Source organism: Oncorhynchus keta, chromosome 10 (genome assembly GCF_023373465.1).
Source record: "Oncorhynchus keta strain PuntledgeMale-10-30-2019 chromosome 10, Oket_V2, whole genome shotgun sequence".
Taxonomy (NCBI): Eukaryota; Metazoa; Chordata; class Actinopteri; order Salmoniformes; family Salmonidae; genus Oncorhynchus; species Oncorhynchus keta.
Window position 1 is genome coordinate 64,984,773 of NC_068430.1, and position 144,179 is coordinate 65,128,951.

Below are 144,179 nucleotides of genomic sequence, written 5' to 3' on the forward strand. Positions count from 1 at the left end.
ACCGGACTATTTACATTGACCCCCCCTCCCTTTTGTACACTGCTGCTACTCGCTGTTTATTATCTATGCATAGTCACTTCACCCCCAACTACATGTACAGATTACCTCTACTAGCCTGTACCCACGCACACTGACTCGGTACCGGTGCCCCCTGTATAAAGCCTCGTTATTGTTATTCTCATTGTGTGACTTTATTATTACTTCTTATTTGAGTCTACTTGAACCGCACTGTCGGTTAAGGGCTTGTAAGTAAGCATTTCACGGTAAAGTCTCTACTTGTTTCCGGGACATGTGACAAATAAAGTTTGATTTGATGAATATGCATATCCTTGCTTCAGGTCCTGAGCTACACGTAGTCAGATTTGGGTATGTCATTATAGGCGGAAATTTCAAAAAAGGGTTAGATTCTTAATTAATTGAAAAGGTTTTTGGGAGAAAATATTTCTGTCAACCTACAAGATGGTTATCACAGAGTGATAGACACATGAGCCCACCACACAGACAAGACAGGGGCAATATTGTTGGAAAAATGAATTGGAAGATATTGTGTTAGGTTTGGCTTTTTATGCCAATAGTGGCTAACCAGGGGTGGGATAATGTCAAGTTGTGTTGATTAAATAGTAGTGGGGAGCTTGAGGGGTCTGATACTTGTGATATTTGTTTATGACAGTTTGCGGTGGAACACGTAAAAATTGCATGTACTTTCAGATTTGTTTGGCGAGCTACTCATAGGTGGGCTACGAGCTACTGGTAGCTTACGGGCTACGAGCTACTGGTAGCTTATGATCGACCTGTTGGAAATCGCTGGTTTAAATGAAGAGGAGACAGGTTAAAGAATAATTTTTAAGCCTTGAGACAACTGAGACATGGATTGTGTGCGTGTTCCATTCTGAGGGTAAATAGGTAAAACAAAGGATTTAACTGTCTTTGAATGGGTATTGTAGTAGGTACCAGGCACACCAGTTTGAGTGTGTCAAGAACTGCAGAGCTGCTGGGTTTTTCACGCTCAACAGTTTTACATGTGTATTAAGAATGGTCCACCACCGAAAGGACATCCAGCCAACTTGACACAACCGTGGGAAGCATTAGAGTCAAAATGGGCCAACATTCCTGTGGAACGCTTTCGACACCTTGTAGTCCACGCCCTGACGAATTGAGGCTGTTCTGACGGCAAAAGGGGTGCAACTCAATATTAGGTGTTCCTAATGTTTTGTACACTTAGTGTAGATGTACGTTTGTCTTCTTCAATGAGACACTGGTCAAGTAGGTCATCTCTAAGTGTCCTGAATGGCACCCTATTCCTTACTTTTGCACTACTTTTGACCAGGGAGCACTTCTTTTGACCAGAGCCCGATGGGCACTGGTCAAAAGTAGTGCACTATATATAGGGAATAGGGTGCCATTTAGTATACAACCTAGATGTGTGTTTTTAGGAGTGTGCCTACTCTGGTCTGATGGGGAAGAGACCATTATAATGACTATTGCATAACTATTATGGTGATGTGTTATACACAGCACATTAAGCCTGTCCAATACCTCAGTAGATTTCATTAGCTCCAAGTCACTGTGACAAGATAAGTGCCTTGCGTTAGGCCAGTAACTGAAAGGTCGCTTGTTCGAATCTCCAGGCAAACTAGGTGACAAATCGGTCAATGTGCCCTTGAGCAAGGCACTTCACCCTAATTGCTCCTGTAAGTCGCTCTGGTTAAGAGCGCCTGTCACATGACTAAAATGTGAGAGAGTTGCAGGGGGGCAGAGTGACGTGTGTGTAAGTAAGTGAGGTGGATGGGGTCAAAAGGTGGGAGGTAAGAGACCACCTGAATAATGAGGATATTCAAATGTAATTACTCAACACATCATTTCAGTAGCTCTTGACCTGGAGGGTGAATTATGACATTTGAAGTGACACTCACTCTGACTGTTTAAGGTCAATAAAAATGATGCAGAATAGAACAATCGTATGTAGGTCAACCATGTATTCCAGATTGCCTTTTACCATGCCAAGTCGTAGCCACAAGTGCATATGTTTTGTATCATGGATTGCAGAGCATCCAGACCCTTTTGTCTGATTAAATTGACTTCACTTGTCAGAACGTACCAGAAACTTTACGCGCGGTACTTTGACCCCATCTTGTGGATATTCCGCGGTCCTGCACAAATTTCGACTCGCCAGTTTTGCCAGATTTCCAGAGAAGTTGAGTTACACGTCAGAATGGAACCGGTACTGGTGAGTGGACGTGTACTGTGACCTCAACATTTTGTGTGTATCAGCTGATCCCGGATATATGCAGATATGGAACGTGTGGTGGAGATGGCAAATAACGGTGGTGAGCCCGACATAAACTGCTACGTCTGACATTACATATTTTATTGTTCATAAATCCATAACCAACATTTGTCATTTTTATGCGGCTCGTGTGATTTTCCTGTGCGCGCGCTGGCCCATAATAAACAATGCAACATGTATACTTTAATATTCTAACTGTGTTGCCTCTGCATGGGTAGACGTGCCGTGCTGCTTGCACTTGTGCCTGGAATGGCAAAGCATTTTAGCAACTATCCTACATCACCAGGCAAATAGGGGGCTTTTGCTTTGACAGTGAAAGTGATCATATCGGCTTTTGCTTTGACAGTGAAAGTGATCATATCGGCTTTGCTTTGTATGACAGCTGATCCCCAACCGTCAACAAATAGCCCACAGGCCGTTCACAGTTAAATTACGTTTATGATTAAATACTTTGCCAGGGTTGTAATCATTATAGCCTATTCTGTTACACATCGTTTCGCCCTGTTGCAAAACCGTTTACTCCAAACGGAAACCGCAAACGAGAGCTTCTCTTGGACAAATTCAAATAGAGCCCCACCCGTTTTCTTTACGCTTCCTTCTTAAACGGAATCGGTTTCCAAAATGTATACAACCCAGGTATGTTTCCCAAACATTCACCAATGTGAACCCCTTATATTCAGCCCAGTAGTTTATCTTGCAGCTCCCTATGAGACATCATGTTGAACTTCCTAGCCTATGCATCAAGATTGTATAAACTAGGCGGCCTACCAGTGGAGTTATTTCCTTACCATCTGGATTGTCAATCTCATTTCTGATGTAGCAATTGAGGAGGAACAGTCAGTGAAGCTTGAACGAGTGTTACAGGATAAGTATACTAAGGCCCAGACCTCTTGGCAAAGGTCATATGAGGATTCTATACCAATAGTCTACGACTTAGATATCGCCTCTCACTTTTTCCGTCCCCCTTCCTCTCCCCAGGTTTCTCCCTCGCCGGTCCTTCCACCACTCCCCGCAAGCGACAGGTGCGATTCTCCGCCCGCCACGACATCCTGCTGCTCCGTGAGGTCATTGCTCAGAACCCGTTCTGTTCCAAGGAGTCGGGTCGTATCTGGGCCCGTGTCGGGGAGATCATTACTGCTGCCCTGCAGGATGAGAGCTTTGAGGTGGACGCCCGGCGTTGCAGGGAGAGGACCATGCTGCTGCTGGACTACTACAAGAAGCAGGACTTCCCCAGCCTACGCAGGTTGGTCAAGACTGGTCAGAAGTTGACATTAGACATGCATACACAAGAGTCTACACAAGGCTTAATAGGAGGTATGTATTAGAAGCTGATACCCAACCCTGTGTGTCTGTGTCTGTTCATGCTTATGTGCCTGTATGTGTTCAGGTTTGGGACAGAGAGGCTGTATGCCCAGAAAGAAGACCTACTCCATGAGGTGTTGGAGCTGGAGGCAGAGAAGGGTCTTCTGGCCAGCGGGGAGAGTAAGTACCAGGATGAGGAACTCAGGAAACGAGCCCTGGAAGAGCTGGCTAGTCTACCAGAGCAGGACAAACCCATCATTATCTCCACACAAACAGGACAACCCAAAGGTAAGAACCCCATCCAAGTCTGTTAAGATCTGTGAGGTGAGAGAATAACTTTTTGATCTGTGATCATATCCAAAGGGAGGAAGGAAATAGGACACACACCTGAAGAGAATACTGTTATTATAGACCTACTGTGACCAAAACCAGTGGTTCTCCTGCAATTGCTTAGAATGCCCTACCCTTGCCCCACCTAAAACAGTATTCTGCTGTTTTAGAATGCCCTGCCCCACCCAAAACAGTATTCTGCTGTTTTAGAATGCCCTGCCCCACCTAAAACAGTATTCTGCTGTTTTAGAATGCCCTGCCCTTGTCCCACCTAAAACAGTATTCTCCTGTTTTAGAATGCCCTGCCCCACCTAAAACAATATTCTGCTGTTTTAGAATGCCCTGCCCCACCTAAAACAGTATTCTGCTGTTTTAGAATGCCCTGCCCCACCTAAAACAGTATTCTCCTGTTTTAGAATGCCCTGCCCCACCTAAAACAGTATTCTCCTGTTTTAGAATGCCCTGCCCCACCTAAAACAGTATTCTCATGTTTTAGAATGCCCTGCCCCACCTAAAACAGTATTCTCCTGTTTTAGAATGCCCTGCCCTTGCCCCACCTAAAACACTATTCCCCTGTTTTAGAATGCCCTGCCCTTGCCCTACCTAAAACAGTATTCTCCTGTTTTAGAATGCCCTGCCCCACCTAAAACAGTATTCTCCTGTTTTAGAATGCCCTGCCCCACCTAAAACACTATTCCCCTGTTTTAGAATGCCCTGCCCCACCTAAAACAGTATTCTCCTGTTTTAGAATGCCCTGCCCCACCTAAAACACTATTCCCCTGTTTTAGAATGCCCTGCCCCACCTAAAACAGTATTCTCCTGTTTTAGAATGCCCTGCCCCACCTAAAACAGTATTCTCCTGTTTTAGAATGCCCTGCCCTTGCCCCACCTGAAACAGTATTCTGCTGTTTTAGAATGCTCTGCCCTTGCCCCACCTAAAACAGTATTCTCCTGTTTTAGAATGCTCTGCCCTTGCCCCACCTAAAACAGTATTCTGCTGTTTTAGAATGCCCTGCCCCACCTAAAACAGTATTCTCCTGTTTTAGAATGCCCTGCCCTTGCCCCACCTAAAACACTATTCCCCTGTTTTAGAATGCCCTGCCCTTGCCCCTCCTAAAACAGTATTCCCGTTTTAGAATGCTCTGCCCTTGCCCCACCTAAAACACTATTCCCCTGTTTTAGAATGCCCTGCCCTTGCCCCACCTAAAACAGTATTCCCCTGTTTTAGGTGGCCTGCCCCACCTAAAACAGTATTCTCCTGTTTTAGAATGCCCTGCCCTTGCCCCACCTAAAACACTATTCCCCTGTTTTAGAATGCCCTGCCCTTGCCCCACCTAAAACAGTATTCCCCTGTTTTAGGTGGCCTGCCCTTGCCCCACCTAAAACAGTATTCCCCTGTTTTAGAATGCCCTGCCCTTGCCCCACCTAAAACACTATTCCCCTGTTTTAGAATGCCCTGCCCTTGCCCCACCTAAAACACTATTCCCCTGTTTTAGAATGCCCTGCCCTTGCCCCACCTAAAACACTATTCCCCTGTTTTAGAATGCCCTGCCCTTGCCCCACCTAAAACACTATTCCCCTGTTTTAGAATGCCCTGCCCTTGCCCCACCTAAAACAGTATTCCCCTGTTTTAGATGGCCTGCCCCACCTAAAACAGTATTCTCCTGTTTTAGAATGCCCTGCCCTTGCCCCACCTAAAACAGTATTCCCCTGTTTTAGAATGCCCTGCCCTTGCCCCACCTAAAACACTATTCCCCTGTTTTAGAATGCCCTGCCCTTGCCCCACCTAAAACAGTATTCCCCTGTTTTAGGTGGCCTGCCCTTGCCCCACCTAAAACAGTATTCCCCTGTTTTAGAATGCCCTGCCCCTGCCCCACCTAAAACAGTATTCCCCTGTTTTAGGTGGCCTGCCCTTGCCCCACCTCTGTCTGTACTCAAGAGACTCTCACAGTGACATGTTTGCTCCTCAGCAAAAATGTTAAGAATGACTACAGACCAAAGTAATGATCACCAAAAAACGTTGACCTTTTTAGACTTTATCCTCCCCATCTCAACTATGTCCCTCTCTATTCTCTCCCCTCCCTGCCCCCTTCAGTCCCCATGACCCCAGAGCCCGAAGAGGAGCAGGAGGACCTGGCGGAGCTCTCGCTAGTCTCGGCGGCGCCCATGGCCAAGCAGCCTTGCCAATGCTGCTGCCAGACCTACTCAGAGATCCTCAGCTTCCTGGAGAAGCGCTCGGAGGCGGAACAACGACTGCGGGAGGAGGAGCTATCGCTGAGGAGGGAGGAGCTAGAGATCCAGAGGAGTAAGATCACTCTGGAGAGAGAAAGGCTGGGGGTGGAGAGGAAGGAGAGGGAGAGGAGGTTCGAGCTGGAGAGCCAGGAAAGACAGGTCATATTGGACCTGCTAAAGGAGAAGGTGCTCAAAGGATGAGAGGATTGGTGGCGGGGGGCAGGTGAGGGGCTGATGTAACCCTAGGTGTATGGTGTGGACATAACATTAAGACATTGGAAGGGTGGTACCTACCCCTGGATCGCACCCTCTGTCCTTTGTTCTATGCCAATGGCCTTAGTGAAGGAATCTGCTTTGACACCCATATCCAAGTGTGGAGATCCATGCCTAGCATTGAGCTAAGCTGGATGACCGTGTTCCACAAGGACACTGTGACTAAAAATAGGTAGCACATCCTCACACTGTACATACCCATACATTATCTTATTAAACAAACCCTTTGGTGATAGAATAACAAGCTGTTGATCAAAAGTATTTTTTATAGTGAAAAGACAAATTGCCAACAATTCTCCCAATGTCAATTCACTCTTCAGTCAATTCTGTCTTTATGGTCATTATTATGAGGCTGTTCCTGCTGAAAATTCCAAGAAAGTACTTACATAACCTACTAATGATATGGATGGCTGCATGCAATTTAGAAACTGTATTTGTCAATTGAGGAAAGAGTGAAGAAAAGTTTAAATACTGTATGGAGGCTAATTAGATTTCTAGGAAATATGACAAAGTTGTGTAACAATGTTTTACTTATTTGTATTATATTGAATTACATATGACCTACCGTTCCCCTTGAAATACCACTTTTTAAGCATTTAAAACAGAATATGTTACCTACATGTTTCTTCTTCATAATAACTTATTACTTTAGCGACTCTTTACGTCTTTTGACGCCTGCTACGTAAGCTTACTCTTTGACCTCGCGCCTGATTGAAGTGCTCTGAGTGGTTGAAAATTCGCACAAAACCACCCTCCTCTGTTCCAAAGCAGCACTCGCATTGGATTATTCTACTGCCAATAGGTTAATCCTGGGCTACCCAATGAAATCACTCGTTTTCTTCTCTTTGATGCAACGTCATTGCTACAAAGTTTACATTAGCTACGCTAGAAGCAACATTGTGTACACTTTTTGAAATTATACGAGTCTGCTATAGTGTACTTCTATTGCAACATATTTTTCGAATTGAAGAATTAGGTGGAGCGCGTTTTTCATAGAGTAGCCTACAGATAGATCTATGTGCGAATGTGGAACAACTCAGTTTATCCGTTTCTAGTTTGTTAGACCAGTCATATTGCGATCGATAAATAGACTTGTTTACTTACGCCAGTTATGTAGGTTAGCTACATGTAGGCCGGTGTTTTTGCTTTGAGATTTTGTAACATTTGGCACTCATTCGACGAATTTCCGTGTTCTTAAATCTGCTGTTTATAGTCGATATTGTCAATGTGAGTAGGCAAAATACGTGGTCATTGACTTTTATTGAGCCTCAAGTCTCGTCTGTCATTCTTACACTTCAACGTTTTCTTATAGTCACTCAACAATGAATATCTCAAAAAGTGGGTACCGTGTCTTTTCTGCCAACTCGACCACCGCATGCACAGAGCTCGCCAAGAAGATCACAGAGTAAGTATATGCTACGCATTCACATTAATCTCTTGCAACTCACTCAAATTACTTTGTTTCTCTTCAACTGAAATTTGAACGTAGTTAAAAGACAAATTAGTGATGTCCTAGCGCAGTGGTTCCCAAACCATTTCAGTTATTGTACCACCAAATGAGTTTTGCTCTGCCGGAGTACCCCCTCGTGCATTTTACCAGTAGGCCTATGGTCTCATGAGTCTTCAAGTACCCCCTGTGGATAGGCCAAGTACCCCTGGGAACAACTGGTCTAGCGTTATAGGCCGCTGCTTCTAGAGAACATGTACCGCTGCCAGTGTGGGTTTGAATCGGTCCCAGTGCTCTTTCAGCAAAAACGTTCCTCTCTCATATCTAATAAACAATAAAATAATTAAGGGACAGGACTGCCCCACTCCTTAAAAACAAATAAAAAAGTAGTTTGAAAATATCCGAATTGGGCTGTCTGTAGCCTATTAAGTCTACTTTTAGGTCGGTAGTCTCCAGAGAATCTGCCACTCAAAATTGCAAGGATGAGAGAGGATGATGTCTCATAACTTTAAGAGACTTCAAGCAAACTTGGCTAACAAACAGATCCCATTCATGGCAAACAGTATTTCAAACAGGAGCAGTTACAGCTGCCCAGACTGCGTTTTAAGATACAAGTGCATCGGTCTGCAGACCCCAAACCGATACAAATGTAATATGCATTGGTCAGAAAATTCATTCAATTACATTCTTTGTGGTCTCCCTAGTGGCACAGTGGTCTAAGGCACTGCATCGCAGTACCAGCTGTGCCACTAGAGATCCTGGTTCGAGTTCAGAATCTGTCGCGACTGGGAGACCCATGGGGCGCCGCACAATTGGCCGAGCGTCGTCTGGGTTAGGGGAGTTTGGCTGGCATGGATGTCCTTGTCCCATCGCGTTCTAGCGACTCCTGTGGCAGGCTGGGCACATGCACGCTGACAAGGTCGGTAGGTGTACGTAAGGTGTTTCCTCTGACACATTGGTGTGGCTGGCTTCCGGTTTAAGCCGGTATTGTTTCAAGAAGCAGTGCGGCTTGGTTGGGTCATGTTTCGGAGGACGCACGGCTCTCAACCTTCACCTCTCCCGAGTCCATACCAGGAGTTGCAGCGATGACACAAGGCTGTAACTACCAATTGAATACCATGAAAAAGGGGTAAAAAGAGGGATAATTTTTAGGAACAAGAGTTTGGCTATTGCGAAGGTGCCTGTTTAGCAGGCTTACAGCGGAGCCACTGGGGATGCTAAACACCCTTGCCTGGCTGGGAAGAGATGCATAGTTGTTTTATTTTTCTATAGGTTGGCCTAAAGGTTTTTAAGCAAAATAATCCACTCAAAACGGAGAGTTCCTTGAAAATGGGAATATGCCAAAATCAATTATGGCCTATTGTATAGATAATAGAACAGTGAACAAAACTTAAGAGATCTGATTTATAGTTTAGAGATACTTTGCAACAATGGCACACTTCTCTCCACCTTGTTCCTTTCTTTTAGATTTTAGCAAGTTTACCTTAGCCAAATACATTTAAACTCAGTTTAAACATCTAAAACACAACTGCTCAGCCGCAAAGTGGTAGGCCACCCAAACTCACAGAATAGGAACGCCGTGTGCTGAAGCGCGTAGCGTGTAAAAAATCGTCTGTCCTTGGTTGCAACACTCACTACCGAGTTCCAAACTGCCTCTGGAAGCAACATCTGCACAAGAACCGTTCGCCACACACAAGGGAAAGGGGGATACCTAGTCAGTTGTACAACTGAAATGTGTCTTCTGCATTTAACCCAACCCCTCACAAGCCTAAGATCACCATGCGCAATGCCAAGTGTCGACTGGGGTGGTGTGAAGCTCACCGCCATTGGACTCTGGAGCAATGGAATCGGGGTATCTGCAGTGATTAATCATGCTTCACCATCTGGCAGTCCGACCGACGAATCTGGGTTTGGCCGATGCCCAGAGAACACTACCTGCCTGACTTCTTAGTGCCAACTGTAATGTTTGGTGGAGGAATAATGGTCTGGGGCTGTTTGTCATGGTTCTGGCTCTGCCCCTTAGTTCCACTGAAGGATAATCTTAACACTACAGCTTAGGGGAGGCCCTTTCCTGTTTCAGCATGACAATGCCCCCATGCACAAATCAAGGTCCATACAGAAATAGTTTGTTGAGATCAGTGTGGAAGGACTGGCCTGCATAGAACCCTTTACCTCAACCCAATTGAACACCTTCGGGATGAATTGGAACGCCTACTGCGAGCCAGGCCTAGTCACCCAACATCAGTGCTTTCACTTCAGCGGATGGCGAGTAGCCATGTCATAAACTACTTCGTTTGCCATTCTCACTGTTCTCACTGCTAGTTCAAATTGCCAAGCCGACAAGGTGAAACATCTGCCGACGTCCCCGTGAGCAAGGCACTTACCCCTAAATGCTCCAGGGTCACTGTTGCTAATGGCACACCCTGGGTGTGACCCCACTCTCTGTCTCTCTCGTTGAGTTTGAATGTGCAAAAAACACATTTCCAATCCACACGTGCATAATACACTTGTACGTTATATGAAATAGGTCAAATATAAGCCTCCACAATAATAATAATTGTTCTTATTAATAATAATGATGGATGACGGTCCTTCTGTAGCTCAGTTGGTAGAGCATGGCGCTTGTAACGCCAGGGTAGTGGGTTCAATCCCCGGGACCACCCATACGTAGAATGTATGCACACATGACTGTAAGTCGCTTTGGATAAAAGCGTCTGCTAAATGGCATATATATATATATATGACAGTTGGGCATGTTACTTACAAGGCGGGCATTCCTCCTGTGTGTGGACAATTTAGTTGTGTGTTTATTTACTGTCTAACATATTCCTTCTCTCCTTGCAGACGGCTTGGCGTAGACTTGGGAAAGTCAGTTTACCAAGAGTCCAACAGAGGTGAGATGCCAGGTTATCCGTTTCAGATTCATACAGTATACACAGTGTACAAAACATTAAGGACATATTCTTAACGACCAGCTCGATTCGGTCTTATGTGGCAACATTTGAAATAGTTTTATTTTAAATTTTTACATGGGATTAAAGTAGACTTAGAGCTAGAAAATGGTATCATACAGTACAGTTGAGGAACAATTGGGAAAGTACTTCTTCTTTGAAAGTTGTTAAACATGTAACCTCACTTTTGATAAAATGGCCCTTGAATGTTTTGTGACACCTATTGGAGAGCTCTTCTTTGTCTACACCTGTTCATTATTGTTCACACCCTCTTGAGCCTTAGCCCCACCCATCTCTTTAAGGATTCACATGAGGCTATGTGCTAAACCGAGTGAGTACAGTAGTGTACTAAACAAAGATTAAGACTAAAGGTTTATACTATGTCTTTTGACATGTCTGTATACAGTTGTTGCAGTGACACCAGAACTTGTCGTTCTGAAAAAGTATAAACACAAAAACGACAGGCTGTATGATGACAGCACCCTGGTGGTTCAAAATAGCATAACTGGTGTATTTTAACACCAATAATCCCATCCGTTTAAAAATGAATTTAGTTTCTGTCAATCTTGAAAACCAGGCAACTAAAAGCAACTTTCTAAACAATGTTTTGGTTAGTTTCTAGCTTTTTAGCTGGCTTGCCAGTTCAAATAATGACCATATCATATAGCTGACAACGTATTAAGTTAGCTAATTTGTATTCATTATTATAGGAAAATAAACTCACAAGATCATTATTTACAAGTTAATGGCAAGCTAATTACAGAAAATATCTTAAGGTTGTGATTGTGACTAAATAAAATAATTTTAGAACTTTGACCCTGTCTCGTTGGCCTAACGTTATATCCTAATTTGTCTTTGTTGCAGGTCATGTTGGTCATAACATTACCGTCTCTGGTATCCACGCACTATATCTCATAAAATAAACGTTTATTTGTCACATGCATAGGATATAAAGGTGTAAACGGGACAGTGAAAGGTTACTTGCATAGTGGAGTCTTTAAAAAATTAAAAATAACCTTTTTTTTTTTAGACATGTAGCTAGCTAAACAAAAGTAGCTAAAGCTAACCAACTAGGTTCAATGTTACTTAGCTAGCTAACAATGGGCTATAGCTAGCAATGCAAATGGCTCTGAGATATGAATAACATTACACAGATCATACATGTAATGTTAGCTACCGAGCCAGCCAGCCAGCTAACGTTAGCTAGCTAGCAGTACGCTTTAACTCGTAATGTTAGCTACCGAGCCAGCCAGCCAGCTAACGTTAGCTAGCTATCAGTACGCTTTAACTTGCAATTAAAATTATTTTCATGGCTAGCGGAAAGGTTCCTGTCTTTATCCATGGCTAAATCAACTAGGCTCGTAATTTAACTATTTTATTTGTATTTACAGATGGCATACAATTTTGTTATTAAGGCACTTGAGAGTTCACATTCCAAAAATAAGCATTTTGATTTAAAAAAAAATGTTTACGTTAAAATACCTCTCATGTGAAAGTAGTGACACGCGACAGGAGTTTTCCTTAAACTAGTCACATATTGAGTTGCGCACCCCCCCCCACACTCTTGCCCTCAATTCGTGGGGCATGGACTCCACAAGGGGTCAAAAGCATTCCACAGGGATGCTGGCCCATGTTGATTCCAATGTCAAGTTGGCTGGATATTCTTTGGGTGGTGGACCATTCTTGACACACAGGGAAGCTCTTGAGTGTGAAAGACCCAGCAACGTTGTAGTTCTTGACAAACCGGTGCACCTGCTACCATACCCTGTTCTAAGGCACTTAAATATTTTGTCTTGCTCATTCACCCTCTGAATGGCGCACATACACAATCCATCTCAATTGTCTTCGGTAAAGAAGGGTTTTAACCTTTGTCCCCTCCCCTTCATCTACACTGATTTTGAAGTGGATTTAACAACTGACGTCAAGCGATCATAGATTTCATCTGGTCAGTCTGTCATGGAAAGAGCAGATGTCCTTTAATGTTTTGTACACTCAGTGTATATAAAATCTACAGGCTTACTATAGCACTATAGTATAGATCCCTCAAACTCAAATCTGGACCTCGAAGCCAGTTCCACTGCATCTTTTCATTGTTCCCCTTTAATCAGGGACTGATTTAGAACTGGGACACTAGGTGTGCAAGTAATTATCAGGTAGAACAGAAAACCAGCAGGCTCTGGACCACATAGTGTAAGAGTTAAATGTCCCTGGTATACAGTGCATTCGGAAAGTATTCAGACCCCTGACCTTTTCCAAAGCCCTATTCTAAAACGTATTAAATTGTTTTCTTTCATCAATCCATACACAATACCACAATGACAAAGTAAAAATAGGTTTAGATAGTTTTTATTTTTAATACATTTGCAAAAATATCACGTTATGTCCCTTTACTCAGTAGTTTGTTGAAGCAGCTTTGGCAGCGATTACAGCCTCAAGTGTTCTTGGGTATGATGCTACAAGCTTGGTACACCTGTATTTGGAGTTCCTTTCATATTTCTCTGCAGATCGGCTCAAGCTCTGTCAGATTGGATGGGGAGCGTCGCTGCACAGTTATTTCCAGGTCTCTCCAGAGATGTTTGATTGGGTTTAAGTCCGGGCTCTGGCTCAATGACTTTCAGAGGCTTGTCCCAAAGCCACTCTTGCGTTGTCTTGGCTGTGTTTAAACATTTTTTAAAAACCTTTATTTAACGAGGTAAGTCAGTTAAGAACACATTTTAATTTTTTATGTTCATTTTAACATTTTTATGTTCAATGACGGCCTAGGAACTGCCTATTCAGGGGCAGAACGACAAGAGTTTTACCTTGTCAGCTCAGGGGTTTGAACTTGCAACCTTCCGGTTACTAGTCCAACACTCTAACCTCTAGGCTACACTTCCGCCCCCGCTTTAGGGTCGATGTCCAGAGCACTCTGGAGCAGGTTTTCATCAAGGATCTTTCTCTACTTTGGTCAGTTCATCTTTCCCTCAATCCTGTCCCTGCTGCTGAAAAACATCCCCACAGCATGATGCTGCCACCACCATGATTTACCGTCCTCCAGACGAGCTGCCTGGCATTCTGGCCAAAGCTTGGTTTCATCGTATCAAACAATCTTGTTTCTCATAGTCTGAAAGTCTAGGTGCCTTTTAACATGCATTTTACTGAGGAGTCGCTTCCGTCTGGCCACTCTACCATAAAGGCTCTTCCTCTGTAGAGATTGTCCTCCTTCTGGAACTCTGGAGCTCTGTCGGAGAGACCATCAGGTTCCTGGTCACCTCCCTGACCAAGGGCGGCCAGCTCTAGGAAGTCTTGGTGGTTCCCAAACTTCTTCCATTTAAGAATGAAGGAGGACACTGTGTTCTTGGGGACCTTCAATGCTGCCAACATTTTTTTGGTACCTTTCCCCAGATCTGTGCCTTGACACAATCCTGTCTCGGGGCACTACGGACAATTCCTTCGACCTCATGACTTGGTTTTCGCTCTGACATGAACTCTCAACTGTGGGTCCTTATCTAGACAGGTGTGTGTATTTCCACATTTTTCAACCATGTTGTAGAAACATCTCAAGGATGATCATTGGGAACAGGATGCACCTGTGCTCAATTTCGAGTCTCATAGCAAAGGGTCTGAATACTTATGTTAGTAATAATAATAATATTTTTATATAACGGTGCAATTAAAAAAAAAAATGTTTTTACTTTTATCATTATGGGGTGTAGTGTGTAGATTGAAGGAACCTTTTTATTTAATCAATTTCAGAATAAGGCTGTAACATGAGAAAATCAAGGGGTCTGAATACCTTCCGAGTACACCGTAGATGATGGTCGGCATACTGTATGTTGGGTTACTTGCTTCTGAAACTGATTTGCTTTGTTTTTTTATTTACAGAAACTAGGGTGGATGTGAAAGAGTCTGTTCGTGGTCAAGACATCTTTATCATTCAGACCATTCCAAGGTGAGAGGATCCGGGTGTCATTTTCATTTACACCATCTGAAATGAGTGTGTATATTCTAGTTGGTGGGATATGCAGTATCGCCACAGAACCAAATGGATCATTAGAAACTAGATGAGATGAGATGAGAGGAAAGTAAATGTATTCCCTTGTGAAATTAGGCAGACATTGCTGATCAGTCAGAAGTACCCCAGTGGGTCTCTTGTCTCTACCAACATCTTTTCATCCAGTGGTTGTCATTCATTGGTTGGCAGGAGCTGCCGGGTGAAGTGAGAGAGCAATATTAACAGCCAGCTAGGGGGCACTGACCTGTAAAGAGTAACTTTCCTGAACTTTCTATTTATTTTAATCGAAAACCAGATGTTTTTGGCTTATTTATAGTGAAACACATCAATTCTGGTCTTCATTTTGACAGTTCATTGCAGAAGGGATATGTTTAGGTATTTTAGTAGTAAATCTAACTCTTTTTGTCCCTCGCTGTTAAATTCAACCATTTGAAGTCATAATGTAAAGAAGGCACCTTGAGAAGGTGCCTCTTCAGCTGCTCAAGGGTGGTGTTTGGTATGAAATCCACTCCCTTCTAGATGTGTCGGTTGGTACCACCTCAAGGCTCACTATTAAAGCAGGTGACAGCACTCCTTTTTTACACTGGTCTTGGTAAGTGGAGTGTGCCAATATATTTTGCATGAGGCTTCCTTGACTAAACTACTGACGTTACACAAAATTCAAAAGGCAGTAAGGCACATTTCCACATATGACCAAATTCAATGTTTTTGATTACCGTTTCATACACTTATGTGCTTTTACGAAGAATAAAAGCGGGGGCTATGAGGATTCTACATTTTTACATTTGTAGGTATATCTATCATACGAGAAATGGGTGACAATGGTGGCCATGTCAACTCATATTTTCTCCCAACTGCTATGACTAATTTGTGGCTCATAGTTCAATGGTTTGGAGTTCTAATCCCACATGAGCAAGATATACATTTTTATTTCAAACATTTAATTTACAATATTTATCCCTGGTAGTAGTTGTAGGGTTTTACTCGCCGGTTCTGCACCCTTAGGCTAGACCAAAAAATTGCTGTCCCTTCAAGAATAGTCCCAGCAAGCAAAAATATGTTGGAAAGATGTTCAATTTAGGTTCTGAATTAAACTTGACAAGATGTAATTCATAGATGTCTGTTTGTTCCAAATAAAGGCTGGCCCAGACCGGACAAAAAAATGTCCAAAAGGCATCAGCATCGGTCTGTGCTTACTGAGGTATAGCCTACTGCAGGGATGGGGAACTCCAGTTCTTGGGGGTGGGAGGAGAGTCAACTTTCTCCACATCCCTAGTCAACACAGCTGCTGAAATGAATTTCATTCTAAACTGAAGATAATGATTAGTTGATTATTGGTGTCAGATGTGTTATCTCGGGCAAAAGTGTGACACGAATCATCCCTGGCCTACAGTGTTGTCTAAAATGTAATGTTATGAAAGCCCATCTGTGTGGTAGGCCTACCATTGGTAAAACACAAAAAAAGACGTCCAAAAGACGGTGTCGGTCCGTGCTTACTGGGGTGCAGCCTACCATGTCAGCCCACAATGGTGTAGGCCCATCATTTGTAAAACAGGCCGTTGCATTGGCTTTATTAGTCCTGATTCCTGTGACAAATCAATTTGGCTATTTAAGCTGTATCACCTATCCAATTTTATCAGTAGGAGTTATCCTGAGCCTATTTGCAATGTGTTTACGCAGTGGGAAATAGAGGATTTTCTTTTTCACTAATATCAGCTTGTAAAAAATGTACGTATACAAACTTGAAACCACTGATCATGAAATGTATCCCACGGGATGAATGTCCTGGACAGCAATTCTGAGGAGCCTGGCTGTCTATTTTACTTTGACCTGTCCTGTCGTTAGGATATGTTTGATAATGTCAGCACATTCTTTATTTGATTGGAACGCCGTTTAGGTTAGGCTATTTGATTGGAACGCCGTTTAGGTTAGGCTATTTGATTGGAATGCCGTTTAGGCTATTTGATTGGAATGCCGTTTAGGCTATTTGATTGGAACGCCGTTTAGGCTATTTGATTGGAACGCCGTTTAGGCTATTTGATTGGAACGCCGTTTAGGCTATTTGATTGGAACGCCGTTTAGGCTATTTGATTGGAACGCCGTTTAGGCTATTTGATTGGAACGCCGTTTAGGCTATTTGATTGGAACGCCGTTTAGGCTATTTGATTGGAACGCCGTTTAGGCTATTTGATTGGAACGCCGTTTAGGCTATTTGATTGGAACGCCGTTTAGGCTATTTGATTGGAACGCCGTTTAGGCTATTTGATTGGAACGCCGTTTAGGCTATTTGATTGGAACGCCGTTTAGGCTATTTGATTGGAGAAACCTGTATGATGTAAAAAATACATTTAAAAAAGTGTCCGTCTCATTACGTTGTTATACATTTTATCTCCAGCCTGTAGGCTACAGAAAAGGCCATATACTCTCTCTACCATATGCTATATGATTTATGTAATTTATTTTTATGGTATGTTGGTGGAACGCCGCAGCGCTGTCTCTCCAACAGCGCACCGGAGAGGTGCACTTGGAATGGACAAGAGAAATATTTTGCGTCCCTGTTTTTGACAGAGTTTGCACGGCTTATCATAGGGCAGCATTAGCGCTCACTTTGTCATTGTTTTTGGGTAGAATTACTGATGATGTTGGAGGTGAATCTTGGTCAATTCAGCTCAGAAAATAGCGCTCTAGTCAATCTGCCACCATAGGCGGCCACCTAATCCTATGAGCGGGCCGGCCCTGGTACCCAAGACCAATCTGTGAGTTAATTTGACCATTGGAAAAAGAGCTACTGTGTAAATAATGCAATACAGGTTGGATTGAATTGAGCCCCTAATCTTAATTTTCAAGGTGACGATTGCATTTTTCCCCCAACACAATACTGCAATAAATGTGAGTCCATTAAAACCATAACACAAGTTTTATTCAACAGTTTACTGAAATATCTACAATAACTACTCTTGACTCTCTTATCTTACCTCTATCCATTTGTCTCCTTTGCCTTTTTGAATGGTTATTTTGTCCTGCCCAGAGACGTGAACACGGCCATCATGGAGCTGCTGGTCATGGCCTACGCTCTCAAGACTAACTGTGCCAAGAACATCATTGGGGTCATCCCCTACTTCCCTTACAGCAAGCAGTGCAAGATGAGGAAGAGAGGCTCCATTGTCTGCAAGCTGCTGGCCTCCATGCTCGCTAAAGCCGGTATGTTACTATATGGCTACTGTATTTTCTCGTTGTTGTCATACCAATCATTTTTGTTGTTGCGTAAATGATTACGATGTTGTAGGAAGATGGTTAAAACTCTGCTAAGATAAGTTGTACACAAATGGATAATTTGGTAGGAGTTATACACAGTTATTATGAAGGGGAAAAAATGCTTTACCACATACTGTGAGGTAACGCAGCCCGGTCTCAAATCAAATTGGATTGGTCACATACACATGTTTAGCAGATGTTATTGCGGGTGTAGCAAAATGCTTGTTTCTAGCTCCAGCAGTGCAGTAATATCTAACAAGTAAATCTTAACAATATCACAACAATACACACAAAATAAGTAAAGGAATGGCATTACGAATATATAAATATATGGAAGAACAATGTCAGAGCGGCTTAGACTAAGATACAGTATATACATATGAGAAGAGTAATGCAAAATATGGAAACATTATTAAAGTAACTAATGTTCCAATTATTGGTGGCCAATGATTTCAAGTATATGTATTTAGGCAGCAACCTCTAATGTGCTCGTGATGGCTATTTAACAGTCTGATGGCCTTGAGATAGAAGCAGTTTTTCAGTCTCTCGGTCCCTGCTTTGATGCAGCTGTACTGACCTCGCCTTCTGGATGATAGCTGGGTGAACAGGCAGTGGCTCGGGTGGTTGTTGTCCTTGATGATCTATTAGACGTAGCAGGAAGTGTAAATCCTGGACACGGAAATTGAATATGTTACGTATGCTTACATAAGACATGGTCTCAGGCTAAAATTTGAAGTCGGGTGGGTGGGCTTATAAGGTGACAGTCTATCAACCCAAAGGTTGCGAGTTCGAATTTCATCACGGATGACTTCAGCATTTAAGCTACTTTTCGACTACTTAGCATGTTAGCTAACCCTAACCTTAACCCTTTTAGCTAACCCTAACCGCATCATACGTTTTGCGAATTTGTAACTTATTTTTTATTCAACCTTTAATTTAACTAGGCAAGTCTGTTAAGAACAAATTCTTATTTACTATGACTGCCTACGAAAAGGCCTCCTACGGGGGCTGGGATTAAAAAATAAAATGTAGGACAAAACACACAGCATGGCAGCAACACAACATGACAACAACATAGCAGCAGAGCAACATGGTAGCAGCACAACATGGTACAAACATTATTGGGCACAGCAAGAAGGTAGAGACAACAATACATCATGCGAAGCAGCCACAACTGTCAGTAAGAGTGTCCATGATTGACTCTTTGAATGAAGAGATGGAGAGAAAACGGTCCAGGGTGAGTTAAAAAAAATAAATAATAATATTTGTATTTTTTTGTTGCAGCTCGTTAGTCGCTAGCTGCAGCGAACTGAAAAGAGGAGCAACTCAGGGATGTGTTTGCATGGGGGCCTTTAGCAGAATGTGACTGACAGAACGGGTGTTGTATGTGGAGGATGAGGGCTGCAGGAGGTATCTCAGGAGGGAGTGAGGCCTAAGGGTGTTTTTATAAATAGGGCTCAACCAGTGGGTTTTGCGACGGGTATACAGTGATGACCAGGTTATAGAGGAGTATAGAGTGCAGTGATGTTTCCTATAAGGAACATTGGTGGCAAATCTGATGGCCGAATGGTAAAGAACATCTAGCCGCTCGAGAGCACCCTTTCCTGCAGATCTATAAATTACATCTCTGTAGTCTAGCATGGGTAGCATGGTCATCTGAATCAGGGTTAGTTTGGCAGCTGGTGTGAAAGAGGAGCGACTACGATAGCCTCCAGCTTTGATGGGTACCATCTACCTATACTCCTAAGTACTTGTATGAGGTGACTACCTCAAGCTCTAAATCCTCAGAGGTAGCAATCACACCGCGTGGGGAGTGGGGCATTCTTATTACCAAACCACATGACCTTTTGTTTTGGATGTGTTCAGAACAAGGTTATGGGCAGTGAAAGCTTGTTGGACACTAAGATAGCTTTGTTGTAGAGTGTTTTACACACAATCCGGGGAGGGGCCAGCTGAGAATAAGACTATCGTCTGCATATAAATGGACGAAAGCGCTTCCTATTTCTTGAGCTATGTTGACATGTAAACTCAGCAACAAAAAGAAAGTCCTCAAATGTACACATGCATGTTATTCAATCATTCCATCCACATTGCACTTGTGCGTCAACGAGCGTCTGGGTTGCCGAACGCCAGAATAGAGCTTGGTTTGGTCCTCACAGGTTTACAAACCCACTTGGGGGCTTGAAAGACTAACGAGAAACAGTTGGTTATCTTTGATCTGTGGATTAATCGTCAGAGTAGAGAAACACAATTTTGTATAACCCGGAGTCTAACATCTAAAAAGAGGATCATATGCATGTCAGGTTAAATAACAAACCAATGTTCATCTCCCAGGTAAACTAGCTGGCAACCGCTAGCTAGATAAATGTCTGAATGTTTTTGTTTCGATCTGCCCCGACATTAATAGAATTGATTCACACTTGATTTTCACACACGTGTCTGGTGGGGATGGACAAAATTATAGTTCGCACACAGACCTACACAAGCCAGTCTAGCCAGGGTGTTTCTTGACCCAGTGGTGGAAAAAGTACCCAATTGTCATACTTGAGTAAAAGTGAAGATACCTTTTTTAATAGGAAATTACTCAAGTGGAAGTCACCTAGTAAAATACTACTAGAGTAAAAGTCTAAAAGTATTTGGTTATAAATATACTTGGCTATCAAAAGTAAATGTAATTGCAAAAGTATAAATAATTTCAAATGGCTTAGTAAGCAAACCAGATGGCACGGTTGAGTAGTTTATTATTATGTAAGTATAACCAGGGTCACATGACAACATGCATAATTTACAAGCAAAGCATTTATGTTTAGTGAGTCTGCCAGATCACAGGCAGAAGGGATGAATAGGGATGTTCTCTTGATATACTTAAGTATTTTAGACTACTGGCTTGACCCACTGGTGTTATCACAGGGCTGACTCACATCATCACCATGGACCTACACCAGAAGGAGATCCAGGGCTTCTTCAGTTTCCCTGTTGATAACCTGCGTGCCTCACCCTTCCTGCTACAGTACATCCAGGAGGAAGTAAGACTACATTACCAAGAATCCTCCAGTCACTTGTATCATTTCAATCATATCATGCATTTGTTGACTAAAGTTTAGTTTTAATGTGGTGTTGAACTGTGAAATCATGTTGGATAATGTATTTGTTTCTAGATTCCAGACTACAGAAATGCCATTATCGTTGCAAAGTCTCCTTCGGCAGCCAAGAGGTAACATAAAGGTTGGGAGTTTTCCAGCAAGATGGATAGTGAATGATGTTGAAGTGTGTTTGTGGCTGCAGATTTGTGGGTGACTGTTTGCTCTGTATGTATTTAAATCATTTTTGTGTGTGTGTTCCAGGGCTCAATCCTATGCCGAGAGGCTGCGGCTGGGCCTGGCGGTGATGCACGGCGAGGCCCAGTGTTCAGAGTCTGACATGGCCGACGGAAGACACTCACCCCCTCCAATGTCTTCAGGACGCACCACCTCTGGTCACCCTGGTCTGGAGCTGCCATGTAAGATACCCCCCCAGACACACACACATGTGCACACACGCACTAGAAAATACCCCTGCCTTTGACCCAAACACACAAAATGCAGCTTGCATACACTTGTGAACGGACATACACCCAGACTCTGATCCTATCCATTGTAGAGTCACTGTAAAACATGGCATTGTGTCAAACGGAGGCTTTACAGAGATCTAATGGAACAGTATTTACAGAAAAGAGAACAGACTATATTTTACATTTATGGACTGGAAAGTGGTAATCTGTCTGAATAACAACCCATAGCAAGTTATTTTTTACAAATCCAATTGTCACAGAAATGCTGTAAAAATATCCAGCCCTGAATGCCCTAAGGCACCAATAGCAAAGAGGACCTCCACACATTGTCCTCATGCTGACAGTGGACAACTGGAGTGTTCAGCCAGTCAGGGCTGTACTATGTGTTGGTTCAGCAACAAAGCACTCCTTCTCAGCAGCCTGTGAAATACTGCAGGCAATAACAGGCATCCATTCCCCTCTAACCTCCTCGTTATTCTCCTCCACACAGCCTCTGGATTTCTCTTATCACCCTCTTTTTTTTTTTTTTCTTCATCCTCCTTTCATACAGCGGCTGTATTTATTTATCTCATACTCCTCTCCATTTCACCCCTCCTTTATACAGGAACAGGGTACGGACATTATCAAAACAGCAGCTAAATTCAGATACGGAGCAAAGTGACACGTTTTAATCTTCGCTTTTTCCCCTGTGTTATTCTTTTATATGAAATGTTTATTTTATTGCTTTCCTTGGATAAATAGGACCAGAAGGCCTGTCTTCTTTTCTGGAATGGTCTGTATGCTGCCTTTGTCTGTCTGTCGATTATATACTCTCTGTATATGAGTGTTGACCATTTGTATACCATTTATCTTTTGAAGACACAGGGAGGCACCAGGCTTCATTCCCAGGCATAGAGCTCCCAAGTACGACCGTAATGCTCCACTCTCTCTTCCTCTAACCCCCTATCCTGCAATACTATCTGGTCTTTTATACCTGCCTGCATGTAATGTTGATGTCTACTGAGGGAGTTTCCATTTCTAGCAGCACTGACCTTCTAAATCCCCGTTTGTGAAGGTCTCAGTTAAGTGTTTAGACCGAGGGTGGGGGGGTCAAACATATCTGGGGGTTTGAGTTAAAACTAAAACAAACAGTCAGGGGAAAATCTCAGTCGACATTGAAATGACTAAAACCACATCTGAACTGTGTAGAGATGATAATGGTCCTACAATTATAGTCTCTTCACTTTTTACTCAGCCTTCTAGCAGCCATTGAAACGAAAGCCAGACAGTCGTGGGAGCATCGGAAATTCCAAAAGCAATGGATAGAGGACTATTTATTTTTTTACATTTGGACGGTGAGGAAATGTCGTCAATTTTAAGTGTGGCCTTCCGGACCTCAGTGAAGCCCGAAGACCTCTCCTGGTTTAGACTGTTGGCTGTCACCAAATCTGGTATGATTATTGAAACAAGGTATCTGTAAAACAGCAGATTGCTTCACCTCCAAATTGGTGTCAAGGTCTTTGAGAGAATCCCAAGTTTACATTGTACAGTATTCCTCACTCGATACATTTTTTACAATTACATGCCTTTAGGTCTAATACACAATTAACTGTGAACTTCCAAAATTCTAATAATAAAATCATTGCATTCAACCCTACCGATAGCAATAAGAATCTGCTGGATGCATTCATGCAAGCATCATGGAAAAATACATGCCTCTTCCCATGTATACTTTGGAGTTGCACAACAATTAATACCCGTCTGAAACCGTGTGGCTTGTCAACATTCCCTTCAACATGCCTCATCCTCAAATGTAGCATTTATCTGACCTTTGACCGCTTCAAAGCAACCAACAAAAGGGCTGCTACTGCAAATGTCTTACCAGAGGGCACCTACTGTATTCCACTGCCAGGTTGGTGATTGGCATACATTTTATGGAGCCAATCATTTCCCCATAAACGTTATGTCAATTTAACTATGTCTCTATAACTCCAAATGGAGATGAAGGAAACATTGCAAGCACCTCCGAGGCCCAGTGAGGCATGATGAAAAGCTTGGTTGTGTTCCCCTGCATCCTTTTTCTTGATCAATTCCTAGTTTAGAATTTTTCAGCAACGGTATGATTCTTGTTTATTTAAAAACTCACCCCTCTCCCTGAAGCCTTAAAAAAAAAAAAGTGTAGAGCCTCACGATTCAACCCTGAGAGTTTTTAAATATGCAGACATCTGGTTTGGATGCCTCTGGACTGACGATGAGGACGCTGGTTTGAAGTTGGTTGTGATTTGGCATGGCATGGGGTTGCTGTGGATCCCTAAATCCCAAACCGGATGTTTGATTTGTGGAATGGAAGACAGCTCTATACTCGTAAGCCATGTGTTGCTACCATCCCAATATGCCTGAAGCTGCTCCATACTTAGTGGCCAAAATCATTTCACCTTGTTGTCCCTTCTGTCAAAATGAGAGTTTCCAGGATTATTCTGTAGCGCTTGTAGCAGTCTGTGGACATTGAGGTAGAGCTGTCTTGCATAAGGTCTTTGCAGGTGTTGAACTTGATCCCTTCTTCCTCGTTCTCCTCAACCCAATAATTTGAATCTCATTTTTCCCCCTAATTTCCTCTGCACCATTGGTTTGAAAGTAATGATCAACCTCTCCTTTTCTCTTTCAGTAATGATGGCCAAGGAGAAACCGCCTATCACTGTAGTGGGAGATGTGGGAGGTCGCATCGCTATCATTGTTGTAAGGATTCTATCGTCTCTCTTATTCATGTTTAACTTTGACCCCTATGGAACAAAAAAAACTGCATTGTCCAAGCTATTTTAATAAGCAAGAATTACATTTGAAGTCGGAAATTTACATAAACCTTTGCCGAATACATTTTAAACTCAGTTTTTCACAATTCCTGACATTTAATCCCTGTCTTAGGTCAGTTAGGATCACCACTTTATTTTAAGAATGAGGAATGTCAGAATAATAGTAGTGATTTATTTATTTCATCACATTCCCAATGGGTCAGAAGTTTACATACATTCAATTAGTATTTGGTAGCATTGCCTTTAAATTGTTTCACTTGGGCCAAACGTTTCGGGGAGCCTTCCACAAGCTTCCCACGATACGTTGGGTGAATTTTGACCCATTCCTCCTGACAGAGCTGGTGTAACTGAGTCAGGTTTGTAGGCCTCCTTGCTCGCACATGCTTTTTCAGTTCTGCCAACAGATTTTCTATGGGATTGAGGTCAGTGCTTTGTATGGCCACTCCAATACCTTTACTTTGTTGTCCTTAAGCCATTTTGTCACAACTTTGGAAGTATGCTTGGGGTCATTGCCCATTTGTAAAACCCACTTGTGACCAAGCTTTATCTTCCTGACTGATGTCTTGAGATGTTGCTTCAATATATCCACATCATTTTCCTTGCTCATGATGCCATCTATTTTGTGAATTGCACCAGTCCCTCCTGCAGCAAAGCACCCCCACAGCATGATGCTGCCAACCCCGGTGCTTCACAGTTGGGATGGTGTTCTTTGGCTTGCAAGCCTGCCTCTTTTTCCTCCAAATGTAACGATGGTCATTATGGCCAAACAGTTATTTTTTTGTTCCAACAGACCAGAGGACATTTCACCAAAAAGTACAATCTTTGTCCCCATGTGCAGTTGTAAACCGTGGTCTGGCTTTTTATGGCGGTTTTGGAGCAGTGGCTTATTCCTTGCGGAGCGGCCTTTCATGTTGTGTCGATATAGGACTCGTTTTACTGTGGAAATAGATACTTTTGTACCTGTTTCCTCCAGCATCTTCAAGGTTTTTTGCTGCTGTTCTGGGATTGATTTGCACTTTTCGCACCAAAGTAAGTTAATCTCTAGGTGTCTCCTTCCTGAGCGGTATGACAGCTGCGTGGTCCCATGGTGTTTATACTTGTGTACTATTGTTTGTACATATGAACGTGGTACCTTCAGGTGTTTGGAAATTGCTTCCAAGGATGAACCAGACTTGTGGAGGTCTTCCATTTATTTTCTGGGGTCTTGGCTGATTTCTTTTGATTTTCCCATGATGTCAAGCAAGGAGGCACTGAGTTTGAAGGTAGGCCTTGAAATGCATCCACAGGTACACCTCCAATTGACTCAGGCTAATTGACATCATTTATCAGAAGCTTCTAAAGCCATGACTACATTTTCTGGAATTTTCCAAGCTGTTTACATACACTAAGTTGCCTGTGCCTTTAAACTTCTGACCCACTGGAATTGTGATACAGTGAAATAATCTGTAAACAATTGTTGAAAAAATTATTTGTGTCATGCACAAAGTAGATGTCCTCACCGACTTGCCAAAACTACAGTTTTTTCATTAACAAGACATTTGTGGAGTTAATGACTCCAATTAGTTTTAATGACTCCAAAGTAAATGCATTCATACTTCTGCCTTCAACTGTATATAAACTATTTAAGTTTTACACTCACTGTTCTGAGGAAGTTCTCATGTAAGCTGTATTTGGACATACTGTATGATACAGATCTCGTGTTATTTAGATGCTAATAACGGTTATTTTGTCCTTGTCGTTTCCCTCTCTCAGGATGACATCATAGATGACGTGGAGGACTTTGTGGCGGCGGCTGAGATTCTGAAAGAGAGAGGGGCCTATAAGATCTATATCATGGCGACACACGGCCTGCTCTCAGCAGAGGCCCCGCGACTCATAGAGGAATCCGCCATCGATGAGGTAAGAGGAAGGACACAGGCTGTACTCACATAGGCTTTTATTAAGCCTGAAATGGCTGTTTTTTCAAACATCGAACAATTTTTTTTAGGTAGACTGTGCTGCTCCGATACTTGAAGCTGCACAAGGGTCGGAATTATGTCTATTTGCTGGATAAATCAAATAAATCTATGCTTTCACAAACCGATACCCCAATACTGTAATATGCAATGCATATGCAAAATAAAAAACTTTGTGTTCTTAAGCATAGTGCCTGCTGTAACCGAGCTCTCCATTTTGTGTCCTTGTGCCCCCCCAGGTAGTGGTGACCAATACAGTCCCTCATGAGGTCCAGAAGCTCCAGTGTCCCAAGATCAAGACGGTGGACGTCAGTATGATCCTGGCCGAGGCCATCCGACGCATCCACAATGGAGAATCCATGGCTTACCTGTTCCGTAACATCACAGTAGATGACTGAGCTACAAACACCTTGCGTTCACACCGTGAGACCAAGGATGTTCAATTCTGTTACATAGGAACTTGTTTCTTTTCATTGTAATTGACTTCCTATGTAAAACAAAATATCTTGCATTCTCAATAAATGTCTACTGTTCATGCATACCACTAGTCCTTTACTGTACTCTGCTATACTATGTGCATGGTAAATACATCATGAAGCACAAACTGCACATATATCTTGGATTCATTTCATTTAGTCCCACATTGTGTGTATTGTATGCAACTTTTACAGCATAGCATTTGGTTAATTAAGCCTTTTTGATTGATATGTATTTGCGATCAATTGGACTCTAATATTGAAGCAAGACTGGTACATGGTTAGTCTTTTCGAAGGGTTACTGAATTGGCTTGAAATTACATGCCCATAGCCCAAAGCCATTCGCAGCCATTGAACTAGAGCAGAGTATTGTAACAAGTGGCAATGCCTATTTTAGTCACAGATACTGATACCTCTTAACTGATATCGGACAAGAATAGACACTTGCAACACAGTCTGTTTTCTGCACACACAAAAACATCATGAATAGGTTATTTAATCTGCCACTTTGCAGATGATGATAGACTGAGGTCCTTGTGATTTTTCTATCAGCTTTCATGGGGATTTGATCTCCATTTGCTCATAGATTTAAACAGGGAATATGCACATCAAGGAATTTACTGAACCCATTAACCACACGGAAGTAGACGAGGCTAAGCCTTTGAAGAGAACAAATGCTTAAATCTGCTCTTACATGCTTTCACGTGTAGCGATAATCTCTTCTCTCTCGTTCCCTTGAAGCTTTGTGTTCTGTTGAAGTCTGTCATGAGCAAACAATAGTCAATGGTGAAGTACTGGCTCTGTTCTGCAGAGGTGCATTGAGTTGGCCTGTTCGGTTTCTAGATATTGCGTGCCTCTCCTTTGTCTCCCTCACACAGCTAAGTGTTTACCGTCCGTGGAATGAAATCCAACGTTCATAAGCCTGTCGAGCTGATGTTGAAGGGTCAAGCTGAATAGCTCTGTCAGTTGTCTCTTTCTGCCAGCTTATTCAATAGGCCTACTTCTCTCGTCTTTTATGATCTACCACACAATCAATGACTCAATGGAAACATTGTCTCTCTCAAAGTTGACGCTGGTTTTGGTTGCGTGTGTAACATCTGGGTTCCTCTATAAATTCAAATGAAGCCTGTCTGTTTTCCATGTGAACCGTGTCATGAAAGCAAGTGGTACTGGCTTAAATGTATTGCAATGAGGCAAGTGCATGGATCAACTAGACAAATAGTCTGTTAAAGAAGTGAGGACATGTATATTTTGTATAGTTTTATTTATTTTTTGCCATGTGTGCAAGTGATATCACACAATTTCACTTCTGGTTGTCTGAAGATACAGCATTAATAGTAACTACGGTATATCGCTAAAAGTAGAAAGACCACAGTTCATTATGGGATAGAATGTGGAGTCAAACGGCACCGACTATGTCGTGCAAGCAGTATATTAAGAGAGTTTGTGTATTGTCTCAACCAGCTTGTTCTGTGATGACAGATTAACACGTCACATTTCATAGCAAATGTTTTAACTTAAGATGCATTGTAGTCGTCAAAAAGAGTCCGGGACCCTGAACTTGTTCTAAACGCCTCAGGATTCTCTGAAACATCTGCTGAGGAGCTTAGACCAAGTCTAGGGGCAGAGACAACTATAGACACTGGACAATCCATCTGAACTGAGGACACGATATGTACTTCTAATGTATTTCGATTCTCTACAAAATAAACCAAGCCATTTCAATACAGTAGGCTGTAGGACTGCATTTAGTAATCACTCATCACAGACAAAATTATTGTATATGAGAACCAATTTTAGGCATAACAATTAAAACGCCTCAGTCGTGTGTCATTGAATAACACTATTGTGTCTCACAGGCCTACGTACCTGTTTGACTGTGTATATAGAGCTCTCTTCTCCAGTAGTCCATTCTGTGAATGAATAGGGGGAGAGTACGGAAGAATGTTTTAACTGGACAGAAAGAGGAACTACAGGCCTAACGTTCAACCGGCCACTTCCTCATATGAGACAGGAAACAATGCATCTGATGCGGACAGGGGGAAGCACATGGACCAACCACAGCTATTGGTGGAAACTGAGTGTGTTGTACTTTACTTCTATGTTGGAAGCTGTGACCGTGTTGTCTGTGTTCATGACATATAGGGAAAATCCGCATACATATTTCTTTAAGTGTTTTTAACATTCCTAATATGCACTATTACAATGAGCTTCTATTAGATTTGTGGTGTAAGGCTATCGAAACAAGTCAGAAATACAGTACTTTGTAAGGGACATGCCTTGTAAAGTAAAAAGGTCCCGAGATTGGCTCACTCAAGTGCAGTATATTGTGCTAAATACCTTATCGGTTGAGAAAGGTAGCCTATTGTCTCGTGATGATGCTAGTTTGCATATAGTAAGTAACGAGGCTTGTGGCGCATGCCTAGACTGCTCACAGCAGGTGTAACTAATTAAGCCAAATTTTGCATTTGCGAGCAACGGTCAATGTCTCAAAGGAAGCCTGATTTAAATACAGTAATTTAAAGAGATACAAAGATTTATGCTTCTAAAGTTGATCAATATTTTATGAAGGGGGGCGCAGTGAAAGGCAACTGTGGTTAGAGGGCGATGTTTGACTGTAATACAGCCTGCACAATTCAGTTCGATGCCTTTTCTGGACCAAGAAGTGGGGCTGTGTGAACTGAATCACAGTAAGGTATATCTGCCATTTTTATAAGCCTATCTTATTCTTTACAGTTAGAAATGAAGGTTTAAGCTTAATGTTATTCAATTGTATTCCTGATAACGTCAGCATAGACATCTTTAAACATTTTAGCGGAAAATCCCTTGAGCCTTGTGTAATAAGTTATACCCTAGGCCAGGGATAGGAAACGAGCAGCTCTTTTGTAGGCATGCGGATCAATTTCCCCCACTCCCCATTTTTTTTTAGCTTAGGGCCCTCAAAAGGCTAGGGCCTGCTCTGACTGCATGTGCGGGTATGGATGTGGGTATGCAGACCCGTGAGCCACAGTGGCCCCTCATGATGAGTCCCCACCCCCATCAAAATTGCCCAACCCTGTTCTAGGCCTTATCCAACAGTGCAAACGTTCACTTGTAAGTGGGATTTGATAGTATGTTTTTGTAGTTTGTTTGTGGAAATGTGTTGATACCTGAACCAGACTACAGGTTGGGGCCATGGGGCCAGACTATCTATTGGGGCCATGATGATAGATAGACCGTTGCTATTTGATTGACATGTGCGACGTCTGATGTGTGTGACATCCGTTTCACTCCTCCAGTTTGTGTCTGCGTTGTTCGTTCTCTATTGAGAATGCAAATATGTCTCTCATATTCATAATGCAGTTAGTTATTACAGGAGATCATAGCCTTTTTGTGTGTACTATTTATTTAGCTTTATGGGGTCAACATTCTGTTGTAAAATGAACACTGGTAAAGCAGTTTAATGTAGAAATCATGGATTTAAAAAAATGTGAGAATATAACAACATGTTTAAAATAAAACTTGCATGTAGTAGTCATTTGCATGTCACCACTTTTTACACACATTAATCAAGTCATGCTTAGCAAATCGATTATTAAAAAAAAAAAATACAAGCAAGTCTTTTGTAAACAATAATGCTGTGCTACATGTGAATTTCCAACTGAATAGATGGTGTTTTACATCAAACCATTAACTTTGCACAAACCCCAGCATATAAATCCTTCCTTTTGAGTCAATAAATACTCTTCTTGTATGTTTGCAACAGTCAAATGTCTTATTGCAAGTGAATGTCAAACACACGTTTGCAAAATTAGCATAAATTGAATACAAAAGCTATACATTGATCTAAATGGAAACAGCAGAAGCCTGTTAACCAAATAAGCAGCAACACATTACATTAAGTATACAACTGAGCAGTTGAACATCTTTGTCACCTTTTCACCCTTATCTCCCCACCTTACAAGGTTTACAATAGTTGGACCAAGTCCTCTGTCGTAACCATTCATTGTCGCCCATTCTCTTCCCATATCAAACACATCGCTTGGACAAGGGACGCAGACGTGGAATCAAGAGTGTTTGGGAGTTCCGTTCTGTTTCAGCACACTGGCAGTCCCTCACCTCAACCTTTTCAGCCCATGCAAAGTAAAGTTTCCCTCTCCCTCTTGTACAGCAGCACTTTAACAGGTGTACTAGCCCACATCCTTTCCCTTTCTTTCTACTTCAACCTGCCCTATTAGGAGATGATGCAGGAGTTGGTCTTGTTCATGGGTGGCCGGGAGTCCTTGGGGTCTCCTTTGGGGAAGGTCTCCCTGCGGCGCCTCAGAGCAGGGCTCAGCCGGCTGGACAGGTTGGTTTGCTGCAGCAGCTCCCTGAACACCTCCATCACGTTGTTGTTCTCCTTGGCCGACGTTTCCACGTAGCTGTTGTTCCAGTCCAGCTCCACTGTTGACAGTACGTCGTCAGCTGCCACCTGCCGGGCGCTTCCTGCTCGGTCTGCCTTGTTACCCACCACCACGATCGGGGTGTACTTGTCCTCCTTGACCTCCAGGATCTCGTCGCGGAGGCTCTTGACGGCCTCCAGCGACTCTGCGTCGTCGACCGCGTAGACCAGGGCGAAGGCGTCGCTGTTCTGAATGGAGAGCTTGCGCATGGCAGGGAAGGAGTAGCTGCCGCTGGTGTCCAGGATCTCCACGGTGACCTTAGAGCCACCGATGTCGTACTCCTTGCTGTGCATCTCCTCCACGGTGCGCCGGTGCTTGGCCTCGAAGGTGTCCTGGAGGAAGCGGCGAATCAGGGCCGTCTTGCCCACGCCGGCTGCCCCCAGGAACACCAACCTCACCTGGGTCTTCTCCTTCACCTCTAGAGACATGATACTGATTTTTGTCTGGATGACGATATGCTTCTAAAAGTGTCTTTAAACTGGCCGCTCAGTCACTGACAGTCTCTGTCAGTAGACAGGTAGATTAGTACAACGTAAGACCAGTCAAACTCTTCTGTCTTCTGGTGAAGTTGCTGTCGGTAGAAACAGCTGCGCAATTGCACACTGAGTGTAGATTGTCAGAGATTTCTGTCCACAGATTCTAGCAGGTCTCTGATAGTGCTCAAAGTTCTCTTGTAGTAGGTAGGTGCTTGTCTGCCTCTGCGGTTTTCCACGCTCCCTTTTATGTGTGTTTTTGGTCGCAGGGATTCCATGCCCTCTTCTGGCAGGAGCCAATCAGTTCACGGCTGTCTATTGAGGCATATGAGCGGCCAATCACTAGTCTGCATGCAAATGTGAGTACTAGACAGATTCGAGAGGGGAAAACTAAGTGATATCTGAAAGTGTACAACGAGCTACTGGTAGGAGCAGAAGTCTGATTATCATTCACCGCCGACTCACGTAACATTAGCTCACAGATGAAAGAGCAGCCTGATCATCTTGATATCCTATTTTGTGTTTATGTGCACAATAAAAACTACATAATATTTTAGAAAAATAGTAAATCCACCTTGACTAGTGATTACAGTATGGACTTCAATGCAATAGAATGTGTTTGAGAGTGATAGCTTGTTGCTTGCTCTGTATTTCCTCATGGTTAAAGTCTCTCAGTCCACATCTAAATTGATTTAATAATACATTTTGAATCAAATGATGACGTTCCACTTTATGACTCATGCTTGTCATTGTCGTCTACATGAACAACTCTTTGCCAGTGAAAGGACAGCCTGTCTGGTTTGCTACGGTCCTCCTGGTTAAATAAACCGTTCACCTCACATGACCGTCATGGTAATGTCTATAGGTCACGCTAATACTGTATGACATAGATGATTAGCGTGACATAAATAAGCCCTTTGACAGTGTTGGTCTGATTATTTAAGAAGCCAAATAGTGAGCTGAATATTATATCAGATGAATTTAATCACAACACACTGAATATTATATCAGATGAAGTTAATCACAACATGCTGAATATTATATCAGATGAACTTAATCACAACACGCTGAATATTATATCAGATGAACTTAATCACAACATGCTGAATATTATATCAGATGATGTTAATCACAACACGCTGAATATTATATCAGATTATGTTAATCACAACACGCTGAATATTATATCAGATGAACTTAATCACAACACGCTGAATATTATATCAGATGAACTTAATCACAACACGCTGAATATTATATCAGATGAACTTAATCACAACACGCTGAATATTATATCAGATGAACTTAATCACAACACGCTGAATATTATATCAGATGAACTTAATCACAACACGCTGAATATTATATCAGATGAACTTAATCACAACACGCTGAATATTATATCAGATGAACTTAATCACAACACGCTGAATATTATATCAGATGAACTTAATCACAACACGCTGAATATTATATCAGATGAAGTTAATCACAACACGCTGAATATTATATCAGATGAACTTAATCACAACACGCTGAATATTATATCAGATGAACTTAATCACAACATGCTGAATATTATATCAGATGATGTTAATCACAACACGCTGAATATTATATCAGATTATGTTAATCACAACACGCTGAATATTATATCAGATGAACTTAATCACAACACGCTGAATATTATATCAGATGAACTTAATCACAACACGCTGAATATTATATCAGATGAACTTAATCACAACACGCTGAATATTATATCAGATGAACTTAATCACAACACGCTGAATATTATATCAGATGAACTTAATCACAACACGCTGAATATTATATCAGATGAACTTAATCACAACACGCTGAATATTATATCAGATGAACTTAATCACAACACGCTGAATATTATATCAGATGAACTTAATCACAACACGCTGAATATTATATCAGATGAACTTAATCACAACACGCTGAATATTATATCAGATGAACTTAATCACAACACGCTGAATATTATATCAGATGAACTTAATCACAACACGCTGAATATTATATCAGATGAACTTAATCACAACACGCTGAATATTATATCAGATGAACTTAATCACAACACGCTGAATATTATATCAGATGAACTTAATCACAACACGCTGAATATTATATCAGATGATGTTAATCACAACACACTGAATATTATATCAGATGAAGTTAATCACAACACGCTGAATATTATATCAGATGAACATAAGAACGCCGCAGCCCGTCTGGTGTTCAACCTTCCCAAGTTCTCTCACGTCACCCCGCTCCTCCGCTCTCTCCACTGGCTTCCAGTTCAAGCTCGCATCCGCTACAAGACCATGGTGCTTGCCTACGGAGCTGTGAGGGGAACGGCACCTCAGTACCTCCAGGCTCTGATCAGGCCCTACACCCAAACAAGGGCACTGCGTTCATCCACCTCTGGCCTGCTCGCCTCCCTACCACTGAGGAAGTACAGTTCCCGCTCAGCCCAGTCAAAACTGTTCGCTGCTCTGGCCCCCCAATGGTGGAACAAACTCCCTCACGACGCTAGGACAGCGGAGTCAATCACCACCTTCCGGAGACACCTGAAACCCCACCTCTTTAAGGAATACCTAGGATAGGATAAAGTAATCCTTCTCACCCCCTTTAAGATTTAGATGCACTATTGTAAAGTGACTGTTCTACTGGATGTCATAAGGTGAATGCACCAATTTGTAAGTCGCTCTGGATAAGAGCGTCTGCTAAATGACTTAAATGTAAATGTAACTTAATCACAACACGCTGAATATTATATCAGATAAAGTTAATCACAACACACTGAATATTATATCAGATGAATTTAATCACAACACACTGAATATTATATCAGATGAAGTTAATCACAACATGCTGAATATTATACAGTGGGGAGAACAAGTATTTGATACACTGCCGATTTTGCAGGTTTTCCTACTTACAAAGCATGTAGAGATCTGTAATTTTTTTTCATAGGTACACTTCAACTGTGAGAGACGGAATCTAAAACAAAAATCCAGAAAATCACATTGTATGATTAAGTAATTAATTTGCATTTTATTGCATGACATAAGTATTTGATACATCAGAAAAGCACAACCTAATATTTGGTACAGAAACCTTTGTTTTGCAATTACAGAGATCATATATTTCCTGTAGTTCTTGACCAGGTTTGCACACACTGCAGCAGGGATTTTGACCCACTCCTCCATACAGACCTTCTCCAGATCCTTCAGGTTTCGGGGCTGTCTCTGGGTAATACGGACTTTCAGTTCCTCCAAAGATTTTCTATAGGGTTCAGGTCTGGAGACTGGCTAGGTCACTCCAGGACCTTGAGATGCTTCTTTCGGGAGCCACTCCTTAGTTGCCCTGGCTGTGTGTTTTGGGTCATTGTCATGCTGGAAGACCTAGCCACGACCCATCTTCAATGCTCTTACTGAGGGAAGGAGGTTGTTGGCCAAGATTTCGCGATACATGGCCCCATCCATCCTCCCCTCAATACGGTGCAGTCGTCCTGTCCCCTTTGCAGAAAAGCATCCCCAAAGAATGATGTTTCCACCTCCATGCTTCACGGTTGGGATGGTGTTCTTGGGGTTGTACTCATCCTTCTTCTTCCTCCAAACACAGTGATTGGAGTTTAGACCAAAAAGCTCTATTTTTGTCTCATCAGACCACATGACCTTCTCCCATTCCTCCTCTGGATCATCCAGATGGTCATTGGCAAACTTCAGACGGGCCTGGACATGCGCTGGCTTGAGCAGGGGGACCTTGCGTGCGCTGCAGGATTTTAATCCATGACGGCGTAGTGTATTACTAATGGTTTTCTTTGAGACTGTGGTCCCAGCTCTCTTCAGGTCATTGACCAGGTCCTGCCGTGTAGTTCTGGGCTGATCCCTCACCTTCCTCATGATCATTGATGCCCCACGAGGTGAGATCTTGCGTGGAGCCCCAGAACGAGGGTGATTGACCGTCATCTTGCTCAATTTTCTAATAATTGCGCCAACAGTTGTTGCCTTCTCACCAAGCTGCTTGCCTATTGTCCTGTAGCCCATCCCAGCCTTGTGCAGGTCTACAATTTTATCCCTGATGTCCTTACACAGCTCTCTGGTCTTGGCCATTGTGGAGAGGTTGGAGTCTGTTTGATTGAGTGTGTGGACAGGTGTCTTTTATACAGGTAACGAGTTCAAACAGGTGCAGTTAATACAGGTAATGAGTGGAGAACAGGAGGGCTTCTTAATAAAAACTAACAGAGAGCCAGAATTCTTACTGATTGGTAAGTGATCAAATACTTGTGTCATGCAATAAAATCCTAATTAATTACTTAAAAAATCATACAACGTGATTTTCTGGATTTTTGTTTTAGATTCCGTCTCTCACAGTTGAAGTGTACCTATGATCAAAAATGACAGACCTCTACCTGCTTTGTAAGTAGGAAAACCTGCAAAACTGGCAGTGTATCAAATACTTATTCTCCCCACTGTATCAGATTAACTTAATCACAACACTCTGAATATTATATCAGATTAACTTAATCACAACATGCTGAATATTATATTAGATAAAATGACTCACAACACGCTGAATATTATATCAGATGAACTAAACCACAACACCTATACATGTATTTTGTTATGGACTGTCAGTGTAAATTACATGTACAGGTATGTGTTCACACAAACTAATTCCTGTTGACCTTTCCACACCAGGTGTCTGTGTTGCTGATGAGTGAAACAACTCGACGGCCATAAGGTCCGGCTCTGATGACATTTGACAACATTTCAAAAGCCCTCAATGCCACTACTGCGTTATTACCAGGAGGAAACTGTACCCGATGAGAGGGTCCACCGTTGGCAACCTGGTGTGTTGTGTTCCGCGAGTAGTGCAGCCAGGTAGACGTTGGAGTAGGTGGTTATTGTTATTCAGCTGTAACACTCTGACTCAATGAAATGATGTATCAGTGGCACCTCTTTAGGAAATCCTGCAAAATTCAATATAGTCCTCGTAATCTTATTTCACTGAGAAAAAGAAAGGTGTTGTTTGTTGAACATCCGCTTTTCGACTCCAGTAACGCTTGCATAAATTAAATGTGTCTTGAGGCAGATTTGTCCTTATTGCCTGAATATTTAATACATTCTCTTTCCTCAACATCCAATTAGGTGTAGGCTAAAGCATTTCATAGCTTTTGAGTGATATGTACTGAATCACGTCGCTCCTGTGTGAGAGCCAGATGCTTTAAAGAAGGAATCCAATTTCCTTCTTAAATTTCCCCTAGGAACTGCAGCATTTGACTGACTGTGACTGTCCCTGTCCCTGCCTCGTCAGGCTTTTGACAGCGTGGAACCATCTTGAGCTCTGCGGAGGGACTCCCTCCCCAACACGGTGTGTACCCTATCTCTGTTATCTTCTCTGGACCACTGGCTGTGTGATAGGCAGTAGAGCAGCCTGGGAAATATAATCTATACAATCTATGTTCCAAGAATGCCATGCACTGGTATACTGCAAGGCTATATGCACACACAACTCTGGAATTTTAATCAGTGTTCTAAGCGTTCTTATTCATTCACGATGTTCTGTCCACTCTGACATGACCTGAGACATTAGTGGGCTTATTTGGGAGCATGTCATGTGTCCAGAACAACCCATTTCCAGTAAATAGGCCTATCTTCTTTTTATTAGTGTACCGCCTCCTTCCCATGTGATGTGGGCCTAATGGGGGGAATCCTCGTGGTGCTGTAGATAGTATATTATAGTACAGTCTGTCCAAAAGCTGCCAATGTCCCATCACCAGGCAAGACACTGGTTCTCCCTGTCCTGCTGTTAATCTCAGGGAAATGATCTATCCCTGTGCTCCTCTCCATCACAGATGAGTCCTCTGATTGTGCCTCAGCCCTCATCCACACCAAACCATTTTGACTTTCGTGACCGGACCCACAGGTGTAAGGACCGTCGCCGGAGTAGAGACGCAGGTACAGGGAGTCAAACATTTAATCAGGAACAGACATGAAACAAGACAGGAACAGTGTCAGCTCACGAGTATACGAGGACATAAGACAATCTATGCTGAAGCGGGGAACAGACAGATATAGTGGAGGTAATGACAGAGGGGATTGAGTCCAGGTGAGTCTAATAATCTCTGATGCACGTGACGGGGGACGGCAGTTGTGCGTAATGATGGTGGCAGGAGTGCGTAATGCTGGGGAGCCCGGCGCCCTCTAGCGCCAGGGTGGAAAAGCGGGAGCAGGCATGACAACAGGTGTCTTTGTGCTGTCATGCCCCCCTGCATAGAAGAGCCCAATTAGGCTGCACGTGCACCCAGGTGTGTCAAGCTCTAGCGCTCCTTCAGCTGGAACATTACATGTGCAAGTGCTGGACAGACATCCATTTACTTCGGTAATTACACAAGCATTCATTTACAATCATTATCAAGATCACAGCAACATTAATTTGCAATCACCTAAAACCTTCAACAGACTTTCTAATCCTTTTTAATCACCATAGTCATTACTTGGACATTAATTAACTATCATTATAAACTTGGTAGTTTGACTCCTGGATGCTGATTGGCTGAAAGCTGTGGTAAATCATACAAATACCACGGGCATGATGCAAAATTGTTGTTTGTTGTTTGTTTGTTTACAGCACTAAAGCACCTCTGGGGTTTGTGGTATATGGCCAAGTGCTGTATCCAGGCACTCCGCATTGCGTCATGCATACAAACAGCCCTAAGCCGTGGTATATTGGCCATATACCACACCCACCTGAGCCTTATTGCTTAGCTAGAAACATCACAAAAAAACATTTTAAATTCCTTCAATCTTTACAGGAACATGCATTACAAAAATCCTTCATTTTCCAATCATTACAAGAACATACATTTCAATGTAATTGGTTAATACTTTGTGGGCAAATGTTGGGCTGTCCTTGTCAATCTGAAACAGTATAATTGAAACTGATCCTAGCACCCGGCTTGGTTGATACAGGGAAATAATAACGTGCTATTATCAAAGTGCTGCCTATCAGCATCCGAAATAGACAGGCGCTTGGCTCAAAGCCCTTGTGTACTGTGGACGTGTTTAGTGCCATGATTCCCTAAGACCCTGTCTATGTCTGTAGCCCTGAGAGGAACACAACCACAGGAGGCTGGTGGCACCTGAATTCGGGAGGACGGGCTTGTGATAATGGCTAGAGCGGAATAAGTGGAATGGTATTAAATACATCCCAGTTTCCATGTGCTTGATGCTATTCCATTCGCTCCATTCCAGCCATTATTATGAGCCGGCCTCCACTAAACACAACATAACCCAACAAGAAGACAGTGGAGATGGCAACAGTGATATTTGGCCAACAATATATAGACATATATTATATTGTGTATGTGAGGCACTGAATTAGCCTGCACCAGTTAAAGATTGAATCCGCATTTGGGGAAACAGCGCCATGTTCACGCCATCGCCTTTGTAATTGTTTTTGTTGGGGCAATGGAGAACATTGGAGGAGAGGAGTGGGATGAGCGTGTTTTTAATTTTTTTAAATAAAAAGCAAACATATTCTGCTGTTCTTTCGCACATGCAATGATGTTTGAGGGGAAAAAAGTGTTCGTTGTTTGCAGTAACTTATTTGTTGTTGTAATATATCAAATGGATGCGGTGGTTCCACCAATGAAGGATTCCCGCTTTTAAAAAAATAGTAAATTCTCTTGACTGCGCAATCTTCCCGAGTTTTCTGATCAGGAAATAACTCTAATTCCCTCAATGAAAATGATTTTGTAATCAAAGATCCAGGCATGGAGTGGAACACGATCAGATAGACATCTTCTAGTGAACATTTTTCCGAATGTTCAACTCGTCAGTCACGCATCTGCTATGATGGGTTTGACAATTCCACCTAGATTGGTGGAAAATCCATTCTCTATGGGCTTAATTTTAGGTTTAGTGCTTGGACGGATTCCAAATTGTTATTATATTGTATTCACATGTACCCGCCATGGGGCGGCAGCGTAGCCTAGTGGTTAGAGCGTTGGACTAGTAACCGCAAGGTTGCGAGTTCAAACCCCTGAGCTGACAAGGTACAAATCTGTCGTTCTGCCCCTGAACAGGCAGTTAACCCACTGTTCCCAGGCCGTCATTGAAAATAAGAATATGTTCTTAACTGACTTGCCTGGTTAAATAAAGGAAAAATGTATTTTAAAAAATGGTTTCCACTCATCGTAGTATAGCGGTAACTGTTCATATGGAAATGTCATTAAACCAATGTTTTGGTCTTTTGTGTCACATGTGCTGTTGTTTGTCCAAAGTCCTGTCATTTACACCATATGACTTCCCTAAGTACAGTCTCTTAGTTTTTCCCCTCCTCGTATGTTAGAATTCCAGAAAGCAGCACCATGTGCACAATTACCTGAGAAAACAAACACTGTCATTTGATCCGGTAATCCAACTCTAGCCAGGCCCATGTCTTCTCAACATTATGGCATTCTTAGCATGGCTCATCGGATGTTTGCAAGGATGGGTAGTACAGTAAGTCATAGGGGTTCACACAATCTATCCTACTGTACCTAATGTTGCCTTCCACCATAAACACTGTAGATCTCTTTTGGCTTGTTTCACACCAACACGCCAGTATTGATGTCATTCTATCCCTTTGTTATCCTCTGCAGATTTCTGACTCAAGACAGAGAAACAAGGCCCTTTTCTAAACCTTATCCATGTTCTGCGGGGGTTGGTTTGGGTTGAGCCACTTCTCCTTTCTTTGGGCTTCAACACCAGTGTCACTCGTGTTTGATTTGTGACATGGGTTGACTGTCCCTGTCCTCTTCCAATATGCTCTCTAAAACGGATTAGGTTGTGTCTGGAAGGCTGCCGGACCCAGGTCCCCTCTACTTTCTCTGTTCCATATTTAGGCTTGTCGAAATAGCATTGTGCTAAAATAGTTGCTCCTGAGCCCACATCCTTTCATATTTGCGTTTGGTCCATAGGATGTCTTAGGGTAAAACAAAGTCCCACTCTCCTCTCCTTGCTGTGGATTTACTGTATTTGACCAATGTTTCGGATAAAGAGCCTTTATCAGCGTGTAGCAAATAGGTCTTATTGGTGACAGACTCCTGGTATTGACCCACTGGAGGGTCTTTCATGGGCCCATGTTGTAAATAGACTATTTAACCGGAGGTTATGTCAGCACAACATGTTCCCTCTCCGAACACAATCAAGGCACAGGCTTATTTGGCCAATATGAGGTGACGGAGAAAAATGCATGGAGGGCAGTGCAGGCCAAGGCAGCTGTAATAGAAATCAGCGAGGGAGACACTGTTGTGCATACTCAACAAGGAACCAGCAGCAGCGCATGGGTAAAACCACTGGGGAAGCCAACAGCAACAGACAGTTACATGACCGACAGCATGGTCAAGCAAGTTAATGTTTCCGGCATTATTGGACCACTAAACAACTATTGATTTAGAACCACAGAGTGTTACCGCTAGTCGCAAGGAAAACAGGAGCTGCCTCCACTATTCCAGATCTATTTAAACTTCAACATTTCAACATCATCAAATCACCTGTCCTTATTAGTCTAGTACAGTGAAAACTAAGATACCAAAAACAATTTAGTCCAATCAACGTAAGCTAAGTATGATGTGGCTGTGTGGCTGTGTGTGTGTGTGCGTGTGCGTGTGCGTGCGTGCCAGAGAGAATATAATAGACATCAGTTGATTATTGACAAGTTTTGACAGGAGTGACGCCAACACCTTACCACTGCTACACCTGGTGGAGCCTTGTCTGGCAGCGAAACAGCTCTTTTAGCCTCATTTACTGCTCATTAACTGTTCTTACGCTATTCTCCCTCCGCACCAAGTCAGAACCGTTTGGCAAAATAAAGGGGGCATATAAACAGACAATGAAAGTTGTTACAATATTTGATTATGATATTAAGACTATTTTTTCAGTCTGATCAAGTGTAGGCTACTAACAACAGCAGCTGCATAGTCTAGCCTACTATGTGCCCTTTCCCTCTGGCAAGGGTAAACAAAGCCGTAATGTTGTGTATTTATAGCCCATTTGTTTGTGAGAAAATATGAAAGGGATCAAATTTGATTTATATTCAAACTTGGGCTGACTAGGCTAATCATACTTTTTCAACCCCAAATGATTAACTGGAATGAATCAATAAAGACAATAGCTGACATAGACTGTGAATACATGTTGTATTGTCAAATTGTGTTGCTTTTTCTGTGTCTGTGTATAGGAGACCCCCTTCTTGAAATATAATTAATATGAACAAGTACAAGATTGCTGCAGTTTCACAGGGTTTTCATCCTCCCCAAGGCCAGGAGTTTTTCCAGGTTTTTTTTTAAAAACCATGTGACCTCTGAGCTACATAAACTCTGGTCCCATCATAGCTCATCTTAAACCTTTTTACAACATTAAACCTTTTTACAAACAACAGTTTAATCACGTCATACCGTATACGGTCTGGAGTTTTACCTGGTAAGGTTACCAGATCAGGAAAAACTACAGGCCCCAGATTCCCCCCGCCACACCCAATTTGACTGTAAGCTGTCATGCATGGAAATGATCTGGAGGCATTGTGTGTTAATGTGTGATCTTTTAGATATGGAGTATGAATATTGAATGTTTATCTTGGATGCCCCTCCACTAATCTACTCAATGATGTGCAAATCTGTTCAGACAAGTTTTATTTGTAGAGAAAATGAAATTGCAAGATGGAGATGCCAAAAGGCAGAATAGCATCTTAAATTCATTCCTTATCAGAAGACAAGTGGTAAAATGAGATGACGGGAGATGTTTAACATAGCAGTGGCATAGCGATCAGACTATAGTCCCTGTTTTTGGTATAGGGCTACAACGGCATCATCACTATTTAAACATGCTCCTATTATGGGGGCTGAGTCACTGGCTTACTAGTGCTCTTCCATGCTGTCCCTAGAAGGGGTGAGTCACTTCGTGCCAGGCTTTTTCCCCTATACTCGAGTTCAGTGGGTTGAGTCACTGACGTGATCGTCTGTCGAAGAAGCTTGGACCTTCTTTTTTGATATTTTCAGTGGTATTGTTAACAGCCATGCCTCCGTAAAGAATATGAGAATTAAAAACAGGTTCAGCCCCTGGTTCGACCGTGATCTTGCAAAGTCACTCCACTCAAGAATTGCATTGGGCGAAGGGCTCCACACACGCATACTCAATCTGACTGGCTATCGTTCAGGCAAATGAGAAATAAGTGCACTCAGGCTATCCGGAAGGCCAAAGTTAGTTACTTTAAGGAGCAGTTCTCTCTCTGTGGGTCTAATCCCAAGAAGTTCTGGAAAACGGTTAAAGACCTGGAGAATAAACCCTCCTCCTCACAGCTGCCCATGTCCCTTAAAGTTGATGATGTGGTTGTTACTGACAAGAAGCATGTGGCTGAGCTCTTATCACCACTTCATTATGTCAGGATTCCTATTTGACTCAGCCATGCCTCCTTGCCTGTTCAACATTTCCTCATCTCCCACCCCTTCTAATGTGACTATCCACAATGCTTCTCCCTCTTTTTCCCCTGCCCCGCTACAAAGTTTCTCCCTGAAGGCAGTCACTGAGTCCGAGGTGCTAGAGGAGCTCCTGAAACTTGACCCCAAATATCCATCTGGGTGAGATGGTTTAGACCCTTTCTTCTTTAAGGTTGCTGCCCCTATCATCACCAAGCCTATCTCCAACTTTTTTAACCTGTCTCTACTTTCTGGGGAGGTTCCCATTGCTTGGAAGGCAGCCACTGTTCATCCTTTATTTATAGGGGAGATCAAGCTGATCCTAACTGTTATAGGCCTATTTCTATTTTGCCCTGCTTATCAAAAGCGTTGGAAAAAATGTGTCAATAATCAACTGATGTCTATTATATTCTCTCTGGTATGCAATCTGGTTTCCACTCAAGTTATGGATATGTCACTGTAACCTTAAAGGTCCTCAATGTTGTCACCGTTACCCTTGATTCTAAGCAATGTTGTGTTGCACTTTTGCCTTATGGCAAGGTGCTCCATCATGCTGGAAAAGGCATTGTTCGTCACAATTGTTCCTGGATGGTTGGGAGAAGTTGCTCTCAGAGGATGTGTTGGTACCATTCTTTATGCATGGCTGTGTTCTTAGGCATAATTGTGAGTGAGCCCACTCCCTTGGCTGAGAAGCAACCCCACACATGAATGGTCTCAGGATGCTTTACTGTTGACATGGCACAGGACTGATGGTAGCGCTCACCTTGTCTTCTCCAGACAAGCTTTTTTCCGGATGCCCCAAACAATCGGACTTTACCCCAGTCCTCAGCAGTCCAATCCCTGTACCTTTTGCAGAATATCAGTCTATCCCTGTTTTTCCTGGAGAGAAGTGTCTTCTTTGCTGCCCTTCTTGACACCAGGCCATCCTCCAAAAGTCTTTGCCTCACTGTGCGTGCAGATGTACTCACACCTGCCTGCTGACATTCCTGAGCAAGCTCTCTACTGGTGGTACCCCGATCCCGCAGCTGAATCAACTTTAGGAGACGTTCCTGGCGCTTGCTGGACTTTCTTGGGCGCCCTGACGCCTTCTTCACAACAATTTAACCGCTCTCCTTGAAGTTCTTGATGGCTCAATATATGGTTGATTTAGGTGCAATCTTACTGGCAGCAATATCCTTGCCTGTGAAGCCCTTTTTGTGCAAAGCAATGATGACGGCACGTGTTTCCTTGCTGGTAACCATGGTTGACAGAGGAAAAACAATGATTCCAAGCCCCACCCTCCTTTTGAAGCTTCCAGTCTGCTATTCAAACTCAATCAGCATGACAGAGTGATCTCCAGCCTTGTCCTCGTCAACACTCATACCTGTGTTAATGAGCGAATCACTGACATGATGTCAGCTGGTCCTTTTGTGGCATGGCTGAAATGCAGTGGAAATGTTTTTTGGGATTCAGTTCATTTGCATGGGAGGGGGGATTCTGTATAAGCACTTTGTGCCATCTACTGATGTAAAAAGGGCGTTATAAATACATTTGATTGTGTGAATCGCTGTGCTAACAGGAAATAAGCAGCAAGCAAAACAACACTCTACACCCTGACAGATAACCTTCATGACTCATGTTGGTGTTGGAGGGAATTCAAATGAAGATCAGATCAATTAATGTATGCGGTTTACAATCGATTTAGCTCTGGAATTGAGACAGTCTAAGATATTTACAGACATAAGACTCTCAAAGGCCAAGGCACTCTGAGCCTGTGGGGCGTGGGCATTGGGCACACACACTACTACACCACTGACAGGACAAGAGTGTTTGTGTGTGTGTGTCTGAACGCCTTTAGTTTGTCTGCATGTAAGTGTCGGTGGTGATGCGTGCTATGCGTGTGACTCCTGTTTTTTTCTGTGTGTGTTTTTGTGCTTGAGTCAGTGTTGGTGTATGCATGTGCCTATTTCTGTGTGTGTGTGTGTACGCGTGCGTGTGACTCTACAGCAGCAGTCAGATGGCTTGGCTGCTAGTCTGCATTGGCCCTAATGGTATGTGACAGGGACAGATCCGTTATGCCACATACTGTGTTATTGGGCCCGTCACATCTCTGCCAAGGGCACGCATGACGAGCTGCCATGTGAGATTAGCTTGGAAACAGCCCGAACATTCCGGAAAGACGAGGTTTATCCACCTCACTACTGCTCAGCCTCGGCCCAAATTCTCCTGATGCACAGGTACTGTGTTTAGTCATAGCATCTTTATCACCGAGCGAGGATGAGCCACATCAATTTGTTGTTTCTGATGAAATCAGTCTAATGAAAAAGTTGTTGGGCTCTCCTTTCCAGGCAAGCAGATGCCATAGACACACTCTTTAACGTTAACCGGCTACGACAGCAGACATTCAGCCAGTGCTAAGCTGAAATAAACAGAATTATTTGTTTTTGTCTGTGTTTGAACCATAATTACACAGTCCCCCCGCTTGCTATGATAAGTATCACAGTGTGTGGCGGTGTGTGTTATTGTACACCAGGAAAGGATTTGTTTAAAAAGCAGCAGGACATCCTTGTAAGGGCCATTATGCAGTGAAATCAGCAAGCAGTAGGAGAGCCCACTTACAGCATGGCCATAAGAGGCCTTTTGTAGGTGTGAGTCATCTCTGTGTAGGTGATATTGTGCAATTCACCCTACATTGCTGACCCACATTGCATTATATTCCACCTAGTCCAATAACAAAAAGAACACCATTGCTGTTCAGCCTTACCTTTTAAAACATATGTTCATACTCAAACCCAGGCACACGACCGCAACAACTCCATTCCTTGAAAATGCTGCTCCATTTCTGCAGTCCGTGCCCTCTGACTCATACAACAGAATCTTGGGCAGATCTCAACCACTGTTACAGTAATCTAGCTCAAATAAACATCATTTTTCAGAGTCAAACTCAGACACAAGACCCCAACAATCAATTCCTCGGCAGAAGTCCTTCTCTTCTTCTGCAGTGACCCCTGAATCAGGTAACAGAACTTGGTCCATTCTCCACCAGTGTTTCAGTGACCTAAATAAGATCCCAATTAACAACAAGAACAGGTAGGCTCTGACCCAGAAACGCACATCTAATGTGTTTGTCACCCAACCCTTATCAGGCTCACTGTGCAGCATTATAATGACATTTTCCCTATTTAGTGGACTTGACAGATGGGTCACCTTCACCGCAGTTCACTTTGTGGTGGAACTGAACCATTATCATTCTAATGTGTGTGGAATTGTTAGAAATTGGTGCACTGCTATTTAACTTTGTCATTACTGCAAACAACTGCATCTAGGGCATTCTACTGTATAGTGTGGGCACACTGTGCATTGATACGTCAGATATAGTAAGTGTTGCTGTTATGTTATATTATGGGTCAGTTAGACAAGGTGTGGTCAGACTTTTCATATACAGTGCCTTCAGAAAGTATTCACACCCCTTGACTTTTTCCACATTTGGTTGTGTGTCAAGGTGGGATTCAAATGGATTTAATCGTTATTTTGTTGGTCAAATATCTACACAAAATACTCCAATGTCATATTAGCATTTTTTAAATTTTAAATGTAACACTAATATTAAGTATCTTAATTACATTAGTATTCAACCCCCTGAACCAATACATGTTGGAATCACCTTTGGCGGTGATTACATCTGTGAGTCTTTCTGGGTTAGTCTCTCAGAGCTTCGCACACCTGAGTTGTACAATATTTGCACATTATTATTTTTTAGAATTCTTCAAGCTCTGTCAAGTGTGTTGTTGATCATTGCTAGACAACCATTTTCAAGTCTTGCCATAGATTTTTCAAGCCCATTTAAGTCAAAACTGTAACTAGGCCACTCAGGAACATTCACTGTCTTCTTGGTAAGCAACTCCGTTGTATATTTAGCCTTGTGTTTTAGGTTATTATCCTGCTGAAAGGTGAATATGTCTCCCAGTATCTGGTAGAAAGCAGACAACCAGGGGCCTCATTTATAAAACTGTTCTTAGATTTATACTTGAACTTAGTCGAAAGATCATTCCCGACGGTGTGCTTACGTTCGTTTCATAAAAGATACTAAGCATAAAAAACTTTGCTTACGCAGGTTTTAAGAAGCCCATTTGTAACTTAAGCACCCGTGATCTACAAATCTCAAATGAACTTAAAACTGACGGCACCTGCCCTTCAGTAGTCCGATGGTGCACTCCACAACCGGCCTTGTTCTGCTGTTAGGGGACCTGCAAAGGGGGTGAAAGCCACGTTTTCAGTGGAGAACCCCGGTCACCTAACCATTGTGTTACATTGTTTTGCACGGTTAATAGGCTATTATACACTTTCAAATAAATAACTCACCGAGAAGCCACCAGCCTCCACTCTCACCAGCTTCTAGACGCAGGCCTACTCTGATGTGGCACAGAATGAACGAGTGGTGCGTAGACCCTGGCCACTTGGACCATACATTGAGTAGTCGCATACGGGCATCACAGCTGATCTGAACATTCAATGAATGGAAATGATTCCTGTTAACATATACATGTTTAATATACATGTTCATCTACAGACGATGGGCGTAAGGCGATATGCGTGCAGTCAACTGGGAAATTAAATAAGCGGACAAACTCGGCTTTGACACGTGCCTGTTCGTGTTAAGCACATTTTTACTCATTAACTTATTTAGGCTTGCCATAACAAACGGGTTGAATACTTATTGACTCAAGATATTGCAGATTTGTATTTTTTTTAAACATAATTACATTTTGACATTATGGGGTATTGTGTGTGACAGAAAATCAGTGACAGAAAATCTAATGTTAAAACATTTAAAATTCTGTCTGTAGCACAACAAAATGTGGAAAAAGTCAAGGGGTCTCAATATTTTCTGAAGGTACATTAAGCCTGGCACAAAGTCACATCAGTGTCCATAACCTGCATATTTATTGTATTTCAAATACTTTAGATATGATTGATTTAGCTAACATTCAATGTGTCAGGTGACCAGTTTGCACTTTTGAATCTATTCCCATTGGTTCCATCGTGCCGGGAAGGCACAGGTCCGGGAAGGCACAGGTCCCAGGTTTGTACCACATGCATATGAGCTGGGATTACCATGTGCATGACAATTATTTTAAAAAAGAGCTCTCAATCTACATTAAATAAATCACTTAAGCCTATGCATCTCATCACAAAAACATGTCCAAACAGTCCAGTGGCATATCGCAGTTTGCCAAGCTCTGAGCAAGTTCCACCCCAACCCAAAATGTGCAGTTTGCCAAGCTCTGAGCAAGTTCCACCCCAACCCAAAATGTGCAGTTTGCCAAGCTCTGAGCAAGTTCCACCCCAAAATATGCAGTTTGCCAAGCTCTGAGCAAGTTCCACCCCAACCCAAAATGTGCAGTTTGCCAAGCTCTGAGCAAGTTCCACCCCAAAATGTGCAGTTTGCCAAGCTCTGAGCAAGTTCCACCCCAAAATGTGCAGTTTGCCAAGCTCTGAGCAAGTTCCAACCCAAAATGTGCAGTTTGCCAAGCTCTGAGCAAGTTCCACCCCAAAATGTGCAGTTTGCCAAGCTCTGAGCAAGTTCCACTCCAAAATGTGCAGTTTGCCAAGCTCTGAGCAAGTTCCACCCCAAAATGTGCAGTTTGCCAAGCTCTGAGCAAGTTCCACCCCAAAATGTGCAGTTTCCCAAGCTCTGAGCAAGTTCCACTCCAAAATGTGCAGTTTGCCAAGCTCTGAGCAAGTTCCACCCCAAAATGTGCAGTTTGCCAAGCTCTGAGCAAGTTCCACCCCAAAATGTGCAGTTTGCCAAGCTCTGAGCAAGTTCCACCCCAAAATGTGCAGTTTGCCAAGCTCTGAGCAAGTTCCAACCCAACCCAAAATGTGCAGTTTGCCAAGCTCTGAGCAAGTTCCAACCCAAAATGTGCAGTTTGCCAAGCTCTGAGCAAGTTCCACCCCAAAATGTGCAGTTTGCCAAGCTCTGAGCAAGTTCCACCCCAACCCAAAATGTGCAGTTTGCCAAGCTCTGAGCAAGTTCCACCCCAAAATGTGCAGTTTGCCAAGCTCTGAGCAAGTTCCACCCCAACCCAAAATGTGCAGTATGCCAAGCTCTGAGCAAGTTCCAACCCAAAATGTGCAGTTTGCCAAGCTCTGAGCAAGTTCCAACCCAAAATGTGCAGTTTGCCAAGCTCTGAGCAAGTTCCAACCCAAAATGTGCAGTTTGCCAAGCTCTGAGCAAGTTCCACCCCACCCCAAAATGTGCAGTTTGCCAAGCTCTGAGCAAGTTCCACCCCACCCCAAAATGTGCAGTTTGCCAAGCTCTGAGCAAGTTCCACCCCAACCCAAAATGTGCAGTTTGCCAAGCTCTGAGCAAGTTCCACCCCAACCCAAAATGTGCAGTTTGCCAAGCTCTGAGCAAGTTCCACCCCAACCCAAAATGTGCAGTTTGCCAAGCTCTGAGCAAGTTCCACCCCAACCCAAAATGTGCAGTTTCATGGCTAATGCCATATTCTTTTTATTTTTTACTATTTTTGTACATAATGTTGCCTCTAGCGTCTCTTATGACCAAAAATAGTTCTAGACATCAGGACTGCAATTACTCACCACGGACCAGCAGAATCCTTTTTCTTCTTTCACGAGCCAGAGGCGGAGAATATACGGCTCCCTCGGGAACAGGCCCCGACCCCAGTGATCTGCGTGAAGAGGAGGCGAAGAAAGAGAGGCCGGAGGGAGGGCCCACTGGAGTAGGAGGCGATCTAATAAACCCCCACTCCCCTCAATTATGCTCGCAAACATGCAATCTTTAAACAATAAAATGGCCGAGTTATTGGGCAGATTAAACTACCAACGGGATATTAAAAACTGTAACATCTTATGGTTCATTTTTGTAAACAACAGCTGGTGCATGATATCTAAGGAAGTCTCGAGTCATTGCTCATCTTGTGTGGTAGAGTTTCTCATGATAAGCTACAGACCACATTACCTACCGAGAGAGTTTTCACCTATATTCTTTGTAGCTGTTTACATACCACCATAGTCAGAGGCTGGCACCAATATAGCATTGAATGAGCTGTATTCCTGCCATAAACAAACAAATAAACGCTCACCCAAAGGCGGTGCTCCTTGTAGCCGGGGACTTTTAAACCTCTTGAGACTAGGGGGCAGTATTTTGATGTTTGGATGAAAAACGTGCCCAATGTAAACTGCCTATTTCTCAGGCCCAGAAGCTAGAATATGCATATAATTGGCAGATTAGGATAGAAAACACTGTAAAGTTTCCAAAACTGTCAAAATTGTCTGAGTATAACAAAACTGATATTGCAGTCGAAAACCTGAGGAAAATCCAATCAGGAAGTGCTGTTATTCTGAAACCTCTCTTTCCATCGCAAGCCTATCCTCCATTTAAAGGAATATCAACCAGATTCCTTTCCCTATGGCTTCCACATGGTGTGAACAGTCTTTAGACATAGTTTCAGGCTTTTATTCTGAAAAATGAGCGAGAATGATCACATCGCGTCAGTGGATAGCTAGGTGTCCCCAGACTTGTGCGAGCGCCTGGAGCAAGACCTTTTCTCTCTCTCTCCTATTGAAAAGGCTACCATCCGGTTGAAATATGATAGATTATTGATTGTAAAAACAACCTGAGGATTGATTATAATAAACGTTTGACATGTTTCTACGAACTTTACGGATACTGTCTGGAATGTTTGCCTGCCCGTCGTGACCTGCACGAGCCTGGGGATTACTAAACAAAACGCGCCAACCAAATGGGGGTTTTTGGAAATAAAAATAATCTTTTAATGAACAAAACAAACATTTATTGTGTAACTGGGAGTCTCGTGCGTGCAAAAACACGAAGATCATCAAAGCTAAAGAATTAATTTTATTGCTTTTCTGACTTTCGTGACCAATCTACTTTGCTGCTAGCTGTTTGTAATGTTTTGTCTGCTGAGAGAGCTGTCCTCACATAATCACATGGTTTGCTTTCACCGTAAATCCTTTTTGATATCTGACACGCCGGGTGGATTAACGACAAGTTAAGATGTGATTTGGTGTATTGCACTTGTGATTTTATGAAAATTAAATATTTTTTAAATTTAATTTGAATTTGGTGCTCTGCAATTCACTGGATGTTGACGAAAATGATCCCGCAAAAGGGATCGGTGTGCCAAGAGGTTTAATGCAGGGAAACTTAAATCAGTTTTAGCTAATTTCAATCAAAATGCTAAATGTCCAACCATAGGGAACATAACTCTGGACCACCTTTACTCCACACACAGAGGTGCATACAAAGCTCTCCCTCGCCCTGCATTTGGCAAATCTAACCATAAATCTATCCTCCTGATTCATGCTTACAAGCTAAAATTAAAGCAGGAAGCACCAGTGACTAGATCAATAGAAAAGTGGTCAGATGAAGCAGATGCTAAGGTACAGGACTTTTTTGCGAGCACAGACTGGAATATTTTCCGGGATTTCTCCAATGGCATCGAGGAGTACATCACATCTGTCATTGGCTTCATCAATAAGTTCACCAATGACGTCATCCCAACAGTGACCGTTCATACATACCCCAACCAGAAACCATGGATTACAGGCAGCATCCGCACTGAGCTAAAGGATAGAGCTGCCGCTTTCAAGGAGTGGGACTCTAACCCAAAAAGCTTATAAGTAATCCCGCTATGCCCTCCGACGAATCATCAAACAGGCAAAGCATCAATACAGGACGAAGATCGAGTCGCACTACACCGGCTCTGATGCTTGTTGGATGTGGCAGGGCCTGCAAACCATTACAGACTACAAAGGGAAGCACAGTCGAGAGCTGCCCAGCGACACGAGCCTACCGGACGAACTAAACTACTTATATTCTCGCTTCGAGGCAAATACCACTGAAACATGCATAAGAGCACCAGCTGTACCGGAAGACTGTGTGATCACGCTCTCCGCAGCCGATGTGAGTAAGACCTTCAGACAGGTCAACATTCACAAGGCCACAGGGCCAGACGGATTACCAGGACATGTACTGCGAGCATGCGCTGACTAACTAGCAAGTGTCTTCACTGACATTTTCAACCTCTCCCTTTCTGAGTCTGTAATACCAACGTGCTTTAAGCAGACCACCATAGTGCCTGTACCCAAGAACACTAAGGTAACCTGCTTAAATGTCTACCGACCCGTAGCACTCACGTCTGCAGCCATGAAGTGCTTTAAAAGGCTGGTCATGGCTCAGATCAACACCATCATCCTAGAAACCCTGGACCCACTACATTTTGCATACCGCCCCAACAGATCCACAGATGATGCAGTCGCTATTGCACTCCATACTGCCCTTTCCCACCTGGATAAAAGGAACACCTATGTGAGAATGCTATTCATTGACTACAGCTTAGCGTTCAACACCATAGTGCCCTCAAAGCTCATCAATAAGCTAAGGAACCTGGGACTAAACACCTCCTTCTGCAACTGGATCCTGGACTTCCTGACGGGCCACACCCAGGTGGTAAGGGTAGATAACAACACATCTGCCATGCTGATCCTCAACACAGGGGCCCCTCAGGGGTGCTTGCCAAGCCCCCTCCTGTACTCCCTGTTCACTCATGACTGCATGGCCAGGCACGACTCCAACGCCTTCATTAAATTTGCCGATGACACAGTAGTGGTAGGCCTGATCACCAATAACAATGAGACAGCCTATAGAGAGGATGTCAGAGACCTGGCCGGGTGGTGCCAGGACAACAACCTCTCCCTCAACGTGATCAAGACTAAGGAGATGATTGTGTGGACTACAGGAAAAAGAGGACCGAGCACGCCCCCATTCTCATCGACAGAGCTGCAGTGGAGCAGGTTGAGAGCTTCAAGTTCCTTGGTGTCCACATCACCAACAAACTAACATAGTCCAAGCACACCATGACAGTCGTGAAGCGGGCACGACAAAACCTATTCCCCCAACTGAAAAGATTTGGCATGGGTCCTCAGATCCTCAAAAGGTTCTACAGCTGCACCATCGAGACTGGTTGCATCACTGCCTGGTATGGCAACTGCTCAGCCTCCGACCGCAAGGCACTACAAAGGGTAATGCAAATGGCCCAGTACATAACTGGGGCCAAGCTTCCTGCCATCCAGGACCGCTGTACCAGGCGGTGTCAGAGGAAGGCCCTGAAAATTGTCAAAGACACTAGCCACCCTAGTCATAGACTGTTTTCTCTGCTACCACATGGCAAGCTGTACCGGAGCGCCAAATCTAGGTCCAAGAGGCTTCTAAACAGCTTCTACCCCCAAGCCATAAGACTCCTGAACATCTAGTCAAATGGCTACCCAGACTATTCACATTGCCACCCACTCCCCTCTCACCATCACTGCCACTCTCTGTTGTCACCTATGCATAGTCACTTTTAATGAACTCTACCTACAACTAACCGGTGCCCCCGCACATTTACTCTGTACCGGCACCCCCCTGTATATATTGTTGTTTTTTACTGCTCCTCTTTAATTACTTGTTACTTTTATCTCTTATTCTTACCCGTTTTTTTTAAAACTACGCTGTCGGTTAGGGGCTCGTAAGTAAGCATTTCACTGTAAGGTCTACTACACCTGTTGGATTCGGCGCATGTGACAAATAAAATTTGATTTTATTTTACAATGAGGCTCAGAGAATTAAGCATTTTTAAAGATAATTCACTGCTATTCTACACATTTTGCCATGAGGCTGAGAGAAAATGTTGCAGTTTTACACCTAATTACCTGTAATTCTAAACATTTTGGCCATGGCTTATGACATGTTCATATGCTATATGGGGAGAAGGGGTTTGGGGCCCCCAGAGCCCGGGGGCCACCCGCCTTGCGGGGGAATGCACACCTGCTTGCTGTTCCCGTCAGACCAGATCGGATCAGTTCAATTAGCAATGCCAGGAATGATGTTCCCCACTCTCCTTTGGTATTTTCCTTCAGCCATCAATCCAACATACAGAGACAGATCAACACACACAGTTTAGGGAAGAACATTACTTTTTCTTTATTTTCACAAGAAAAATGAGAGAAACAGTTGCATTGATACATTTATATCTTGAGATTAGCTACATCAGAGTACACACAATATACAGGAATGAAGGCCAGAATTACTAAGTCACTGCATCCTCATCCTAAAAAAAAAACAAGCAACTATTTGTTTATATCGACTCACACCCCGAGCACTGGGCCAGTCATGTGACTGACAGGAGAGATGACCAGTGGAGCTACGTTTCTTTTACCATCAGGATACCCACAGTGGAAGTATGGATAGAGTTTCTCAGTGAATTTGTAGCCAGTGAAAGAGCAGATGTGAGATCTGGCTGTGGCATCCACATCATAAATGGAGACCCGACCCTCCTCATAATCCACAAACACCCCCACCTTCTGGGGCTTCTTTTTCAGGTAGTAGTGTATTTTGGGGTCATTAGGCACGTAGTCATTATCTGTATCCAGGCCAAAAGTCCAGAGTCCATCCTCAGGGCTCAGTGGTAACCACCCCTGCCTATTGATCGACTCAGTGGCCACTCCTAAATCCCATTCAGTCTTCCCCTTCACCTGTACCTCAAAGTAAGATTTCCCTGAGGAGAACCCTTCCTTCCCCAGGACACTGTATGTATAAGTAAATCTCTTTGGGTTCCTCAAGAAATTCTGTGATTGATCCCCACACCTCACTTGTTTCCCATCCACGGACAGGATTAGTTCCGGATGTGCTGTATCAGGGTCCAGAGTCACATCCATTGCATACTGCTGAATCTTCTTTGTCTTAGCTTCACACAACGTCCTCAGCTCATTCTCCATCTCATTATGAAATCTCTTTACCTTACTCATCAGTTTGTCCTCCAGCTGAGATACAGCTCTTTTCATGTACCCCATGCGCAGGTGGCTTTGAACACTGATCTCAGACCAGTTCTTGGTCTTTACTGAGAGACACCAGGACGGGGAGCTCTGGAGGAGTTGGAGATGGTCCTCAGTGTGTGAGAGCTGCCCCAGCTCAGAGCTTATCCTCTTCAGCTCAGTGATTTCTTGCTCCAGTTCTTTAATACGACCTTCACCCCACCTGTCCACAGCTTCTTGCTGCTGATCAATCACACCAATGAGCTCAGCCTGAAATCTCTCAATGGAGTGAACTAGAGCGGTGAAAACCTGCACTTTGCCAAATATATCCATTTCAGTGTGTCTCTTGCTGAGATCTACTGAGTGTTTGATCTCCTTGACCTTCTGCAGATGCTCCTGAATCATCTGCTTCACTTTTGCCTCTGTCTTCCCAAGCTGAGCCTTCCTTTGGTCACATTCTTCTTCCAGAGGTATGCTGTTGTGAGCTTTGTGGTCAGTCTCTGAGCAGAACTGACACACACATGTCTGGTCAGTCCGACAGAACAGCTTGAGGAGTTTGTTGTGTTTCTTACATACCTTGTATTCAAGGTTCTTTACAGGGTCGATCAGTTGGTGTCTCTTCAGGGCTGGGGCTATCTGATGATGCTCCAGATGAGTGTCACAGTACGAGGTCAGACAAATAAGGCAGGACTTCCGAGCCTTGCGCTTCCTGCCAGTGCAGACATCACAGACCACTTCTCCGGGCTCTGCAGCGGAATCCTCTCTGTCTCTCACTCTCAAGCCCTTGAAATGCTCCGCAACTCCTTTGAGTGTTCTGTTGACATCTGGTTCAGGTCTTCTGTGGAATATCTTGTTACACAGGGGACACTGGCACAGATCTGTGCTATCCCAGTATCCTTTGATACAGGCCTTGCAGAAGTTGTGTCCACATGGGATGGAGACTGGGTCAGTAAACACATCCAGACAGATAGCGCACTGGAACTGCTCTTCAGACAGGAGACTGCTGGGCGATACCATATCTGGAACACATAATGAACAGTTATTGGAATGAGTGAGCTTTGATAGCTTTGCTTACCAAACGTACAGTGCCCTTCAGAAAGTATTCATACCCCTTGACTTATCCCACATTTTGTTGTGTTACAGCCTGACTTCAAAATTGATTCATTATAATTATTTTCTCACCCACCTACACACGATACTCAGTAATGACAAAGTGAAAACATGTTTTTAGAAATGTTAGCACATTTATAGAAAATTAAATAGAGAATTATCTAATGTACATAACTATTCATACCCCTGAGTCAATACATGTTAGAATCACCTTTGGCAGCGATTACAGCTGTGAGTCTTTCTGGGTTAGTCTCTCAGAGCTTTGCCCACCTGGATTGTACAATATTGGAACATTATTATTTTTATAATTCTTAAAGCTCTGTCAAGTTGGTTGTTGATCATTGCTCTATAGCCATTGTTATGTCTTGCCATAGATTTTCAAGCAGATGTAAGTCAAAACTGTAACTAGGCCACTCAAGAACATTCAATGTCATCTTGGAAAGCAACTCCGGTGTATATTTGGCATTGTGTCTTAGGTTATTGTCCTGCTGAAAGGTGCATTTGTCTACCAGTGTCTGTTGGAAAGCATATTGAACCAGCTTTTCCGCTAGGATTTTGCTTGTGCTTAGCTCTATTCCATTTATGTTGATCCTAAAACACTCCCTAGTCCTTGCTGATGACACGCATACCCATAACATGATGCAGCCACCACCATGCTTGAAAATATGAAGAGCAGTAGTCAGTGATGTGTTGTGTTGGATTTGCTCCAAACATAACACTTTGTATTAAGGACATAAAGTGAATTTATATGCCAATTTCTTTTGTGGTTTTTCTTTAGGGACTTATTTCAAACAGGATGCATGTTTTATAATATTGTGGAGTAACTACAATGTTGTTGATCCATCCTAATTTTTATTCTATCACAGATATTAAAATCTGTAAATGTTTTAAAGTCACTACTGGCCTCATGGTGAAATCCCTGAGTAGTGTCCTTCCTCTCCAGCAACTGAGTTAGTTAGGAAGAATGCCTGTATCTTCATCGTGATTGGGTTTATTAACACCATGCTCAAAGAGATATACAATGTCTGCTTTTTTATTTTCACCCATGTACCATGGGTTCCCTTTTTTACAAGGCTTTGGAAAACCTCCCTGGTCTTTGTGGTTGAATCTAGGTTTGAAATTGTCACTCCTACTCCTGCTCCCTCTCTCCAGCGCTCAACGTTTCCGGTCTACTAACCACTGGTCCAACTTCCTAACCCTGTCATCTCCTGGTCAAAGATGAGAATCACCTCTTAGGGACCAGGATGCGGAGGACTTGCTTTCCTGTACCCTATGGTTCCACGTCAGCTCTGGAGAGGGGTTCTGGAGAGGGAACCCACTCCTGCCACCTGCCCTAAAGGGCACACAAATCCCTCGCCGCTGGACACCCAGGTATCTCCCGCACCATCCAATCCCTCTCCAATAAATACTGGTGGCCCAGGACGTGGCCCTCTATGTCAACTCATGTTCGGTATGTACTCATCAGCGGCCTTGGTCACATCTTGTCCATAAACTTTGTAACGGATCGTCTCCTTTCTGATTGTTTTACCACTATTCTAGTTGTTGTTGACAAATTCCTCTGCCCTGGCAACCCACATTGCGCGCACCTGGCAACCATCATTGCGCACACCTGTTCCCCATCGTTAAGCACACCTGGACTTCATCACCACCCTGATTAATCTCCCTTCATACTCAGTCATCAAGCAGTATTGGTTTAGTGACGTTCAGTACGCTGCTGTTTTGTATTTTCTTCATGTTTATTATTATTAAACTCACCTTCTGCACCTGCTTCCTGACTACCTGCTTATACGTTACAGAAATTCACTGCATGACTGAGGGACCTTACAGATAATTGTATGTGTGGGATACAGAGATGAGGTAGTTGTTCAAAAATGATGTTAAACACTATTGTTGCACACAAAGTGAGTCCATGTAACTTATTATACGACTTGTAAAGCACATTGTTACTTCTGAACTTAGTTAAGCTTGCCACAACAAAGGGGTTGAATAGTTATTAACTCAAGACATTTCAGCTTTTCATTTTGAATTAATTTGTAAAACATTCTAAAACGTTATTTCACTTTGACATCCATTTCCAATGCTGTCTGTAACACAACAGTTGGATAGAAAATGAAGGGGTGTGAATAATTTCTGAAGGCAGAGTAGTACTAACTGTACATTCATTTAGAATTAGAGTGGTTCAAATTGTATTGGTCACATACACAGCAGATGTTATTGCGAGTGTAACGAAATGCTTGCGCTTCTAGTTCCAACAGTGTAGCAATATCTAACTTGTAATTCCACAACAACTACCCAATACACACAAATCAAAGTAAATGAATGGGATAAGAATATATACATATACAAATATACATGCAAATATATTTTGTATACAAATGAGTTTTTATTTTGCCTAAAGACGAACAAGTAAAAACAGGTGAGGACACAGAAAGGGCTGTGATTAACTCTTTACTCACCTTTGTTTGTGTGTATGAATGTGTCTGTGTGGACACTGCTCTCTCCACCACTCTGGTCCTAGTAGTGCAGCTGTGTATAGGAAACCTCTGAAGATGAGACAAAATGAGACAAGATGTGTTACATTCCACTTCTATCAACTCTCTGATGCTCCTTCCCGCCAGTTGAGTGACAGAATACCTGTCTCTATTTCCTGCTCGGGAAGTTCACCATTCACAGCTCATGCACTTATATCATATCGACATAACTGTTCTTTAAAACCCTTTTGCACCATTCCCGATATGGCTTCACCTTTCGGGTATGAAAACCAGCTTTTAAAAGATGAGGGAAGTTTCATAGAATTAAAGAGGTTTATGGGTAGAAACAACAGGAAACAATGACATAGTATAGAAACACTTATAATTTGGACACGTAATCGATGTGTCCAGGCTGTTTGAGGAGATGAGGTGGGGGAGGATCATTGTTATGGCAGGGCTTGTCATCAAAAGGCTTCTGGATTAACGAGACATTGGCATCACTCCAGACCTAAACATGTAACCCATCCAGACTGTCATGTCTGTGTCGGTCTGTCTGCACGTCCCGCCTCCCTTTTACACTGAAGGAATGAATATCCTGATTAATAACGTGGAAGCCAGTTGAGTGCTGAGTGATGGGAAACGCTTAGGAAGGAGGAAGTATCCTGTTTTTGATTTTGTTTCGGCAGTTTACTGGAAAATACTTCCTCTTTGCATTTGTAGCTGTTGTTATGCAAAAATGTGTTTACAGTCAGTTGAGTCTTGCAAGGCTGTACAGGTCGCACATAGCTACAATTGTCAGTCAGAATTGTCTGACTAAACCTGCTATGATTACCTCATGAAAGGTGCAAGAACAATGTTTCTTTCTGCAGTAGGCCTCCCCCATTGTGGGTATGCTTGAACACTGTCCTCCTAACCTGATTGTAAGGAAGAATACAATCCTCCGGCTGCTCTCAGAAGACTCAGAAATTCTCCTTTGTTTGCTGCTCATGCACAGTTTGACATCACCTCAGATAATAAAACCTCCAGTCTCCAGTATCCTTCCCCTCTATACTCTACCATGACCATACAGTCTGATGTATTTCAGCACAGCTTTGTCAGTTTGCCTTTCAAATGACAGGTGCTTCACCCACAAACGCTTGAGGCATTTTGGCGAGGCTGTCAGAAGTCCTTTATGCAGTTAGAACCACTGCGTTATAGTGGATTTCCATACAATAGATGGCCGTTTACTGATAATGAATTGAAGTAATATAATAGTCGGTCACTGTTGACCAACTTGTCAATAGCTGTTGAATACAGCTTAGCGTTCAACACCATACTGCCCTCAAAGCTCATCAATAAGCTAAGGAACCTGGGAATTAACACCTCCGTCTGCAACTGGATCCTGGACTTCCTGACGGGCCACACCCAGGTGGTAAGGGTAGATAACAACACATCTGCCACGCTGATCCTCAACACAGGGGCCCCTCAGGGGTGCTTGCCAAGCCCCCTCTTGTACTCCCTGTTCACTCATGACTGCATGGCCAGGCACGACTCCAACGCCTTCATTAAATTTGCCGATGACACAGTAGTGGTAGGCCTGATCACCAATAACAATGAGACAGCCTATAGAGAGGATGTCAGAGACCTGGCCGGGTGGTGCCAGGACAACAACCTCTCCATCAACGTGATCAAGACTAAGGAGATGATTGTGTGGACTACAGGAAAAAGAGGACCGAGCACGCCCCCATTCTCATCGACAGAGCTGCAGTGGAGCAGGTTGAGAGCTTCAAGTTCCTTGGTGTCCACATCACCAACAAACTAACATAGTCCAAGTACACCATCACAGTCGTGAAGCGGGCACGACAAAACCTATTCCCCCAACTGAAAAGATTTGGCATGGGTCCTCAGATCCTCAAAAGGTTCTACAGCTGCACCATCGAGACTGGTTGCATCACTGCCTGGTATGGCAACTGCTCAGCCTCCGACCGCAAGGCACTACAAAGGGTAATGCAAATGGCCCAGTACATAACTGGGGCCAAGCTTCCTGCCATCCAGGACCGCTGTACCAGGCGGTGTCAGAGGAAGGCCCTGAAAATTGTCAAAGACACTAGCCACCCTAGTCATAGACTGTTTTCTCTGCTACCACATGGCAAGCTGTACCGGAGCGCCAAATCTAGGTCCAAGAGGCTTCTAAACAGCTTCTACCCCCAAGCCATAAGACTCCTGAACATCTAGTCAAATGGCTACCCAGACTATTCACATTGCCACCCACTCCCCTCTCACCATCACTGCCTCTCTCTGTTGTCACCTATGCATAGTCACTTTTAATGAACTCTACCTACAACTAACCGGTGCCCCCGCACATTTACTCTGTACCGGCACCCCCCTGTATATATTGTTGTTTTTTACTGCTCCTCTTTAATTACTTGTTACTTTTATCTCTTATTCTTACCCGTTTTTTTTAAAACTACGCTGTCGGTTAGGGGCTCGTAAGTAAGCATTTCACTGTAAGGTCTACTACACCTGTTGGATTCGGCGCATGTGACAAATAAAATTTGATTTGATTTTACAATGAGGCTCAGAGAATTAAGCATTTTTAAAGATAATTCACTGCTATTCTACACATTTTGCCATGAGGCTGAGAGAAAATGTTGCAGTTTTACACCTAATTACCTGTAATTCTAAACATTTTGGCCATGGCTTATGACATGTTCATATGCTATATGGGGAGAAGGGGTTTGGGGCCCCCAGAGCCCGGGGCCACCCGCCTTGCGGGGAATGCACACCTGCTTGCTGTTCCCGTCAGACCAGATCGGATCAGTTCAATTAGCAATGCCAGGAATGATGTTCCCCACTCTCCTTTGGCATTTTCCTTCAGCCATCAATCCAACATACAGAGACAGATCAACACACACAGTTTAGGGAAGAACATTACTTTTTCTTTATTTTCACAAGAAAAATGAGAGAAACAGTTGCATTGATACATTTATATCTTGAGATTAGCTACATCAGAGTACACACAATATACAGGAATGAAGGCCAGAATTACTAAGTCACTGTATCCTCATCCTAAAAAAAAAACAAGCAACTATTTGTTTATATCGACTCACACCCCGAGCACTGGGCCAGTCATGTGACTGACAGGAGAGATGACCAGTGGAGCTACGTTTCTTTTACCATCAGGATACCCACAGTGGAAGTATGGATAGAGTTTCTCAGTGAATTTGTAGCCAGTGAAAGAGCAGATGTGAGATCTGGCTGTGGCATCCACATCATAAATGGAGACCCGGCCCTCCTCATAATCCACAAACACCCCCACCTTCTGGGGCTTCTTTTTCAGGTAGTAGTGTACTTCGGGGTCATTAGGCACGTAGTCATTATCTGTATCCAGGCCAAAAGTCCAGAGTCCATCCTCAGGGCTCAGTGGTAACCACCCCTGCCTATTGATCGACTCAGTGGCCACTCCTAAATCCCATTCAGTCTTCCCCTTCACCTGTACCTCAAAGTAAGATTTCCCTGAGGAGAATCCTTCCTTCCCCAGGACACTGTATGTATAAGTAAATCTCTTTGGGTTCCTCAAGAAATTCTGTGATTGATCCCCACACCTCACTTGTTTCCCATCCACGGACAGGATTAGTTCCGGATGTGCTGTATCAGGGTCCAGAGTCACATCCATTGCATACTGCTGAATCTTCTTTGTCTTAGCTTCACACAACGTCCTCAGCTCATTCTCCATCTCATTATGAAATTTCTTTACCTTACTCATCAGTTTGTCCTCCAGCTGAGATACAGCTCTTTTCATGTACCCCATGCGCAGGTGGCTTTGAACACTGATCTCAGACCAGTTCTTGGTCTTTACTGAGAGACACCAGGACGGGGAGCTCTGGAGGAGTTGGAGATGGTCCTCAGTGTGTGAGAGCTGCCCCAGCTCAGAGCTTATCCTCTTCAGCTCAGTGATTTCTTGCTCCAGTTCTTTAATACGACCTTCACCCCACCTGTCCACAGCTTCTTGCTGCTGATCAATCACACCAATGAGCTCAGCCTGAAATCTCTCAATGGAGTGAACTAGAGCGGTGAAAACCTGCACTTTGCCAAATATATCCATCTCAGTGTGTCTCTTGCTGAGATCTACTGAGTGTTTGATCTCCTTGACCTTCTGCAGATGCTCCTGAATCATCTGCTTCACTTTTGCCTCTGTCTTCCCAAGCTGAGCCTTCCTTTGGTCACATTCTTCTTCCAGAGGTATGCTGTTGTGAGCCTTGTGGTCAGTCTCTGAGCAGAACTGACACACACATGTCTGGTCAGTCCGACAGAACAGCTTGAGGAGTTTGTTGTGTTTCTTACATACCTTGTATTCAAGGTTCTTTACAGGGTCGATCAGTTGGTGTCTCTTCAGGGCTGGGGCTATCTGATGATGCTCCAGATGAGTGTCACAGTACGAGGTCAGACAAATAAGGCAGGACTTCCGAGCCTTGCGCTTCCTGCCAGTGCAGACATCACAGACCACTTCTCCGGGCTCTGCAGCGGAATCCTCTCTGTCTCTCACTCTCAATCCCTTGAAATGCTCAGCAACTCCTTTGAGTGTTCTGTTGACATCTGGTTCAGGTCTTCTGTGGAATATCTTGTTACACAGGGGACACTGGCACAGATCTGTGCTATCCCAGTATCCTTTGATACAGGCCTTGCAGAAGTTGTGTCCACATGGGATGGAGACTGGGTCAGTAAACACATCCAGACAGATAGCGCACTGGAACTGCTCTTCAGACAGGAGACTGCTGGGCGATACCATATCTGGAACACATAATGAACAGTTATTGGAATGAGTGAGCTTTGATAGCTTTGCTTACCAAACGTACAGTGCCCTTCAGAAAGTATTCATACCCCTTGACTTATCCCACATTTTGTTGTGTTAGAGCCTGACTTCAAAATTGATTCAATATAATTATTTTCTCACCCATCTACACACGATACTCAGTAATGACAAAGTGAAAACATGTTTTTAGAAATGTTAGCACATTTATAGAAAATTAAATAGAGAATTATCTAATGTACATAACTATTCATACCCCTGAGTCAATACATGTTAGAATCACCTTTGGCAGCGATTACAGCTGTGAGTCTTTCTGGGTTAGTCTCTCAGAGCTTTGCACACCTGGATTGTACAATATTGGAACATTATTATTTTTATAATTCTTCAAGCTCTGTCAAGTTGGTTGTTGATCATTGCTCTATAGCCATTGTTATGTCTTGCCATAGATTTTCAAGCAGATGTAAGTCAAAACTGTAACTAGGCCACTCAAGAACATTCAATGTCATCTTGGAAAGCAACTCCGGTGTATATTTGGCATTGTGTCTTAGGTTATTGTCCTGCTGAACGGTGCATTTGTCTACCAGTGTCTGTTGGAAAGCATATTGAACCAGCTTTTCCGCTAGGATTTTGCTTGTGCTTAGCTCTATTCCATTTATGTTGATCCTAAAACACTCCCTAGTCCTTGCTGATGACACGCATACCCATAACATGATGCAGCCACCACCATGCTTGAAAATATGAAGAGCAGTAGTCAGTGATGTGTTGTGTTGGATTTGCTCCAAACATAACACTTTGTATTAAGGACATAAAGTGAATTTATATGCCAATTTCTTTTGTGGTTTTTCTTTAGGGACTTATTTCAAACAGGATGCATGTTTTATAATATTGTGGAGTAACTACAATGTTGTTGATCCATCCTAATTTTTTATTCTATCACAGATATTAAAATCTGTAACTGTTTTAAAGTCACTACTGGCCTCATGGTGAAATCCCTGAGCAGTGTCCTTCCTCTCCAGCAACTGAGTTAGTTAGGAAGAATGCCTGTATCTTCATAGTGATTGGGTTTATTAACACCATGCTCAAAGAGATATACAATGTCTGCTTTTTTTATTTTCACCCATGTACCAATAGGTTCCCTTCTTTACAAGGCTTTGGAAAACCTCCCTGGTCTTTGTGGTTGAATCTAGGTTTGAAATTGTCACTCCTACTCCTGCTCCCTCTCTCCAGCGCTCAACGTTTCCAGTCTACTAACCACTGGTCCAACTTCCTAACCCTGTCATCTCCTGGTCAAAGATGAGACTCACCTCTTAGGACTTGCTTTCCTGTACCCTATGGTTCCACGTCAGCTCTGGAGAGGGGTTCTGGAGAGGGAACCCACTCCTGCCACCTGCCCTAAAGGGCACACAAATCCCTCGCCGCTGGACACCCAGGTATCTCCCGCACCATCCAATCCCTCTCCAATAAATACTGGTGGCCCAGGACGTGGCCCTCTATGTCAACTCATGTTCGGTATGTACTCATCAGCGGCCTTGGTCACATCTTGTCCATAAACTTTGTAACGGATCGTCTCCTTTCTGATTGTTTTACCACTATTCTAGTTGTTGTTGACAAATTCCTCTGCCCTGGCAACCCACATTGCGCGCACCTGGCAACCATCATTGCGCACACCTGTTCCCCATCGTTAAGCACACCTGGACTTCATCACCACCCTGATTAATCTCCCTTCATACTCAGTCATCAAGCAGTATTGGTTTAGTGACGTTCAGTACGCTGCTGTTTTGTATTTTCTTCATGTTTATTATTATTAAACTCACCTTCTGCACCTGCTTCCTGACTACCTGCTTATACGTTACAGAAATTCACTGCATGACTGAGGGACCTTACAGATAATTGTATGTGTGGGATACAGAGATGAGGTAGTTGTTCAAAAATGATGTTAAACACTATTGTTGCACACAAAGTGAGTCCATGTAACTTATTATACGACTTGTAAAGCACATTGTTACTTCTGAACTTAGTTAAGCTTGCCACAACAAAGGGGTTGAATAGTTATTAACTCAAGACATTTCAGCTTTTCATTTTGAATTAATTTGTAAAACATTCTAAAAACGTTATTTCACTTTGACATCCATTTCCAATGCTGTCTGTAACACAACAGTTGGATAGAAAATGAAGGGGTGTGAATAATTTCTGAAGGCAGAGTAGTACTAACTGTACATTCATTTAGAATTAGAGTGGTTCAAATTGTATTGGTCACATACACAGCAGATGTTATTGCGAGTGTAACGAAATGCTTGCGCTTCTAGTTCCAACAGTGTAGCAATATCTAACTTGTAATTCCACAACAACTACCCAATACACACAAATCAAAGTAAATGAATGGGATAAGAATATATACATATACAAATATACATGCAAATATATTTTGTATACAAATGAGTTTTTATTTTGCCTAAAGACGAACAAGTAAAAACAGGTGAGGACACAGAAAGGGCTGTGATTAACTCTTTACTCACCTTTGTTTGTGTGTATGAATGTGTCTGTGTGGACACTGCTCTCTCCACCACTCTGGTCCTAGTAGTGCAGCTGTGTATAGGAAACCTCTGAAGATGAGACAAAATGAGACAAGATGTGTTACATTCCACTTCTATCAACTCTCTGATGCTCCTTCCCGCCAGTTGAGTGACAGAATACCTGTCTCTATTTCCTGCTCGGGAAGTTCACCATTCACAGCTCATGCACTTATATCATATCGACATAACTGTTCTTTAAAACCCTTTTGCACCATTCCCGATATGGCTTCACCTTTCGGGTATGAAAACCAGCTTTTAAAAGATGAGGGAAGTTTCATAGAATTAAAGAGGTTTATGGGTAGAAACAACAGGAAACAATGACATAGTATAGAAACACTTATAATTTGGACACGTAATCGATGTGTCCAGGCTGTTTGAGGAGATGAGGTGGGGAGGATCATTGTTATGGCAGGGCTTGTCATCAAAAGGCTTCTGGATTAACGAGACATTGGCATCACTCCAGACCTAAACATGTAACCCATCCAGACTGTCATGTCTGTGTCGGTCTGTCTGCACGTCCCGCCTCCCTTTTACACTGAAGGAATGAATATCCTGATTAATAACGTGGAAGCCAGTTGAGTGCTGAGTGATGGGAAACGCTTAGGAAGGAGGAAGTATCCTGTTTTTGATTTTGTTTCGGCAGTTTACTGGAAAATACTTCCTCTTTGCATTTGTAGCTGTTGTTATGCAAAAATGTGTTTACAGTCAGTTGAGTCTTGCAAGGCTGTACAGGTCGCACATAGCTACAATTGTCAGTCAGAATTGTCTGACTAAACCTGCTATGATTACCTCATGAAAGGTGCAAGAACAATGTTTCTTTCTGCAGTAGGCCTCCCCCATTGTGGGTATGCTTGAACACTGTCCTCCTAACCTGATTGTAAGGAAGAATACAATCCTCCGGCTGCTCTCAGAAGACTCAGAAATTCTCCTTTGTTTGCTGCTCATGCACAGTTTGACATCACCTCAGATAATAAAACCTCCAGTCTCCAGTATCCTTCCCCTCTATACTCTACCATGACCATACAGTCTGATGTATTTCAGCACGGCTTTGTCAGTTTGCCTTTAAACTGACAGGTGCTTCACCCACAAACGCTTGAGGCATATTGGCGAGGCTGTCAGAAGTCCTTTATGCAGTCAGAACCACCACATTATAGTGGATTTCCATACAATAGATGGCCGTTTACTGATAATGAATTGAAGTAATATAATAGCCGGTCAAAGGAGACATTTGAATAGAGTTACTCTTGCAGTCCATTGGCATTGTAGTGTATTAATATATGTTTTTTCTCAGTGAACTGATTATATGTTGTCCTTCACACTGTAATGTATTAATCATACCAGTCAGATTGTTGTACTTATGGAGGAAAGTGATCACAATTGGCATGCACATAAAAATTCATCAAGGGAGTTTCGTATATATATTTTAAAAAAGATGTGTGTGTGTGTGTGTGTGCTGGCTCCAGTTCTGTAATTCTCTGTGAAAATCCACTAAAAGCAAGACTAATCCTAACAAATAAAATCAAATATATACATAAATAACTGCTGCAATGTGTTCTCTGTATCCCTGATTCCTGACTCCCAAACCTCCCTGCTGTCCAGAAAAAGCCACAACAATAAGAACGCGATGTACAAGGGCAGAGAACCGTGAAACCACTCTCCAATACCGCCACAATGGTTGAATCGACGTTGTTCCTACGTCATTTCAAATGCCGTGAAACCAACATGGAATACACGTTGAATTGACTTCTGTGCCCAGTGGGTATGTTGAACCATCTCACCCGACCTTTCAATCAAAACCTCCTGTCTAGATGAATCAGTATCTGGCTCATATTTTCTAGAAAATATGTCATTGTGAAATTGTGTGTTCCCAAATAAAATGCAGATTTAGATATTACCCTGCTTTGAGTTGAAGGGAGCTATCCTTTCGAATTAGCCGTCCCACACAGTCCTGTATATGTATATTATCTGACAGGTAGGTCGGGAGAGGCTGGGCACAGGCCTGGGAAACTGTGGCCTCCAGACACCCACGTGCTAAGGAATTACATTGGCATGGTCACATGTTGCTCACACACACAACCCTCTGCGGCTTCGGGAACTAACGTCAGTTCTGGTGACTCAGGCTCGCGCCGCATCTAAAAAATATGGGTAGTGTGTGTGTATGCTAATCTATGCTGCTCTGTCTCTTTCGCTCTGGTCGTACTTTGATGGTCTTAGTCTGGACTTGGTCTGGTCCACTGAACCACGAGCTGAGCCACTGTTAGGTTAGCAGGTCACCATCGAAGTTGGATTTGTGACTTGTCTGATGACTGTTAAGACGTCTGCAGTTGCGTTTCTCTGAACATTGCACTATTCTATTGCCTTCGTTCCTCCTCCATTGTTCTTCTCCAATAGCCAAGAGCCTTATCCAATCCCACTGAAAGTCCTGGAGTTGAACCAAAAGACACAGCCAGGAGCCTTGTCTCGTCATCATTACTCTCAACGGGCCACGTGCAAATGGTTTCACTCACATAAAGGGCTTCTTTGCCATGGTCTTGTCTGAATAGACGAGTCCAACCACAGTTTGTTCACCTTGAATGTAGAGGTGTGCCAAGGTTGCGTGTGTGTGTGTGTCCATGTGCGTCTGTGTGTGTGTGTGTGTGTGTGTGTGTGTGTGTGTGTGTGTGTGTGTGTGTGTGTGTGTGTGTGTGTGTAGGTGGCACACTGACAGAAGACTTGGTAAGAGGATGCCAGGTGTAGCAGATGTGTTGTCTTACCCAGAAAGCAGCTTGACTAGTCATCCAAGTCCCAGAGCAATGCATGCTAATGAAAGCCTGCTGCTGACTAAATGATCCCCCACACTCAGTATTCAACACTCAATTGGCTTTCACATGAGGCAGACTTTGTGCCATTGAATAACTTGTCAGGAAGGAATAAAAATCAGAAAGATTTGGATGAAGTACAATTTGATCCCTTCTTGACCCATTTTAAATGTTCCTATAGTTTACAATGCAGCTGTATGGAATTGCACTGTAAATACGTGCATTAGCTTCACAAATTAGATGAAAGTAAATATGTAAATTAGGTAAATGCATAGGTAAAACATAGGTAAATAGATTCTAAATGACGCAATTGGCAACCGATGATCTAACCCAAAAGAGGTGAGGTAGATGGCAGAATACTGACCATTGGTTGGATGTAAGATTTAAGTCACACCACATATTCTCTTATGAAACATATCGTCTTTGACAACGAAGGTTCAACAACAGCACGCCTTAAACCAAGCGTACAAAGAGATTAAACATCTAAAACGATTTTCTGCACTCCCCACAGGGTTGGCCGACCAGCGCCTGTGTCCTCACAGCGGGGAAGAGCGTTAACAGGCACCTTGCTGGGTACCAGATCAAACACACTGTCATCTATCTATCTATCTATCTATCTATCTATCTATCTATCTATCTATCTATCTATCTATCTATCTATCTATCTATCTATCTATCTATCTATCTATCTATCTATCTATCTATCTATCTATCTATCTATCTATCTATCTATCTCTCACTCACAGCCCCAGAACCCCCCTTCCATCTACCTCCACTACCTACTTCCCCTCGCCTACACACAGTATCTGTCTCCCTCCTCCCTCTCACCAACATTACTCTCCACTGTGGCTCCGATCATGGCTTTGTGAGACTTCTCTCCATCATGTGGTTAAGGCCTAGGAGGGAAAAATGCCTGGCAGATTGAATTAGACAACTGTTTGCTCTGTTGCGGTCCAACCCACCACCATCTCAAAGTTCTTACAGTCCTCTTTATCAGCCCTTTACTTATTCATCAATCACACCTGTCTCTGTGAGCACCTACCACGAATTAAAGTTGAATTAGCCAACTGTGTGCTGTGTCTTGCTGTGTCTCTCCCTACATCCCGCCCAGAGTTATTACCATAGAAACAGAATCATTCTAGTTCGGTGTTTATTACAATCCTCTTCATCAGCCCTTCACTCATTCTCCAATCACACCTGTCCCTCCACCTGTCACAACGTGATGAAGAGCTTCACTATGGCATTTCAGTGATTGGCTAAAAGCCACAGCGGATCCCTGTGACAATGAAGCTCCTATCCCTCATGTCCCTCCATTTGTCCCCCAGGAAAATAGAAGCAATCAGGCCCCATGTGCCAATACACAGGACATAATACACAGACGGAAATCAATCTGAGAGACTACAGTAATAGCTGTACATCCACTTGTGAGCTGGCCCTGGAATTAACTTTCCTAACTTTGCGCTCAGAAGGCATCCTTTGGAAGAAAGTAGGGGTGTCTGTGGAATTTGTAGATCAAATTTGTAAAGAGATAGAGGAGCCGGCTAAAACCTGTGAATGGATTGCATTTCAATTGGTTCAGGGGAACGTGATCTGGGTGTGAACATGGTGGTGTAGAGACATCAGAAGGAGTCAGGGGAAGTGATAACTCAGCTGCCTGCTGTGACACAGGGCTAACTTCATGTATGGGTTTGAGTCCCGGGTTACGTCCCAAATGGCACAGTATTCCCTTTAAACATAGGGCCCTGGTCAAAAGTAGTACACTACAAGTCCCTTGTTGTTGTCATCAAGTGAAAGTCTTTGACGGAGGCTTGGAAGCTTGCTGCAATGCATTGTCGTGACGTTGTATTAGTTAATGTGTTAACTGAATCAAGCAATTATTAACTCATTAACCTGGGGCACCATGGGAAAATAATTTTTTATTGAGTTTCTATTTCCCAAATTAACTCAAACAATATCAGAATATCGATTTTACAACAGCCGCTAATTAATCAGTTACCTCTACAGTCTCCTTCGGAGCGTCGCATAATCGGGGAATCTGCACGGACCCTGGCCTCACCAATGAGTTCGTACCACACCAATCTTAGTTGAGTATTTATTTACTAGAAAGCTAAAATGATGATAAAAGGTACACATACACAAAAACACATTCTAGGCTATTGATTAGAACTTTAGGGGCAGTTCCCGTATTAAACAAGATATTTTGTAATGAAAAGATGCTCGACTATGCATATAATTGACAGCTTTGGATAGAAAACACTCTGACCTTTCCAAAACTGCAAAGATATTGTCTGTGAGTGCAACAGAACTGATGTTACAGGGCGAAACCCAGATAAAAATCCAATCAGGAAGTGCCGCATTTTTTGAAACCGCCTCATGCCAATGACTCCTTATATGGCTGTGAATGAGCTACGAATGAGTTTACGTTTTCTACGTATTCCCCAAGGTGTCTACAGCATTGTGATGTCTTTTTACGCATTCATGTTGAAGAATAGCCGTAAGGGACCACATTTAGCAAGTGCCATTTTTCCAATCGCTTCTTATGAGAAACCAATTGTCCCGACGGATATTTTATCGAATAGATATGTGAAAAACACCCTGAGGATTGATTCTAAACAACGTTTGCCATGTTTCTGTCGATATTATGGAGCTAATTTGGAAAAACGTTTGGCGTTGTAGTGACTGCATTTTCCGGTCGATTTCTCAGCCAAACGTGAAGAACAAACGGAGCTATTTCGCCTACAAAAATAATATTTTGTGAAAAAAGGAACATTTGCTATCTAACTGGGAGTCTCCTGAGTGAAAACATCTGAAGTTCTTCAAAGGTAAAATATTTAATTTGATTGCTTTTCTTATTTTCGTGAAAATGTTGCCTGCTGCCAGCAGAGCCTAGCCATAGCATTATGCCATGATAAACTTACACAAATGCTTGTCTAGCGTTGGCTGTAAAGCATATTTTGAAAACAGTGTCAGTGTGATTAACAAAAGGCTAAGCTGTGTCTCAATATATTTCATTTGTGATTTTCATGAATAGGAAGATTTTCCAGGAAGATTTATGTCCGCTGCGTTATGCTAATTAGTTTGAGGCTACGTTACGCTCCCGCATGCGGGTTTGAGAGTCGTGAGAAGATAACGGGCCAACACACTATGGCACGTGTTACCCAAAATGAGGATTTAAAAGAGAGAGAAAAAGAGAAAGTACACGAGAGAAATTTACATTTGGGTGAATTTGTCAGCTTTCCTTTTTATTCTTTGTCTTCAAACTTGTGTTGCATTTTGGGTTTGTTGACTTTTTAGACCTCGGCTGCAGCTTGGGTCACGTAGTCTTATCTGTAAATTCTTTACTCACAGGTATTATACCCTCTTGTCAGAAGTGGGCGTAACCGCCTTTAGGGCAATTCTCTGGGCATACCTAGTTAAGAGGCAAGGTCTAGATTTTACTGAAATCCAATTTTAGACAACTAACTTCACATTTCATCTTTACCAAAACATTCTCTTTGATTTGGACATTTTCCATACAACGTACAATGTATAAACACCAAACATATACTACGTAAACTGTTGACGTTACAATGTTTTCGTAATACCATCATCTATTAACCTTTAATAACTAAACAAAAATGACATACATTTTCATATTCCATCTATCGTCATGACCACCATTGTGGCTGACGGAAACCATTGTTCCAAAGTCCCTTTATTTCATGTTTAATGTTCTGAGGCTGGTTCTCCATAGTAACAGGACAAAGGAATTTGTCTGTGGCCTAAGATTTACCAGGGGCGTGAGGGGTCATAAAACCCCCACATCTTCAGACCCCTAGATCTCTCCTCCTCTGTAGGGTTGTGGTCTCCTGTAACCTGACCTGATCAGGACAGTCATGACAGCATACATAATCTAGTATAGTTTGTGTGAGCATTTTATACCAGCAGTGTATACAATGCCTGAATGAAGTAAATATATAGGAAAAGGTAACCCCTGTGGATCTAATCACTGCAATTTAGTTCTCGGTTAACCAATTACCAATTAATCTCCCTTCTCTAGTGGACTTCATTTCTGCATGCTCCGTCATGAAATAAATAGACAAACCAGTCAGGTATTCTACAAGATGAAATGAATGAATAAATCCCCCTTTTCTTTACTGACGGAATGCATCCTCCTTTCGTTCCCGTATCCCCTGAAAGCACCTATTGATCCCTGATGACAGCACCATCAGAAGGCCAGGGGTGTGTCCGACGTGGCAACAGGATGCCATTTCAGTCGCGGCCCTAGCTCTGATCAACAGGAGAGCATCCGTGTGCATATCACATATGAATACATGAACCACTTTTCTTTCCTGTGGCTCTGATAACCCTGGAATGTCTTAGCGAGAAACCCATGGTAGCTCAGAAATTCGTCATCACGTTCCCTTCACTCCTCCTCCCCTCCGTCTATTTTGTCAGTACTTTTTTGTAATCATTTATGAATATCTGTGTACTTGATTGACATTGTACTGCATTGTTAGGAGCAAGTAACATACGCGTTTCACAGAACCCGCTATAACATCTGCTAAACTGTGTACGTAACCAATAAACTTTGATTAGATTTGTATATCCCCCTCTTTCCCACTCTCCTTCGAACAGATAGAGGGGGGAACCACATAACTGTGCATCACTCAATACAGGTTTGCATTAAGACTGGATATGAATGATAACAAAGCTTCTACCTCAAAATAATTAACACATGACTTATCAAATCAAATCAAACTGTATTGGTCACATAGACATATTTAGCAGATGTAATTGCGGGTGCTCCTAGCTCCAACAATGCAGTCGTATCTAACAAGTGACTATGTAGTGACTATATGATGATGGGTCCCGCTTTATTTGAAGTGCATCTCATGAAGCCTTCATATAGGCTTCATAAGCACAACAATAAGCACTACAATCATCTGCAACCATATATTTCGTGCTCTAGAAAGATTCACTATGTGGAATAACTGTGTGACATAACCATTTATTTGCTCGCATTTATTAATATTTTATAGAGCATGAAATACGGTTCTAGATGATTTGTGACCCTTTTATGCAGTGCAAGTCTAGATAAATGCTTTATGAAGCCTTCATAAGATGCACTTCAAATACAGTGGGACCTGATGATGTACAGTATAGGCCTAATGACTATTAGTCGTTAAGAGGCCATGGATTAAATCTTAACATTGAAATGTTTTCTTCTGTTTTAGTGAAGCTTAAATAAACAAACAAGTAATTAATTATCACTGTGTAATTTCCATTCTACCATATCATTTCTACGTAAATATCTCTGTTCCATAAAATATATCGAATTGCTACCCAAGTATTATGGTTTAATGCATGAGCACAGGAGTAAAAGAAAGAGGGAGAGAGAAATAAAGGGAGGGAATGATAGCAGCATATCCATGGTTAATAGGTGGATATTAGGCCCGTTTCTGTCTTTCCCTCTGTAGTGGGCCCTCGTGCCCTACCTTCCTCTTAGTGCCTTACTTTCTGTCTTTCCCTCTGTAGTGGGCCCTCGTGCCCTACCTTCCTCTTAGTGCCTTACTTTCTGTCTTTCCCTCTGTAGTGGGCCCTCGTGCCCTACCTGCCTCGTAGTGCCTTACTTTCTGTCTTTCCCTCTGTAGTGGGCCCTCGTGCCCTACCTTCCTCGTAGTGCCTTACTTTCTGTCTTTCCCTCTGTAGTGGGCCCTCGTGCCCTACCTTCCTCTTAGTGCCTTACTTTCTGTCTTTCTCTCTGTAGTGGGCCCTCGTGCCCTACCTGCCTCGTAGTGCCTTACTTTCTGTCTTTCCCTCTGTAGTGGGCCCTCGTGCCCTACCTTCCTCGTAGTGCCTTACTTTCTGTCTTTCCCTCTGTAGTGGGCCCTCGTGCCCTACCTTCCTCGTAGTGCCTTACTTTCTGTCTTTCCCTCTGTAGTGGGCCCTCGTGCCCTACCTGCCTCGTAGTGCCTTACTTTCTGTCTTTCCCTCTGTAGTGGGCCCTCGTGACCTACCTTCCTCGTAGTGCCTTACTTTCTGTCTTTCCCTCTGTAGTGGGCCCTCGTGCCCTACCTTCCTCGTAGTGCCTTACTTTCTGTCTTTCCCTCTGTAGTGGGCCCTCGTGCCCTACCTTCCTCGTAGTGCCTTACTTTCTGTCTTTCCCTCTGTAGTGGGCCCTCGTGCCCTACCTTCCTCGTAGTGTCTTACTTTCTGTCTTTCCCTCTGTAGTGGGCCCTCGTGCCCTACCTTCCTCGTAGTGCCTTACTTTCTGTTTCTCTCTCTGTGGAGAGGGCCCTCGTGCCCTACCTTCCTCGTAGTGCCTTACTTTCTGTCTTTCCCTCTGTAGTGGGCCCTCGTGCCCTACCTTCCTCGTAGTGCCTTACTTTCTGTCTTTCCCTCTGTAGTGGGCCCTCGTGCCCTACCTTCCTCGTAGTGCCTTACTTTCTGTCTTTCCCTCTGTAGTGGGCCCTCGTGCCCTACCTTCCTCGTAGTGCCTTACTTTCTGTCTTTCCCTCTGTAGTGGGCCCTCGTGCCCTACCTTCCTCGTAGTGTCTTACTTTCTGTCTTTCCCTCTGTAGTGGGCCCTCGTGCCCTACCTTCCTCGTAGTGCCTTACTTTCTGTTTCTCTCTCTGTGGAGAGGGCCCTCGTGCCCTACTTGAGGTTCTTACGACTTTGGCCCAATCCAAATTCAACAGGCTCTGATCCAAAGAGCAGGATCTTCCACACACACACACACCAAGTGGTGTAGTACTACTTAAGTAGTTTTTGTTCGTATCTGTCCTTCACTTTACTATTTCTATTTTTGGACAACTTTTACTTTTACTTCACTACATTCCTAAAGAAAATAATTTACTTTTTACTTCATACATTTTCCTTGACACTCAAAAGTACACGTTACATTTTGAATGGCTAGCAGGACAAGAAAATGGTCCAATCATGCACTTATCAAGAGAACATCCCTGGTCATCTGTCGGACTCACTAAACACAAATGCTTCTTTTGTAAATTATGTCTGAGTGTTGGAGTTTTCCCTTGGTTATCTGTAAATACATATATTTTTAAATGGTGCCATCTGGTTTGCTTAAAATAGGGAATTGTCCTGCCCTGCAAAGACAGACCCTTTCCAATACAACACAAACACAGAATGTCACCTACTTCACGTAAGCACAAGAACGCGAGCATGCGCGGGCACACTCACGCCAAACCTCTGCACGAGAAAATAAAGCATGTCTCTATGACAAAAGCAGGTGTCACTGGGCGACGACAGTTGATTTGATAAGTTATAAACAATCCGACTGATTCTCAGCCCCATAGCCAAGATTTGCGCTATATGTACAAAAGTATGTGGACACCCCTTCAAATGAGTGGATTCGGCTATTTCAGCCACACCCGTTGCCGATGGGTGTATAAAACCGAGCACACAGCCACGCGATCTCCATAGACAAACATTGGCAGTAGAATGGCTTTACTGGACCATGTCCCAGGACTACCTGACATGAGGACTCCTTGCTGTCCCCAGTCCACCTGGCCATGCTCCTGCTCCAGTTTCAACTGTTCTGCCTTACTATTATTCAACCATGCTGGGTCATTTATGAACATTTGAACATCTTGGCCACGTTCTGTTATAATCTCCACCCGGCACAGCCAAAAGAGGACTGGCCACCCCACATATGCTCTCTCTAATTCTCTCTTTCTTTCTCTCTCTCTCGGAGGACCTGAGCCCTAGGACAGTGCCCCAGGACTACCTGACATGATGGCTCCTTGCTGTCCCCATTCCACCTGACTGCTGCTGCTCCAGTTTCAACTGTTCTGCCTTATTATTATTCGACCATGCTGGTCATTTATGAACATTTGAACATCTTGGTCATGTTCTGTTATAATCTCTACCCGGCACAGCCAGAAGAGGACTGGCCACCCCACATAGCCCGGTTCCTCTCTAGGTTTCTTCCTAGGTTTTGGCCTTTCTAGGGAGTTTTTCCTAGCCACCGTGCTTTTACACCTGCATTGTTTGCTGTTTGGGGTTTTAGGCTGGGTTTCTGTACAGCACTTTGAGATATCAGCTGATGTACGAAGGGCTATATAAATAAATTTTATTTGATTTTATATTTGATTTACTGAAGAGCTCAGTGACGTCTTTCCAACAAGTCAGTTTGTCAAATTTCTGCCCTGCTTGAGCTGTTATTGTGAAGTCGAAACGTCCTGGAGCAACAATGGCTCAGCCGCGAAGTGGTAGGCCTCACAAGCTCACAGAATGGGACCGGCGAGTCCTGAACCGCGTAGCGCGTAAAAATCGTCTGTCCTCGGTTGCAACATTCACTACAGAGTTCCAAACTGCCCCTGGAAGCAATGTCAGCACAAGTGATTCATGAAATGGGTTTCCATGGCCGAGCAGCCGCACACAAGCCTAAGATCTCCATGCGCAATGCCAAGCATTGGCTGGAGTGCTGTAAAGCTCGCTGCCATTGGACTCTGGAGTAGTGGAAACGCGTTCTCTGGAGTGATGAATCACGCTTCACCATCTGGCAGTCCGACAGACGAATCTGGAGTGGATGGATACAGCCCTTAGCCATGGTATATTGGCCATAAACCACAAACCTCTGGGGTGCCTTATTGCTATTATAAACTGGTTACCAATGTAATTAGAGCAGTAAAAATACATGTTTTGTTATACCCATGGTATACCACGGCTGTCCGCCAATCAGCATTCAGGGCTCGAACCATCCAGTTTATTATAACAAATAACCCATACCCGATAGGTCAGGGATGAATTGAGACAAATAGGAGACACCTTCAAAGAGAAATCCCATTTAAACTCTCTGCTGAAGACTCAAAGGAAAATGTGGGCAAGAATGGCAGCTTAGTGGAATGATTGAGTTATACAAGTGGCTTTTAGATACTGTTGAAGAGTTTCAAACTGAATGTCGGTTGACTTTGAGTAGCTCTCTGTCTGTCCTTGACCAGAGGATCTTTTAATCGTGGATTCAGAAATAGCCGATTCCAGCTATATTGTAGCTACATAGTCATTGGAAAGCACACCATGGCATACATCCAAGAAATTGATTCATGGGATTGAGGTCGTGTGTCAGACTTGCGAATGCAAGATTGTTATTCCCCACTGTTTGCTATAGTATGTTTTTTTCTGATATCCAATTGGTAGTTACAGTCTTGTCCCATCGCTGCAACTCCCACATGGACTAGGGAGAGGCGAAGGTCGAGAGACATGCTTCCGCTGAAACGCAACCCTGCCAAGCCACACTGCTTCTTGACACACTGCTCGCTTAACCCAGAAACCAGCCGCAACCAATGTGTCGGAGGAAACGGCGTACGTACAACTGGCGACCGTGTCAGCATACCTGTGCCAGGACAGCCACAGGAGTCACTAGTCACGTGATGGGACAAGGACATCCCGGCCGGCCAAACCCTCGCCTAACCCAGACGACGCTGGGCCAATGCACCTCATGGGTTTCCCGAGTCACAGCCGGCTAAGACACAGCCCGGGATCGAACCCGAGTCTGTAGTGACGCCTCAAGCACGGCGATGCAGTGCTTTAGCCTGCTGCGCTACTCGGGAGGCCCTTGAATCATGTTTTGTGTAAAAACACAGCCAATTAGACAATTGTCTTTGGGTAAAACTAAAACATTGCACATTCAAACATAATTGTAGTGCAAGAACAACCCTATTTTTGACCTGGAAATCTGGAAGGCACAAAAAATTGCCAAAGACTCCCTAGCCACCCTAGTCATAGACTGTTCTCTCTGCTACCACACGCCAAGCGGTGCCGGAGCGCCACGTCTAGGTCCAAAAGGCTTCATAACAGCTTCTACCCCAAGCCATAAGGCTCCTGAACAGCTTATCAAATGGCTACCTGGACTATTTGCATTGTCCCCACCACACTCCCCATTTTTACACTGCTGCTACTCTCTGTTTATTATCCATGCATAGTCACTTTACCTCTACCTACATGTACATATTACCTCAATGACCTCGACTAACCGGTGCCCCTGCACATTGACTCTGTACTGGTAGCCCCTGTATACAGCCTCACTATTGTTATTTTACTGCTGCTCTTCAGTTTCTATTTTTCTCATTCTTTTATATATATTTTTTTTTACTTCAGTTTATTTGAGTAAATACTCATCACTTTTTTTCTTAAAACTGCATTGTTGGTTTAGGGGATTGTCAGCAAGCATTTCACTGTAAGGTCTACCTACAGCGGTTGCATTCGGCGCATGTGACAAATAACATTTGATTTGATTTGAAATGTGTTCACATCACGGTCCTAGTTGTGCTCAGAGTGTCCAAGTCAATGTGTGTTTTGATACAGGCTTTGACCCAACATTTGGCACTACTGACCGCACTCTCCCTCCTTTATCCTTTCATCTCACCTCTCTCGCCAGTCTCCATGGCGATGCCAGGAGACACAAGCCAGCTCCTTAAACGGGCAAGTGGATTGGCAGAGTGAAACACGAACCCATCTGGCCATGAGAGAGAGCGCTTGTGTTAACCTGGAGCACAACCCCTTCATTAGATCAAATGATGATTGAACAGAGAGCAGAGGCAGGGTAAACAGCACTGTTTCTATGTGCAGAGCATAGCTGACCGGGGCATCACTCTGAAAATGGACTAGGGAATAACCCTTGTGCTTCACTTTCATATGTCCTCCTCCCTTACTTGACCTTTGAAAGCAGCATGGGTTTGCAAATGAGTATAATTTATTTGTTCTGTATATTTGCTGCTCATGCTGTGCCATCACACCATGTTATTACCAGAATTGCATGTAATTGCCTGGTTGTTTTGCTGCAGTGAGAGCAGTGATCTCTATTAGAGGGCTTTTTAAGACGTGGTTAGGGGCAATTTCTACCTCCAGCCAGTTGACGGCTCATTTACATTTGAGTCATTTAGCAGACACTCTTATCCAGACCGATTTACAGTAGTGGGCAGATACATTTTCATCCATTTTTCATACCGGTCCCCCATGGGAATCAAACCCACAACCCATGGCGCTACAAGCGCCATGCTCTACCAGCTGAGCTTCATGGGACTAACCTTCAATAAGAGGAGGTTACAATGCCAAGTTTGGGCCGAGATACAGTACCTCAGGCACATTGTGCAGTTCATCACCTTCCATCCACATTCATGTTATCGCTGCCTAATGGCGTCTTAATGATGTCTACAGTTTTTAGCAGTTGTAATAGTACTGCTTGTTTGTAATCCCTGCGGGACTAACCTGTGTTTAAGTCAGGGGTGAGTCTGAGGTGAGGTTCATAGTGCGTCTGTCCTGCCCTTCTCTTGTGCCAAAACACTGCACATCTGTCATCGGCCCAAGAGTCAGACAAAAGCCTCTGCCACCACTCTACCGTGCCCATCTAGCAGTAGCTGCACCTGTTCCCCTTCTACCACCTGTCCTCAATGGCATGCAAGGGAGATTGAGTGTATAGAGTATTGAAGCAGGTCCATACCAATCATCCACCCCACCCCACCTCCAGGGTGAAAGGCCATCAGCATGTGTGGGTTGACCACAGTGGAGGCTGTTAAGGAGAGGACGGCTCATAAAATTGCTAGGAACAGAGCGAATGGAATGGCATCATACTTTTACCCCTTTTTCTCCCTAATTTCGTGGTATCCAATTGGTAGTTACAGTCTTGTCTCATCGCTGCAACTCCCGTACGGACTCAGGAGAGGCGAAGGTCGAGAGCCGAAACACAACTCAACCAAGCCGCACTGCTTCTTGACACAATGCCCACTTAACCCAGAAGCCAGCCGCACCAATGTGTTGGAGGAAACACCATGCAACTGGGACCGTGTCAGCGCCCAGCCTGCCACAGGAGTCGCTAGAACGCGATGAGACAGGGACATCCCTGCCGGGCCAAACCCTCCCCTAACCCAGACGACGCTGGGTCAATTGTCCACTGCCCCATTGGTCTCCCGGTCACGACAAATCCTGGACTTGAACCCAGAAACTCTATTGGCACAGCCAGCACTGCGATGCAATGCCTTAGATCACTGCGCCAGTCAGGTGGCTGAAACCATGTGTTTTTATTTGTTTAATTTTTGTTTGATGTATTTGATACCATTTCACTAATTCAGCTCCAGCCATTACCATGATTCCATCTCTCCAAGTAAGGTGCCACCAACCTCCTGTGGTCGACCACTGTTGACCTCTAGTTTTAGGGTTAGTAAACATACACCGTTAATAATGTTCATGACTCTCACGTAGAAAGAACAAGTCATGAGTGGTGTGGTAGGTAGGTATGAGCTGGTAGTGCATGTGTTCACGTGATCTAAAGCCACCTTCCCTGTGCCCTAAAGCCAACTGTTGCTCAAAAAGTGATGAACAGGTATCTTGCTCTCTTGGCTAAGCAATTGGCTTTGAGTAGTGTGTTGTTGTGCAGAAGGTTGCTGGTTCGATTTCTGCTCGGGGCAGAATGGAATGCACCCTGTTATATGTACACCTGTACTCACACACCCCTATCCACCCACCATCACTGTGCGTGTTCTAAAGCATAAGTCAAATTTGACTGCTGAGCTGAACATCAACTGTCAATAAAACTCAATGGCAAGCACTGCTGAGTTCTCTTTTGAGTATGCCCTCCTATCCGAGGCCTTTCTCTAATTCAATCTGATTCCTTCAAACTATTTTGGGAAAGAGGAGTGGGGTGCTGATTGATTGATTGTGCCTCAAACGTTTTTGAAGACGGTCATTGTGACCCAATAACCAGAAACCCCCTCAGTTCTCCTTTAGCTGTCCTTAGCTGTCGCCCAACCTGCAGGCTGAATGTTCCCAATGGCACTGCATGTCCTTATTCGTTCAAATCAACTGGGACTTGTTGCTTTGAGTCCTTTCAGGACATTGATGGTCCTAAATGGCATCCTATTCCCTATCCGCCCTGGTCAAAAGTATTGCACTACACAGGGAATAGGGTTGCATTTGAAAAACACCCAATGTATCTATCCATGTAAGGCTTCAACTAATGCAGGATTAAGCAGTCCTTCATTTTCCTGAATGTGTGCCTGCGTTTTAACTTCCAGTACAGTGCCCGGTACTGTGGTACAGATAATGAATAAACAAGCTGAAGCGATAGCTACTCAACCCTTAGTTCTAGTATTATCAACATCCACTATCTATGATGTCTGTTTGAATCCAGTCTGTGCTCAGCCATCAATAATACACTGCTCAAAAAAATAAAGGGAACACTAAAATAACACATCCTAGATCTGGATGAATGAAATATTCTTATTAAATACTTTTTTCTTTACATAGTTGAATGTGCTGACAACAAAATCACACCAAAATTATCAATGGAAATCACATTTATCAACCCATGGAAGTCTGGATTTGGAGTCACACTCAAAATTAAAGTGGAAAACCACACTACAGGCTGATCCAACTTTGATGTAATGTCCTTAAAACAAGTCAAAATGAGGCTCAGTAGTGTGTGTGGCCTCCACGTGCCTGTATGACCTCCCTACAACGCCTGGACATGCTCCTAATGAGGTGGCAGATGGTCTCCTGAGGGATCTCCTCCCAGACCTGGACTAAAGCATCCGCCGACTCCTGGACAGTCTGTGGTGCAACGTGGCGTTGGTGGATGGAGCGAGACATGATGTCTCAGATGCGCTCAATTGGATTCAGGTCTGGGAAACGGGCGGGCCAGTCCATAGCATCAATGCCTTCCTCTTGCAGGAACTGCTGAAACACTCCAGCCACATGAGGTCTAGCATTGTCTTGAATTAGGAGGAACACAGGGCCAACCACACCAGCATATGGTCTCACAAGGGGTCTGAGGATCTCATCTCGACACCTAATGGCAGTCAGGCTACCTCTGGCGAGCACATGGAGGGCTGTGCGGCCCCCCAAAGAAATGCCACCCCACACCATGACTGACCCACCGCCAAACCAGTCATGCTGGAGGATGTTGCAGGCAGCAGAACGTTCTCCACGGCGTCTCCAGACTGTCACATGTGCTCAGTGTGAACCTGCTTTCATCAGTGAAGAGCACAGGGCGCCAGTGGTGAATTTGCCAATCTTGGTGTTCTCTGGCAAATGCCAAACGTCCTGCATGGTGTTGGGCTGTAAGCACAACCCCCACCTGTGGACGTCGGACCCTCATACCACCCTCATGGAGTCTGTTTCTGACCGTTTGAGCAGACACATGCACATTTGTGGCCTGCTGGAGGTCATTTTGCAGGGCTCTGGCAGGGCTCCTCCTGCTCTTCCTTGCACAAAGGTGGAGGCAGCGGTCCTGCTGCTGGGTTGTTGCCCTCCTACGGCCTCCTCCACATCTCCTGATGTACTGGCCTGTCTCCTGGTAGCGCCTCCATGCTCTGGACACTACGCTGACAGACACAGCAAACCTTCTTGCCACAGCTCGCATTGATGTGCCATCCTGGATGAGCTGCACTACCTGAGAAACTTGTGTGGGTTGTAGACTCCGTCTCATGCTACCACTAGAGTGAAAGCACCGCCAGCATTCAAAAGTGACCAAAACATCAGCCAGGAAGCATAGGAACTGAGAAGTGGTCTGTGGTCACCACCTGTAGAACCACTCCTTTATTGGGGGTGTCTTGCTAATTGCCTATAATTTCCACCTGTTGTCTATTCCATTTGCACAACAGCATGTGAAATTTATTGTCAATCAGTGTTGCTTCCTAAGTGGACAGTTTGATTTCACAGAAGTGTGATTGACTTGGAGTTACATTGTGTTGTATAAGTGTTCCCTTTATTTTTTTGAGCAGTGTATGTTATAATAACACCTTTTGGAATAACATATTTATTGATTTTTAAAATGTTACTTTTGCTGTACAATGCTTATGCATACTTATTCTCAGTCAGCACATGAGATAACAAAAAAACAAACACTGGAACTGAACAACAGTTGAGACAAAGGCTTGAGATACAGACCGTCAGCTGTTCTCTCAGCTGTTCACTCTTTCCATGGATCAAACATCACCACTGATGTTTGTTATACCGTCTCCCTAAAGCTGTGGATTAATCTCATACCCGAACCAATATTGTCTCATGTCAACTTTTGATATGTGACTTTGAGGAGGGCGATTTGCATTGACACTGCGCCCGGTCCGGTACATATTTGGAACAGGAGACAACAACCGAAATGATAAATCAATATTCAGATTGGTTCTCATTGGTCGGGTGGGAATATTGATTTAACCAGATTTGGGTTCTAGGCGCCTTGCTGGCTCGTGCCGTCTCTCTTTCCAAATGCATTGTGCTGTTTTTTTAGTCTGGGTTTGCAGACAGTCGGAAGGCTTAATGTGGGTGTGTTTCCACAAACCCAGTGTCAAAAGGAACAGACGGTGTCCGTGTTCTGGGTACATAACAGGTAGTTGCTTCCAATGGGCGCACAGTCGCCTGAGACTGCCAAGCAGATCTGCACAGAAGAACTAATCAGACCACTGAGAGAAGCATGAGATTGAACTTCACTCAACTTTATAGAGTTTCCCCTGTTGGTTAACACTGTCTATGTTTTTCTTTACTCTGGCAAATGTGATTGAAATCAAAGCAATATTAAACACATTTCAATGCAACATACCGAAACAAAGCAAACTATGCAAGATATTTTGTTGTAGGCAGAACGCATCAGAGTATGATTCTATTGTGCACAACTCAGCCCATACTCTACACAGACCTGTGCGCTTAACCAATCAGAGCTGCAGTAGGCCTATATGAAAATAGACCGTTGCCATATATGGATCTGCGGTTATTATTTTGTACTGGACTGTGTTTACAGCTGTGGTCTTGAGTAGATGTGTGCACATTTTGTTCATATCCTTTGCTAGTTAGTGAGTTATTAGCCCAGTTATCATTTGTAGTCAACAATAGGGGACTGATTGCCTCCTAGACATCTTTGAAAAGCAAGTCAGGTAAATAGCTTTTTGTGGTCTTAAAGGGGCAGTGTTGTATTTTGAGACAGGCTTGAATAAGCTAAGTAGCCAATAGGCAGAGGGTAGCATAATTTGTCTGACTCTGTGATAATGGTATGGGAATAATAATGCATTTTATTGTGTAAAGTGTTTTTTTCTTTCTTTGCATCAAACAACACAAAGACATTTTCAGTCCCCTCCTTGTCTGAAGGACAAGTGGATAAACAGGTTAATGTCAAGTCCTGCATGTTTTTTTCAAAAGTCTCATGGAATGTAGGCCAACATTGAATACCACACATTGGCTGCTACTGTAGGCTAAGTGATAGAAAAGCTTTTTCCATGTTAAAATGTTATGGGATGCATTTTATCCATTGTTTTTGATGGTAGTCCACTCTGGTATGCCTACATTATGAGCAAATAGCCACAGGAACCTACTTGGCCACTGTTAAAACTTTAACTTAAAGCAGGTACACCCTCACTGTTCACAATAAACGCGTGCTGGAAGTTGCACAGAATTTTCAAGTTCAAGTTTGCGGTCAGCAGACCTGATTTCTTTTTTGAGGGTTCCAAATTAAAACACTGGCTGGAGAGCAGTATACTCAACCAATCAAATGTATTTTATAAAGCCCTTTTTTACATTAGCAGTTGTCACAAAGTGCTATACAGATACCCGGTCTAATACTGTCGACTCTATTGTAGTACAGAAATAGACTAGTGACTATCAACACTTGACTAACATTGTAGCGGTATTGTTGGAGAGAGGTAAAGACAATGATTTTGTTCGGGCGCCAGGCAGATATTAACCCTGCCTAAAGGAAAAGAGTAGGATAGAGAGAGTACCACTACCAGACCCACACACATCAGCAGAAGAGACTGCCTAGAGTGTAGCCTGCCAGATAAGATAAGACACACCATATAAAACACACGTCATAGCAAAGGGGTAACCCAACCAATAGGTTATTCCCTCAAATGCTGCACCGACAACGTATGAACATTTCATTACCATCTAATGCAGATCATTTCAATTCCAGCCTTGCTGTGTCCCCAGAGTTGCACCTTTTTAGGTACATTTACATTTTAGTAGACACTTATCCAGAGCAATTTACAGAAGCAATTAGGGTTAAGTGCTTTGCTCAGGGGCACATTGACAGATTTTTCACCAAGTCGGCTCAGGGATTCAACCAGCTACTCTTCGGTTACTGGCCCAACAGCTAGGCTACCGCCCAGTAATATCACGCCCGATTTTACTACTCAATTCATCTTCAAGCCTTTGATTAATTGAATCATGTGCGTTGGTGCTGGGCTGGAACACTGTTATGCAATCATTGGAGCACTCAGTGTTTGAGAACCCCCCCCCCATTTGCCCAGCAAGATAGAGGAGTCCATGCCTAATAAGGAGTTGAATATGAGGGTAAACCCCCAAGAATCTCACCTCCTTCACACCCTTCCAATCCATTTCAGGGACTCTCTGCTCTTCAAAGGGGCCTCTCACTGTTTTTGCCCTACAGTAGTCCCAAACACCACATGCACTGTGTGTGAGGGTGTGTGTATGTGTGTCACCCTCAGCCCAAAATCTGCAGGTCTCTCTCTCTCTCTCTCTCTTTCTCTCTCTCTCTCTCTCTCTCCCTCTCTCTCTCTCTCTCTCTCTCTCGACAACCTAGAATGTGAGGTTGGGGGAGGAGGGCTGGGTTGCCAGGCGTTACATAAACACAGCAACATAGGTTACTTAACCGCCTCCCCCTTTAACAAGGAGGAAATGGCCGAAGCAGTGGTGCATGGGAAAGGTGTGGGGGTCTTCCCTAATAAGATCCATCTGCAGGCTTATTCTCTGTGTATACATTGACCACATGTCCCCATTCAAGCCAGCACCGGCAGGACTATTGACTCATCTGCCCACATGAGGACGGCGGTTGGGTCTTTAATTTGAAGGAGCAGAAAGCCACAGACATACATTACTGTAGATTCTTCATAGTTTGGCCAATTTTTCTTGGAACTAGGAATTGTTGAGGCAAGATGAATCTAGAAGTTTTGTAACCATGAGGCTTGCTGTTTATTGGTGCAATCGAGCAGGCCTCAGTCATTGCCATGTGCATTCTGCACAATCACGCAATAAGCTACTTCATTATTTATTTATATTAAATCACATACCTGTATCAGCGGAGGCTGCTGAGAGGAGAGCGGCTCATAATAATGGCCAGAACGAAGCAATTGGAAGGGCATAAAAAAAAACCTGTAAACCATGTGTTTCATGTACAGTATGAGACCATTCCCCTGATTCTTCTCCAGTCATCACCACGAGCCAGTTCTCCCAAATGAAGGTGCCACCAACCTCCAGTGATCTGTATCGCATGGATCAAAACAGTTTGAGAGACAACAGAAAAGACCTGGTCGTTCAGTGCATTAGCAGATGGAGGTACACGTGGAATGCTACAGATGGACTTATCAACAGGGATTTGGATATGATTCTCTCATAGAAGGTTTGAGTACATGACAATTTGGTCCGTATCCAAGGACAACAGATGGAAATCCTTTCATTTAAAAATGCATATTTCCTTGCACAAGATAATGTTTTTTTTTTCTTCCCCAATTTAAAAACGTATTTGAATGACGACTTGCTCCCATTTTCATATGTTTATGACCCGGAATTGCAGAGAGTCATACACACTGGACAGCTGTCAACCCATCCAATATCAACCCAGTAAACTGCAGTGGATTCTGTTCTCCTGTGTTCCAGTGTGTTACTGTGTAAGTAGGTTAGTGTTAGTGTAACTATTAGTGATGTTAGTGGTAGTGTCCGTGTGAACACTGTGTATACTGGTGTTGCCCTACTTGCACTCATGGGAGTGTTACTGTGCTTGTGTTATTGTGGACACAGTGTTTAGTCTACTTTGTCTGTGTTTTAGTGTGTGGCCAGTGTGGATACTACTGGTGTTGGCCTACTGGCATGATGGGCATCCTTCAGCCTGGCACTTAACCTGAATCATGCCCTGTGTGCCCAGCTGCTGCAGAAAGGAATCATAACACGTTGCAAGGCAGGCTGTGGTGTTGACACATTAGTCTCCGTAGATAAGAAACTCCAATATAATAACACAATCATAGAACTATACTAGAGCTAATGCACTATATTGTCACTAGTCAAACAATTGATTATCGTTATCTCAATTGTGTCAATCTTAAAGGGGCAATGCAGTCAAAACTGGATTTTTCTTGTTTGAAAAAAATATATATTTCCACACTATGAGGTCAAAATAACACTCGGAAATTGTGAAAATGACGATAATGCCCTTTTGTGTAAGAGCTGTGAGATAAGCCGTGGGTTGTTGGGTTGAGCGTGCGGAGATGAACACAGAAACAGGGAGGTTCTAGTCAACAAACACGACTTTACTAGGCAATAAAATAAACAGAACAACGAAATCACGTAGGTTTGGCTTTGGTCCTTCTTCTCAGCTTCTGCTCTGTATCGGTCTCTTGGTTCTCCCCCTCGGTGTGCCACAGTGGTCCTTTTATGTGGCCTCTCTGGCTGGTTGGCACGTTCCCCTAATTACCTCTAATTGGAGCCATCCGTGTTGGGGTGCCCAGCCCGTGTACTCCCAGCAGAGGAAGTACCCCCCTCCCCCCTTAGCCCTACAGGAGGGAGGCGTGTTCAGGGCTAAGTTTGCATCCCTCCTGGAGAGGGCGTTCGCATTGCCATGCTGGAGCCCCGATCTGTGGATGACAGAGAAAGAGAATAGCTGTAAGGACAGGAATCAGCAGGTGACACGTTCATTTGTGTCATTACCTCTTGCCATCCTTCTCGACAATCGAGTACTTCTTCTCCCTCGGGAGGAGCTTCCTGCTGACATACATGATTGGGTGCTCCTTGCCTTACTGCTCTTGGGACAAGTCTGTCCGGACCAGGAGGTGTTTTGAGAAGTCAGGGTTGACGAGTACCGGGTGCGAACATAGATGGACCTTCAGGGTGTGTCCTCCGTCCATCACACCGTCTGGGGTAGTCGTGCCTTCGTTGGGTCTGTGAGGGGAGAAGCTATTGCAAGCTTGTTAGGTACAAATCAACTGTAGTAGCCTGCTAACTCCAGGAACAACTTCTCCTGCCTCTTGGTTCGTGGCACCGGCCATTCCCTAATGGCAGTGATTTTTATTCTTGAGGCTTCACATTTCCCGGACCGATTTGATAGCCCAGGTACTCCTCCATTGGATTCCAAGATGGCGTAGCAGTGCAGACATGTTTTGTTCATCCTCTCGTGTACTTTTGTATTTTTCGTCTTTTTGTATATATTTCAATTTTATTTTCAATCTCATCTCCATTTTAGTTCAATTATATCTTCCGGTAACCTGCCTCACCCAATGTGATACGGAACCGCTATTATTTTTTATTATAGCAAGAACCACCTAGCCATCAGAAGCTAACCAGCTAATTAGCTACAAGCTATTTAGTCATTGTTAGCCACTGCTAGCGGCCTTTACCTTCTGCACAGCCCTTTTTTTTGACTGGATAATACTCGCCAGCCTACCAGTAACGGACTGTCTCCCCACTACAACGCCGGATTCCTGCCGTAATCCCTGGACCATTACTCCTGATCTTCACAGCTAGCTAGCACCCACCGAGTTACCCTGTACTGAAGCTATCCCTGAGGCTCACCTCCCGGCCTACTCAGTTGTTCACCCGGACTCCACCCAAACAAGTCTAGAACACACTACTCCACTGGATTCTTGCTGTAAGCTCTGGACCTTGGCACCGGATCACCGCTGCTACCGAGTGGCTATAGTGGCTAACGGCCCTACCCCGAAGTTAGCATCAGTTAGACGTAAGCCAGGTGCATCTCTCGGCTAGAAAACTAAATTACTACAACTACAATACCTCTTTTGCCATCTGACTTGGATCCTTTGTCGACTCCATCCGCTGTGCCTTCAACCGGCCCCAGTCGCGAATTCAGGCTCTGTGTGTAGTTAACCGACCCTATCCGCCCAGTCGTCGCCATTTTACCTGTTGTTGTTTGTGCTGATTAGCTGTTGTTGTCTCACCCCTTGTAGCCTTAGCTAGCTCTCCCAATCAATACCTGTGATTACTTTATGCCTCGCTGTATGTCTCTCTCATATGTCAATATGCCTTGTATACTGTTGTTTAGGTTAGTTATCATTGTTTTAGTTCACAATGGAGCCCCTAGTTCCACTCTTCATACCTCTGATATCTCCTTTGTCCCACCTCCTACACATGTGGTGACCTCACCCATTATAACCAGCTTATCCAGAGATAGAACCTCTCTTATCATCACTCAGTGCCTGGACTTACCTCCACTGTACCCGCATTCACCATACCCCTGTCTGCACATTATGCCCTGAATCTATTCTACCACGCACAGAAATCGGCTCCTTTTATTCTTTGTCCCCAACGCTCTAGATGACCAGTTTTGATAGCCTTTAGCCATACCCTCATCCTACTCCTCCTCTGGGTAAACCCAGGCCCTGCGTGTCCCCAGGCACCCTCATTTGTTGACTTCTGTGATCGAAAAAGCCTTGGTTTCATGCATGTCAACATCAGAAGCCTCTTCCCTAAGTTTGTTTTACTCACTGCTTTAGCACACTCCGCCAACCCTGATGTCCTTGCCGTGTCTGAATTCTGGCTCAGGAAGGCCACCAACAATTCTGAGATTTCCATACCCACCTACAACATTTTCAGTCAAGGTAGAACTGACAAAGGGGGAGGAGTTGCAATCTACTGCAGAGATAGCCTGCAAAGTTCTGTCATAGTTTCCAGGTCTATACCCAAACAGTTTGAACTTCTAATTAAAAAAATTAACCTCTCCAGAAATAAGTCTCTCACGGTTGCCGCCTGCTATCGACCCCCCTCCGCTCTCAGCTGTGCCCTGGACACCATTTGTGAATTGATCGCCCGCCATCTAGCTTTAGAGTTCGTTCTGTTAGGTGACCAAAACTGGGATATGCTTAACACCAGGCAGTCCTACAATCTAAGCTAGATGCCCTCAATCTCACACAAATCATCAAGGAACCCACCAGGTACAATCCTAAATGCGTAAACATGGGCACCCTCATATACATTATGATCAACTTGCCCCTGATCAACTTGCCCTCCAAATACACCTCTGCTGTTTTCAATCAGGACCTCAGCAATCACTGCCTCATTGCCTGTATGTGCTATGGGTCTGTTGACCACCCCTCATCACTGTCAAACGCTCCCTAAAACATTTCTGCGAGCAGGCCTTTCTAATCGACCTGGCCCGGGTGCCCTGGAAGGATATTGACCTCATCCCGTCATATGTCATAAGGTGTATGCACCAATTTGCAAGTCGCTCTGGATAAGAGCGTCTGCTAAATGACTTAAATGTAAATGTAGAGGATGGATGCCTGGTCATTCTTTAAAAGTAATTTCCACACCATCTTAGATAAGCATGCCCCGTTAAAAAAAAATGCAAAAATAAGAACAGATATAGCCCTTGGTTCACTCCAGACCTGACTGCCCTTGACCAGCACAAAAACATCCTGTGGCAGACTGCAATAGCATCGAATAGTCCCCGCGATATGCAATTGTTCAGAGAAGTCAGGAACCAATACATGCAGTCAGTCAGGAAAGCAAAGGTTAGCTTTTTAAGCAGAAATTCACATCCTTTAGCTCTAACTCCAAAACGTTTTGGGACACTGTAAAGTTCATGGAGAACAAGAGCACCTCCTCCCAGCTGCCCACTGCACTGAGGCTAGTTAACACGGTCACCACTGATAAATCCATGATAATCGAAGATTTCAATAAGCATTTTTCAGCGGCTGGCCATGCCTTCCTCCTGGCTACTCCAACCCCGGTCCAACAGCTCCGCTCCCCCCCGCAGCTACTCGCCCAAGCCTCCCCAGCTTCTCCTTCACCCAAACAAATCAGCTGGGCTAGACAATCTGGACCCTCTCTTTCTAAAACTATCCGCCGCCATTGTTGCAACTCCTATTACCAGCCTGTTCAACCTCTCTTTCGTATTGTCCGAGCTCCCTAAAGATTGGAAAGCTGCCACGATCATCCCCCTCTTCAAAGGGGGTGATACCCTAGACCCAAACTGTAACAGACCTATATCCACCCTGCCCTGTCTATCTAAAGTCTTCGAAAGCCAAGTTAATAAACAGATCACTGACCATTTCGAATCCCACCGTCCCTTCTCCGCTGTGCAATCTGGTTTCCGAGCCGGTCACGGGTGCACCTCAGCCACGCTCAAGGTACTAAACGATATCATAACCGCCATCGATAAAAGACAGTACTGTGCAGCCGTCTTCATTGACCTGGCCGAGGCTTTCGACTCTGTCAATCACCGTATTCTTATCGGCAGACTCAATAGCCTTGGTTTTTCTAATGACTGCCTCGCCTGGTTCACCAACTACTTTGCAGACAGAGTTCAGTGTGTCAAATAGGAGGGCATGTTGTCCGGACCTCTGGCAGTCTCTATGGGGGTACCACAGGGTTAAATTCTCGGGCCAACTCTTTTCTCTGTATATAACAATGATGTCGCTCTTGCTGCGGGCGATTCCCTGATCCACCTCTACGCAGACAACACCATTCTGTAAACTTCTTTCCCTTCCTTGGTCACTGTGCTAACTGGACTCCAAACGAGCTTCAATGCCACACAACACTCCTTCTGTGGCCTCCAACTGCTCTTAAACGCTAGTAAAACCAAATGCTTGCTCTTCAACCATTCGTTGCCCGCTCTCGCCCGACTAGCATCACCACCCTGGACGGTTCCGACCTAGAATATGTGGACAACCATAAATACCTAGGTGTCTGGTTAGACTGTATACTCTCTCCTTTCAGACTCATTAAACATCTCCAATCTAAAATCAAATCTAGATTCGGCTTTCTATTTCGCAACAAAGCCTCCTTCACTCACGTCAGCAAACTTACCCTCGTAAAACTGACTATCCTACCGATCCTCGACTTTGGCGATGTCATCTACAAAATAGCTTCCAATACTCTACTCAGCAAACTGGATGCAGTCTATTACAGTGCCATCCATTCTGTTACCTTATCCCACCCACCACTGCGACCTGTATGCTCTAGTCGGCTGGCCATCGCTACTTATTCGTCGCCAGACCCACTGGCTCCAGATCATCTATATGTCTATGCTAGGTACAGCTCCGCCTTATCTCAGTTCTCTGGTCACGATAACAACACCCACCTGTAGCACACCCACCTGTAGCACAGAGCTCCCGTGTGATACCTTTCGCTACCGCCGTGTGTAATGGGATCATCTCAGGATACCGGATGGCATAAACCACGGTTAACATGTGTATTGGTGTCCCCTCGCGGTCTTCACCAATCGACCCACCAGATCCATCGCCACACGCTCAAACAGCACGCCTATAATGGGCAAGGGAAACAAAGGCTTTCTATAATGTGCCCTTGGAGCTGTGATCTGGCACTCCAGGCAGGTATGGGAGTAGTTCTCCACTGCGCGCTTGACTCCGGGCCAGTGGAACCGATTCCCAATCTGCTCTCTGGTTTTCTCCTGCGCCTGAAATTAACACTCACAGTGATTTATTAGACATACACTGATTTAAAAATAGAATTACAAAGACTGTAGGGGGGGCTGTAGGGGGGGCTTTAAACCGTCACATGACAAAAATACTTATAGAAGGATATGCATGTTACATATTAGATGAAAAATGCAGACAGAGCAGTATCCATTAACCCCGCATTACAATTTGGCCAACCGTGTGTGGTCTCCCGTGGCAACAAAGCCGTGCTGTGCATGTACTGTACTACTTGACAGTTCACTCACACCACTGAACTCCAGCTCTAATTCGATCACCTAACACTCTGATCCAAATTATGTAGATGGGTTAAAATGGGCGTGGCAACCAGATTAGGACAAATATCTCTGTTCCAATGAGGGAACGAGAACATGGACAATCTCAGACAGCTTGGTGCGAATGGGGGGTTGCGGTATGACTTGGTGCCCTGACACATCCACTTGGGTGTTGATTTGAGGTGACATTCAGGATGTTAAACAGCTTGTGCCAAACATTGTTGACAGTCCCTCTGGGTGGTATTCATTAGGCACCAAACAGAAGGATACAGACAACAGGGGAGGGACTACTTGGACATGATCCGATTAAAAAAAATGCTCATTTTGGTTTCCCGTATTTGAATGTTTTCTGTTGCATGTCCTAACTAACGTGACCCAGGTCTCCTGTTTCTGGCCCTATGGTTCCCCTCTTTCCACTGGGATTCTCTGCCTCTAACCCTATTACAGGGGCTGAGGCACTGGCTTACTGGTGCTCTCTCATACCGTCCCTGGGAGGGGTGCGTCACCTGAGTGGGTTGAGTCACTGATGTGGTCGTCCTGTCTGGGTTGGCATCCCCCTGTTGTGGAATTATCAGAATTAGTTGAGTGACATAGATAAGATGTGTTATTTTCATGATATGCGTATGAGTTATTTCTCATAAGAATGTATTTTGTTGTACTATAGTGGTGGCCATTGGCAGGACTAAGTTGCATGGGCCACAGAGAGGGGAGAGGTCAAAGTGTCATCATGTGTAAACATATCTTTTACTCCCTACCTTTTTCCCAGTGGGAAAAGGAGGGTTGCAGTGTCTGGAATCATTCTATGCTCCGTCTAATGTTGCTTTTTAAATTTGACCTTTATTTAACCAGGCAAGTCAGTTAAGAACACATTCTTATTTTCAATGACGGCCTAGGAACAGTGGATTAACTGCCTGTTCAGGGGCAGAACGACAGATTTGTACCTTGTCAGCTCAGGGGTTTGAACTTGCAACCTTCCGGTTACTAGTCCAACGCTCTAACCACTAGGCTACTCTGCCGCCCCTTTTATCTTAACCTATAGCCTCACCCTCCTCTCCGTGAGTTTGTCCAGGAGGTTGTATTTTGAGTTGGTTGTATCTAAATGACAATTTGATATATGCCTGTTGATATGGAGGAATTGGTTTATGGTTCTGGGGTTTGGGAAAGGAGACAAAGCTGAACGATGAATTATGTCTATGCTGTCTGACTATGTGTGTCTTTGCTATTAAAATGAACTCAGTTGCATTGTAAGGGGGCTCTCAGAGAATTCACTGAGAGACACTGAATTTATCTGAGAGTCACAGGATTGTGATAGAGCTCATATAATTAAAGATGGACTTTTATAACTAACTCTGACATGTGTGTGTGTGGTTTGCTCCCATGATTTGGTAAATAGAGGAAATTTCCACGACATTAGCCAGGCCCAGCCAATAATAATTTGTTTTTCCACACAAAAGGGCTTTATTACAGACAGAAATACTCCTCAGTTTTGGGTTGTGCCGTGGCGGAGATCTTTGCGGGCTAGTCTCAGGATGGTAAGTTGGTGGTTGAAGATATCCCTCTAGTGGTGTGGGGGCTGTGCTTTGGCAAAGTGGGTGGGGTTATATCCTTCCTGTTTGGCCCTGTCCGGGGGTGTCCTCAGATGGGGCCACAGTGTCTCCTGACCCCTCTTGTCTCAGCCTCCAGTATTTATGCTGCAGTAGTTTATGTGTCGGGTGGCTAGGGACAGTTTGTTATATCTGGAGTACTTCTCCTGTCCTATTCGGTGTCCTGTGTGAATTTAAGTGTGCTCTCTCTCATTCTCTCTTTCTCTCTTTCTTTCTCTCTCTTGGAGGACCTGAGCCCTAGGACCATGCCTCAGGACTACCTGACATGATGACTCCTTGCTGTCCCCAGTCCACCTGGCCGTGCTGCTGCTCCAGTTTCAACTGTTCTACCTTATTATTATTGGACCATGCTGGTCATTTATGAACATTTGAACATCTTGGCCATGTTCTGTTATAATCTCCACCCGGCACAGCCAGAAGAGAATTGGCCACCCCACATAGCCTGGTTCCTCTCTAGGTTTCTTCCTAGGTTTTGGCCTTTCTAGGGAGTTTTTCCTAGCCACCGTGCTTCTACACCTGCATCGCTTGCTGTTTGGGGTTTTTTGGCTGGGTTTCTGTACAGTACTTTGAGATATCAGCTGATGTACGAAGGGCTATATAAATACATTTGATTTGATTTGATTTGGTACAGCTACATGATGCTCGGACATTGTCGTGCCTGATGGGTAAAATGAACCACTGTCGCATCGGAAATGAGAATTGGAAAGAGAATTGCATGCGTGTACTGCTCGTGGGGATTCTAGAACAGAGCACGCTTCTCCTCTGGCCTCGATCTGGATACGAGGTAGCTCCGCTTGTTGTGAGGAGATGTCGCCATCTGTGCCAGTTAAACAAGTCTTATGTTTTGGTCTCGCGTCTTTATCTTCAAAAAGACTTTCCCCCTGCAATCTTGATAGTCCTCGACTATATCAAACGATACGAAGGAGAATGTTGTCAAAAGAGCAGGGTTCAGTACAATGAAGCTTTTCGCTTTGATGGAAGATTTTCTTCCCTATTCTTACACTGCAACCTCTGGTGTCAAGCAGAGCTAGAGTCTCAACACCTTGCTGTTTACATCAAAGTAGCTCGAGCACGTCTCCGTTCTGTAATGTTTTCACTTCATTGATTTCCATAGCAATAGTGTTATATAAGCACAGAATATCTAAATCTCCTTCTGTCTGCATAGAGTACACACAAGTCTATCTATCCCTATGAGATTCACAACAGAAAACATTCCCCATTGCCACTATGCCCTTTCATTGAACTTTGACTCCTTTTTCTTTGCCCTTTGAAGGCCAAAATAATCTGGAGAGAAACGGTGTTATGATAATTGTAGGCCCATTTATAATAACAAATCAAATGCCTCTTCTCCCTTTTATTTACTCCCAAGGCTATTAGTCCCAAAGCCAACTGCCATTTTAGCGTTACCTGTTTGTACACTTACCTGTTTCTTTACGTAAATCCCAGGCCTGTGTTGACAGAATGGCCCTCGTCACCATGTTGATATGGCCAGCTGTGGATAGGATACCTGACCATCGACCAGCAGGCTGTAATGTAAACCACTCTGAGAGGAGTAAACAGTGGCTGGCTAATTGGACAGGGAGAGGAACACACGGCCCCTCTCTGTGTGCGTGCACGTGGCAGAGAGGCATCGGAGGGCTTCTGGTCCCCATGGCACCGGGGCTGCATTCCCCACTGTGTTCCCTGGGTTGGGTGTGTGTGTGACGGAGAAAAAGTGTGTGTGTGTGTGTTTAGAGACAGAGATCAGAGTTGCTAGGGCTAACCACTTCACTTCTGAACTCTTTCACTCTTCCAAATTCTTTCTGCTGGCTTGGGTATGTAGTGTTTTCAAGAGAAGGATCCAGTACATCTTCAAACAAACACTAGTGTGGTGATGTAACAAGACACGCAAAACATTTCAGATAGTGAGGAAGGGGGTTATCTAGTGTCAAATCACAGTGGGTGGTTTTTCATGGTAAAGTAGGATGACATGCATCAACAGGTGCTCTTTTCAATCAAAGGGGTTCTCATGCACTCAAGAAACATATATTTAAATTAAATAGGCCCCCCATGGTACTGGGGGGATCAGTGGAGACTGGTGGGAGGAGCTATAGGAGGACATGCTCATTGTAATTGATGGAATGGAATGAATGGAACGGAGTCAAACGTGGTTTCCATACGTTTTATGTGTTTGATACCATTCCATTTATGCCCTTCCAATGAGCCTGTCCTCCTATAGCTCCTCCCACCAGCCACCACTGGTGGGGAGCTACTATGTGGGTGTGTGACACGCTGCCTGAAGTTATTCCTCTGCGGTATGTTAGTCTCCATCTCTCCTGAGGCCTTTTCTAATCACTGCTAAGAGATGATATGTTGAATATTCACAAGTGCCCCTTAAAAGAGAATAGGATGCCATTTGGTAAGCACGCTATATGTACGAGGATTGCAGTCCTGATAGTGTGTATGGTTGAATTTACTCAGGCAAACCGATACTCACGATCTCTCATAGTTAGTGTGTCACTCTCCCCCTCTTCTGGTGGAAAGGGGAAGTGGTTGAAATGCTGCTCTTACTCTGAACAGAAATGAACCACAAAGAAACATTTTAGTAGTAGTGGACTAAACTCCACTCTATGGTGAAGGAAGTTTATGATGATCTTCACCAACTGTGTGGAGTCGAGATCAGGCTTTGTGTAATCTAGCTCTGACTACATCTATTCGCCCAAGGTAAATTCTTCAAATCATTTAAATGATGAAACTCCCACCTTGTACCAATGTTTTATCTCTGCGGTTGCATGCCTTTCTTAGTTAGCTGAATTCCAAACTTTTTCAATAAACGTTAATCATATACAGCTACTGACTGTTGGCACACAACTCAGTGCAAATGCTCATCCCCATTGAATCTCAACAAGGAACCAGTTGGTGGTGGTATTTGAACATTTCTTGAAAAAGTATCGCTTTCAGCAACCAAAGATGACAAATATAGGTACGAGGTTGGCGTTTCATAATGAAATGAAGTATTGACCTTTGGGCAAATCGATGTAATCGGAGCTGGATTTGACAAAGCCTGGTCTCGGCTCCACGTCGTTGATGAAGTTCATCAGAAACTTCCTTCATCGTGGAGTTTAGTCAGCAGTGTAAATCATCATTGATCACGATGACGATTTGTGATGATGACAGTGTCTTTATTTGAATATCTTATCGTTTTATTGCATGTGGAACATTGAATTCGGGTAGCTACCAAATCTATATCCGACAGTTGAGAATGAAAACACAGACAGCTCTTAATATACTGTACATTCATAGCATCCGTTACTAATGGGATTGGATGATGATTAGTGTTATTTTACTGTACATTTTTAAATCCGGTGGACTTTCAAATGTTAACCACATGCAGGAACCCCTGGCACCTTTTGCATGCAGTGTTATGTCTATATGAGAATCACACTGATAGCTGACATGTGAAATCAGTCTAAAGTACATGTTTTCACTCAACTGCTTACCCTGTTCACATTATATGAACCATCCGCCACATAGATATAGAGTTGTGGCCAAACCTACAGACCAGGAGTATTCATTATGCCGATCCTGTTGCAAATCTTTTCTTGAACAGAAGCAAACAGAACGAAACGGGGACAGAACTACCTGAGTTTCTCCAATAAAAATGTTGGTTGTAGTTGCAAAATGTTCCTTTTTGCAACTGTTTGGACTGATGATTATAACCGAGTACACATTGCATCTCTCATGAGGAACTATTAGGTTCCTCAGTGACAATAAAGTGTGTGTGTGTGTGTGTGTGTGTGTGTGTGTGTGTGTGTGTGTGTGTGTGTGTGTGTGTGTTAACAGGACATTGACAGAACTTTCCCAGTACAGCATGACCCTAATATTCCAGTCTTGACAGAGGGCATTTTTAACCTGTCTCACTAAAAGCACAGCCAGACCCCGTCTAGCGTTGACTTTAACTGGACCATTTGAGCAAAGCGGGCAGACTTGAAAAGCCTCCCAAAAACCTTGTTTAAATGGATGAAGAAGTGTTTTTGCCCCAAAGGTTATGAGAAACAATGCACTTAGCCCAAGAGGGTGAGATGGGTCACTGTGTGCAGATAACCTTTGGACCCCATACTAATGGCACGTTCAAGGACATTTTCAACATGCTAACCGGATGATCAGGTACGTGTATAAATACAACCCGCTAGCAATCTGACATTTTTTTGGTTTCCTAGTTCCGACTAGCACATGAACGTGGCACAGGGGCCAGAGGAGATATGAGTAGAGGTTCTTACTTAGGGGTATATCCCAAACGCATCTATTTCCCTTCTTACAGTAAACTCATATTTTGTCCGTGTATTTTGATCACTCATACTGAATGTGAAGTTGGCCACAATTGCTGCAGCATAGACTCCAGCAGAGAGCAGCATTTGGCAACAAGAGACAGATTCAACACAGTGGTACGGTTTGCCCACTGGTAGTCCCTGTATTTCTTTGTCCAGTTGAAGTAATTGATTATAAAATATTTTACATTCTATATCTACTAAACATCTATCGTTTTAGATCCAAGATGCAAACGAGGTCATTTATGGTATGCACACAGCCAGCTCAGCTCAGAAATCACCTGTGCGGTATACTGTGTACAAAACATCAGGAACAGCTTCCTACTATTGAGTGGCACTCCCTTTTTGCCCTCAGAACAGACTCAATTCATCAGAGCATGGACTCAAATCAAATTTTATTTGTCACATACACATGGTTAGCAGATGTTAATGCGAGTGTAGCGAAATGCTTGTGCTTCTAGTTCCGACAATGCAGTAATAACCAACAAGTAATCTAACTAACAATTCCAAACCTACTGTCTTATACACACAAGTGTAAGGGGATAAAGAATATGTACATAAATATATATGAATGAGTGATGGTACAGAGCGGCATAGGCAAGATACAGTAGATGGTATCGAGTACAGTATATACATATGAGATGAGTATGTAAACAAAGTGGCATAGTTAAAGTGGCTAGTGATACATGTATTACATAAAGATGCAGTAGATGAGAGTACAGTATATACCTATACATATGAGATGAATAATGTAGGGTATGTAAACATTATATTAGGTAGCATTGTTTAAAGTGGCTAGTGATATATTTGACATAATTTCCCATCAATTCCCATTATTAAAGTGGCTGGAGTTGAGTCAGTGTGTTGGCAGCAGCCACTCAATGTTAGTGGTGGCTGTTTAACAGTCTGATGGCCTTGAGATAGAAGCTGTTTTTCAGTCTCTCGGTCCCAGCTTTGATGCACCTGTACTGACCTCGCCTTCTGGATGATAGCGGGGTGAACAGGCAGTGGCTCGGGTGGTTGTTGTCCTTGATGATCTTTATGGCCTTCCTGTAACATCGGGTGGTGTAGGTGTCCTGGAGGGCAGGTAGTTTGCCCCCAGTGATGCGTTGTGCAGACCTCACTACCCTCTGGAGAGCCTTGCGGTTGTGGGCGGAGCAGTTGCCGTACCAGGCGGTGATACAGCCCGCCAGGATGCTCTCGATTGTGCATCTGTAGAGGTTTGTGAGTGCTTTTGGTGACAAGCCGAATTTCTTCAGCCTCCTGAGGTTGAAGAGACGCTGCTGCGCCTTCTTCACGATGCTGTCTGTGTGGGTGGACCAATTCAGTTTGTCTGTGATGTGTATGCCGAGGAACTTAAAACTTGCTACCCTCTCCACTACTGTTCCATCGATGTGGATAGGGGGGTGTTCCCTCTGCTGTTTCCTGAAGTCCACAATCATCTCCTTAATTTTGTTGACGTTGAGTGTGAGGTTATTTTCCTGACACCACACTCCGAGGGCCCTCACCTCCTCCCTGTAGGCCGTCTCGTCGTTGTTGGTAATCAAGTCTACCACTGTTGTGTCGTCCGCAAACTTGATGATTGAGTTGGAGGCGTGCGTGGCCACGCAGTCGTGGGTGAACAGGGAGTACAGGAGAGGGCTCAGAACGCACCCTTGTGGGGCCCCAGTGTTGAGGATCAGCGGGGTGGAGATGTTGTTGCCTACCCTCACTACCTGGGAGCGGCCCGTCAGGAAGTCCAGTACCCAGTTGCACAGGGCGGGGTCGAGACCCAGGGTCTCGAGCTTGATGACGAGCTTGGAGGGTACTATGGTGTTAAATGCCGAGCTGTAGTCGATGAACAGCATTCTCACATAGGTATTCCTCTTGTCCAGATGGGTTACGGCAGTGTGCAGTGTGGTTGAGATTGCATCGTCTGTGGACCATTTTGGGCGGTAAGCAAATTGGAGTGGGTCTAGGGTAGAGGTGATATGCTCCTTGACTAGTCTCTCAAAGCACTTCATGATGACGGAAGTGAGTGCTATGGGGCGGTAGTCATTTAGCTCAGTTACCTTAGCTTTCTTGGGAACAGGAACAATGGTGGCCCTCTTGAAGCATGTGGGAACAGCAGACTGGGATAGGGATTGATTGAATATGTCCGTAAACACACCAGCCAGCTGGTCTGCGCATGCTCTGAGGGCGCGGCTGGGGATGCCGTCTGGGCCTGCAGCCTTGCGAGGGTTAACACGTTTAAATGTTTTACTCACCTTGGCTGCAGTGAAGGAGAGGCCGCATGTTTTGGTTGCAGGCCGTGTCAGTGGCACTGTATTGTCCTCAAAGCAGGCAAAAAAGTTATTTAGTCTGCCTGGGAGCAAGACATCCTGGTCCGTGAAGTGGCTGGCTTTCTTTTTGTAATCCGTGATTGACTGTAGACCCTGCCACATACCTCTTGTGTCTGAGCCGTTGAATTGAGATTCTACTTTGTCTCTATACTGACGCTTAGCTTGTTTGATTGTCTTGCGGAGGGAATAGCTACACTGTTTGTATTCGGTCATGTTTCCGGTCACCTTGCCCTGATTAAAAGCAGTGGTTCGCGCTTTCAGTTTGACGCGAATGCTGCCATCAACCCACGGTTTCTGGTTTGGGAATGTTTTAATCGTTATGGGAACGACATCTTCAACGCACGTTCTAATGAACTCGCACACCGAATCAGCGTATTCATCAATGTTGTTGTCTGACGCAATACGAAACATATCCCAGTCCACGTGATGGAAGCAGTCTTGGAGTGTGGAATCAGCTTGGTTGGACCAGCGTTGAACCGACCTCAGCGTGGGAGCTTCTTGTTTTAGTTTCTGTCTGTTGGCAGGGATCAACAAATGGAGTCGTGGTCAGCTTTTCCGAAAGGAGGGCGGGGCAGGGCCTTATATGCGTCGCGGAAGTTAGAATAGCAGTGATCCAAGGTTTTGCCAGCCCTGGTTGCGCAATCGATATGCTGATACAATTTAGGGAGTCTTGTTTTCAGATTAGCCTTGTTAAAATCCCCAGCTACAATGAATGCAGCCTCAGGATGTATGGATTCCAGCTTGCAAAGAGTCAAATAAAGTTCGTTCAGAGCCATCGATGTGTCTGCTTGGGGGGGAATATATACGGCTGTGAATATAATCGAAGAGAATTCCCTTGGTAGATAATGCGGTCGACATTTGATTGTGAGGAATTCTAAATCAGGCGAACAGAAGGACTTGAGTTCCTGTATGCTTTTGTGACCACACCACGTCTCGTTAGCCATAATGCATACGCCCCCGCCCCTCTTCTTACCAGAAAGATGTTTGTTTCTGTCGGCGCGATGCGTGGAGAAACCAACAAGGTGTCAAAAGCATTCCACCGTCGTGTCAAGTTGGCTGGATGTCCTTTGGGTTGGTGGACCATTCTTGATACACACGGGAAACTTGAGCGTGAAAACCCCCAGCAGCGTTGCATTTCTAGATACAAACCGATGTGCCTGGCACCTACTGCCATACCCTGTTCAAAAGCACCTAAATGTTGTGTCTTGCCCGGTCCCCCTCTGAAGGGCACACATACACCACCCACGTGTCAAAGCTTCAAAACCCTCTAACCCGTCTCCTCCCCTTCATCTACACGGATTGAAGTGGATGTAACGAGGGACATCGATAAGTATACAGCTTTCACCTTTTCAGTCCATGGCATGGAAAGAGCAGATGTTCCTAATGTTTAGTACACCCAGTGTATATTGAAAACTTGCTGACTAGGGACACCTAAAACGGCACAATTACCAGACTACTAAAAGTTCCTGTTAATGAGGGGGAACACCTCAATTAGTATAAGATATTAGTAGAAGTAGTATAATATATATTTGTGACAGGCCACCTATTGAGGAATGGAATGGACCAGACAACATGATAAAATAATGATATATATATATATATATATATTTTATTTTTTTATCATGTTGTCTGGTCCATTGGTCCATTCCTCAATATATATGTTATTTAAAGAAAAGCACATTTTTTTGTCCATTAAAATAACATAGAATTGATCAGAAATACAGTGTAGACATACAGTGTAGACATTGTTAATGTTGTAAATTACTATTGTAGCTGGAAACGGCAGATTTTTTATGGAATATCTCCATAGGCGTAGAGGCCCATTATCAGCAACCATCACTCCTGTGTTCCAACGGCACGTTGTGTTAGCTAATCCAAGTATATCATTTTAAAAGGATAATTGATAATTAGAAAACACTTTTGCAATTATGTTAGCACAGCTGAAAATTCTAATGAAACTCGTCAGTCTATTCGTGTTCTGAGAAATGAAGGCTATTCCATGCGAGAAATTGCCAGGAAACTGAAGATCTCGTACAACGCTGTGTACTACTCCCTTCACAGAACAGCGCAAACTGACTCTAGAATAGAAAGAGGAGTGGGAGGCCCCGGTGCACAACTGAGCAAGAGGACAAGTGCATTAGGAGTGTCTAGTTTGAGAAACAGATGCCTCACAAGTCCTCAACTGGCAGCTTCATTAAATAGCACCTGCAATACACCAGTCTCAACGTCAACAGTGAAGAGGCGACTCCGGGATGCTGGCCTTCTAGGCAGAGTTGCAAAGAAAAAGCCATATCTCAGACTGACCAATAAAAAGAAAAGATGAAGATGGGCAAAATAACAGACACTGGACAAAGGAAGTCTGCCTGAAGGCCAGCATCCCGGAGTCGCCTCATCACTGTTGACTGGTGTTTTGCGGGTCCATGCATCCAAAGCTCTCTATAAAAATGAAATGGTTACATTTCTCCAGCCCCATCCATCAGCTTTTTACCGAAATGGGGGTGAAGTAAGCTTTGTTATTGTTTCTACTGCTGCTTGCCGTTTTTAATTAACAATCACATACACCTGGCACTGGCAGACCAACAATAGGTTGACAGTTCTACCCGTTTTCCACCAGGTTATCAGCCTCTCTCATCTGGACATCATTTCCTTGTTTTACGCAGCCAAGGAAACTTTTGGACCATGAAAGGAACCTCACACAATGGCTCTTCCATATTTTTATTAATTGATCTTGGTGCTTCCTGGTCCATTTGCTAATGTTCGTTTTCAGACATCACACCAGGAAGAGAGTACTCAGGAGGACTAGAAAGGTTTTCCACAAAGGACCAATGGCCCCTGCCCCGTTGGCATTGGGCTCCTCAACCCTGGCTTCACCATGCTCTGGTACCAAGCTGCTGGTCAGGTAGGCTCCGGTACTGGGGATCCACAGGGAGCAGTTGTAGGCCCCTTCCCCAGAGATGGTCTTTCTATTCAGAGAACTAGTTATTGTCAAAAATGTTCCATCCTTCACTTGTTTAGTTTTAATTTTAGGGTCCCCAGTCACATTGTTGTGTCCCTGGAACCAGTGCACCTCTCCGTCAGGGTAGACCTCAGTGAAGGTGCAGGTTGGGCCCTCATCACTGACGCTGGACTGGGCCTCCCTGTAGCACTCTGAATGGAAACAGAGCAAGTTCTTTTAAAACACAAAGAATATGGCTGAGGTGGGGGGTTCTTGAGAAATGGTGCAATGCGCTTCCGTAAGCCCCCTGACACCATTAGTCATACATTTTGCTCAGTGGAGGCACTATAAAGTGCCTTGTACTTCCTGGTGGTTAGGCAATGTCCATTTGCTACCACTGACCTATGTAATATTGACAAACACTGCAAAATACCAATTGCAGAGGAGGCTGGTGGGAGGAGCTATAGGAGGACTGGCTCATTGTAATGGCTGGAATGAAATTAATGGAACAGTCAAACATGACTGCTATTCCATTTAACCCATTCCAACCATTACATGTGAATGAGCCAGTCCTCCTATAGCTCCTCCCACCAGCCTCTTGTCAAAGTCTTTGGGAATACATGCTTGACAGATGTCTAGGTTATGACAGTATTACATGAGTGAGAATGGGCTAGGACACTCGCCTTGCAGCTTCACAGTTGTGGTGACCTCCTTTACTCCTTGATTGGAGCGCAGCTTGCACAAGTACTTTCCCTGCTCCAGTGGCTGTACCTGCAGCAGAGTCAGGGTCAGCTGTGTCTGTGGGGTATAACTACACTCCATGGCACTAGGTGTGTTCCCTGGGTGGGTCCCCATCACTCCAGTCGCGTTAACATCACACAAGCACGTCCCGTCCTGCCGGACCCAGGCCAGATGATTGATTGACAGCCCCTCCTGGAAGGTGGAGATTCTGCATTGGAGGGTAACACTCTGGTGACATGGCACAATCAGAGAGTCAACAGTGCTTAGCTTCACCAGCTCTGTGGATTAAGGAGATATTGAAGATTGAAGATATTAGTTTCTTCACTTAGCTCTCTTGGAATGGCTGTGCTCTACTAATGCTTGTTCCTGACTTAAACCATTCCATTTAATGTTATGACGTGTTTCAACGTGATTTGCTTACCTGTCGTGAGCGTGACAGCAACACAGAGCCAAAGTATCATAGTTTGCTGGGTAAATAGGTTCATCTTGTGTCTCCTGACTTGATCTCCTATAGAGACATAAGTTACACATTGGTCATGTTTAACTAGTACAGTATGTCCCTCTCACTCAGTCTACCGGATATTCACCTTCACCTGTTGCAAACACAGTGCACTTACTCATGCAACTGATTGATCCTTACAAGAAAAGTACATATCTGATGCAACACTACGTCACTCTCCTACATCGTCAAATAGTCCTTACAGAAAAACAAATGATAGTCCCTCTTAGCGCAAACCTGATGGGATGGCATATTGCTGCAGAATGCCTTGGTAGCCATGCTGGTTAAGTGTGCCTTGAATTATAAATAAATCACTGACAGTGTTACCAGAAAATCATTCCCTTTTACCAAATAGGGCTATCTTCTGTATAGCACCCCCACCTTGTCACAATAAAAAATGATTGGCTCAAACGCATTAAGAAGGAAATAAATTCCACAAATGAACTTTTAAGAAGGCACACCTGTTAATTCAAATGCATTCCAGGTGACAACCTCATGAAGATGGTTGAGAGAATGCCAAGAGTGTGCAAAGCTGTCATCAAGGCAAAGGGTGGCTATTTGAAGAATCTCAAATATAAAATATATTTAGATTTATGTAACACTATTGGTTACTACATGATTCCATATGTATTATTTCATAGTTTTGATGTATTCACTGTTATTCTTGTCACGCTCGCTATCCTCAAACTCCCTGTCATAAATCGACCAAGGCGCAGCCGTGCATGTAGTTCCACATCAGTTAATGAAAGTGAAACCGAAACAATAAAAAAAAAAAAAAAAACAGGTAAACAGCAAAGACCGTGACGCAACCGAGGTGCACACAAACACACATGGAAAAATAATTACCCACAACACACAGGTGGGAAAAGGCTAAGTATGGTTCTCAATCAGAGACAATGATAGACAGCTGCCTCTGATTGAGAACCACACCCAGCCAAACACATAGAAATAGAAAATCATAGAACATGGAACATAGACTGCCCACCCAAATCACACCCTGACCAAACCAAAATAGAGACATAAAAAAACTCTACGGTCAGGGCGTGACAATTGTACAACGTAGAAAATTGTAAAATAAAGAAAAACCTTTGAATGTGTAGGTGTGTCCAAACTTTTGACTGGTACTGTACATTACATATGTGGTGTTTGGGTCGACTGGACCGGGGGTAATACACACGTGGAAAAGTGTGTGTGTAGGTGAAGACATTTTTTTTTTTAAATGGAACAAAAAGGTTTGCTATGTGCCTTCACTCTGTCTTCCTCTTCAGCATAGCATCAATACCCTGTCTGTCTCTTTGCCTGTCTGCCTGTCTCCCGCTTTTCTCGCACTCTTTACCCTTTGCAGTGTGTGAAACTACACACTATCTAGTAGGAATCTGCAGAATGTTATTATATTCAGGAGAAGAATGGTGGTGCCCCATCCACCCGACCCACAGAACCCAACAACTCCAATACCAGAAGTAAGTGTGAGTGATGTTGTTATATATATGTGTGTGTCTGACTCTCCTACCTTGGCCTGCTGTAACTATATGTTAGTGATATGTTAAGTAAAATTCCTGAACTAAATGTTTTAATCATTCTAGATTGCAGCCGGTGGCAACAAGAAGAAGCGCTGCGATGTGTGTGGACCCAAGAAGGACAGGAAGACAGTACACATCAAGAGCAAGAAATACATTTGCAACACACACGCAGTAAAACTCTGTCCCTCATGTGGTGTGTAGACCGGCCTTAATTTGGTTCAATTGGGCTCATTTCCATAAAATTCTGTATGTAGAATTAGTCTTTCCAATTTGTTCAGGTCAACCAAACATAAATCGTAATGAAAACCTTGTTTCATTTATATTTGTTCAAGATAAACATGATTTATTCCACCCATGTCTCGATTATAATAGATTTTTGTTGACAAAAATCTAATTTCATTTAAAAAACGAATAGCGGTTTTATTGATAAATGTGATGTCACCATGGAAAGGCCAAAACTCCATCCCACCCCATAGTTTTGAAAGAGTGTTTTGTACACAGAAAAATCACTTTTTTGACTGCACTAGGCCTTTAAAAGTACAGCTAGATAAGTTATATTGCGATAGGTCTGACGGATACAGAAGCAAACTTGACTCACCCCAATGTGAAGTAGTGCTTGTCCCTTGCTTCTTTGAGTAACTGTGTCTGAGTCCTTCTGAGCTCCTTCCTAAATAAATCCTCCCATTTCCTTGTAGGTTCCTTTTGCAAGGTAAGGAGGCTTTGTGGGGCTGCTGTACTTATCTCTGAGAAGGGTATGTCTCATAACTACCTCTTGCTGCTGTTCTGAAAGAGAGTGAGAGAAAGTGTGTGTGACAGAGAGAGTGATGGGTTAATGATAAGTCAAGGGAAACTGTAATATAATAGGAGATGTTGCTCTGATTGGGTGCCAACATCAAAGGGTGAGAGTGTTGTTGCAGAAATCCCTCCCACTCACGTGATTGGCTCATTCATAAGGAGGAAGTGCTTTCACTTGATATAGGTTTCAGTGTTAACTTTTTCAACGTCATTGCTTCGACATGGTCAAATGGATAGAATGTGTCTTTACATTTGGTACTATACGTTTATGACGGTGTTTTGACTGACATCTCAGTCTCACAGACAGCATATTCAAGTAACTCATCAATGTATTCATGTTGTAGAACAAGGGTGAAAACACAGATGTTCTGCAAATGATCCTGCAGTAACAGGATCTCTGAGAGTGTGTTATGAAGTTTTTCGAAGGTTTGCGAAGTTCATAAACATTTGAACCCTTTTTTGCTCGAGTCATCTATCATCATCACACAGTCAGACAGATAAGACTTCATTAGTGAGTGTTCATGCCACTTTGTTTCCCAAGTAAAAAAAAAAAAAAAAAGATCACCCTCTGCGCTAGCGTGACACACACCTACACTCATCACTCCGAAGTGCCCTTTAGATTGTCCATGGGCGTTTTGTAAACTGACTAAGTAAATCACTAACCACTGTACCCGACAAGCCTTTCTCCTGCGCCAAGCTTGTATGTAAGTTGTGACAGTTCTACTCTGAGGGAACAGGTCAGGTCCCCCAAACTGTCCCTTGAGTGTTGTGGGTGTGAGGCAACTCAATATGCATGTAGAATTCTGACTATACCTTGACCCCTCAGTGGTGGATGACCTCTAGTGGAACACCCCAGGGTGGGAGACAACAGCAAAGAGAAAGGAGCCTGGCAGGGTGTCACTGATGGCTGACCCACAGGGCTGACCTCTCTGTTGGACCTATGTGGTCTGCTGTGTGGAAGTGGTGTGTGTGTGCAAGTGTGTGTGTGTGTGTGTGTTCAGACTGACTGTCTCAGCTCCAGGGGCATCAGTTCTCCTCCCACATCAGCACTGCAGTAGCTGCCAACAACAAAGATATAGGAGACGCTGCAGGCTCCAGTAACATGAAGGCTACATCTCCACTAAAACAATACACCGCTATAGAACAGAGAGCCTCTGCCTGCTTCATCACCAGCCCACTACCAGTGCTTACGTTTGAGATTGAACATGGTGGTAGCGTGAGACAAAGAGATTTTCTGCCATGTTCTGACCTTTTGTGTTGTACCCCACACTAGGCCGTGTTGATATAGCAACGTGCTGCTTGGATGCCTCTCCTCTGATAGGTGTGTATATTCCTCAGTGCATCTGCATTTTAATGCTCAATTGTTTGGTCTGCCACCAGCAGAGCAACCTTATGTGATGGGAAACAAGCCATGTGCTAAGAGCAACTTTGAATAAAACATGAAGTCTAATAATAACTGTGTTGTCGCCACCGACAACAGGAAATCTTTGCCAACAACGCCACGCTGCATTTCACACTTTCAGCCAACCGTTTCCCTGCAAATGACAGAATGTGGTGACTCTTTCTATCTCTGTCTCTCTCGCCCTGGCACGACATACTGCGTTACAGTTTATTTTCACAGCTTGTCGACACTCATCCAATACTTAATTGCTGTTGGGCCAGATTATCCCAAAATGCTGAGTTTTTGTCCCCGTAATGGTGTCTAAAATGATCCGGCTCTAATGCAAGTGACTCATGCGACTTTGCCGAGGTAGTTCATAAAGTCGTTAAGTTAACATTTTCAAAAGTTGACACTAATTCCACACTGGGAGCGAGGCTGTGGCACGACTTCCTGCACTCTGGGCAGTTGTCATGGTTATTCGTCAGGTGGATTTACGATCGCATTTCCGTGGTAATCCTAGACCAGAGGTGACAGCGGCCTATCGGTACCAAGCACATACTTTATGCCCTTCTCCCTCATCCTTCTCCCCTTTTGGCATTTTGGAGATATTCTTGCCTGGCTGTTTTAAGCTTGTACTAGGTCAGCTTACTGTATGAATCACATTTCTCCCATATATCATGAGCCAGAGTCCTAAGGGACAAAGTCAAAAGTACGATCCAAAGTACCAATTGTTATTCAACTCCTTAGGCCCTGACTATTATGACTAAAGCCAAAGCTATACAAATCTTCTGCAAAGTTCAGCTAACTTGGTTTGAGATGTAGTATTCTGATGGGCACCAAGTTGGCACCAATAGTTTGGAGGACAGTTTTCCAAACTCTACAGTTTTGCGCTTAAACCAGACCAGCTCAGCTCCTCTGAGCAGTGACAGGTCAATGAATGATCTTTTGGTCATACTCTCTGGCTGAATTTCTTAAGTGGTCTTCTAATGTCTGTCCCTTTTCTCTCTCCCTCTCTCTCTTAGGACTGGACAAAGCAAGAATAAAAGGGGATGGTTAGCTTACACAGACAGAGCTGTTACATGGGACCTGCAGAGCTGCCAGACCTCTTTACTCGGTCTGCCTCTGAGAAGTTGAAAGGAGAAGGAGCTTTTAGGCCTAGTCCATTAACTAAAGGGCAAGCGAGTAACTGTTCTCCCTCTCCATTCCATCCCCATCTCTCCATGGAGCTTTTCTCAGTGCTTTGTCCACTTCAGGGGCACAGGGGCATCTTCGAAATGAGATGGAATGTTGACCAACTCCCACCACATTCCCTACCCACTCAAGCCTGGAAGGCTACAAGAAAAGAAATTGGTATTTTTTTAATGTTTCATGGAGAAGTGATGGAGTGAGTGGTAAGCCAAGAAAGAGTTGGTTGTACCGATCACCATTTCTCATTTATATGTGTTGTATGCCCCTTTCTAAGGTAGTTCCTCAGCAGGTTACTGTACTCAGGGGTGTTTTTAGACCTTTTTATCACGGAAGAGTTGATTTCAAACATCTAAGAACTCAAACAATAGTGTGAAAACAACTCTTCAAAGAGGAACGCTAATTTAAAATGAATGGGTTGTACTATATTTCAATGAAAGACTATGGGAACATTTGGGACTTTCCCCTTTTTCCCATCAATAGGCCGTTTATTCTATGGCTTGCAGCAGCTCGTCAGAACATTTCTGTTGCATGTGTCAAGATTTGGCACAGCCTTACAAACTTTGACCCAAGGAATGAATTCTCGTTTTTTAATTTCATGCATTGTTTCAACTTCTACATACCAGTCACAGCCATCTTAATAAAGGGGGACTGCCTCCTAGGCCGTTTATAACCAGAGAAGTTGGTTCTATGTGGCATCGAAACATTAATTACAGTGTCAAAATTGACTACAAAATGTAAATAAGACCAGTAAAGTCAGTCTCGTCCAAAAACGAGATTTGGATGCGAGTGCGTCATGACGAGTATGGGTTGGGTATGGATTACTTACATATAGAAACTAAATCAATTGCTACAGAGGGACTTAATAACCAATGCTGAAGGTATCTCTAGACTAACATATGGTGCTCTATCTTTATATCTTGACAGTAAAATAAGCAAGGAGATAGACCAGATGCTTTTAAACTTTCTGTGGAGAAACCGTACCCATTATATTAGGACAACTGTTGTAATGAACACTTATGAGAATGGTGGACGGAATTTTCTGGACTTTACTACTTTAAATAATACTTTTATGATCAATTGGATAAAACAATTCCGAAGACCCACTTCTATCTGGAATTGTATTCCTCATCATGTCTTCTCTGTCTTCTCAACTTTTGGTGGCCTTAACTTCATGTTTTGCAATTATAATATTGACAAAGTTCCAGTGAAACTTTCTGCTTTTCATCTGCAGGTTTTCTTGTCATGGTCCTTCATTTATAAACAATTTTTCTCCACACAGATATTATATATGGAATAATCGGGATATATTGTATAAAAATACCTCTTTGTTTTTAGAATATTGGTTCCCAAATAATATTCTATTGGTGAGCCAACTGGTAAATGCAGAGGGTCTTTTACTCAGTTATAAAGAATTCTTATCACTTTACAAGGTCCCTGTAACACCTAAAGATTTTGCAATTGTTTTAGATGCCATTCCCTCAGGTGTTGCTATGTTATTCAGGAACGTGTCAAGACCTGACCCTCAGTGCCTACCTTCTGTTGACCCTGTTGACTCATCAGTAGGAAAGATTTGTTTCTCTTTTGGTCCATCCAACAACAGAGCGATACGAACCTTGTTTCAGCAGGATGTTCTACCTTATGTCATGCCTTATTGGAAAGGGATTTATTGATAATATCTGTTGGAAAAAAGTTTGGATGTTGCCACACACATACCTACTTGTTAACAAAATTAAGGACGTTTCCTTTAAAATTATTAATAAATATTATCCTGCCAACAACTATATGAAGAAGTTTAAGGAAAACATAAACTCAAATTGCTCCTCTTGTAATGACCACCCAGAAACAGTGTTTTTTTTGGCATTGTATGCATGTAACAAAACTGTGGCAAGACATCAGTAGGTTTATAATTGAACACATTTATGAAGATTTGACACTATTGTGGAGAGATGCACTATTTGGATTCTTTACATACAATAGAAATAAGCTGAAACATTTTTATGTAATTAATTTCATTATTCTTTTGGCCAAATTTCATATACACAAATGTACATTTACAAACAGAAAACCACATTTTCGTACCCTACAAAAATAAATTGAACTGTTTTTTAAGACGTTTAAATGCTCTACTAACAAAAAAGCTGTTAGAATTGTAAGTATATGCATGTCCCTTAAGGTCCTTGTGTAATTGTAATGTGATATTGTACCCCCTAGTTCGATTGTCCATTGTTTGTAATCTATGTATGCTTGTGTTCCCTCATGTGCTTTATGTATTGATTTGTTGTTAATAAAATAAAATAAATAACTTACATATACATGCCCACTTTTGCTAATGATGTCCAATTTGCAAAAAGACAACAAGGTGGGATTCGCCCCCAGCTGCCATGTGTTGTGGACATGTTGTCAAGTCTGCAACGCATGGACACTTGCTCAGCATAGTGAAAATTGGCTTCTATAACGTTGGTGCAAACTTCTAATACATTCAACAATGTTGCGCAAGATGGCAAATAATGTATTACATACAACGAACGTACGACAGCTGTGACTGGTGTGTGGTGAGTAACTAGCTAGATAGCTATGATACTGGGATCTAGCTAAATAAATAGCCTCTCCCTAAGGGTGGCTATATGGAATGTTCCAACAGGAATCTGTTCCAAAAACTTTGTAAAGTACAAGGTTGCCAACAAACAACGCAGACAAAGTAGCACAATCAATTCATCTTGCTTACTGCCAAATAGGCATAAACTCACCACGTAGCTTATTCTTAATGTTTGTCCATAGGCTACCAGAGTGAGGACAGACATTTTTTGGAATAAACGTGGTGAGTGAAAAAAACTCCCTACCTGGCATCTTATTCGACAGCTATACAGCTTTGTACACGTTATTTGTTGGCAACATTTTTTGTAAAAGAATCCTATTGGAACGTAAAACAAATTATACCCACCCTCTCCCTAATGTGTAATTTGATGTATTGTCATAGAGAGGAAGATTTGCATAGCTAACGTTGCACCTGACGATAAGGTTTGATAGGATGTAACGTTAACCAGCTTGCTATCAATAATGTTTCAACTCGAACTAGCTAGCTAAGAAGATCCCTGCTAGCTAACGTTATCTAGCTAGCCAATTCATTTAAACTCGGACAAAGATATTGATAACTAACCTGATTTTGATAAATAACAAAGATATTGATAACTAACCTGATATTGATAACTAACCTAAACTGATTTGCAAGTTAGGTAGCGAGCTACTTTTATGAGAACAGACAGGTTGTTTGGGTTAGCACTCGTTCTCGATAACCCAGACCCTGTCGGCATTCTGCCTTTACTGTAATGGAACTGGGAGTCATGATCAAGGGCAAGGTTAGAACCAGCGAACGTTAGCTAGCATTGTGGTTACAGACCTATTCAATCAATCCCTATCCCAGTCTGCTGTCCCCACATGCTTCAAGATAGCCACCATTGTTCCTGTTCCCAAGAAACCTAAGGTAACTGAACTAAATGACTATCGCCCCATAGCACTCACTTCTGTCATCATGAAGTGCTTTGAGAAACTAGTTAAGGACCATATCACCTCCACCCTACCCGTCACCCTAGACCCACTTAAATTTGCTTACCGCCCCAATAGGTCCACAGACGATGCAATCGCAATCACACTGCACACTGCCCTAACCCATCTGGACAAGAGGAATACCTATGTAAGAATGCTGTTCATTGACTACAGCTCAGCATTCAACACCATAGTACCTATCAAAACCATCATTAAGGTTGAGTCCCTGGGTCTTGACCCTGCCCTGTGCAACTGGGTCATGGACTTCCTGACGGGCCAGCCCCCAGGTGGTGAAGTTAGGAAACAACATCTCCATTCCGCTGATCCTCATCCCTCGGGCCACACAAGGGTGCGTTCTCAGCCCCCTCCTGCACTCCTTATTCACTCACGACTGCGTGGCCATGCACGCCTCCAACTCAATCATCAAGTTTTCAGATGACACAACAGTGGTAGGCTTGATTACCAACAACGACAACACAGCCTACAGGGAGGAGGTGAGGGCCCTCGGAGTGTGGTGTCAGGAAAATAACCTCTCACTCAATGTCATCAAAACAAAAGAGATGATCGTGGACTTCAGGAAACAGCAAAGGGAGCACCCTCCTATCCACATCGACAGGACAGCAGTGGAGAAGGTGGAAAGTTATAAGTTCCTTGGTGTACATATCACCGACAAACTGAAATGTTCCAACTACACAGACAGTGACATCTACAACACCCAATGTCACAGGAAGGTAAAAAAGATAATCAAGGACAATAACCACCTGAGCCACTGCCTGTTCACCCCGCTTCCATCCATAAGTCAAGGTCAGTACAGGTGCATCAAAGCTGGAACAGAGAGATTGAAAAACAGTTTGTGTCTCAAGGCCGTTAGATTGTTGGAATAATGATATTTATTTTAATTCACAGGCTATACATAACCTGGTGGATTTGTTGTTCAGCAGTGTTGTGGGAACCCCCCACCACATCAGGAGCAGAAGGCTGAGGCAGTACCTGGCCATGCACCAGTCTCACATCAGGTTGGTCACATTGGATCTGGCTATACGTCTGATAAAGGAATTTAAATGTTTAATGTAATGACTAAAGAATTCCACCCTGAAACGTAATTAACGATGTGAAATGTATTAGAATTATTAGACTATTATCCAATAATGTATGGTTGAGACAAGTTAAGGGTGAGAAATGTGTGGTTGAGAAAACACAGAGGACAATTGAACTACACATGACCTGGTTGTAACTCTAAAAAACTTACGACAGAAAAGAGGACATGCCAAGGCCCCTCTAATCTAGGGAGGAAAGGAACGGAGAAGATGTGTGTGTGTGTGTGTGTGTGTGTGTGTGGGGTTAGAAAGACTTCACATTTTGGTTGACTTTGGAGCTCTCTGAATAAAGAACAACAAACCTTGTGCAGAATCTGAGTCTTTGCCTAATCATTATTAAACCAATAGTCTTACAAACCTCGGGGATTGGTCAAAGCTTAAATTATTATTTAGTTATCATCATTGGGATTGAAAATTCTCGTGACAACGTCACAATACAATCACTCGTCTGTCTTGGAATTCACCTAACAACCATTGATAATATAGTGCTGTGTGTATCAACTTTACCTAGCTTTTCTACCGATGAAGGACAAGAGAGATGGTTTGTCATGGAGTCCCCTGACTAAAAGACAGAGTGATACACTCAGCATTACAATTATAGAAGAGCCATCTATCACTTTTCATCGTATTTTGTTGTTTTTGAATTGAATGGGGTCGGGGGAACTGTCTTATATGAGACACTATACGAAGGGATGATGACTAACATGTCCCACCAAACAAGGTACAGTATCTGTATCGGCTGTGAATGATGATAGAAGACAAGTGTAATATTTGCACATTGTTATATTAGCAGGACACCACTTCTACAGTACAGAACTATTACACTTGAAAGTCATCAGAACACTTTGTTTAGAATATCTACACAAGTTCAGCAATTACACACTTCTCATATTACTCTGTAGGCTACTGTCCGAGTCAAAGCTTCCTCCTGCAGGAAGCTAGGCCAGTACATACAGGGTGCAATGATAAGATCATCTTCCTGCATCTCACATCTGCCTGTATTCATTGAACTCCTGCTGGACCCATGGGTTAAGGCAAACTGTCATATCCAGGATGTAATGTCAGGCACTCCACCCCTCCTGCCAACTATCTGAACCTGTCTGTAACCTGTAATATATCATATAGATGAAGGGGACTTCCTCACCTGCTGGAGACTTGAAGACAAAACTTCACCCAGAGAGCTGTGCATGTCAGTGTGTGGTTAGACAGCCAAATCCTTAGACTAGACATCGTGTAGAATGCCATGCTAGTTCTGGGACAGCTGAAGTTGTACAAATGATTTTTATGCTCCTTGTTCTGTGGTTGTACTCTATACACAACTTATTTTCATTTGCTAGATAGTGTAGGCATACTGTCTTTACAAGCAAATTACTATGATAGCCTATTTACAGCAGAAAATGTTTTGTCTTTGTAACACAAACACACCCATCGATTTTTGTTGTTGTTGATAAATGTAGCTACTTTCAAGATAGACATGTTTGTGCAATGTCCACATGTAGCCTACACCTGTTGGAATATTAGTTCTGGGATTTGTCCTAACAGTGGACATAAGGAGAGATGAGACGAGACAAAACTAGCTAGTTATATGTTGAAAGCTGAGTTGACTGAAGACCGGTCATTCAACTTGCAGTTGTTGATATCATTTCCACGGTAACATGCCTTTACATGACCATAATAAAACTTAAAGTTGCAAGCTACTTTCGTAGTAAGGTGTTGTATAACGAGTGTCTCATGAAACACATTCCAAACACTTGTACTGTTTGCCATCTTGGCATAAGTGAAGTGAAGGAAAAGCAGCCAACAAGTGCTGAGCATATGTGGGAACTCCTTTAAGACTGTTGGAAAAGCATTCCAGGTGAAGCTAGAATGACAAGAGTGTGCAAAGCTGTCATCAAGGTGGCTATTTGAAGAATCTGAAATATAACATATTTTAACACTTTTTTGGTTACTACATGATTCTATGTGTTATTTCATAGTTTTGATGTCTTCACTATTATTCCATAATGTAGAAAATAGTAAAAAATAAAGAAAAACCCTTGAATGAGTAAGTGTTCTAAAACTTTTGACCAGTAGTGTAACACTTTGTATTCAGGGCATAAAGTACATTTCTTTGCCACATTCTATGCAGTTTTACTTTAGTGCCTTATTGCATACAGGATGCATATTTTGGAATATGTTTTATTCTGTACAAGCTTCATTCTTTCCACTCTGTCATTTAGGATAGTATTGTGGAGTAACTACAAGGTTGTTGATCAATCCTCAGTTTACTCCCATCACAGCCATTGGACTCTGTAACGGTTTTGAATTCAGGCTGTAACACAACAAAATGTAGAATAAGTCAAAGGGTGTGAATACTTTCTGAAAGCACAATATGCTTCATTGAGAGGATAATAATCTCTGAAGTAAACCTGATCAATAATGGAAATCCACTGATGCCATGGTCCATATCTTATTCACTGGAGAGTAGGGACTGTGGTTGTGGAGACGTGTGTGTGTGTGTGTGTGTGTGTGTGTGTGTGTGTGTGTGTGTGTGTGTGTGTGTGTGTGTGTGTGTGTGTGTGTGTGTGTGTGTGTGTGTGTGTGTGTGTGTGTGTGTGTGTGTGTGTGTGTGTGTGTGTGTGTGTGTGCACACATGCATGCAAACACAGACACACTGTACGTAGAAGCACATACTGTACATTTTGTGCATGCATGCACGCTTCACTGAGAAATGACAGATTTGGCATTTGTTTACTCCAGCTAGGGACGCAAATACATTAGCGACACAGGTCTAATGGACTAGGCCTCGAGGGCTCGTACGGCCCACTAATGCACTTGTCAACCACATATAATCCCAAGGGCCAATCGGCCCTAACTTTAGGCCTCTCCGTCTCTAAGCCCCTAAACTTTGAGGACACCTTAACCTCTGATTGCGACGGTCATTTATCTGCTTTATGAGCCATCCGCCTCTACACCGCTACTTATCGTAAAGGAAGCCTAGCGCCTGTACCACAGTGCATAAAGACAGAGATCACACTGAGACTGCGGACAGGCACCTGCAATCAGATCAGACAGAGGGGGGTTGAGTAGATGAGGAAATACTGTGTTTTAGCCCGAGCTCCCTCTCATTTGAACGTCACTTGATGGCCATGCTTGAATGGACATAATCTCATTAAAAGTATATGACTTTTGTTATTTCTGTCATGTCACATAGTGGCATTTCTATCATTCTGTGCTGTTATACAGCTCTATCTTTCTCCTGTTATTAAAGTGGGGTGGTGAAATGGTAGTATGGGTCGATGTATTTCTGCATTATGCAGTCTTTGTCAGAACTGGTTAAGGCAAAAGCTCTTGCATGTTGGTATTGAATGACTTTGCTAGGTTGTTTGGACCATAAACCCTCTCTTGATATTGTTTCTATCTTGATGTCACTGCCTAATGCCCATAGGTTAATATTGGGCTCTTTGTTTTGATCTGTTTTCAAGACCTAGTGAAGTTTTATATTCTTATTTTCATCTAAAATGCCGTCTACTCAACTTTCCATCAAGTAGTCTGTCACTTTTTTTTCGAGGGGACCTGAATCCCTGAAAGTGTATAAGAGATATTTATGAATATTTATGATTCAGACTTTCCTGTCTTTTCCTGACAGGGGAGAAGGGGACATGTCCCACTAAGGGTTGGTGTTAAACTGAACAGTGAAAGCCCAGTGAAGACATTTAGACAGTAGAGGCCAACTGGCAAACAGGGGGCATCCTTAAAATGTTCTATCCATGTCACTTGCTATTGAACTTACACTTACATCCTTCTTTTGATATATGAATTAGTATCATAATCATGGCTATCCATGTAACGTACAGTTGACCTTAGACTTCATTAAATATTATACTGAACAAAAAAATAAAAGCAACATGTAAAGTGTTGGTCCCATGTTTCAGGAACTGAAATAAAAGATCCCAGAAATGTTCCATACACACAAAAATATTATTTCTCTAAAATGTTGTGCACTAATTTGTTTATATCCCTGTTAGTGAACATTTCTCATTTGCCAAGATAATCCTTCCACCTGACAGGTGTGGCACATCAAGAAGCTGATTAAACAGCATGATCATTACACAGGTGCACCTTGTGCTGGCGGCAATAGAAGGCCACTTTCAAATGTGCAGTTGTCATACAACACAATGCCATAGATGTCTCAGGTTTTGAGAGAGCATGCAATTGGCATGCTGACTGCAGGAATATCCACCAGAGCTGTTGCCAGAGAATTGAATGTTCATTTCTCTACCATAAGCCGCCTCCAACGTCGTTTTAGAGAATTTGGCAGTACGTCCAACCAGCCTCACAACCGCAGACCATGTGTAACCACGCCAGTCCAGGACCTCCACATCCTTCTTTTTTCACCTGCGGGATCGACTTAAACCAGCCACCCGGACAGCGGATGAAATTGAGTATTTCTGACTGTGCCCCTGCCCAGTCATGTGGAATCCATAGATTAGGGCCTAAGGAATTTGTCAATTAACTGATTTCCTTATATGAAATGTAACTCAGTAAAATTGTTGCGTTTCTTTTCTTGTTCAGTATACATTCGATTCTTCTGTGGATATGCAATGCATAGAGTTTCATAATCAATGTAAAATTCCTGATGTTTTCTTTCCATAGGACCATTGATCCATTCTCAGTCTCTAGCTGTCATTGAAGGTCATATCGCTCCACTTAACACATTTCTGATTGGAATAAACACCGTTGTCAGAAACTGGATGGGGATATATCGATTGATATTAAAGCAGCATCGTCACAGCAGTTAGCCTAGGGCCGATAGCGACGCTACAGATGCTGTACGACCATAAAGGGACTGAAAGACGCTCGATTAAGTTAACCCCGCCATCTGTGGCCTCATCATAATAGTTTCATCAATGGTTATCAGCGAACCATTTACAGCTGACCATCAGTAGAATAACAAAACCCTCAGTCTCTCAAAATGATGATTAGTTGGACAATAGCCATAGCCAACACAGCAGCCAAGAGACTTATCTGCCTATACAGATTGCCTATATACTTGTAGTAATAGAGAGCTTTGGAATGATTGTTGACAAGAAAAATGGTCTAATAAATGTCGCTAGGGCAAAGTGACAGGCTCAAATTGCTGTCTCTCTTTCACCAGCTGACTAATTGCTAAGGGCATTTGGCCTCATGTTTGAAATGCCACTGTATTGATTTTCTAATCATGACAGTTCATGGAAGTCTAGATAGCTCTCACCGAGAGGTGGCTGGCATTTTGTGCCTTTGATGCACTGACGTGTCGCTCTGCACAATTCTGTCCGTATGGAGAGGGTGACCACATGTTGACGTGGATAGTTCACTCCAAAATCCAACGTTGATATTGGTGCACATCCCCTGTCATCTGGTGTGTAGAACCAGCTACATGCCTTAATCATATGAAAGTTAAGGCAAATTCGATCTTTCCCTCTCATCTGGAATTGAAAAACGTAGCTGGACCAAAACAGAATGGTCCGCGACGTGGACTCGGCATTTGACCACGTTTTGAGGGTGTACATTGGAGTGAACTGTCACTTCAACGTTTTGCCACTAGACTTGAGAAATCCAAGAGCGATATTATTAGCGTCATCGTGACCACTTCACTTCGTCTCTCCAGCCTTGACGTGATATGAGGAGGACTCATCGACTCTAACCAGGCTGTACTCATCCCACTGAAGTCATCCCCCCCATCCCTCTTTCTCTCTAATCAGAATTAGCTCTGTTGTTGTACTCCCCTTCTAACCTATGGAGGAGTGGCCATCTCAGAGATGCTTGTTGTCCTTTGTCTCCTCTCTAGATTGTAAATGGCTTCCATGTTTGCCCACAGAATATCACAGACGCATGCATCCATACACGGATGCAAGCACACACACACACACACACACACACACACGCACACGCACACGCACACGCACACGCACACACACACACACACACATCATAATCCCCATAGTGAAGCTTTGATGAAGGATATCAGTGTTAAACTCGTGTTTGAAGGAGGGTTATCCCTCAGAAAATGAGCTCGCAGGAGATCAGGGACACATTGTGTTGGGATCAGGGATGCTAATCTGTCTCAAAAACAATGTTAGCTACCTGCTAAGATGCACAGCCATACCCAAACCCAGGGCCAGTGTTTGCTGAGATAGAGGATTATAGCCCATAGTGTTTGCCTGTACTTTGTTTTATCTACCTGCTGGCTTGGTAGGTTTGTCCCTCTGGTCTGCGTCAAACATAGGTGTGTCGGAAATAGCACCCAATTCCCTATTTGACCATAGGGCTCTCAAAAGTAGTGCACTATTTTACATTTTTGTCATTTAGCAGACGCTCTTATCCAGAGTGACTTAAAATAGTGAGTTTATACATTTTCATATTTTTTTTCGTACTGGTCCCTGTGGAAATCAACCCTGATGTTGCAATATCCATATTGGTCATAGCCCTAGTTCTGGCTTCGTTCCTGGATATAAATGCTGTTCAGATGACGGAGGTGGAGGTGGTTTTATGATTTATTGCAGAGCAAACTCCCACGGCTAAAAGACTGACCCGGGGGCGATGAGCAACACTCAATGTCCACTTCACATATTCAGAGCTAATAGGAGAAAGTGGAGCATTTTTTTATTGCCCAAGCTCTAAAGTGGATATTTCTCCTCAATTATAAGATTTTGATAATTATAACAATTCGGCAAGAGTATCCTTGGCCATGAAATGTCTTTTCCTCTAAAATGCTTTAGTTTACACCCCCTCATCAGCTGTTTAGCGCTACACAAAACTTTAGTCACAGCTAGGAGACATCTCTATAGTCAAAACAACAGCCAATTTCAAAACTGCTGTTTTCTAATTGATCATTTTATTACTTTGTATACAGTATGTTGTGAAGGATCATGGACTCTAATTGCTTCCAATTACCCCAGGCCACGCACCTTCCCTACACACCTGTTCCCAATCCCTTAATCACCTCTCCTCTACCCTTTTCACTCCTCTGACCCCCCTATATTAGCTTCTGAGCACCAGTAATGGGTCATGCCTGGTGATGCCATGGGGCGGCCATTTTAAGTGACTAGTTATTACGTTGTTGGAGATACTATGTGCATATGCTGCCTTTGTGCTATTTTATCTCTTTTGTATATCCATGTGCTTAGTTTGATACTTCTAATGCCCTTTTAAAATTTTGTCCTGGCAGCCTCCTTAGTTTGTCCCATTTCCTGTAATAGTCACCTGGCACTACTTTGTCATGCCTGCACCTTTTATGTTGTGTTCCTAGTGTTTCCAGACCACCACATCCTTGTTATCTACATCCAATCTCCAAGGCCTTACTAGCCACAACTCCTAACCCATCCATCCTACCTGCATACCTACAAGCCCTGTGTGTATGTGTGTGTGAGACCTCTAAACCTGGATTCCTTCTCCATCCACTGAATTTGCATTCTGACAGATGTGCCATGGTAGCAGCAACAGTCCTGAATCTTATAGTCCGTCCTAGTCCGTTTCTTCAATATACATACTTATATATATATATATATATATGACGTACCCTCTCGGATTCATAAGCCAACTTCTTATGGTACCGTGACAATTTGGCAGGAAGGAGAGCTATTGACGTAAACCTTACTCCCAATTACAAATATCATTTTGCAATTCATTTGAATCAGTGCCCGCAATCTGTATCGATGCTTGTTTGCTGGCATCACACACAATCTACAAATTACTAACCTGGGAAGATGATTGCCGTTTCAGACGCAAGCCATGATCTCACCCATAAAATATGGCCAAATGGTGCAGTAAAGAGAACACTCCTCCATGATACTCCTCGAGGCGTTCTGTTCGCAACACTCTTGATTTCACCCCTGCGGATGTTAGGGAGGAGAAAGGGCGACTCAGAGGGAACGTGAAGGTGTGCAGACCTGGAGGAGTCTACAGAAGGTGTTCACTTTTACTTTCAAAAGAACAAAGTCTAGACTTAACCGTTCATTCAGCTTAAGTATTCTGATCATGGCATTCCGAACGCATCATGCGTCTACATCTAAATGTGTCTACCGTGTCTGGATTCCCTGCTCCTGCACTATATTCAAATGCCAGTATGCATTCTACAAACTGGAATAGGCTAAATATGATAACACAACTGATGGCGGTAGCTTACTACTGTAGCTAACTAGCCAGCTAACCTCTGTATCAAGCTAGCAAGCAACGCTAAAGGGATTGCAAACGGGTTTGCATTTCAGGCCAGCAAACATGTTCCTCACAGGCTAAGAATGTATTTCCTCCAACGTTATGATGAAAAGGAGCCTCTCGGGCCCCAAAACTCATTTCCTGAGAATTGTGGGAGGGGTGCTGATGACGTTGCCCACTGTATGCGCTTTTGGTAGTGTGACTGCATCCAGACAGAGGAGAAATCTGTACCCAATGCATTCCAGATCTGATCACAATCAGACAACAAAGCGACTTCTGTGCTTCTAGACCAGTCTTTTCAATGTGACCTTTGATTCTGATAGCAGAAGTCACATGTAAGTGTCAAGTGTAGACATGACCGAGGACTAGTGAGACAGACAGTTCCTCTATTGATTACAGCAGACAGGAGCAGATATGCCTCTTCTTCTCTGTATCAAAGTACTGTATCACCACAGACAGCACAGATTTGTTTTCTTTGCCAAGAAAAGCAAACAGTCCGATTAGGTGTTGGGTCAATGTTTGTGTCTGGAGTGGGGTCTACACTGTCTTATTTCTTTGATATACAGTTGAGTCTAATTTTGTTAAAGAACAATGGTTTCGACTTTTCCTGGAAACCTGGATACCAACTGTGATTGAATAGCGACCACGTGTCGCCTCTCTCAAAGACTCCCCAAGCCAGCCACCCGCAAATGACTTTCACCACTACTCACTCCACCAACACGCCGCTCTGATCATCTCCACCAGTCACCACTGCAAAGTAGCTCGTTACGGCGGTGAGGCAAGGTGACAACGTCACCTCGCACACAAGATTCCTTTTAACAAAGTGTCGGGCAGCTCGTTAGCCCATTTCATAGCACCTAATAAAACTATTACCCTTCAGGATTGATGAACTTGTCCATTAGAGAGAACATCACATTAGGATAAGCTGTTTCCTCCCAGGGATGCTGCTGATGAGAAAATGGCCTCCCTGCTCCATCAATGTTCCCACACCATTTGTGACCCTGAGACTGAAGCCATCTCCCAGGAGAGCGGCTGGCTGCTTTCATCAGCAGTGTTGTTTATTATCTATGAATATCTCCCTGGTTTAGGCAACCAAAACAAATACGCCAGACCAAACATATTACACCCTAATCGATGACAACGGCACTCCACTGGGGTTTAAAAGTGTGTCGTTCTTGTTTTGAGCTCAGATCGGTTCCTGAAGGGGGAAAGTAAAACGCGTGACACGTTGATGCATCTTGTTGGCTGCAGTCTGCAGGGGTGGCAGGTAGCCTAGTGGTTAGAGCTTTGGACTACTAACCAAAAGGTTGTGAGGTCAAATCCCTGAGCTGACAAGTTAAAAATCTGTTGCTCTGCCCCTGAACAAGGCAGTTAACCCAATGCTGTCATTGAAAATAAGAATTTGTTCTTAACTGACTTGCCTAGTTAAAAAACAAACATATTTACCCTTTAACAAAGTGTGTACTTGTTCACTCTAATGGATTGGACAGTTCAGACAGACTTTTGAAAAGCCATCTGCCCGGTACTCAGCCCTGCACCTTTAGACTACTGCCCCAAGTATATATTCATTGAACACTGGTCACCTCACATTCTGTTTATATACTGTTGTTTACTCACTGTGTATGTACTATATTCTTGGCATAGTTCATCCTAATATATCTACTACTGTACATAGGGGAGAGTGGGGTAAGTTGAACCAATTTTACATTCAGCATCATTCCATCAAGGTAAATATAGTATTTACATCAAGGTAAATACAGATATCTACATATATTTGAAGGTGTTGTGTATCCATGGAAATAAGAATTCATATAAACATTAGTTTTGAAAACAAAAAAGAAGTGGTCTCTTGGCTCAACTTCTCCAGGGTATGGGGATAAGAAAAGAAAAAGAAGTGGTCTCTTGGCTCAACTTCTCCAGGGTATGGGGATAAGAAAAGAAAAAGAAGTGGTCTCTTGGCTCAACTTCTCCAGGGTATGGGGATAAGAAAAGAAAAAGAAGTGGTCTCTTGGCTCAACTTCTCCAGGGTATGGGGATAAGAAAAAAACATGTATGTACTGAATTAAATATTACCACTCACCTTTTTAAAACCATGACTATCTTAATTTCCCAAATACAATTCAAAACAATCACAATTGCTTTTATTGTCTTTTAAGCATCTTTTAGCAGAGGCTTAACACCTGCAGTAACAAAAACGTACTTTTTTGAACACAACATAGGCCAGGCCCTGTTGTTATGTCATATCCCAGTGATAATGTCTTGCATTACACCTGGGAAGGAAACACTTTTTACTCAACTTGTCTTTGGCTCAACCAATGGCTCAACTTACCCCAAGGAAAACATTTTGCTACATTACACACACAGTTACAAGGGTGCCCTTTCATGATAGGCTTACAATTTCACATTGAAGCTTATCTATAAAATGATCTACTTTGGTTTAGATACTAGCATCGTGAAACGTCTTGGCCTAGATCGTGAAACGTAAGTGGCCTCGAGGAAGTTTTTCCTCTATTCCTAGACACAACCCAAAGCACACACTCTTTATCTGGTAACTGTTCTATTGTCTTAGATGTAGTTCTTAGGAAGTAGGTGGAGTAAATTAAACATCCTTTTCAATAGGTATCGGAAATTAAACCTGAAACATTGTCACTGTCGTTCCACGTGGCACACGCTCAATTTATCTTTCCGGACGGTGCTGCTTTGAACAACCTCAAAGTGTCTCTGTCTGAAAAGTAAACTAATTGACTTTCACAACCTGTCAGAAACGGGCTTCAACTAGTTCAACAGCAGCCAGTGGGGTTTGTCTCCCTGTCAGAATGAGGTTTGTTGCTGAGCAAAGCTTGAGGTGACAGTCGGAGGAACACACATCAACAGAGCTTTGCGTTGGGCGGCTGCCAAGGCCATCCACTGAGATATTCACACGGCTGAGGTGAGATAAACACCAACAGGCTGCTGCTGGGTTGATATCAGAAATACCACAAACCTCTGCAAACTGTAGGTTTATGTTTAGAGAGGCTTGAACGTAGATATCATCAGAGAATGAGAGACAGACATACAGATCTATGTAACCTTTTCCAGAGAGGCTCAACAGTCGCATGCTGTGCTCAAACAAATGGAACATATCCATTTACCAAGGTCACAGCCTGCACTGCACTTCAGGTAATTTTATATGGGAACTGAGTGTGTGTACGTGTGTATTTCACCATGTGCATACTTCTACAATATAAACTCAGCAAAAAAAGAAAACGGCCCTTTTTCAGGACCCTGTCTTTTCAAAGATAATTCGTAAACATCCAAATAATTTCACAGATTGTAATGGGGTGCGTGCTGGTGGCAGGGAAGTCAGGCGCAGGAGAAGGAAATGAGTATAAATGGAGTTATTTAGTAAATGCTTACAAACTCCGAAAACCAACATACAAAATAAAGAAAGTGGGTAAAAACCCATCGCACACCATAACATACTTTACACCAATACATACAACAAACAATTCCTGACAAGGACCTGGGGGAAAACAGAGGGAAAATATAGAACATGTAATTTAGGGAATTGAAACCAGGTGAGTGTGAAAACAAGACAAAACAAATGGAACATGAAAAATGGATCGGCGATGGCTAGAAGACCGGTGACGTCGACCGCCCGAACAAGGAGATGAACAGACTTCGGCAGAAGTCGTGACACAGATCTTCATTGTAAAGGGTTTAAACACTGTTTCCCATGCTTGTTCAATGAACCATAAACAATTAATGAACATGCACCTGTGGAACGGTCATTAAGACACTAACAGCTGTCAGGTGGTAGGCAATTAAGGTCACAGTTAAGAAAACTTAGGACACTTTCTACTTTCTACTGACTCTGAAAAACACCAAAAGAAAGATGCCCAGGGTCCCTGCTCATCTCAGCAGGGTAGCCTAGTGGTTAGAGCGTTGGACTAGTAACCGAAAGGTTTCAAGTTCGAATCCCCGAGCTGACAAGGTACAAATCTGTCGTTATGCCCCTGAACAGGCAGTTAACCCACTGTTCCTAGGCTCTCATTGAAAATAAGAATTTGTTCTTAACTGACTTGCCTAGTAAAATAAAGGTTACATTTTTTTTAAAAATAAAATAAATTCTGCGTGAATGTGCCTTAGGCATGCTGCAAGGAGGCATGAGGACTGCAGATGTGGCCAGGGCAATAAATTGCAATGTCCGTACTGTGAGACGCCTAACACAGCATTACAGGGAGACAGGACGGACAGCTGATCATCCTCGCAGTGGCAGACCATGTGTAACAACACATGCACCAGATCAGTACATCCAAACATCACACCTGCGGGACAGGTACAGGATGGCAACAACAATTGCCCGAGTTACACCAGGAACGCACAATCCCTCCATCAGTGCTCCGAGTGTCCGCAATAGGATGGGAGAGGCTGGACTGAGGGCTTGTAGACCTGTTGTAAGGCAGGCCCTCACCAGATATCACCTGCAACAACGTTGCCGATGGGAACAAACCCACTGTCGCTGGACCAGACAGGACTGGCAAAAAGTGCTCTTCTCTGACGAGACAAGGTTTTGTCTCACCTGGGGTGATGGTCGGATTCACGTTTATCGTCGTAGGACTGAGCGATACACAGAGGCCTGTACTCTGGAGCGGGATCGATTTCGAGGTGGAGGGTCCGTCATGGTCTGTGGCGGTGTGTCACAGCATCATCGGACTGAGCCTGTTGTCATTGCAAACAATCTAAACTCTGCATTACAGGGAAGACATCCTCATGTGGTACCCTTCCTGCAGGCTCATCCTGACATGACTCTCCAGCATGACAATGCCACCAGCCATACTGCTCGTTGTGTGTGATTTCCTGCAAGACAGGAATGTCAGTGTTCTGCCATGGCCAGCGAATAACCTGTTGGATCAGAGGGTGAGGGCTAGGGCCATTCCCCCCCAGAAATGTCTGGGAACTTGCAGGTGCCTTGGTGGTAGAGTGGGGTAACATCTCACAGTAAGAACTGGCAAATCTGGTGCAGTCCATGAGGAGGAGATGCACTGCAGTACTTAATGCAGCTGGTGGCCACCCCGCTTTGTTCAGGGACACATTATTCCATTTATGTTAGTAACATGTCTGTGGAACTTGTTCAGTTTATGTCTCAGTTGTTGAATCTTATGTTCATACAAATATTTGCTGAAAAGAAACACAATTGACAGTGAGAGTTTATTTTGTGGATATATTGAAGAAACACCAAGATCGGTCAGGAAGTTCAAGCTTGGTCGCAAATGGGTCTTCCAAATGGACAATGCATACTTAACGTTGTGGCAAAATGGCTTAAGGACAACAAAGTCAAGGTAGTGGAGTGGCCATCACAAAGCCTTGACCTCAATCCCATAGAAGATTTGTGGGCAGAACTGAGAGAGTGTGTGCGAGCAAGGCCTACAAACCTGACTCAGTTACACCAGCTCTGTCAGGAGGAATGGGCCAAAATTCACCCAACTTATTGTGGGAAGCTTGTGGAAGGCTACCCAAAACGTTTGACCCAAGTTAAACCATTTAAAGGCAATGTTACCAAATACTAGTCGAGTGTATTTAAACTTCTGACCCACTGGGAATGTGATGAAAGAAATAAAAGCTGAATTAAATTCTCTACTATTATTCTGACATATCACATTCTTAAAATAAAGTGGTGATCCTAACTGACCTAAGGCAGGGACATTTTACTAGGATGAAATGTCAGGAATTGTTCAAAACTGAGTTTAAATGTATTTGGCTAAGGTGTAAGTAAACTTCTGACTTCAACTGTATATCCAGTATCAGTCAAAGGTTTGGACACACCTACTCATTCCAGTATATATTTTCTACATTTGGAATAATAGTGAAGACATCAAAACTGTGAAATAACACATGGAATCATGTAGTATTCAACAAGTGTATTAAATGTCATTATTCAAAGTAGCCACCCTTTGCCTAGATGACAGCTTTGCACACTCTTAGCATTCTCTCAATCAGCCCCATGAGGTAGTGACATGGAATGCATTCCAAATAACAGGGGTGCTTTGTTAAAGGTTAAAGGTTCATTTGTGGAATTTCTTTCCTTTTTAATGCATTTGAGCCAATCAGTTGTGTTGTGACAAGGTAGGGGTGGCATACATAAGATAGCCCTATTAGTTAAAAGACCAAGTCCATATTATGGCAGAACAGCTTAAATATGAAGAGAAACAGTCCATTACTTTTAAGACATGAAGGTCAATCAATAAAGATTTTTTTTTTTTAAGTTTCTTCATGTGCAGTCGCAAAAACAATCAAGCGCTATAAGACACAGAGTTACCTCTGCTGTAGAGGATAAGTTGTCGGTGAAATTCATACTGAGAGAGACTTTGTAATTTCTTCAGACAAACATCTGTATTTAATATCGATTCATTTTTGCAATAACAAAACTAGTCAACCCAACAGCATGTACACAAATGCAGAGTTATTTATATAGCTGACACAAAGAATGCTTAGTCATGGTTGGTTCCACCCCTCATGCAAATTGGGGCATCATTTGCCACTCTGGGTTCATCCAGTTGTAATCTGCACGGGGTGGTTGTCTTAACCCCACCCTGGCTTAGTTTCCCAGTTGCAAGGATCATTTTGAGACAATGAGAGATTGTTCTACTCCTTAGCTATCTCTACTTAACACGTGTCTATGCAATAGAGTCGAACTCATTTGTCATCTCAAGCCATCTCTAGTGACCATACTCCCAGATTAGCTGCAGGGAACTACATTGAAGACAATAAAAGCACAGCATCAGCAGGACAGAAATATCTTCCTATGTGTAAAGTATTGATGGCTAACTATTAATATCAAACAAATCCGGTAAATATGTAATTTTTCCATCCCAGTTCATTAGAGTTAACTGCACCTCAGATTGGAGCCCAAATAAATGCTTCAGAATTCAAGTAAGAGACACATCTCAACATCAACTGTTCAGAGGAACCTGCATGAATCAGGCCTTCATGGTCAAATTGGTGCAAAGAAACAACTACTAAAGGACACCAATAATAAGAATAGACTTGCTTTGGCCAAGAAAGACGAGAAATAGACATTAGACCCGGTGGAAAGCTCTCCTTTGGTCTGATGAGTACAAATTTGAGAATTTTTGTTCCAATCGCAGTGTCTTTGAGAGATGCAGAGTAGGTGAATGGATGATCTCTGCATGTGTGGTTCCCACGGTGAAACGTGGAGGAGGATGTGTGATGGTGTGGGGGTGTTTTGCTGGTGACACTGTCAGTGATTTATTTAGAATTCAAGGCACACTTAACCAGCATGGCTACCACAGCATTTTGCTGAGATATTCCATCCCATCTGGTTTGCATTAGTGGGACTATAATTTGTTTTTCAATAGGACAATGACCCAAAACACACCTCCAGGCTGTGTAAGGGCTATTTGACCAAGAAGGAGAGTGATGGAGTGCTGCATCAGATAAACCTGACCTCCACAATCACCTATCCTCAGGTGCCCAGCATCTGTGGGAACTCCTTCAAGACTGTTAGAAAGCATTCCAGGTGAAGCTGGTTGAGAGAATGGCAAGAGCGTGCAAAGCTGTCAAGGCAAAGGGTGAGTACTTTTAAGAATCTAGAATCTAAAATATTTGGATTTGTTTAACACTTTTTTTGGGTTACTACATGATTCCATATGTTTTGATATCCTCTATATTATTCTACAATAAAGAAAAACCCTTCAATGAGTAGGTGCGTCCAACTTTTGAATGATACTGTATGTACATATTTGGAGGAATTTTGCTTGTTTAAGTGCTACCTTCCCCTCCCCTTCCCTTTCCTTTCCTGTCCTTTCCTGTTTCCCTTATAGAATAGTGCCCGGTTAAGGAAGGATGCAGCTGCAGGGAGTCTCTTGTACATTCCAAGAAGATCATGCCTACTTCACAGTACTTTCCAGAGAACAAACGGAGGATTGGCTAATTCAACAATAATACCGGTTTCCCTTTGCCCTGTTTCAACCTGCCTAATCTGTCTATTTACCGACAATGACAGATAAAGGGTGCACACACTGCCCAACTTTTTGAATTCTCCTCTCGATTCCTCTTTTTTACAACTTTGGCACAGTGTGAGATACCAAATTCATGTATGAACTTGGAAACTGTGTACTGTCCCAGCAAACATGACCCTATTGACCCCATGTGGGTATTCGGTGGGCAAGGCATAGCCCACACCAAGCCCACGCCTGCCCAACACAGACTAGCCCACAGAAATCCCACATAACGCCAACACGGGCTAGCCTGCAAGCCCAGCTCCAGATCGCCCACACCAAGCCCAGCTAGAGGCAGGGCCTCATTATAATATTTGGAGGCGTGGTTTGTACACATTACTTTTGTGCAACCATTACTGTGTGTCATTCCAGTTTAAGTTCTCTGTTGTGCGATGCCCAATTTTTCTGTACAATGCCAATGATGAAGTCTTTAAAAGGTGTGTGTGAAATTTCTATAAACTAGTGTACCTGTGAGGATTTTCTACACTGGACAACTTGTTACAGCTGTAATAATGCCAAAGTCATTATTAAGATATAAGGGGGTATTATAGCTGTCATGACGTTGGCCTGTGGGTAAAGTATTTATGGGGGGGGTCATAAACCTTTCTCTCTTCCCTCTCTCTTGACTCCACAGAGGGACTCCTGAATAGCCTTTGTTAAACAGAGATTCTGGGAACATCAAAAGGTGGGGGGAAATGAACCATATTTTGGTAATCCAACCAGTTGAACATATGCATTGGTACTTATTGAATATGATGTCAGTCCGGTTGTCATCTGAGACATTCTCATCAATGATAGGATGACAAACGGTACAGTGGAAAGTCTACACATGAAAGTCCAGATTCACATGGAATTGTTGTGCAATTTAAATGTTTGAATATGAAATTATTTGGGAGGGGAAGAAATGTGATTTTAGCTTCTAAAATGTGATAATTGGGTTTTCATGAGTGAATTAGGCCCGACTCAGTGGCCCGCCCACTCCTCTCCCTTCCTATATAAAGCCTTGACGACAATATAACTTTCTGTTCCGGGTACATTAGGATGACGATCCGATGTCAGAAGGGTTCAGATAATAACTACAGAATGAAGCCAACCTCAACGTGAGCTTTGGTTGTGAATGGTATGAACTTTGCACTCTTATTCGCTACAGAAGTGATACCTCCTAGCCGTTGAGTTAGCAGAGGCCACTGTAAATGTGGGCTTGGAAAGGACGAACAGAGTATCCCGTCTACCACACAACATAGCCAATTTACCACCAGGGACATTCTTCCGAGGACAGGAATATCTCTGTTGGCCAACACGACCAGCTTCTACGACCAACCTACCGAAGCGCAGCTCAGAGTAAATATTTATTGCATTTTCTTTTTCCAAATGGGCGGTAATTCAGAATACATAAGATTCTGTATTTACGATAGAGTATTTGCCTATGGCCCGATAGAGACATCGCTTCTCCCTTTGTTCTTCAGTCTTCCCGCTCTTTCACTCAAACCCAACCCACTTTCTTTGGGTAACCAGCTGTTATATCTGTTCCGTCCGCTAGAGACGTTTTCCTTTATGACATAATTTGTAATCAATGTATGATTCATTCTGTGTATATGTAATTCTGTGTGATTAGTTAGGTATTTAGTAAATAAACAATTTAACCCAATTTTGTATTGCTGATTCAACTTGTTAGCCAGGGTTCGTGAAGATAACCAAGAATTTACAACTTTCAGATGAGACTGAAATAAGGTGATGATTAATATTGACTGCTATTGATGTAAAATATTATTAGGTCTTTAAGAGTTTATTCGGAAGATAACTGCTCTATCAATATTATTTTGTGGTGCCCCGACTATCTAGTTAATTACATTTACATGATTAGCTCAATCAGGTAATATTAAATACAGAGAAAGGATTTTATAGAAGAGCATGTCATATCACTTAATCCAAAGACACGACATAGCCAAAGACACGACATAGCTAAGCTCAATAAAATTCACAAGTTAGTTTAAAACCCTTTATCATGGTTGGTGTTTTGACGAATTTGTCCAAAATCGTGTGACATAAAACATGACTTTTCAGTCCTTGCATTTATGGCAGTGTAAGTTGTCGTTATATCATATATTTAGCATTAATCAGTTAAATTAGACATTGAACCTTGTAAGAATCCTGGATCTAGCTGTCAGACAGTTTTTTGTATAGAGATCTTCAAAATGCAGTGTAACTATGTAACATTTCGTGTCCTGCACAAAATGCACTGTTGGGGCTAGGAACGCAAGCATTTCGCTACTGGCAATAACATGCTAAAAAGGTTGTATCCCAATGAGCAGAGTTGGGATACAGCCTTTATAGACTATGCACATCCTTCTGAGTACATGGTAAACTACAGATGTGTGGAATGGGTCAAAGGTGAAGTTTTGTATGTGAGAAAGGAATATCTCCCAGCCAGATAGCATTTGCTGTGAAAACTGTTCTAATTGTGTATAAACCAGAGTTTGGCCCCTAAGACAAGGTTCTTCTTATCAGCTGCCCATACCAGAGCATACCATCTCCTCCCTGGTACCTCACAGTACACTAACACCAATTAAATCTATGGAGTCAGTTGCCAGCCTAAATCCCAGAACCCAGCTCAGTTCACACAGACACAGATGAGGGAGTACTGAGAAACCTTATTCGATGCATAAACAGTATTAAAACATGATCTTGTCAGTTTCTACCATAAAGGCAACTCTAAAATGTGCCGTTTGTCACACAACACAATGCCACAGTAGTTTTGAGGGAGCATGCAATTGCTGACTGCAGCAATGTCCACCAGAGTTGTTACCAGAGAATTTAATGTGAATTTCTCTACTATAAGCCGCCTCCAACATAGTTTTAGAGAATTTGGCAGTATGTCCAACCGGCCTCACAACCGCAGACCACGTGTATGGGCAGGCATACACTACGGACAACGAACACAAATACAGATGCATATCTGTATTCCCAGTCATGTGAAATCCATATATTAGGGCCTACGGAATTGATTTCAACTGACTGATTTCCTCAGATGAACTATAACTCAGTAAAATCTTTTAAATTGTTCTAGAGATTCTGAGTCAGAGTCCAGGCTCTGTTGCAGCCGGCCAATACCGGAAGACCCATGGGGCGGTGCACAATTGGCCCAGCACCGTCCGGGTTAGGGGAGGGTTTGGCCGGCAGGGATGTCCTTAACCCATCACGCACTAGTGACTCCTTTGGGGGGCGGGAGCAGTGCACGCTGACACGGTCGACAGGCGTATGGTGTTTCCTCTGACACATTGGTGCGGCTGGCTTCCAGGTTAAGTGGGCATTGTGTCAAAAGCTGCAAAGCTGTCATCAAGGCAAACGGTAGCTACTTTGAATAATCTAAAATATATTTTGATTTGTGTAACACTTTTTTGGTTACTACATGATTCCATATGTGTTATTTCATAGTTTTGATGTCTTCACTATTATTCTACAATGTAGAAAATAGTACAAATAAAAGACAAACCCTTAAATGAGTAGGGTTGTCCAAACTTTTGACTGGTACTGTATGTGGAACTGCATAAAAATAATAATTTGGGGGGTTTGAAACCATTTTGAATTGTTGATCTGAATGTCGCATATTGGCCCCATTATTTATAAAGACCCGTATGAAAAACTGAACAGTTTCTCTTTTAAAAACATATGTATGATAGCAACAACTTGGTTGTGTTTCTGATACAGACGTTTAATTAAATTGTAATTAATAACTCAAATACATTTCTATTAAATAGAAATGTTGGCCGCCTACATGTGGCCAATATTTTAGCCCGCATTAGGCCAATGTGGACATGTTTTCTGGGGTGCCGAGGCAGACGTTTTGTAATGGCATTACTCACATGGCCTGAGGGCTCAATCACTGTTGGGCAACCTGGGTACATTATTATAGGGAAGGTTTACCGCAGAAGATGAAGGCAACAAAGTAACACATCCATCTTTGACAATTTTGCTCAGTATGATGGCCTGAAGCTACACAACATGTAAACATACACCACCAACACAGCAAAGGCAAAGACGCAGCAAAGACTTAACTGGAACCTTGCAGGAAATGGAGTGGGATTTTTTTAGATGGTGGTTAGCAGTGGCAATTTTAGCATGTACATCTTGGTGGGGCAATCAAAAACAAAATGTGGGATGCATGCCAGGAAGCCACAACACAAGATTAAACAATACATTAATTGCACTATAACGGTGACAAACGGTGCCCACAAACTGTTAGGGCCTACATAAACCTGTCCCAACAGCAGTCCCAACACCTTACCACTGCTACACCTGACTATCAGCGGAGCCTTGTCTGGCAGCGAAACAGTTATTTCAGCCTCATTTACTTTCTTTACAGAAAAAACATAGCTGATATTGCTGACTTGCTTCAGCAAATGTGGTTTCTACTGACAATTGAGATGTACAAACTATGGCATGAGAGGCAATCCGTAATATCGATGAAGACATTAATGAGCGAGCGACGACAGACGTAGTCGATATAACTAGTTGTTCACACCTTTGAAATGTACAGCGACAGAATTCAGAACAGGGGCCATTTTTACAGTGTACTCTCTGTACACCAGGTTAGAACTATAGGATCAATAAATGGGGCATATAAACACACAATGAAAGCTCTTACAATATTCATTGACATTTCTCTAAAACAGGTTATAGGCTACATGTGCACCACCAAGTTAGAATAGTATGTGAAATTAAGAGGTGAAAATGGACCAAATTATTAAGGTGAGTCACATTGAACGCTGTTTGGGTGTTTGCTTGTCAAGAATTATACATATATCACTATTTGACGCTTAAATAAGCTTTTAACTTGACACGCCAAATAACACAATTCTATTATAGAATGTTGTCTGTGCTGAATTTGCACGTGCAAGCCAAGCGCCACAACTACTATCATTTGCACTGTCAAAGCTGTATGAAACAAGCACACACCGACCACAAACGGTGTGTGTACAATACCGCGTTGGTGAAAATAGACCAAATCCTACCTCATGATGCCATCTATTTTGTGAAGTGCACCAGTCCCTCCTGGAGCAAAACACCCCCACAACATGATGCTGCCACCCCCGTGCTTCATGGTTGGGCTGGTGTTCTTCGGCTTGCAAGCCTCCCCCTTTTTCCTCCAAACATAAGGATGGTCATTATGGCCAAACAGTTCTATTTTTGTTTCATCAGACCAGAGGACATTTCTCCAAAAAGTACAATCTTTGTCCCCATGTGCAGTTGCAAACCATAGTCTGGCTTTTTTATGGCGGTTTTGGAGCAGGTTATTTCAGGTTATGTCAATATAGGTCTCGTTTTACTGTGGATATAGATACTTTTGTACCTGTTTCCTCCAGCATCTTCACAAGGTCCTTTGCTGTTGTTCTGGGATTGATTTGCACTTTTCGCACCAAAGTACATTCATCTCTAGGAGACAGAATGCGTCTCCATCCTAAGCGGTATGATGGCTGCGTGGTACCATGGTGTTTATACTTGCATACTATTGTTTGTACAGATGAACGTGGTACATTCAAGCGTTTGGAAATTGCTCCCAAGGATGGACCAGACTTGTGGAGGTCTCCACATTTTTTTCTGAGGTCTTGGCTGATTTCTTTGAATTTTCCCATGATGTCAAGCAAAGAGGCACTGAGTTTGAAGGTAGGCCTTGAAATACATCCACAGGTACACCTCCAATTGACTCAAATGATGTCAGAAGCTTCTAAAGCCATGACATTATTTTCTGGAATTTTCCAAGCTGTTTAAAGGCACAGCCAATTTGGTGAAATGTAAACTTCTGACCCACTGGAATTGTGATACAGGGAATTATAAGTGAAACAATCTGTCTGTAAATAATAGTTGGAAAAATGACTTGTGTCATGCACAAAGTAGGTGTCCTAACCGACTTGCCAAAACTATAGTTTGTTCACAAGAAATTTGTGGAGTGGTTAAAAAACGAGTTTTAATGACTCCAACCTACGTCTATCTAAACTTCTGACTTCAACTGTATATATGTATATATTTTTTGTTCCTAAATATGTGGGGCTCAAAAAGCAGGTCACCACTGGTGGTTAGGGTTGAATAGGGTTTGCAACATTTTTGTAGCTTTCCCAAAAGTATTTCTGGAAAACCTCTGAATTTTGGGAAAGTGGAGTTTTGCAACCATACTCTTGCTCTCTCTTTGCTACACAGTGCAGACATAGAAGTATCTATAACTGCAGGGAAACAGTATCCTAACAATGCATATTCTCATAATTGCAACAGAGCACTCACCCCAGCAATGAAACATGAATCTACAGATGATTATCAGTTCTTGCTAGCAATCAGACATTCAGCTATTGTTAAGACCATACAGCACACTACACCAAGTACAGCAACTATAAAAGTCATCTTACTGTTGCTCTACTGTACAGTTAGAACCGTTTGTTAATATTGAATGTAGCATTCCACGTACATACCTTGTCTTGCCTGGCTGCTTGTGAAATGTGAATGGATTGCTTCTCAGTTTTGCTTTCCTTATTTAACAAACTGCTATTTCAGTAGGGTATTTCCTGTCACCCTTTCCATGGTGCCTGTTTCCCTTTCATATACAGGAAGTTGCCTATCACCTACCACTTCTTAACACGAAGTCACTTCTCTATTGGAAAGTGGACATTCCCTGTTGGTTACGTCACCCTCCTTGTGATTATACCCTGTATATAAATATATACATATTTGTGCTGTATAGTGTTTGGCATTGACAAAAAATGTTCAGCCCAGTCAAAACTGTTCGCTGCTCTGGCTCCCCAATGGTGGAACAAACTCCCTCACGACGCCAGGACAGCGGAGTCAATCACCACCTTCCAGAGACACCTGAAACCCCACCTCTTTAAGGAATACCTAGGATAGGATAAAGTAATCCTTCTCACCCCCCCCCCCCTTAAAAGATTTAGATGCACTATTGTAAAGTGGCTGTTCCACTGGATGTCATAAGGTGAATGCACCAATTTGTAAGTCGCTCTGGATAAGAGCGTCTGCTAAATAACTTAAATGTAAATGTAAATGTAAAAAAACATTTGAGATCTAGGACCAGGCAATAATGCCTAAGGAGAAGATTTTCCACTTCTCACATTACCCCAAGAAATCACTACACCCTAGAGAGAGGACGGCAGAGGATAAGTAGAGAATAGTTGTATGTCTGTGTACTAATTCCCTCTCATAGCAACTCAGCGAGCTGAAGTAAGCTTCTGTTATTGCCAGGAGCATTATGGGTCCCTAAATATTTAAAATAAACTATCGATCTGCTTCACTGAGGGCCACATAAATGCTTTTCTTTCAGTGGTCTAGTAAAAACATGGACTGCGTCCCAAATGGTCCTCAATCCCTATATAGTAAGGATCTGAAAAAGTAGTGCACTACACAGTGAATAGGGTGCCATTTGGTGCATAGACATGCTTTAGTGGCATAGTTGTTATAGAGTGTTGTGCAACTGCTGGAAAATATGAGAAACCTTATAACGCCGGTGTAAAGAATGCAGTAGTGTGTCATGCTTCAACAAGAACAATTTATTGATGCCACAACCCGGCTCAAATCAGACAGTCAGTCATACAGCATTTCTATAGAGCTGAATTTCTATAATGCTTTACAAAGCTATTAGTCACTGATGAATGCTCAGTATTCAACACTGAAGAAAATATATTATTAATCCCTCCCTCCCTTTCTCCTCGGTGGCCCGCGTTTTGTTATCAATCCTTTTAGCCATGCTCCTCTGTCCCTGTCTGTTTCACTCCCTTTCCACCTCTCTCTCTCTCTCTCACTCTCTTCCCCTCTCTCTCTCTCTCTCTCTCTCCCTCCCTCTCTCTCTCACTCTCTTCCCTCTCTCTCTCTCTCTCTCTCTCCCCCCACTCCCCCACTCTCTCTCTCTCTCTCTCTCTCTCTCTCTCTCTCTCTCTCTCTCTCTCTCTCTCTCTCTCTCCCCCACTCTCTCTCTCTCTCTCTCTCTCTCTCTCTCTCTCTCTCTCTCTCTCTCTCTCTCTCTCTCTCTCTCTCTCTTTCTGCATGCTGTGAACTGTATGAGCAAAGGAGTACGTGTGTTGTGGAGAGTTAGATATTGCCAACTTTCTATTTCTTGGTGTCTTTTTTTGGTTTTCTTCTGTGCATGATTAAGGTTATTATTTTTGTTGTGGTAGAATTAAGTATTTGTTTTTCGTATCGAAAGTACCCGGATTTTGGCAGGGATGGAAGCCTGAATGGGGATGCCGTCCCTGTCACTTCGGCACGGCTTTAGGTGTGTTACTGAAGCTACTGTCACGGTGGAGGTGTTTCTGGTCGCCGTAGGAGAGAAGGTAGGCTATTAGAATGTTGCTTATGCGTCGCAGATGAATAAAGCAGTGGTGGTATTTCTTAAAGAAGAGTGTCTGGTAGATCGTATGGTTGAGCATGGCGTACTTCTTAAAGAAGAGTGTCTGGTTGATCGGATGGTTGAGCATGGCGTACTTCTTAAAGAAAAGTGTCTTGTTGATCGGATGGTTGAGCATGGCGTACTTCTTAAAGAAGAGTGTCTGGTTGATCGTATGGTTGAGCATGGTGTACTTCTTAAAGAAGAGTGTCTGGTTGATCGGATGGTTGAGCATGGCGTACTTCTTAAAGAAGAGTGTCTGGTTGATCGTATGGTTGAGCATGGTGTACTTCTTAAAGAAGAGTGTCTGGTTGATTGGATGGTTGAGCATGGTGTACTTCTTAAAGAAGAGTGTCTGGTTGATCGGATGGTTGAGCATGGCGTACTTCTTAAAGAAGAATGTCTGGTTGATCGTATGGTTGAGCATGGTGTACTTCTTAAAGAAGAGTGTCTGGTTGATTGGATGGTTGAGCATGGTGTACTTCTTAAAGAAGAGTGTCTGGGTGATCGGATGGTTGAGCATGGCGTACTTCTTAAAGAAGAGTGTCTTGTTGATCGGATGGTTGAGCATGGTGTACTTCTTAAAGAAGAGTGTCTGGTTGATTGGATGGTTGAGCATGGCGTACTTCTTAAAGAAGAGTGTCTGGTTGATTGGATGGTTGAGCATCGCGTACTTCTTAAAGAAGAGTGTCTGGTTGATCGGATGGTTGAGCATGGTGTACTTCTTAAAGAAGAGTGTCTTGTTGATCGTATGGTTGGGCATGGCGTACTTCTTAAAGAAGAGTGTCTGGTTGATCGGATGGTTGAGCATGGTGTACTTCTTAAAGAAGAGTGTCTTGTTGATCGGATGGTTGAGCATGGCGTACTTCTTAAAGAAGAGTGTCTTGTTGATCGGATGGTTGAGCATGGCGTACTTCTTAAAGAAGAGTGTCTGGTTGATCGGATGGTTGAGCATGGCGTACTTCTTAAAGAAGAGTGTCTTGTTGATCGGATGGTTGAGCATGGCGTACTTCTTAAAGAAGAGAGTCTTGTAGATCGTATGGTTGAGCATGGTGTACTTCTTAACCTCTTGCTCCTACCTGACACGCAGTCGTCCCATCTAGACATCTGGAAATGCAAATGCGCTACGCTAAATGCTAATAGCACTCGTTAAAACTCAAACGTTCATTAAAATACACATGCAGGGTATTGAATTAAAGCTACACTCGTTGTGAATCCAGGCAACAAGTCAGGTTTTTAAAATGCTTTTCGGCGAAAGCATGGGAAGCTATTATCTGATCGCATGTAACACCCCAAAAGAACCGCAGGGGACGTAAACAAAATAATTAGCATAGTCGGCGCTACACAAAACGCAAAATAAAATATAAAACATTCATTACCTTTGACCATCTTCTTTGTTGGCACTCCTAGATGTCCCATAAACACTATTGGGTATTTTTTCGATTAAATCGGTCCATATATAGCGTAGATATCGATCTATGAAGACTGTGTGATCAACGAAAAAAATAGCGTTTTTATAACGTAACGTCATTTTTTTAAATTAAAAAGTTGACGATAAACTTTCACAAAACACTTGAAATACTTTTGTAATGCAACTTTAGGTATTAGTAAACGTTAATAAGCGATCAAATTGATCACGAGGCGATGTATATTCTATAGCTGTACGTCTGGAAATAATGTCCGGGTAAATCTCAACCAAAATATCCGGTCGGAGACCTGAAGAAATGGGCTGTCTCTTCTTCATTTGACCAAGAAACAAATCGTAGGCAAATGACAAGACTGTTGACATCGTGTGGAAGCTGTAGGTATTGCAACCTCGGCCTCATTTAATGTGGTTCACCTTTATCAATCGGTTGAAGTTGCGCATGGATATATTTTTCCATTTTCAGTGATCAGATTTTCCTGCACTTTTCGATGAAACGCACGTTCTGTTATAGTCACAGCCGTGATTTAACCAGTTTTATAAACGTCTGAGTGTTTTCTATCCACACATACTAATCATATGCATATACTATATTCCTGGCATGAGAAGCAGGGTGCTGAAATGTTGCGCGATTTTTAACAGAATGTTCGAAAAAGTAGGGGGTAGGAGTAACAGGTTAAAGAAGAGAGTCTTGTAGATCGTATGGTTGAGCATGGCGTACTTCTTGATACTAGCCATCCCGGATCCGGGATCGTGAATACAGCCTCAAGCTCATTACCATAACGCAACATTAACTATTCATGAAAATCGCAAATGAAATGAAATAAATATGCTAGCTCTCAAGCTTAGCCTTTTGTTAACAACACTGTCATCTCAGATTTTCAAAATATGCTTTTCAACCATAGCAAAACAAGCATTTGTGTAAGAGTATTGATAGCTAGCGTAGCATTTAGCGTAGCATTCAGCGGGCAACATTTTCACAAAAACAAGAAAAGCATTCAAATAAAATCATTTACCTTTGAAGAACTTCGGATGTTTTCAATGAGGAGACTCTCAGTTAGATAGCAAATGTTCAGTTTTTCCAAAAGACAAATCGCTCCGTTTTGTTCATCACGTTTGGCTACCAAAAAAACACGAAAATTCAGTCATCAAAACGCCAAACTTTTTTCCAAATTAACTCCATAATATCGACTGAAACATGGCAAACGTTGTTTAGAATCAATCCTCAAGGTGTTTTTCACATATCTCTTCGATGATATATCGTTCGTGGAAGTCTGCTTTCTCCTCTGAATCACATGGAAGAATGCTTGCAGCTGAAGATTACGCACCAATTTCGACAAAGGACACCGGGCGGACACCTGGTAAATGTAGTCTCTTATGGCCAATCTTCCAATGATATGCCTACAAATACGTCACAATGCTGCAGACACCTTGGGGAAACGGCAGAAAGTGTAGGCTCGTTCAGGGAGCATTCACAGCCATATAAGGAGACAATAGAAAACAGCGCCTCAAATATTTAGCTCACTTCCTGTTTGAAGTTTCATCTTGGTTTCACCTGCAGCATCAGTTCTGTGGCACTCACAGATAATATCTTTGCAGTTTTGGAAACGTCAGAGTGTTTTCTTTCCAAAGCTGTCAATTATATGCATAGTCGAGCATCTTTTCGTGACAAAATATCTTGTTTAAAACGGGAACGTTTTTTTCATCCAAAAATGAAATACTGCCCCTAGAGTCTCAAGATGCTTTTTTCTCCATCAACAAGGGTAACGATTTCAAATGTACCGCCGTTTATTCCAAATGAGCTATTGGAGCGCGAGTTATTGCGCTTTGGGAAGTTCACCAGTTCAATTAAGGTTGTCCCGTTGGGTTGCAAACACCCGGCATTGAAACAGGTAATGTCGTTTCGGCGACAGGTGTTTATGTTTTTGGACTCGTGACATGCTTGCCCGAAAAGGGAGAAGGCAAGCGGTAGAGCAGCCACAAGCACCTGTTGCTGAGGAACAAGTTATCCGTGTTGAGGGCACGGAGTTGCAACTTGTTTTAGAGGGAAATGTTATGCAGCAGAAAAGTATTGTTGTCGAAGGTAAGGATGTATCTGAAGTGCCAGTTCCTCAGACTGGTGAGCAGCTGCCCAGTACGAGTACTGGGGTAAAGGAGGGGGTTCATGTGGAGCTAGGCTCCCAGGTAGCGGAGGAGGTGCCCAATATGAGTGCTGGGGTAGAGGGGGTTCATGTGGAGCTCGGCTCCCAGGTAGTGGAGGAGATGCCCACTACTAGTAACGGGGTACAGGAGGGTTTTCATGTGGAGCTAGGCTCCCAGGTAGTGGAGGAGATGCCCACTACGAGTGCTGGGGTTCATGTGGAGCTAGGCTCCCAGGTAGTGGAGAAGATGCCCACTATGAGTAATGAGGTTCAGGTGGGGCTAGTCTCCCAGGTAGTGGAGGAGATGCCTGGTACAAGTGATGAGGTGCAAGTGGGGAGTGTTGAAAGGGATGTGGTAGAGGGGACTCAGTTGTCTGTGGTCTCAGCTGAGGATCAGGAGAAGGATATGGATATCTCTTTTAATATGATAGCTGCTGGTGAGGACTCAATTTACGATCTTGAGGAGGTAAATTAGTTTCTGGATCAGACTTTTGGGAAATCTGTCAAATTGGCAGATTATTTTGATGTTGATAAGTTTGTGAGGTCAGCTGTGATGTTACAGAAGACGGTGGGGTTAGACCAATTGAGTGAGAAGAAGCGGTTTCGCTTGAGGAAATGTATTACTGCTGTTGCAGCAGCAAAAGGTGGTGGGAAACGTGGTCAGGTTAAGAGAAGAT

At 43.2% G+C, this 144,179-nt stretch overlaps 5 protein-coding genes and 1 long non-coding RNA gene across 20 annotated transcripts; 3 read left to right on the top strand and 3 right to left on the bottom strand.

The window, feature by feature from the left end:
* Positions 1-753: 753 nt before the first annotated feature.
* LOC118389221 (scaffold attachment factor B1-like) lies at positions 754-7,823 on the top strand. Its single transcript, XM_035779063.2, has 4 exons — positions 754-2,327; positions 3,266-3,530; positions 3,675-3,877; positions 6,015-7,823. The coding sequence occupies exons 1-4, from the start codon at positions 2,294-2,296 to the stop codon at positions 6,350-6,352; spliced, it is 840 nt and encodes a 279-aa protein (XP_035634956.1). The 5' UTR covers positions 754-2,293; the 3' UTR covers positions 6,353-7,823.
* LOC118389220 (phosphoribosyl pyrophosphate synthase-associated protein 1-like) lies at positions 7,500-26,904 on the top strand. Its single transcript, XM_035779061.2, has 11 exons — positions 7,500-7,651; positions 7,737-7,829; positions 10,716-10,765; positions 14,687-14,753; positions 17,845-18,017; positions 20,982-21,097; positions 21,230-21,285; positions 21,416-21,570; positions 24,266-24,336; positions 26,163-26,309; positions 26,605-26,904. Exons 2-11 carry the CDS (start codon positions 7,747-7,749, stop codon positions 26,761-26,763), a joined length of 1,077 nt encoding a protein of 358 aa, XP_035634954.1. The 5' UTR covers positions 7,500-7,651; positions 7,737-7,746; the 3' UTR covers positions 26,764-26,904.
* A 3,301-nt stretch (positions 26,905-30,205) lies between these two features.
* On the bottom strand, positions 30,206-31,966 carry LOC118389222 (GTP-binding protein Rhes-like). Its single transcript, XM_035779064.1, has one exon. It carries the CDS (start codon positions 31,688-31,690, stop codon positions 31,055-31,057), a length of 636 nt encoding a protein of 211 aa, XP_035634957.1. The 5' UTR covers positions 31,691-31,966; the 3' UTR covers positions 30,206-31,054.
* Positions 31,967-54,206: 22,240 nt separating this feature from the next.
* LOC118389223 (E3 ubiquitin-protein ligase TRIM39-like) lies at positions 54,207-66,096 on the bottom strand. 5 transcript variants are annotated; one of them, XM_052527611.1, is made up of 3 exons: positions 65,936-66,096; positions 61,929-63,400; positions 54,207-54,596 (listed from the first exon to the last, which is right to left on the bottom strand). In XM_052527611.1, the coding sequence occupies exons 2-3, from the start codon at positions 63,396-63,398 to the stop codon at positions 54,384-54,386; spliced, it is 1,683 nt and encodes a 560-aa protein (XP_052383571.1). In that variant the 5' UTR covers positions 63,399-63,400; positions 65,936-66,096; the 3' UTR covers positions 54,207-54,383. The 5 variants fall into 5 exon arrangements, with proteins under 5 accessions (XP_052383571.1, XP_052383570.1, XP_052383572.1 ...); XM_052527610.1 differs by lacking the exon at positions 61,929-63,400 and having other exon boundaries at positions 54,207-56,068; XM_052527612.1 differs by lacking the exons at positions 61,929-63,400; positions 65,936-66,096 and adding an exon at positions 64,724-65,086 and having other exon boundaries at positions 54,207-56,068.
* Positions 66,097-104,385: 38,289 nt separating this feature from the next.
* On the bottom strand, positions 104,386-138,100 carry LOC118389224 (uncharacterized). Of its 11 annotated transcripts, none has more exons than XM_035779073.2 (7): positions 123,103-123,656; positions 115,205-115,330; positions 115,048-115,111; positions 107,978-108,157; positions 105,782-105,868; positions 105,303-105,638; positions 104,386-104,831 (listed from the first exon to the last, which is right to left on the bottom strand). In XM_035779073.2, exons 5-7 carry the CDS (start codon positions 105,843-105,845, stop codon positions 104,455-104,457), a joined length of 777 nt encoding a protein of 258 aa, XP_035634966.1. In that variant the 5' UTR covers positions 105,846-105,868; positions 107,978-108,157; positions 115,048-115,111; positions 115,205-115,330; positions 123,103-123,656; the 3' UTR covers positions 104,386-104,454. The 11 variants fall into 11 exon arrangements, with proteins under 11 accessions (XP_035634966.1, XP_035634963.1, XP_035634964.1 ...); XM_035779070.2 differs by having other exon boundaries at positions 107,978-108,162; XM_035779071.2 differs by lacking the exon at positions 123,103-123,656 and adding an exon at positions 138,020-138,036 and having other exon boundaries at positions 107,978-108,162; positions 115,048-115,330.
* Positions 126,251-132,095, top strand: LOC127932295 (uncharacterized). The gene is made up of 3 exons (XR_008144715.1): positions 126,251-126,487; positions 131,028-131,129; positions 131,382-132,095. It is a non-coding gene; the product is annotated as an uncharacterized LOC127932295 (long non-coding RNA).
* Positions 138,101-144,179: the final 6,079 nt, after the last annotated feature.

What these genes read in the sequence shown, in the direction of transcription:
- LOC118389221 (XM_035779063.2), top strand. Translation starts at nt 2,294, where the DNA reads ATGGAACGTGTGGTGGAGATGGCAAATAACGGTG. An exon ending in GGAGATGGCAAATAACGGTG is followed by an intron (nt 2,328 to 3,265) that starts GTGAGCCCGACA and finishes TCCTCTCCCCAG; the next exon opens with GTTTCTCCCTCGCCGGTCCT. An exon ending in GACTTCCCCAGCCTACGCAG is followed by an intron (nt 3,531 to 3,674) that starts GTTGGTCAAGAC and finishes GTATGTGTTCAG; the next exon opens with GTTTGGGACAGAGAGGCTGT.
- LOC118389220 (XM_035779061.2), top strand. Translation starts at nt 7,747, where the DNA reads ATGAATATCTCAAAAAGTGGGTACCGTGTCTTTTCTGCCAACTCGACC. An exon ending in CTCGCCAAGAAGATCACAGA is followed by an intron (nt 7,830 to 10,715) that starts GTAAGTATATGC and finishes CTCTCCTTGCAG; the next exon opens with ACGGCTTGGCGTAGACTTGG. An exon ending in CTCCATGCTCGCTAAAGCCG is followed by an intron (nt 18,018 to 20,981) that starts GTATGTTACTAT and finishes GTGTTATCACAG; the next exon opens with GGCTGACTCACATCATCACC.
- LOC118389222 (XM_035779064.1), bottom strand. Translation starts at nt 31,690, where the DNA reads ATGTCTCTAGAGGTGAAGGAGAAGACCCAGGTGAGGTTGGTGTTCCTG.
- LOC118389223 (XM_052527610.1), bottom strand. Translation starts at nt 56,066, where the DNA reads ATGGTATCGCCCAGCAGTCTCCTGTCTGAAGAGCAGTTCCAGTGCGCT.
- LOC118389224 (XM_035779067.2), bottom strand. Translation starts at nt 105,981, where the DNA reads ATGAGTAAGTGCACTGTGTTTGCAACAG. An exon ending in TGCTGTCACGCTCACGACAG is followed by an intron (nt 105,639 to 105,781) that starts GTAAGCAAATCA and finishes CTTAATCCACAG; the next exon opens with AGCTGGTGAAGCTAAGCACT. An exon ending in CACAACTGTGAAGCTGCAAG is followed by an intron (nt 104,832 to 105,302) that starts GCGAGTGTCCTA and finishes GTTTCCATTCAG; the next exon opens with AGTGCTACAGGGAGGCCCAG.